The following is a 144,179-nucleotide window of genomic DNA, read 5'->3' as shown; positions in this document are numbered from 1 at the left end:
CATCTCCATGTTACAGACATGGAGACTGAAGCATGGCTTCAACTCAATCATAGATCTGATGACTAACAGTAAGTGAAGGTGCTCAAATCACATCCTCTGATTACAAGCCTGTGCTCTCCAGACCATCAAAATTACATCATGTAGGAGAAAAGAGGAAGTAGCTGATTTGTAGAATCAGAATCTTCTTATGACACTGATTTTTTTTTCAAAACCACGTCTTAGAGTATACATCATTACAGATTGGGACAACAGGTCACTCAAAATTCAAAATCAGCTTCAGAACAGGCATTCTCCTCATGTTCCAATCTTCACTGAGAAACTGTCTCCCAAACTCCTAGCAAAGACAACTTATAAGTAATATGATACACTGAGCTGTTTGTATTTATGGATTTAGGGATTATATATGTATATAAATATACATATACGTATGTAAGAATAATGAAAAAAGAGAGCTTGAATTTGAAAAAGAACAAGGAGGGGTATTGGGAGGGTTTGAGGGTAGGAAATGGAAGAGAAAATGATGTAATTATATTATAATCTCAAAAAAATACAAGACATTTTGAAAATGAGTGTTTTGAGAACTCATCAAAATCTTAGGGACTTGACATTTGACATAACAAATTCCCTGCTATGCATATGCTCAAGACAATTAAAAACAAATGTCTGCATAAAAACTTGTGCATACTCATTGCTATGACAAATTAATGAACAAGTTGGGGATATCAATTAGTCATAAAAAGAAATGAAGTTCTGAAACATGCTGTGAACAGATGAGCCTTAAAAGCATTATATCAAGTGAAAGAAGCCAGACAGCAAATAGTACATATTGTGAACTTCTATTTGTGTAAATGTTTAATAGGCAAGTCTGTAAAGACAGAAAGTGTTGGAGTAGTTGCCAGAGTCCAAGAGAAGAGTAGAAAAAGGAAAGCCTAATAACTGGTATGGAATCTCTGATCCATGAATTAAAATGCCCCCTTACAGGCTCATAGGGAATGATACCATTAGGTATGACTTTTTTGGAGGAAGTGTGTCACTGGGGATGGGCTTTGAGGTTTCAGATACTCAAGCTGAGCCCAATGTCACTCTCTTCCTGCTGCCTGAAAATTTGATGTAGAACTTACAGCTACCTCTCCAGCACCATGTTTGCCTACAAGTCACCATGCATTCTGCTATGATGTCAATGGACTAAACCTCTGAACTGTAAGCCAGCTCCTATCCAGTTTTTCCTTTTAAGTGTTACTGTGCTCATGGTATATCTTCATACCAATAGAATCTCTCCCTAAGACATTATCATTCTAGGGTACCCAAATCTTTCTGAAATTAGATGGGATGATAGGTCCCCAACTGTGAATCTTACAAACTATTGACTTGAATCCTCTGATATAAAGTGGGTAAAGGTGTTTGCTGACAAGTCTCATGACCTGAATTTCATCATAGAGCTCACATGGTAGGAGAGAACTCACTCCTGAAACTTGTTCTTTGATATTTACATATATGACATAATATATGTAAATTCATTAACACATAGAAAGGAGAGGGGGGATAAATGTAAAAATTTTAAATTGTATATAACTGTGTCTCCATGAAGTCATTATTTAAATTGTTGAAAATAAATACTGCTTGTAAAAAATCAATTATAAAAATAAAATATCTATGACTACCACCCTCATTTAAAAGCTCATTATACCATCTGATTTACGGACTGCCTCTGAGAAAGAGTCTATAGTGAGAAGTCCATGGATGTCTGGGAAGAAGACTTACTTATTAAGGGATGAAATGGGGATCATACACTCACAAGTACAAAATAAAGTAGACACCACTACTGATCCAGCTGTCCTGCCATTCTGCCAAAGGGTGATGAGAACCAACCACAATACAGGCTTCCACTTGCTTCTGCTCTGGTCATCCAAGAGAGAGAGCGTGGCCCCTCTCCTCAGTTCTTAAGTGGTTATGTACACAGACAAGACCACACCCTAGGGCTTGTTACCCCAATGCTATTGGCTGAACAGATCAAATTCCCACAACAGAAGTCTACATTTTAAATTTCAAAGTCATAAAGTGAAAATAAACTCTTGAAAGAAAATTGCTTTGGAAGAGAAATTTATGTGTTTTTTAAAACAATATATTTTGATTTAATTTAAATAGCAGCCTTCAGGAATTATTTACACTTAGTTTCAATAATCATTTATTGTTATTTTTGTGGTTTGATTGTGAGAAGTCTGTCATAGACTTATGTGTTTGAACATGTGATCCATACCTAGTGATACTTTGAGGAAGGTTGTATAATTTAGGAGGCAGAAACTCAAGGGAGGGGAGGGTCACTGGGTCAGGCCTTGAGGCTTAGAGTGAGATGCCACTTCCTGTTTGATGCAGGCTTTCTGAGTTCATATGTACTATGACCAACCATCTTCCTGCTTTTGCCACCCTACCTGCCCTACCATCATGGCCTCTATCCTTCAGAAATTATAAGCCCAAAGAAACCTTTAAGTTTCTTTGTTAGGGTATTTTATCATAACAACACAAAGAAACTATCACAGATGTTGGTGATGAGAAGTGTAGCAGTTGCTGTGGTCAACCTAAACATGGTTCTGGGGCCTTTGGAACTATTTTGTAAGAGCAATGTGGAAGAATTTGGAAGCTTGGGCTGTAAACTTTTTGGCCCTGACACACTGGAAACCAACTGGGCCATTCTGATGGGAGCTTAGAAGACAAGAATGCAGATTGAAATTCAGACTTTGGAAAATGGGTTCCTGAGGAACAAGGACTCAATTTGGCTAAAGTCTATTCAGATTATATTCCAGCAAAGCATCTGACTGAATTTCTATTCACACTGCAAAATCTTGAGTGAGTAATGATTGAATTTGTTTGGCAAATGAAACTGTAACTGTTAAAGAGATTAGTGCTACTAAGGAGAAACCTCCTTCTTTGCATTGGAACAGTAAGAAAGTCTCCCAATACAGGGATACATCCATCAAAGCTTCCAGCTTGTGAAAATGGAAACCAATTTGAAAGGAAAGGGCATGTGTTAGAAAACCATAGGGCTTCTGGAAGCAGCTGCCTAGTTCCCTAATGTCAGTGAAGAGGGGTTGTTGTGACTATTGTTCCTAGGAGCCCAGGCTCAACCCTGAAGTGGAAACAGGGCTTGACAGTATCATCCACATGGTATTGATTTTTCAGACATTAAACATGCCAGATTGAGGGGGTCATGGAATCTTGTGCCACAATTGCAGAGAGCTGCTAGGCCAAGCAATGTGAAGCAAGGTTGGAATCTCTGCAAGGAGGCCCTGAGAAATCACCATGAAGCTGTGAGGTAAAGTATAAGTCACATGGAGATCCAGGATGTTGGAGGGGGCAAAGCCATGAGATGTCCACTGGAGAAAGCTGTATGTTTGGAGTGGAACCTGGCCAAAGGACAGGTGGAAGAACTAAAGAGCAGGACCTCCTAAGTCTCTCAGAACAGATGGTCTCAAGATGTTTGCTATGGAGCTGAAGGGTGTGGTGTTTGTCTTGTGGGTTTTGGTCTTGCTTTGGTCCAATATTTCCTTGCAAGGCCACCATTCCTCCATTTTGGAATGAGAATCTGTACTCTGCCATTGAATATTAGAAGTGTATAATTTGGATTTTGATTTTACAGAACATTGCAATTAAGTGATAGCCTTGTGTAGCAGTTTGAATAAGAATGTCCCTGATAGGCTCATATATTTGAATGCTTGGTCATCATGCAGCATCACTACTTGAGAAGGATTATGAGGTGTGGCCTTGTTGGAGTAGATATGGTCTTGTTGGTGGAAGTGTATACCTCACTGGAGGTAGGCTTTGAGGTTTCAAAAGTCTATGCTAAGCCCAGTATCACTCTCTTCCTGCTGCCTGCAAACCTATATACAGAACTCTTAGCCACTTCTCCAGCACCATGTCTGCATACATGCTGCCATGCTTCCTGCCAGGATAATAATGAACAAAACTTCTGAAACTGTAAGCAAGTTCCAATTAAATGTTTTCTTTTATAAGCATTGTTATGGTCATGGTGTCCCTTCACAGCAATAGAATAATAACTAAGAAAAAAATTGGTACCAGGAGTGGGGTATTGCTATGACAGGCCTGACCATGCTGTTTGTTGGAAGAATATAGAAGACTTTGGGACTTTGTACTAAAAAAGTCATTGGATGCTTTAAGTCAGACTTAATGGACCATCTTGGTAGGAACATGGAACATAGTGCTGAGGGTTATTTAAATTTTGGGGGCCCAGCTTAAGAAGTTTCAAAGGGAAAGAATATTAATAAGTGGCCTAGAGACCATTTTGTGATATTTTGGCAAAGAATGTAGCAGTATTTTTTTTGCCCTTATTCAAAAATCTACCTGAGGTGATTTTGAAGCTTTTGCATTAATGGCATTGGCAGAGGAAATTTCAAGACAGCCTAGTATTGACAGCATTTTGTGATTATTAATGGCCATTCTTATGCAAATCTATAATGAAAAGGAGTAAGCTGAGACAGGAAACATACAAAATGTAGAGTATGAGGAGAAAAGGAGCAGCAGGAAGTGTAATGGAGCTAACTAAGTTCAGTGCTCGAAGTGATAAAAAGTTTAAAGAAAAGATTTATGATAAATTTATGATAAAGAGACCCCCACTAGCTAAGCTTCTAACTTGTAAAAATGAATTAAAGAAAAGTGAGGAAACCATTAAAAAAGCTGATGCAAATGTAATTGAACAAGGGGCCTAAGTTCCAGTGTCATCAAGGAGTGGAACTTGACAGCTTTGGGCACCTGGTTCTGGCTTTAGAATCACAGAAGAAAAGCATTAAGGAATCTCCATCAGCAACTAAGGTAAGCTGCTGAGGCTAGGCATGTGTCAGGAATGTCACTGCATGGAGACCCAATGCTGTGGATATCGCTCTGTATAAATAAACACTGATTGGCTAGTAGCCAGACAGGAAGTATAGGCAGGACTAACATAGAGGAGAATTGAGGGAACAGGAAGACTGAGTGAGGGAGACACTGCCAGCCGCAGCCATGACAAGCAGCATGTGAAGATGCCGGTAAACCACGAGCCATGTGGCAAAGTATAGATTTATAGAAATGGGTTAATTTAAGATATAACAACAGGCCATAAGAAGCCTGCCACGACCATACAGTTTGTAAATAATATAAGCGTCTATGTGTTTATTTTATAAGTGAGCTGTCAGACTGCTGGGGCTTGGTGGACCCGGAGAGAAAACTCTCAAGCTACAACCCAGGGAGGCCATTTCATGAAGCTGTGAAGATAAAGTCTGGATTGCATTGGTGACCCCAAGATGTTGGAGATGCAAGAGTTGTGGGATACCTCCTGAGGAAAGCTGCTAACAAGTAGTGGAACCAGCCCAAGAGAGAGAAGTATGTTTCAGTCAACAAATCTGAAAGTAATTGGAGATCTGAAGAATGCTTTGACATCAGATATGGGGATGCAGAATTTGGAGTTTGACCAGCTGGTTTTTGGTCTTGCTTTGTTTCAGTATTTCCCCACTCTGCTCCCTTCTTTACATCTGGGAATGGTAATGTATATCCTGTGCCATTATATGTTGGAAGTATGTGATCTGCTTTTTGATATTGATTTTATAGGGGATTACAGTTAAAAAGTTGCATGAATTTCAGAAGAGACTTTGAACTTTGGACTTTTAAACATTATTCAGACTGTGATAGACTATGAGGACTTTTGAAGTTGGATGGAATTCATTTTTGCATTAGTATGATATTACTACAAGTCTATGGAGACCAGGGAGTAGAATGCAGTAGTTTGAATGAGAATGGCCTGTGTAGGCTCATATATGGACCAAATTTATCAAATGTCCCTTGAGATGCAGTGACAAAAAAAGACTACCACCTCAGAGTGGGAAGGACAGATATAGGCAACAACTAGAATCTCCCAACTTACATCCTGTTTGTTTTCATGTAACACATTAAATATTAATCAAGACATTTAAATGAATGGGTAGATGTTGAGATAAATTTATTTTAGGGAGGCAAAGATGAATTTGGACCACTAGATTGCTAAGACTTCATGAGTGATACAGGGCTTAGGAAAACAAGAGATGGAGGGAATTATGTCATGCCAAAAATAATACACATGCACATACCATACACCCCTGTATATGCATACACACACACACACATACCACCACCACCACCACATACCACACAAATAACACATACAGTCCCTCCTATACCAAGTCACACATACACACAAACTATAGAGATGCGCACCACATACACTATACTTACAGTTATACACACATATACCACATTCATGCCACACACACATGTACACAGACACACTTCATATTATACCACACTTGTTCACACACACACACACACACACACACACACACACACACACACACACACATACACACATGCATGTGCAAATGTGTGTCCCAAGATGAGAATGACTTTGGTGAACCACTGGGGCATAAGCAGCAAAAGACAGACCTTGGAGCCTACCAGTGTCCAAAATGTAGTTGCTAGCTACCATGATTTGAAATCATAATTTTAACCTTTTTTCATCTCCATTTAATGCTGTGTAATATTTGTTTGTGTTCTAACAAAGCTTGCAGGGAGATCAAAGGGCAGAGCTAGCCACGAGTTAATCATAGAGGCCAAGTGGTGGTGGCTCATACCTTTGATCCCAGCACTTGGGAGGCTCACAACTTTGATTCCAGCACAACTGGGATGTGGAGACAGGAATATAAAGTGGGTGGAGACAGGATCTCAGCCCCCTTTCAGTCTGAGAATTCAGAGAGGTAAGAAGTCACTGGTGGCTGCTCTTTTTTTGATCTTTCAGATTATTACCCCAATATTTGACTCCTGGTTTGTATTGATAAGACTGATTAGGTTCATGCTTTATCTGGTGTCCAACTTTTGGGGCATGAATTCACAAAAAAGCAGTTTGCCCATGGCTTTGCAGCCACAGACACAAGTTGGAGCTGAACTTGGGGGCTCCTACCAGAGTCACTGCCCTGCTGGCTAGGTTTTCCGGTTTTTCCCCAAGCCCGTTGAGCAAGTCTAGGACTTTTCTGCTGCAGCATCTACACAGCAAAAGCTACAGGCACCTGTGCTCCAAACACCACAGTAGTTAGCTGCTTTTGCATGTTTCCCCATGCAGATGGCAGGCTGTTTAGCTTCTTTTCTTCTGTGGGTTATGGGCTTTCCCTAGATCCCCTCATTAGTCTACTACACATAATCAGTAGCAGCTGTCCTCAGTCAGGCTGAACACCACCTATGTTCTCTGCTCAGATGTGCTACTCCTCACTTTCCCCCATCATCGTCAGCAGACTTGGTGAGACAATTGGGAATTTTTAAAGGTGGGAATTAGATTTTAAAAAAGGATAGTTTTTTCCCCTATGTAATGGGAGACAATATTATGATGGAGGGAGTTAGGTCTCTGTATGATTACCCACTGGATGGTTTAAAAATGGAAAAATTAAATGTGGAGATAATCAGCTTAGTTGTGATTTGCATAATGTTAGTTGTAATCATTATCAGCTTGATAATTCTTGTTTTATTCCTAAATAAGTTGGTAAATATGAGTGTCAAGATACAGAAGGCTTTCAAAAATGCTACTAATAATAATATGTAAACCTTCAAAAAATTTACTATTCAAAAGATACAAGCCTTAGAAAATGTTACTAGTGATAATATGCAAGCTTTACAAATAATAACTAAGGAGATTAATATAATTTTGACAGATAAGATAAAAGCTCAAAAAATACTTACTGCAAAAGAGAGCAAAAAAAGTTGACTGATAATATGCAAACCTTAGAAAAATATACTATTCAAATATTACAGGCCTTAGAAAAACTTATTGAAACAGATAATAGAGATATTCAGACCCAGACAGAGGAGTTTAAAGGAGAACCTCACCACTGCATTATAAAATAAGAAAGGAACAGCCTAAGGTTATCAAACAACCAACCTTAGTTTATCCAGTCTACATATAGGAACAACTGTCAAATGACAGATATCCCCAAGGCTATGGAAGCACTCACTGGACTCCAGTGAAAATGATAGATTTGAGAAGATTTAAGGAAGTGAGCAATAAGTCTCAAATGGTATGCCTTTTGTGAAGCAGATGTTAAATTCACAGTCAACTAGTAACAGAATTGTCCCATAACACTGGAAAGACTTGGTTACAGCAGTATTGGAACCTGGTTCTCAATTATAGTGGAGGACTTAGTGGAAAGATGAGACTAGGACCATTGAACAACAAAGTAGGGCTAGAGGTATTGAAATCTCCCAACTTCTTGAATAAGATGATCATGTGGATGTACAAAGACAAGCTATATATGATGAATACACCCTGGCTCTATGCCATGCAACAGCTTTGAAAGTTTGGGACAAAATTGAAGAAGTCAGAAAGACAACAGAGTCATTTACTAGAGTTATGCAGGACCCAAAAGAAACTTTCACTGATTTTTTTACAAAGACTGACTTCAGCTGTAAATAGAATGATGCCAAAATCAGAAGCTAGACAAGTAATAATTGAATCTTTGGCTTTTGAAAATGCTAATTCACAATGCAAAAGGGTAACTAGGCCTGTAAAGGCAAGATCAGCACCCATAGAGGAATGGATCCAAGATACAGCTATATTGAATCTCATAATGATGGAAGATGCTTGGATAGAAGAGATGATTCCCAGAGACTTGAAATATCAAAATGTCAGGTGTTTTAATTGTGGCAAACAAGGTCACCTAAAAAGGGGTTGTAGACAGAGCATTCCTAGAAACAATTTTATTTTTTCTAGGAATAAAAGAAATGGAAGGCCCCTGCATTCTGGAGTATGCAGAAGTTATGGCAAAAGCTGATATTGGACCAATGAATGCAGATCAACAAGGGACAGACAGGGAAACTCTTTGCCTTAAGGAAACACCTTGAGGGGCTTCTCACAGGCTCCCATGTCAAATTTGGTTCAGTCATTCCCTGTCACCATGAGGCAAACTCCTCCCCAGAGTATGAAAGGACCTAATGCCTATTATTAAAAAACCATACTGCTCTGGAAGATAGAACAGATTTAGGAGATAAAACAAAAATTTTGCAAGAAACCATAAAGGGAATATTTTGGCAGACTTCTATAAATGATCCAAGACCAAAGCTAATGATATGAATAAATGACATTGTAATTGAAGGTCTTATAGACACAGGGGTAGATGTAACAATACTTGCACCCAAATCTTGGCATCCAAATTGGCCTCTTCAGGAGGTAAATGTTAGCTTTAGGGGATTGGAATTTTATCTAAGGTAAAACAAAGCATGAGATGGGTCAAATATATAGGGCCAGAAGGAGAGAGAGGAAAATTAAAGTCATATAGGTCTCATATAGCAATGAATTTATGGCGATGTGATTTGTTATAGCAATGGAATACTCAGATTAACATTCCTCCAATCTCAGAAGCAGACCATAAGTTGATGTACGTTTCTGGGAAGAATATTAGAAGATATTATAAAGAACAGCCACTGACCATTCACGTTGCACAAAAACAGGGCACAACAGCTGGTAATCTTTCAAATGTACAAACAGCCCTACCTTTAAAATGGTTGACTGACAAACCTGTCTGGATGGAATAATGGCCTTTGACATTAGAAAAATTATACGTCTTAGAACAGCTGGTATAGGATCAGCTAAATACTCAACATAGTGAGGAAATGAAAGGTCCTTGGAATTCTCAAGTATTTGTTATTAAAACAAAATCTAGAAAATGGAGAATGATAACAGATCCAAGAGCTATCATTAAGGTGATGCTGCCAATGGGCTCTTTACAGCCTAGAACTCTCCTGCCTTCTCTGTTACCTAAAGGGTAGTCTATTATAGTTATTGATTTAAAAGACCAGTTCTTCACTATACTTCTACAAGTAAAGGGTAGAAAAAATTTTATTTCACAGTGCCTACTTATAATAATTCTCAGACTGTTAAGAGATATCAATGAAAGGTTCTACCAAAAGGGATGTTAAACAGTCTCACCCTGTCCCAATATTTTGTATGACAAACATTGGAAATGATTTGTTTCCTCAATCTATAATTTACCACTATATGGATGATATTTTACTAGCTGATTCAAATGTAGATACTTTGGAGAAAATGTTTGAAGAAATAAAGGAAAATTTACCTTGTTGGGGATTATAAATTTCTCCTAAAACAATACAAAGAGCAGATTCTGTTAATTATCTAGGACACAAAATAGGTTTATAAAACATTCAACCCCAAAAGGTACAAATCAGGAGAGATCATTTGCAGGCTCTTAATGACTTTCAAAAATTACTGAAAGACATTAACTTGCTGTAACCCACAATTTGATTAACAACTTAGGAACTGAATAATTTGTTTCAAACCTTGAAAGTGACAAAGATGTAAGTAGTCCAAGAGAATTATCAGCTGAAGATGAGAGAGAATTGGCTTTGGTAAAAAAGGAAATTACAGGATGCACATGTGGATCATTCTGGCTATTTTAACCTTCTACACCTTCCCTTACAGGAATTTTAATGGAGAGAGAAGATAATATCTTATAATGGATATTTTTACATACAAAAAGTAGAAAATTAAAGAACTTTGTTGAAAAGGTTTCTGAGTTGATTATAAAAGGAAAATTGACACTTCATCAATTAGCAGGAATAGACTCAGAAGAAATTGTAGTACCTCCTACTAATGATAAAATTTCCTCTTTGTAGGCAGAAAATGTACATTGGCAAAGAGCTTGCAGTAATTTTTTGGGAGAGATTAACAACAAATATCCCCAAAGTAATAGAATTCAGTTTATAAAGAGAATTAACTGGATCCTTCCTCACATTGTAGAGGGAACACCAATTTCTGGAGCCCATATTGATACAAAAAAAATCAGGAAAGGCAGGTTATAAATCAGGAAATTTGAATAAAGTGACTCAAAGCCCTTATGATTATGTTCAAAAGTCAGAATTACAGGCTAATCTCCTGATATTATTAGATTTTTCCAGAACCTCTTAATATAGTTACTGACCCTCAATATGCAGAAAGAGTTGTTTTACATATTGAAGCTGCTGACCTTATTCCAGATGATACAGAATTGTTCTTTATTCAATCAATATATTGTTATTTATTCAATTACAAGAAATAATCAGAAATAGAAATCATCCCTTATATATAAAACACATATTAGATCCCATCTGGGTCTGCCAGGCCCTCTAGAATAAGGAAATGGTGAAATTGATATTGATCAACTATTAATAGGAAATATGCTAGAAGCCTCAGAATTTCATAAGAAACACCATGCCAATAGTATAGATTTGCAAAAGGATTTTTCCATCACTTGGCAACAAGTCAAGGGAATTAAAAGAAAATGTTCTACTTGTTCTTTGTATAACCCAACTTCACTACCTGCAAGTAGTAACCCAAAGGGTACTCAAAGAAATGAAATTTGACAGATGGATATGTTTCATTTTACAGAGTTTGGAAAATTAAAATATGTACACCATACCATAGATACATATTCAGGATTTCAATGGGCAAATGCTTTAAATTCTGAAGAGGCTGATTCTGTAATTACATATTTGTTAGAAGTTATGGCCATCATGACGATACCTGCACAAATTAAGACTGACAATGCTCCAACATATGTCTCTAGTAAAATGAAACAGTTTTTTTGCACATTAAAACATAAAACATATTACTGGTGTACCCCATAGTCCTACAGAGCAAGCAGTTATAGAACTATCTAGTTGAATTCTAAAAGATATGCCTAACAAACAGAAAGGGGTAATAAAGACCCACAGAGATAGATTACATAATGCTGTATTAACTTTAAATTTTCTAAATGCTAATGAGAAAGGAACAACAGCTGCAGAGAGACATTGGATAATAGGAAAAAAACTACTGAATTAAATCAGCCTGTATACTTTAAAGTTGTGTTGACCTCAGAATGTAAACCAGGATATATGTTACATTGGTGAAGAGGTTTTGTTTTTGGTTCCACCAGAGAAGAAAAGCTATGCATACTATCAAAATTGATAAAGATTAGATTTGAACAAGAGAGACATCTTGATTAGAAGAGATGACAGTTCATCAACAAGCATGACCATTCAATCTAAACTAACTTATAAGACTAACAAATACTTTTCATTTGATCATACATAACTTGCCAAAAAAGGAAACTTCCCAAAGTTCAGGTTGGGGCAGGGTTTTGTTTTTGTCTTTTCAGTAGAATGAAGGCATCTAGCTAAGGAATTTGAAGACCACAGGACAGATGAGACATCTGAAGAAAAAGGATGAATCACCCAGAGAAAATGTCCCAAGAAAAATAATAAATTGGCCTACTGGTATATCATATTTCCAAAAGGACAAAATTTCATAAATCTTCCAAAATGTTTGTTTCCACTATTTTCTATAAACACATAATGTAAATGGTATACTTTGTAGACCAAGATCAATTAAAAATTAAAGTTAGCTTTGGAGTTGGAGAAGGGATCTTTCCTTCTCTAAACTGAAACATGTTGTTAAAAGAAAGTTCAGAGTCTCTGTCTCATATCAGAAAAGCTACCTGGTATGGGATAGAAGAAAACCAAAATTGAGAGACTATTATTATCACAAATCTCTTACCCCCAAATTTATTTTGACTTTTTAAAACTTTTCTTTTTCTTTTCTTTTCTTTTTTTCTTTCTTTTTTTTTTTTTTTGTTTTTTTTGTTTTTTTTTTTTTGAGACAGGGTTTCTCTGTGTAGCTTTGTGCCTTTCCTGGAACTCGCTTTGGAGACCAGGCTGGCCTCGAACTCACAGAGATCCACCTGCCTCTGCCCAAACTTTTCTTTAGGTATATTGCTATCTTAAAATTTAAACTTTCTGTTTTGATACTAACGATTTTTAAATTTTCTACAGTGAATGTTAATCTTCCTAATAGCAATCACTGAAGTCTCCAAAAAGATGATGGAGCCCCACAATGATGATTCCCCCTGGACTATGGTAATGCCACTAAGCTGGCAAATACCACCCCAAAGATCACCTTTGGACTACAAACTGCTCAGGACAATTTCAAAGTGGCTAGCTGAGATGATCCAGTCTCACAGATTACTCTAACCAGGACTTTAGGACAAGCTTGCACTTTCCCATTACACAAAGAATGGATAACAAATGATACAGCTAGCTGTTCCAGAGATTGACAATTATCCCAATTGTTTTTCAGGGTCCTCTAAAGATGCCATCACCCCCAGATAGTAGGAAGTAAGTTTAAGAACACGATACCCATATTCCCAAGAGATGGGATGAGCAGTTTTTGGTCATTCTGAGGGTTATGGGGGGGATATTTGTCATCATTTAGGTGAGTTGATTACAAGTTGTAATTGGGAATGGTCAGGAAAAAGCTGAAAAAAGATTAGGGATCTTGTTCTAAAAAGAAAAAGGAGGAATATAGAAATAGCATAAAAGGGTAGATTATTGAATTTACTTTTAAACCAAAAAAGCAACTACTAGTTTTAAATATTTTACATTGGCTTGTATTTTTGAATATTGATACTGTATACATGTTATATGTTATAGAGATTATAGTATAAAAGGTAGATTATTGAATCTACTTTTAAACCAAAAAGCAACTACTAGTTTTAAATATTTTACATTGTTATGGATTTTTTTATATTGATAAAAATTTAAGATTATTTTTGTTAGAAAATACTGTACATATGTTTCTACTCTTATTCAAGGTTTTGTACCTATACAACTCATATAACAATGTAATACAAATTTCTAGTGCTTGAAAATGATTATTTCAAACTGTTTAGGATAATAAAGAGATACAGTTTAGTAATTAGTCACTTATTACAATCAAAGTTGTAGTCATGTTAGGTATGTTTTCAAGGTCAAACAGAAATTGTATTTAGCTAGGCAAGTGGTCTTCAAACATACAGAGATCTACAGAATATGGCATTTAAGATGTTTTTTAAAACATTAGTTTTTTTTTTGTTTGTTTGTTTTATGACAATGAGACATATCTGCTCCTGGTAGTACCAATCTACTTCAGAGAAGATGGTGGACATCAAAGAAACTCCATATGGAGTTTACTTTTTTGTGGAAAAAGTTAGCCACTGGGCAAGGAACTGTCCTTGCCTCAACTACTGACAGTATGCTGTCCAAACTGGACAAGCAGGACACAAAAGAAAGTGACTGCTGGACTTTGCCAAGACAAGGCAGGATAGTCTTTCAAAAATACTGCTTCACAGAAAATTCTGAAAGATATTCTAGGCCTTTAGGCTAGATGGATGCCCCAATGTTGTAGAGGAACCTTGGTGATTATCCAAGCAGCCAGCTGTTTCTGTCTTTCTTAATTTTAGAAGTTGTTTGCTCCGCACTTTCTGTTTACTCAGGTAATATTACATCATTCTCAGGTCTCTGATGGAGTTGAAAACCAAATAGTTATAGTTTTTCTTGTTACCAGATTCAGGAAAGAATCTCACAAAAGAAGTGTAAAGTGTATAAGGTAGAGAGAAATAAAACGATAGTTTTGGGTTGGTAATACAAGTTAGGATAGAAAGTGAATTAGGTACAACACTTTGGACTCACCGAGATAGGATACATAATGGAGTATTTTCTCTGAATTTGTCAAATGCAAATGGACTAGACATTGTTGATATAATTATTGCCTATATATATATATATATATTTGTATATAGTTATTGTACTTATTATATATAGTTTTTCTATGTTAGTTAAAACCTTCAGTTTTTATTTACACAAAAATGGAGAAATGTATGAAATTTTGTTTGTGTTCTGACAAATAAAGCTTGCCTGGAGACCAGAGAGGAGAGCTAGCCTCTAGTTAACCATAGAGGCCAGGCAGTGGTGGCTCACACCTTTATTCCTAGCACTTGGGAAGCACAGTCCTTTGATCCCAGCACTTGGGAGGTTCATGCCTTTCATCTCAGCACAATTAGGAGGTAGAGACAGGATCTCAGGCCCCTTTCAGTCTGAGGATCTGGAGAGGTAAGAAGTCACTAGTGGCTGCTCCTTTGCTTCTCTGATCTTTCAGGTTATTGCCCCAATATTTGACTCCTGGTTTTTATTGATAAGACTAATTATGTTCATGCTTCAATTTAATAGACAAATGGCACCAAGAAAAGTGACACATTTTCTTCATTCATTTCATAAGATTTTATTTAATACTTATAATAATGTTCTAGGCTCTGTGTAAAGCTAGACATTTGGACAACAGACAGTCCTTCCCTGTGGAGATAGGACACAGACTTACAAGCTCTGTGAACCTCCTGTGAAATACTCTCTTACATCTTATGAATGATGGGGACCAGGGAGTATTCCTTGGATGAGATCATTGAGAGTGAATGAAGCCAATATTATAAATCTGAGTGTGGCTTCATGAATCATAGACTTGAGTAGGCTGTAAGTAGTGTCAAGTGTAGGGAAGGCACAGAAAGTCCAAATGGAAAGAGCCACACAGGAATTCCAGGAAATCTTTCAGTTGTGGCCAGAAGACATACAGTAGTGACCCAGAATTTGCAGGAGTTGGCAGAGTGGAAGGAGAAGTGAGGGGACAGAGCTTGCTCTGGCTCTGTATGAACATGGAAACCACGTGGCCTGTAGGACCCTCTGCTGTGGGAAACCTGAAGCATGGTCATCTTTGACCTCCTTGAAAACACCCTGTCATCATTTCTGGTGGCACCGTCCACTCTGGCCCTGCCTTTGTCTGCCATTGAGAGATGCTTAGTTCAGGTATGCTTCTTTGCAGCTATTTACTGAACTCTACCTTCTGGTCTATAGACACCCAGCATGTTGGAGTTTCCTGGTATCACAGGTGGTCCTGTGTTCAACTCTCCATGCCCATCCACTCTGTGTTCCATCTTGTTCCAAGAGCTTCTTATCCCAGGTGACAAGGGTGCTGTGGGATGGTCTGTATGTCAAGTGTGTTGCTGATTGGTCAATAAATAAAACACTGATTGGCCAGTGGCTAGGCAGGAAGTATAGGCGGGACAAGGAGAAGAATTCTGGGAAGTGGAAGGCTGAGAGAGAGACACTGCCAGCCGCCATGATGAGAAACAGCATGTGAAGGTGCCGGTAAGCCACGAGCCATGTGGCAAGGTATAGATTTATAGAAATGAATTAATTTAAGCTGTAAGAACAGTTAGCAAGAAGCCTGCCACGGCCATACAGTTTGTAACCAATATAAGTCTCTGTGTTTGCTTGGTCGAGTCTGAGCTGCTGTGGGACTGGCAGGTGAGAGAGATTTGTCCTGACTGTGGGCCAGGCAGGAAAACTCTAGCTACACAAGGGTGCCCATAGCTTTGTGACAGGATGTAGATGGGAAAAAGTGACACAAGATGGAAAACCAAAAAGATTTCCTTTCTCACAGGAGCTATAGTTTAGTTCCATTTCTTTATTGCACATCATTTCCATGGCAATCCCTTGTCTGCCCCCAGGCAAGACCAGCTATGTGGCAATGACCTCACTCAGTCATTTCTGCTCTAAGTCACCAAGCATCCAAACATGCCCTTTCCATAGGGCTTAAACATTTTCAAGTAGCATCAAATATTTTAGATAAGTACAGAATGATTAAAATTGAATGAATGGGTAAAGGATAAATAAAAGAATATAAAGCTAAAAATAATCATGTTATCCTTCTCTCTCATGTCCACATAAAATTATTGTATATCTGATGTCACCTTGAAGTGAGATTACTGTCACACATATTTTCACACTTTTACTGTCTTCTTCACTTGGGACTTCCACAGCAGCCTGACACACTTGTTAATCCTTGACAAGCTCAGGAGGGGAATCAGTTTCAGCAGGCATTTGAGCCAAAGTGTTTACTTTCATGTTGTTTATGGCTAATGTTTGACTTTTATGTCAATTCTGGTCTTCAGAAGTTTTAACCCCTTTAGAATTGACATTTTGTATTCAACCCACAAAAAGCTTTTCCTGATATTTTAAGACCTGGAGTTACTTTATGCAATCCAGAATTTATATGTATTTATATTTTTACAAGTTACCTTATAGCACTGACTCTGCATATACTTGGGATCTGCCCCACCAAATGTAGCTCTTTTATCTTACAAAGGTCTTCTCAATCACTCAGGAGTATATTCAGCTCTGGAGGAGTCTTCGGGAGAGAAAGTGTTTTCTGGTCTTTATCCAAAGGTGCTTTCCTGTGAGCCTGGTCCCTTTGGCGCACCTTTGCCTACTGTTAGTGGACCCTTCGGTGCATGTCACAAATGCTTATGTCAGGATGTTGAGGTGCTGGGTCTTTAGCTGTTCAGCTTTCCTCTGGTATTGAAGCTGTTGAGTAAGTTACAGACTTTGTCATCTAAGGCTATTCCTGGTTTGATTCTTGCTACAGACATTGCTGGCAAGTCCTCATACATAACTTCCTGTTTCTTCTTTGATAGCAAGCTCATTGAAACTTGTATGCTAATTTAGAATGCAATAAGGTACAATGCTCAAATATGAAGCATGTCTTCAAACCTGTATAGGACAACCACTCACATTGATGACCACAAGACTTGTTTTTAAATAAGTATAATTTTAATAATTCCCAGGCTCAATTTTAGAAAATGGCATGATATTTTCATTATTTTGATAAAAATTTTGTTAACTTGAAAAGTGCTAATCTGCTTGCTCCACAAACATGTATGTGTTATAAGAACTATTTTCATTGTGTATGTGTTTCTAAAGCACCTTTTGCCCTTGTGCTGATCACAGCTAACCTCCTTTTACATTGGACTTCATCCTTTCCTTCTTCTGGAAAGTGTGGTTGGAAAGGAGATGTAGGTAATGGTTCTGTTCCACCCACTGTGGGTTGTTACTGACTTGGGGGGGAAGGAAGTTGCTGGAGGAGTCACACCTAGATGCTTAGGCTTTGGGGTCAGAAAAGTCTCACTTTCTCCTGAAAATCTTTTTTTTTTCAGGATGCTGTATGTTAGGGTAGGAGGTCTAAAATTGCTTTAATGATTTTTTCAGGGCCCTTCCAGAACTAAAGCTGACATCATAAAGGGCTGACTGAAAAGACAGAATACACAAGGCACATGGAGACATTTCTGTCACTCCTGGATGACCCTTCACCTGAACTCTAATATTGTTCAGATCATTTACTACTAAAGTCAAGTGGTGTTGTACTGCCCATCTGAAGAAGAGATACAAGACAGGTATGTTAGGCATAATGCTTACAGGACGGTATGGTAAGAACTGGCAAAGAATTAATATACAAAGTTTTGAATAACCCCATTGACATGCTGAGTTGATTGGAATTGAGGTACTGTAGAAAGACAGGCAAGTGATCGGGACATGGAAAGTAAGTGGAACTCTTCATCCTGGAGTCTAGTTGACTGAGGCTTCTCCCCAGGTGAAAACTAGGAATCTTAGCACAGTCAGCAACATTTGCTGTGAAGATTATTTATGCAGAAACAGTATTCCTTTTATAATAGAGAATTTTTTTCAAATAAGAATGTTAAAATTCAGTGGGCCATGCTTAAAGTCTAAACATAGATGACCTTCAAGCATGGCTTTCCTCTTCCCTGGTGTCTTCTCAGAATTTGAAGATGTTTATATCAACTTCCTTCAACAGTGAGGACACCCTGACTTCCTGCCCCTGTGACAGAGAGATTTTCCTTATTATCCCCAGCCCTGTCCACTGCATCTCAGGAACTGCCCCAGATCTCTTTAGATTCCTCAGCATCCCCTTGCAAACAATATTTTCAGAACTCATCAAAATCATACAAAGGAGTGTTAAAAGGACAGTAAGTAGTAACTGTCCTTTGACATCTGGGGATGCCTTATTGTTTTCCTGAGGGCCATTATCTTTATTGGGTTAAGAATATATTTTTAATGAACTCCAGCTCTGGCTCATGCTGGCTCACCGTGAAATTCTTCTCTGTGATGAAGTTAAAGACTTACCAGAGTGCAGACTGCAGAGGAAACATTATGGAGCAGTTTCACCCAGTCATTGCTGACAATGTTCTGCACTGTCTACTCTTTATTAAAGGCTTCTACCTAGACCTGGAACTGAGCTGTTATTCTCAGCTCTGTTGATCACTGACATCAAATTCCACTGAAGTATCTGTTCCTACATGGCTGTTATTTTTCTGGACTGTGACCAGCAACTAAGCTTGAACTATATCATTTTTGGATGCCACATAATTCTCTCAGAAGAGTGGCACAGTGTTTCACAAACCTCAATAAGGAAGCACTGTGTACATGAGAGGCTATTTTTTCCTGTATGAATGTCACAAATGCTGTGGATTTGTTCTTTGGAAAGGAAATGGATCAATCTTTGTCCTCTTTCAACTTTGAAAGTGATAAAAATCACCTGCAAGTAGAACTGACTGCAAACTTCACAGGTAAAAATAGAAAACATCCTGCTCGTCACAAGTTTCCATTCTTCCCTTCCTCTCAGCTCCACAGAAGTTGAGAAGTCTTGAAGCCAAATCCTGTATTTCACTGAAGAAGGAATGGGTTTGCACAAAATGAAAGCACCTTTGAAAGTTTAGGAAAAAACGTTTTTTCTACAGAAACTTCTGGAAAATATTCTGGACTAGCTCAGAACTAGACTCCAGAGTGCGAAATGGAAAGAGGAGGGGGTGCATACATAACACACACACACACACACACACACACACACACACACACACACACACACACACAGAGAGAGACAGACAGACAGAGACAGAGGCAGGAAGAGAGAGATACACAGAGAGACAAAGAGACAGAGAGAAAGTCAGAGAGAGAGCCTAAAGCAAAGCAACAGAAAGAGCGTGATGGGGCAAATCTGGCAGTCACATGGGTAAGCCTTTTCTGTGGATATGTTGTTCCTGCCATGACTGCACTGTCCTGGTCTTCACAACAATCAATGTGTGCATGTGTGTGTATCTCTGTGTGGGTTTGTGTACATGAGTACAGGTGCCCACAGAGACCAGAAGGGTGATAGATCCCCTGGAACTGGAGTTGCAGGGACTTGGGAACCACCCAACATGGGTACTGGGAACCACATACTGATTCTCTGCAGGGGCAGTACACACACTCAACTACTGAGACATCTCTTCAATTCATTGGTCTTATTTTTTAATGTGACAAAAAATTAAGGTAGACTTTTGGTCCTGTAGAATGCTCGGCATCTTGTTGGAAAGGCAGCTTTTGGAGGAGACAGGGTCGAATGCTTTGCAGCAGAGGCTCTTATAAAAGAGTCCCATTGTGCTGATAAGTCTTGACAAATCTGCCTTTAACAACAGGATTCTTAGTAGGATTATCCAGATTAACTTGCTAAACCAAAGAATGGCATCTTCTTTTATTCTGGTTTTAAAAAATTAAGCCTAATATTTAAACCCAAGCCCTAGATGGTTCACATAAAATTTGACAGTTGGGCATTTAAGGAGAATTCAATGGTTTCAAATAAACACTGGTTCAATTCAGAATGAAAGGCTGCCAACTCAGTGAGTAGAAGCACACTTCAAGTTCTAATAGGACTAGGATCCTTGAGTCCTTCCCAGAACTATTCCATGGAAATGGACTGTCCACAAATGGTTCTTAGTGCCACCAAAGATCAGCATGTAATAATGCTGAGAGGTGGAGTGGGATATAAGGAGACTCTAGGAACCACCCTCATGTTCAGAATGAATGAAGGGCAAAAATTATGGAAAGGATGTTAAAGTTCAAAGTCTTCTTCAAGTTATCAAAGATGCTGCTTAGAAGATGAGATATCCTGGAAGAGAACCCGAGTACCCTGCTCACCAGCTCCTTCCCACAGCAGTGTTGGGATGGGTTTCTTAAGGGTTGTCTGCTTGGAATTCCTTGGGGCTACAGAGTGCTGAATGGGGATTGTCATATCTGGGCACCATAGATACCCTCTGGAGGATACAAAGCCCACTTGAGCATCTCGTGATCTGGATGAAGGGGCATGTTTGAGTTTCCAGAACTGTCTCGCTCCAATCACTCAGCTGATACCATGTAATGATGTCTCCCAACCCTGAGGATCTCACAAGCAAATCCATTGTCTGTGTCTCCCACAAGAACTTATCTTCCAGGCTGACCCTATGAGTTCAAGTTGTGATTCCAAGGTTAAATTTAAGCTCAGATTTATTTTCCAGCTCTTTTTTCTGCTTTAATTTTCCTTTCCTTTCCTTGGTCCTGACTGCCAACTCTTATCATTCATTGTTCCAATTGCCTCCTGGAATTTTGCCTTTAAAATTCCTGCCCACTATACTACGATCCTACTCAAGGACTCAGCACACTCAGACTCTGCCTCTTCTTGGGCTTGCAGAGACACTTCAACATTGTTGTTGTCTACCATCAAGACAAAGACAAGGCAGCATTCATTGTCACAAACTTCAGAGTCTCCAGGCCTAAGCAGCAACACCTGGGCTCCTTTCTATGCCCATTGCCCAATAGTCCCTCCACATATCCTTTCCAACAGTATCACCTGGCTCCTGACTGAAGGCAAAGGACTTAGTGGGTAGCGGGGAGAGTACACACTTGGTGCAGACAGTGTTGCAGGCAGGACATGTGAGCAGCCTTCATTGGGGGTTGGTCTTTTCTGGTCTATAGTCTGGACCTGCGAAGTGCCACCACTGGTTCCAGAGCTTTGAAGAATGATTTGGACTGTCTCCTGGGAAACTTCTTCCCTCATACTTGAAAATCACATAAAATCTTCTCTTTAAAAATCATATAAAATCTTATCTTGTGTTGAAATCTGTATTTGTCTACAAATCACCCTCTAATGATACAGGCAGGAGATCTAATGATTCTATGAAGAAATGAAAAGTTTTGAGATAAAAATTAACCAGTGCAGAAAAAAGCAAGTCTAGAGTTCATGCTTTACTCTCCTGCTGTTGGTCATTTTTCCTATTTTGCACCATCCAGCTCCCAAATAAATCACACACAGAGGCTTAGTCTTAATTATAAAGGCCTGGCCTTAGCTTGGCTTGTTTCTAGCCAGCTTTTCTTAACTTAAGTTATCCCATCTACCTTTTGCCTCAGAGCTTTTCCAATTCTCTTACTTCTGTAAATCTTACTCTTACTCCATGGCTTGCTGTATACCTGCTTGGCTGGCCTCTGGAGTCCTCATTCTCTGTCTACTTCTTTCCTCCGAGATTTCTCCTTCTATATATTCTCTCTCCCTGCCAACCCTCCCTATCCTTTCTCCTGCCTTGCTATTAGCCATTCAGCTCTTTATTAGACCATCAGGTGTTTTAGACAGGCATGGTAACACAGCTTCACAGAGTTAAACAAATGCAACACAAACAAAAGTAACATACCTTAAAGTAATATTCTGCAATACTCTCCAGAAAGCCTTAGTGATAGTTTCCTCATGCTACTAGATTATAATTCCCAAGTCCAGAGCTTCATCTTATTTCCTGTGTGTGTAATGAATAGCTTAAGTCTGGCCCTGGTACCTAAGAATTGGAAAGGACAAATGGTAGCAATGTTACTCTACTCACTTAATTTGCTCTTGTACTTATACATGCCCAGTTCTTATAATCTTACTTCAGTTATGCTGCAGCTCCCAGCTATTAAATAACCACTTTCTATGGTGCAGTTGATATACTGGGCCTATATTAGGAAAAGGAAATGTGTTTATTTATGCTAGAATTTCTGTCTCTAAGGTCTAAAATTTCCAGCTATCATCACTGATAGACATTCATTGGTTAGATAATTGCCGTTATCCTTCTTCAAATTCACAAAAAAAGAAGAAGAAAATGGTGTTTGGAATGCTGGGAATTGTGAATAAGTCACATCTTAGCTCTTGAGACCCCTGCTGATCCCTGTTTATTTTCTATTTGCAAGTGTAGAGCACACCACTGGAAGACTACATCTGCACTGGCTTTTCCATGTCTGCGTAGTCATACAGTGCATGGGGTACTGTATTGACTAAACACACCTAATGAAAATAAGACCAAATGCTAAGTTCTTAAAGGATGCACAGACTCAGAAATGGTGAACTCATTTCATTTCCCAAGATCTGATTGTGAAAGATTGTGATGTCTAAAAGAGAAATAGGATTTTGTTTGGTGTGTGTTTGTGTGTGTGTGTGTGTGTGTGTGTGTGTGTGTGTGTGTGTGTGTGTGTGTGTCTGTTTTTATCCTGTTGTTATCATTAGCACAAGGACTTCTCCTGGAGCTTTCTGGTTAGAAGACAGATTAAAGTTTGGCTGTGCAGAACTATGTGATTTATTACTTAGGAGCGGTGAGAAATGCCTCGGCAGGTGATCCTACAGTTTATTAAGCTGTGAGGAGTGTGCATGAAGGAATACTAGCCCACTTGAGCATGTGGCTCTGGCAGGTCTTGCTCTTCTCCCCCATTCCCTCTGCCTTTGCTAAAAAACCATTAGATTACATTCCTAAAGCTAGCCACCAAGTCTATTCCCTTATTTGGCCACTTCCTCCCCCTGACGCTGAACAAGCTCTAGATACCAAAGTATTAAAGGCCAGCAATCAGAAGCCCTTTTTTGGATCACCTAATTAACATGTCCAATTAAAATTAAACACCTCATCCTAACACAGGGTTCCCCCTTTCCCTTTATAAACTGCCATTTGCCTATGTGCCATATCTGTCTCCCCTCTACCCAGAAGCAATCTTTTGTCCCTTCAGGACAAATACCCCTGCCCCCTTTCTCCTGTCCCCTTCCCCATTACCTTTGTCCCCTGTCTCCTTTACCACCACACCCTAGCCCATTCTAACGCAGATCTCCCTTTTCCTCCTCTTAAAAATCACACCTGCAAGGCCATTTGCTGCTCTTTTTCTGCCTGAGTCAGAAAGCAGCCACTTTAACTTTCTTTCCTGCTTAATAAAGGCTCTCTCTGTGAAAACGGGTGTTTGGGTGTGGTTTGTGCCTAATCTGGGGTCTGGGAGGAAGCCCCCACTGTATAGGGGTCTCCTTCAGTATAAGTTGTAGAAATTCCACTTAAAACAATCAAAGAAACTTAAAGGCACTGATAGCCATATTCTATGACTATGGAGTTCTGCTGCAATTGGTCTGGCCTGTGACCTGGCAGTATTTGTTTCCATGGAGCTCTGAGGTGATTGTGATATAGAGTCAAGGCTGAGAACCATTGTCATTAACAGCACAGCTCAAACACCCAGGTCACCAAGGAGTTGAATTGATGCCTCCTCGAAGCTGCTTGACAAGATGGGCCAGTGATTCCCACTCTCCTTTGCATACAGGAGTCACTGGGTGGCTTTAAAATTCTCCACCACCTGCTGGAGGCTGCCTACTAAGACACTGAGATAACTGGACCTGAGGACTAGGACTTCCAAAGTTCTCCAGATGACTTCACAGTGTTCCTAAGATTGAGACCCACATAGGTTCATCCCAGCAGCTTCTACTAAAAAGTGCTTACAACTCACTAGGGCCTGCAAAACTGAAAGTGTGATGCAAGCCTGGCTTCTCTGCCTTCATTTGTGTGTGTCTCCTTCATCTTAAAACCTTGGGTGTGATGAAACACATGTGTAATCTCAGCACTAGGGAGACTGATAATGAGATCAAGGCTAGCCTAGGCTACATGGTAAGTTTCATGTCAGCCTGTGCTATATAATGAGAACCCTGACTCAGAAACTCCAATAAAATCAAATAATAAAACAAAGGACTTAAGGACTGCCCATCTAAACATCAGCAATCCCTAACCTTCCTCCCCCAACCCCTTTTCGGTTATATCACTGTTCTCTTTACAGTATCTGTTAACATTCAGGCATTTACACTGGCCTGCCCTCGAGGACCTAGCAGGATATGTCCTCAGCAGCAGCCAAAATGTGACGCTGTAACTACTGCTGCCACTGAATAGAGCACTGTACGGTATATCCCCTTATAAAAGTCAAGCCCTTCTGGCCCTCCCTCTGCTCTCTCTCTGAGGCTGCCTCTGCACACGCCTCCCCCCCAATAAACTTCCCATGTGAGCTCTGTGGCACGGTGTCACTTTGCGGTGCCCCTCAGCTCCAACCTGCCAAGGTTACCTTCTGCCATTATACTATTACAGTATCTTCTTCCAATGTTTCAAAAGTGCACCTGAAAATCTACAGTCATTGTCCTAAATCTGTAGCCACCTTAGATTCCAGAAGCAGCAGACCCTCACTAACAGGTCACCCCATGATAAGGTGACCCTCCAAGCAGAAGCCGTCATCTCATGGGAACTGCTTTTTCCTGGCAAGTCCTTCTAGGGTGCTGATGTGATTTTGCCATTAATCCAGGCATTTAAGACTAGAATTCAACTTTCAATTCAATATTGTGAGTGGAACCACACGCCCACCGTGCAGAGCAAGAATCAGGCTTCTTGTCTCTTTGGAAGGTGTGAATCCTCCTGGCGCATTCTTCAATGGGACTTTCTTTGTTTATATAAGTGAGAATCAAAATGGATTACTGTTCAAGGGAAAACTAACAAGGACAATACCCTGTTTCTTTTTCCACTAGAAACCCTTTTATGTAACTTCCCTACAAGATGATATAATGTAAAAGCTGGGGCATTATTCTCTGTAGGACAACAGATGCCCAGTCAGGTACACTTTCATTTCCTTCTTGAAGTGGAATGCGTGCAGCCTGTGGAGCAGTCTTTGTGGGAAGCCCAAGTCCTGAGTGCCCCTCCCCACCCCAGCCGGGGTTGATCTCATCTCCTTCTAGATTCCCTTACTCCTTGCTTCCTCAAAGAGCCACCATCTGCTCTTTTCTTTTCTTTTCTTTTACACATTGAGTTCCATTTGCTCTGTGTGTTGTGGGGGGCCCCAAACAGCTTGACCACACAGCTGCCATGACAGGCTTAGAAGCCCAGGCACAGCTTCTGGAAGGCAACACCTGGACCCAGGAAGAGCCATAAGCTGACTCCACCCAGTGGGGCCTGCATCTAAGAGGAAATACCTGACATGCCAAACATTCCCTAGACAAATGTCAGCCAATCAGGGTCCTGAGCCCTGGAAACCCCCTCACCCCAACCTCTAATATGATAAAAACCCCACCCTGCCTGGGCTCTGGGTTCTCTGCTCTCACCACTGCATCAGACAGACAGAAAGAACATGTCCCAGAGCTTGAAGATAATAAAGGCTCTTTGCTTTTTACACATGGGATTCCGTCTCTGTGGTGGTCTTTTGGGGGTCCCCACGATCCCAGCATAACATGTGTCACATTAAAAATAGAGATTTCTTATTTTTAGAGACCTGATTTATAATTTTTATATTCCTATGCCTAGCAGTAAATTCAATTAATTTACATACTAACTTTCATTCAGTCAATAATTAATTTAACACAAGTTTGTTGACACTGCTCCAAATACTGTAAAGGAATACCTATTGAAATTAGGAATTTAGGGACTGGGGAGATGGCTCGGAGGTTAAGAATGATTGCTGCTCTTGCAGAGAACTGGCATTTAGTTCCCAGCATCCACATTAGGTAGCTTTCAATAGCCCCCTCCAAGTGATCCACTTCTCTTTTCTGGCCTCCAGAGGCACCAACACGCATATGCATATACCACACACACACACACACACACACACACACACACACACACACACACACACACACACCATACAAAATAAGCCTTGGGGTTGGAGAGAAGGCTAAGAGGTTAAAAGCATTAACTGCTTTCCAGAGGACTGAGTCCAGTTCCAAGCAGTGGCATCAGGGAACTCCTGTAACTTCAGTTCCAGGATATCAGACCCTGACCTCAACATAAACGTGGCAGACCCTAACACAGATACATACACATATCATGAATAAAAATAAAAACAAACCTTTAAAAAGCTTTTGAAAACTAGGAATTTAAAGAAGCCCCCTGTTTTTGTCAGTCTGGTTTTAGTCCGAATTTTGCCGTGTAGCCCAGGCTGTTTTCAGCATTGTAATCTGCCTGCCTCATCTCCCCAAACACTGCAGTTACAGGAGTACACCATTGTGGTGGTATTGTGTTCCCCCAAATACTGTGCACTCTAATAAACGTATCTGGGGTCAGAGACAGAACAGCCACAATATTAAACATAGAGGTTAGGCAGTGGTAGCACACGCCTTTAATCCTAGCATTCTAGAGTCAGAAATCCATCTGTTCAAGGATATAGCCAGGCATGGTGACTCATGCTTTTAATCCCAGAAAGCGAGCCTTTAATCCCAGGGAGTGGTGGTAGAAAGCAGAAAGGTAGATAAGGCGTGAGGACCAGAAACTAGAAGCATTTGGCTGGTTAAGCGTTCAGGCTTCTAGCAACACAGTTCAGCTGAGACCCATTCTGGATGAGGACTCACAGGCCTCCAGTCTGAGGAAACAAGACCAGCTGAGGATCCGGCAAGGTGAGGAGGCTGTGGCTTGTTCTGGTTCTCTGATCTTCCAGTTCACCCCAATACCTGGCTCAGGTTTGATTTTATTAATAAGAACTTTTAAGATTCCTGCTACACACCATCAGCACCGAATGCCACCAGTCTCAACCATTGTCCTACTAGCCACCTCCTCACCTCACCTCCCCACCTCACCTCCCCACCTCACTTCCACACCTCACCTCTCCCCTCACCTTCTCACCTCATCTCACCTCCTAACCTTACCTCCTTACTTCCCCACCTCACCTCCCCACCTCACCTCCCCACCTCACCTCCTCACCTCACCTCCTGACCTCACCTCACCTCACATCCTCACCTCACCTCCTCCAGATACCTGTTTGAATGCAAATTTGCCAACAGCCCTGCCAGGAGCAAGAGGAGGCATAGAGCTGGCTGACCCAGAGCTGCAGTAGCTCCTAGGCTTCCTGACCACAGACAGGCCTAGTCCACACAGGCACATTTCACATTTCTTTGCTTTGTACTACTTAATGACCTGTCCCTGTGACAGCAGAACTTCTGTAAAGTAGAAGGCAGATCAGCTGTCTTCCTCCTTTGACAAAAAAATTCATGTGTCTTTTGAGCTGGGCATCATGGTACATGCTGGGAGCCCCTGCACTCTGAAAGTGAGTCAGAGGGTATCCAATATGAGGCCAGCCTAGGCTACAGTGAGAGTTTCCAGGCTAGCCTGGACTATACAGTGAGTTCCCAAACCAGCCTGAGCTCCACATTTTTCTTTTACATACTGTTTTTCACTTAGTCTCAAAGTGGGATCCAGTTGGTTAGAGTCCCTCAGTGTGAGGTTTCTGGCCACAAAATCAATCACTCTTCCTGCTTATTCTAACAGGGGAAGCTTCAGGAAGTTGTAGTTCTCAGTGAGCACAGAACCAGCAACTGGGAATGTGCTGCACACACTGAGCATAAAAAACCTCTCAGAGGTCCTCCTTGAACTTAAGTTTCTCCTCAGTCACTCAGGGGCATATATCTCCAAGCTTACAGCCAGGGGCTTTCAGGGTGTAAAGACACAGCCAGTAACTGCCATGTCCCTGTGTGGGTCGGTTAGTGGTTTTGTTTTTGTTTGTTTGTTTTTTTTTGTTTGTTTTTTTTTATTGTTTGTTTTGTTTTTGTCAACTTGACAAAACTAGAATCTCTTGGAAGGGAGGCTCATTTGGGGAATTCCTCCACCCAGTTGCTCTGTAGGCAAAAATGTGGGGCATTTTTTTGGTTGATGGTTATGGTGGTTTGAAAGAAAATGGGCCCCAAAGGGAGTGGCACTATTAAGGCATATGGCTTTGTTGGAGTAGGTATGGCCTTGTGGAAGAAGTGTGTCACTGTGGAGGTGGGCTTTGAGGTCTAACTATGCTCAAGCTATGTCCAATGTTTCAGACCACTTCCTATTGCCTACAAGTCAAGATGTAGGACTCGGCTCCATCTCCAGCACCATGCTGTGCTAGCCTGCATGCCACATTTCCCATCATGATGATAATGGACTAAACCTCTGAAAACATAAGCCACACAATTAAATATTTTCTTTCATAAGAGTTGCTGTGGTCATGGTGTCTCTTCACATCAATAGAAACCCTAACTAAGACAATGGTTGATGTGGAAGAGGCCAGTCCACTATGGAGGGCAACATCACTGGTCTTGTTATCTATGGCCTTGGGGTATATAAAAAAGCAGACTAAGTATGCCATGGAAAACAAGTCAGTAAGCACTGGTCATCCAGAGTCTCTGCTTCAGTTCTTATCTTTAGGCTTCTGCTTGAGTTCCTGCCCTGACTTCCCTCAATGATGGATTATCCAATAAATCCCTTCCTCCCCACATTCTTTGTCTTGGTGTTTATCACAGTAATGGAAACCTGAGTAGAACATGAGTCTTGTCCCATTAACTAGGATAGATCAAAGACCCTGGAGACAGTGAGGAGATTAGAGCTGGGTTTTTTGGGTTTTTTTTTTTTGAGACAGGGTTTCTTTGTGTATAATAGACCCTGGCTGTCCTGGAATTCACTCTGTAGACCAGACTGGCCTTGAACTCACAGAGATCCATCTGCTTCTGCCTTCAATGCCTGGAATTAAAGGCATGTGTCACCACTGCCTGACTGATTACAGCTAATTTTGCACCTGGCTTTTTATCATTACTTAACACTGTGAGCCACATCCAAAGGGAATAATAGGCTAAAGTTCCCTTGATATCTGGTTGTATTCCTGATTCAGTTCCTGTGTCCCAGAATCCAAAATCAGCTCTGTATGACCAGATGGCATCTGACAAGGATTCTACTTTGAAGGAAACCAATGAAGAACAAGACAAGGGTTTGATTCTTTGAAGCTATGACATCATTTGTACTGATTTCTCCAATGCATCAAAAGTTCATTTGGATATCCCCATTCACAACATTGCTGCTGAGGGAAGTGGTTTTTTCCCTCAGAACTCTTTGGATGGCAGACATTCAGCATATGACCCTAGATAGACCAATAAACAACAATCATCAGTCACATCTGCTTTACACACACACACACACACACACACACACACACACACACACACACACTCACATACACACACACATACACACATACACTCACATACACACACACTTACATACACACACACTCACATACACACACACACACTCACATACACACACACTCACATACACACACACACACACACACACACACACACATACACACACACACACACACATACACCACTGCAGAACATGCAGTGACAAACAGAGGCGAAACTCAGACTTAGGGTAAAAACCAGCAGCTATGCCAAGGGGTTCGCAAGACCCCTAGAACACCAAAGGATAGAGTTGGCCTTTTGAATAAGTCTCAAAGTCGTTCTATAGAGAAAGGTCCAAGCATGGTCCTCAAAATGAGGTCAAAGTTAAACTATGAGATGCTGGGGGATATCTTTCTGTACACTGTGAATATATGTTTTCCCATTGGTTAATAAATAAGCTGCTTTAGCCTATATCAAGGTAGCTTAGAGGCAAGTGGGAAATCCAAGGAGAGAGACAGGCAAGTGAAAGGCAGCATCTGGGGAGATGCCAGACTGCCATCTGAGGATCAACATGTAACAGGACACAGGTAAAGCCACAGAATATGTGGCAATACATAGATTAATAGTTATGGGTTGAGTTAAACTTTAAGAGCTAGCTAGCAAGAAGCCTGCCATAGGCCATACAGTTTGTAAATAATATTAAGCCTCTGAGCGATTATTTTATAAGTGGCTGCTGGACCATGGGGCCAGGCAGGACTGGAGGAACTTGGGAGTGAAGAACCTCCTGATTACAATGAGACCCCACTCATAGAAGCAAAACATTTACAGTTACGACTTGCAGGGTTCTATCAATCACATTAGTCATCAAGGCAGGATAGATCATTAAGCCTTCACCAGAGGTCTTACATAACAGTATCATACTGTACTTTACATGTGTCATCTCATTTAATTCTAACTCTACTATGAACAAGGTAAGAACACTTGCCACCAAACCTTCCAACCTGTTAGATCTGCAGGACTCACATGATAGAAGAGAACCAACTCATACAGATTGTTATTTGGCCTCCACACATGTGCTATGGTAAGCCCATGGTTCCCATACAATCAATCAAGCAACCAATCAATGTAATAAAAGAGGAAAATGAGATTGAAATACTCAAGAAAATCTTCACAGTAATATGGTAATATTTTATTTGTACTGAAATGTGACTTTATTTGTATGTTAATGAATAAAGTTTCCTGGGGGTCAGAGCTAATAACAAGCCATAGCAGAAGCTGGGCAGTGGTGGTGCACGCCTTTAATCCCAGCACTTGCAAAGCAGAGCTAGGCAGATCTCTGTGTGTTTAAGGATACAGCCAGCATGGAGACACACGCCTTTCATCTCAATACCAACCATAGAAGACCTGGAGGTCTGTATAGATGGGCAGTGATGAGGAGCTCATGTGGTTGGGTTTACAGCCAATGAGAGGGCAGAATAGAAAGTCAACAAAAAGGACAAACACACAGGATGTAGGTCTCTTGCAGAGGAGGACAGCAGCGGCAGTGAAGGGTAAGGTTTTTAGCTCTTAGCTTTTACTCTGACCTCTTGGGCTTTTTAACTTTGCAATTGGCTCTGTGTTTCTTATTAAACAAGACAGTTACATCTACACAGTAAATGGAAAATCCAAGATTTAAACCTGGATCTGTCTCTATGGCCATAGCATGTACAGTGACATGGGTTATGAGATATCTTTTGTGACTCAAACCAGGCTACAATTCCTACTAGCAATTCCTATTGCCTTTAACATCAGAATGAAGAGGGGAGGAGGAAACGGAGAGGAAAGGAGAAAGGGAGACAGAGAGAGGAAACAGAGTTGACAGGTGTTATTGATGTTCTAGACACCTGACACCTGCTTTGAAGTTCAGGGCTCTGAGGCTCAGCTGAGTGGAGCCCATGGGAAGAGCAAGCACCCTGACCTTTGAGCAGTGCACTAATATTCTTGTAAAACCTTAACAAATCCCTGCTATGGGATGCCTTTCTGTATGCTGTGAATATGTGTTGCTCTGATTGGTTGATTAATAAAGCTGCATTGGCCTATGACAGGGCAGGATGGAGCCAGGAAGGAAAATCCAAGAGAGATAGTGAGAGGAGAAAGGAGAGTAGAGAGACATGAGCTGGCTGCCCAAGGAGCAATAAGATGCCAGCAGACCGGTAACACCATAGCCATACGGCAAAACACAGATTAATAGAAATGGGTTAATTTAAGATGAAAGAGCTAGCTAGCAAGAAGCCTGCCATAGACCATACAGTTGGTAATTAGTATAAGCCTCTGAGTGATTATTTCATAAGTGGCTGAGGGACCTCAGGGCTGAGCAGGACACAGGAAAACTTCCAGCTACAAATCCCACTTCCCATAGATTGTAATTATCCCAAGTTTTATGATATTTCCAGTTCACTATCAGGGAGGCATTTAGACCTAGAAACTGGCATATTTGAAATCAAACTTTTCTATGGCTATTTTCAGGAGTGGATGAAATACTAATTGGCATCCATGTGGACTGTCACTCAAGTCATTTGTCAGAGTCAAAATGAATATACAAGATATTGATGAAGGATTTTTCCCCATATAATTTGATAAAGGAAGAGCATGGTTATTTCTGAGCAGCACACATAATTTAGTTCTGTTTAAAACAAAGCAGCTATGTCCTCCAGCCCAGAGTGCGGCAGCACTGACCAATTTCTCCTTAATATTATTTATGCATAGCAGAAGGCAGAATCCCTGAGAGCACTCATTCCTTTGTCTCTTTGTCTTTCCTTGTATTTCAGAGTTATTTTTATGAGTTGTCATAGTCAAGTATTGTAACTATTCAGCTGGAACCTCCAGCTCACTACTACTTGATTCCTTTCTCTCCAAACCATACCCTCTCAGAGAACTTCCAGGAAAGAGAAGGCACCAAAAAGCCCAGTTCTACATTCTTGGTGGCTATGGCAGGTCCTCCCCTGAAGTTGTCAGCAGCCCAAGTCCCTGCCCAAGCATTCCAGCTTTTGATTATACTTGGGCACAAACCCAGCTTGTAGAGGACACATCATCCCTCATCTACAGGGTATATAAGCTCTGTTTTAGTTTGGGCATCTGACTTCTCTTGCCTCAATCTCTGAGGCTAGAGAACTCACCCAGGAGTTGCTTTGCTCAAATAAACCTGTTCTTTTACTTTTTCAATTTGACTTGATCTGGCTTACTGCATTGGTGGAGAAACCTACTATTGGGGTACAGAAAACCTATTAGTAACCATAGCACTGCTTAATGAACAACCAAATGTCTTAATGTCGTCAAGGAGAACCAGTTACCTGAGTTGCTCAGTGTCTTGAACATCAGTGAGGGTGATTGCTACCAAGTGATCCATCTCCAGGAGTTTAGAAGTTCTGCCTTAGGGAATTTCCATTCTCCTTTAACCAGAATTCCTGCACTGTGTCCTTCTCCTAATGATCAGCAGGCCCCCTGGGGCAGGAAAGGGGGAGTGTGCCACCACTTGTGTCTTGTCTGAATTAGCACACTGCTGGTCCTGCCTGGAGGAGTGCAGCAGGCCACATGGCCCTGGATCAGATGTGGTAGGAAGATCACTGCTGGGGCCCCTCCCTTAGCTCCTCTAAATCTTGTCTATACAAAGCAGAGCAAAGAGCTATGGAAAAAGCTGGTTTAAACCACTTTTCAAGTTAAGAAAATGAAGACTAAAATTACACAAGGATTATTTCACCCTCCAAAGCTTCAGGCTTCTCATTTTCTTTTTCTTTTGTTTTCAGGATGAATCGAAATGTCATCTTTTGAAATATCTATCTTACTTAGGAAAAATTGGAAATTCAATTTATTGTGTACTTTCTGCCAGAAAAAGCATGTATGTTGTGACTAAAGAGCTCAATTTGTCACAGAGAAATCAACATGAACACCCAAGAACTGAGGTTCAGGAACTTCTGAGGTAAGACAGTAGGGTATAGCTGTTTCTATGTGACGAGAAGACTCAGAAGAGTAAAGACAAAATTCTATGGGGCAGAGAGAGAGAGAGAGAGAGAGAGAGAGAGAGAGAGAGAGAGAGAGAGAGAGGGAAGAGCATTGGAAATCACAAAGAGAGAATAAGACAGTCGACACCGCAGAGAACAGAAGATTCTGGAGCATGAAATGGAAAGCAGTCACAGCCCCTGGTGGAGCCTCAGGGCAAGGGGTCAGACATGCTAGCACATGGTTGAGTTCCCTCATCTGAGCAGTGCTGCAGGCTGAGCTCTCAAGATTAGTCTGCTTGTTAAAAGACTCCCATGCTGTGCTTGATGGCACACACCTTTAATTCAGAGGCAGTAACGGGTGGACCTCTATGAGTTCAAAGCCAGCCAGACCTACATAGTGAAATCCTCTCCAAAAAGAAAAAAAAAATTAAAGAGAAAAAATCCCAAATAAAACCAGAAGATATAAAAGTGCAAATTATAAAATGGAATTATAAGAAATAAAAAATTGTTAAGAGGACACATAACACTTCCAACAGACCATAATTCCTGAATTACCAAATCCAAAAATAATGAAATAGTTAAAAAGCCAGGCAAGTAAGTAAAAAAAAAATTACTTCCAATAATAGTCACTGACTTCAAAAGGGAAACAAGCAGACGGAAGAAATAAGGAATGAACTCATGGTATAGATAAATAAGAAAGTCAAATTTGTAGAAAAAATTCAGCAGCATGGGTGAGAAATGTAGCAAAGAAATTGAGATCTTAAGGAAACTATGCTTTAAATACAAGACTCAATTCACTCAATAAAAACCTGTAAAGTATCAGCAAGACATTTTGTCAAACACAAGAAATAACATCAGGGTAAAAAGACAAAGTTTGTGAAATACTACATTAAAACACCAATGAACAAAAAGTTAAGTATAATCATTATATTAAGAATGCTGAAGCATGATTAAAAGATCAAGTCTATGAATCCATGAGGAAGAAGAAGGAACTGAAATAAAAATTAGTGGCATTAAAAATCTATTTAATGAAATTATAGGAGAAAACATCCCAAATCTAAGGAAATAATTGAAAGTCAAAGGAAAACAAGCATTTAAAAACCTCAAGTAGATACAGATACAAAGGAAGTCTACATTCTGAAACTAAAACAATGAAATAATATTAAAATCTAAAGAGAAAAAACCCCAACTAAAAAAGACAAACCAATCAAAATAATATCAGATATATCAGCAGAAATCCTAAAATCCAATAAAGCATGGAATGGTGTTTCAAGCATTAGAAGTAAATAACTGCCATCCAAAATTAATAAGTGCATATAAGTAAGGAAAGAAAAAGATATGTTTATATCATCATATGCTAAGGCAATTCATGACCACCAGCCTAACACTGCAGAATATACTTAAATAATCCCTCAGACAGAAGTCTCAAGAGTGGATAAGTTTTATGAGAGAGATATATTAATATCGAAGAACTCAATCACACCTACTCCAACAAAACAGTAAACCTCTACAACTAACAAAATTACAGGAATGAGTAGACCCTTCTTAATAATAACCCTAAATGCATATGGTCTTATTACACAAACTAAGAGACAGAGTAGCTAAGTTAATTTTTAAAAAATAACTACCTTGAGTACAAGGAACATATTTCATTGGCAAAGAAACAGAATGAGAATAAAATGATGGAAGTAAACACATCAAGCAAACAGAAACCGTAAATAAGCAAGATTAACTAGCCATATAACTGGTAAACATATACTGAAAGTTAAAACTAGTCAGAGAAGGTAAAAATCATTTCATATTAATAAAGGAAAAATACAAAAGAAGATATATTCTAAATACACGTGGACTGAACATTGATGAATACAATTTTGTAAAAGAATTGCTAATGGCTATATCAGGGCAGATGGGTCCAGGGACAATTATAGCTGTTAATTTCAACAACCAATTCTCATCAAAAGAAAGATCATATGGTAAAAACAGCAACAACAACAAACAGCAACAAAGAAACTTCAGAGGTGACTATACCAGTGATCAAAATGGACTTAACAAACATTTATAGATATTCCACCCAAAATCTGCAAAGCATACATTCTTCTCAACAGCTCATGGACCTCTCTCTAAACTAGATGATTTTTTAGTCTTTACAGGTCTTAAGAAGTAAAAATTAAAATAAACTATTGTATCATAGAATAGTGGAACAAATCTACAAATCAGTATTAGAAGAAAACATAGAATTACCTGGAGAGAGAAAAATATACTCTTGAATGAACAAAACGGTGGACTGCTGAAGAAATTCTATAGGAAATCCTTAGACTAAAATGGAAATGAAAGTCTAACTTACCCAGATGGCTGGGACACAGCAAAGGCACCTCTATGAGAAAGTTTGATTCTGTGAATCCTTCACAAACAAAAACAGAGGTCTCAAATAAATACCTTAATGATGGATGGCAATGTCTTAGAAAACAAGAGGAAGAAAAACCTACTTTCAATAAATAGAAAAATAATAATCAAATGATAGAAATAAAAAATTGGAGACTACACCAAGGAGACTGGACCTGCCTCAACTGAATCTACCAGGCTGAGCTGGATCCCCAGAGGAGACCTTGCCTTGGAGGAGGTGGGAATGGGGGGTGGATTGGGGGGGAAGGCTGGGGAGCGGGAGGAAGGACAGGGGAATCCGTGGCTGATATGTAAAATTAAATTAATTATAAAATAAAAATATAAAAAAATTGGAGACTAACAGAATGATGCAGAGAAAAATGAAACAATGAATTGGTTCTTTTTAAAAAAAAAGGATTAAAAAAACAGTCTAGCTTAAAAAATGAAGATCTCAGTTAATAAAATTAGGGAGAACAATGGGTGCATTATAACATGCACCAGTGGAAGCCAGAAAACAATGAGGTAATGATTTGAGAGACTATATTCCAGAAAGCTTTTAAAAAGAATACATAAATTAATAGACTAGTAAAACCTACCAAAACTACATTGGGAGGATATTAATAACATAAGCAGACCTATAACCATCAAAAAAACATATTGAAGCAGAATAAAGTTTTACAGCAGAAAATCCCAGGATCAGACAGATTCACTGTCACATTCTACCATGTCAAGAAGAACGAACATGAATGTTCTTCAAACTGTTCTGCAACAGAGGGTGAAGAAGCACTACCAAATCAATTTTATAAAACCAAGTCACTCTGTAAATACTTGCAATCTAAATTCAGTAATACAGTAGAGAAATCAGACATCAAAATACAGTTGATTTGATTCCAAGGATTCAAGGATGGTTCAACATTTTTGGATCTATAAATTTAATAAAGTGTATAAGTAGACTCAGAAACAGAAGTGACATGATCAACACAATAGGTTTAGAAAATGCCTCTAACAAAGTTCAACTTATCTTCTTGACAGAACATACCACAATATAATGAAGGATATACACAATAAACCTCTAACCAAAAATATAGCAAATGAAAAAAACTGGAAAGTGTTTTCTTTAGTATAAGGCATGAAGTAAGTATATCTATTCTTATTCATTGTAATGCCTGGAATCATAGATAGAAGAAGTAGTTTGAAAAAATAACAATAAGTGAAATAAGGAAAACTGATACAAACAAGAAAAAGTTAGATCACCACTGTTTACAGATACCATAATCCTATATTGTTTACAGATAATTTAATTATGTACTGTTTATAGATAATGCTGTGGGATGTTCTGTATGTTAAATGTGTTGCTCTGATTAGTTAATAAATAAAACACTGATTGGCCAGTAGCCAGGCAGGAAGTATAAGTGATACAAGCAGAGAAGAGAATTCTGGGAACAGGAAGGCTGAGTCAGAGAGACGCTGCCAGCTGCTGCCATGAAAAGCGAGATGTAAGGTACCAGTAAGCCACGAGCCACATGGCAACTTATAGACTAATAGATATGGGTTAATTTAAGATATAAGAACAATTAGTAAGAAGCCTGCCACGGCCATATAGTTTGTAAGCAATATAAGTCTCTGTGTTTACTTGGTTGGGTCTGAGTGGCTGTGGGACTGGCGGGTGAGAGAGTTTTGTCCTGACTGTGGGCCAGGCAGGAAAACTCTAGCTACAAGATAATGTAATCCTATATTTTTTACAGACAACATAATCTTATATTGTTTACAGATAACATAATCCTGTGCTGTTTACAGACAACATAATCCTGTATTGTTTATAGATAATATAATCCTGTATTGTTTACAGACAACATAATCCTGTACTGTTTACAGACAACATAATCCTGTACTGTTTACAGATAACATAATCCTGTGCTGTTTACAGATAACATAAGCCTGTGCTGTTTACAGACAACATTCCTGTACTGTTTATAGATATCATAATCCTGTACTTCAAAGACCCTACACCTCACCAGCAACCTTTTAGATCTGTTCTACAATTTCAACAAGTTTTCAGGATATAACATCAATATACAAAATTAGTAGCTCTTTTTAACAAGTAATTCATGCTTAGAATAGAACCAGGAAAAAAATCCATTCACAATAGCTTCAAGATAATGTGTAGGAACAGAGTAGCTAGGGAGATGAAAGACTTCTACAACAACATCTTTAAAACAGAAAATTTTACAGTAAAGAAATTGAATAAGATAAGAAGATCTATGAAAGGCTTTCTGTGTGATCAATTGGCATATCAATACTGAGACCACGCCTTTATTATCAAATGCACTCTGCAACATCAATGCAATCACCACCAAAATCCCAATTCAGTTTTTAGGATTAAATGAAAACAATTTAGGATTCATATAGAACAGTGATTCTCAACCTGTGGGTCACAAACCCCTTTGAGGGTCAAATGACCCATTCACAGGGGCTGCCTAAGACCTTTGAAAAACACAGATTTACATTATGATTCATAACTGTAGCAAAATTACAATTATGAAGTAGCAATGAAAATAATTTTTATGCTAGAAGGTCACCACAAATTGAGGAACTGTGTTAAAGGGTCACAGCATTAGGAAGATTGAGAACCACTGATACAGAGAATTAAGGACCTTGAATAGCCAAAGCAACCCTAAGCATAGACAACAATGCTATCGGTGCCAGTCTACCTGACTTCAAGGTGTATTACACAGCCAAAACATTGAAAACAGCCTGTTACTGGCACAAAGCCAACAGAGACCAGTGGAATGGAAGAGAGGATCCACAAATAAAATCATGATTAAAATTAGTCAGCACCTAATTTTAATTAAGGTGCCAAGTGTACACACTGGTGGGAATGCAGCTTCTTTGACACATGGTGCTGGGGATAGAGGGTTTCTACACTTAAAGAAAGAGGCTAGATCCATATCTCTTATATCTTTCATGAAAAATAATTTAAAAGATATCAAATACTTCAATGTGAAATTTTGAAACTGCTGAAAAAACTTAGGTAAGACACTTTGAGATATATGTGAAAGCAAGCCACTCCTGAAAGGATTTCAGTAGCATGAGAAATACGAGCATAGGTTCTCACAAAGCTGAAGCTGAAACTGTCGTATTATCTTGCTATACCTCTCCTGGGTGTACAATCAAAGGAATCCAGCTCATTACAGAAATGCCTGCACGTCTTTTTTTTCTGCACTATTCATAATAATCAAGATATGAAACTGATACAGTCTACAGGGTCTTGATCTGGTTCATTTTCTCTGCCAGTTAAAGAATGAAAAGACATAAAAAAAAATCTGAAACTCAACAGACAGAAGCAGAGAAATCTCATGTATTGCAAACAGAATCAACAGTTGAAGAAAGGCATTTATTGGGGACGAGGAAACACAGGCATGCAGCGGACACAGATGCAGCAGACACACAAAGGAAAAGCCCCTTTGTGAAGCAGGAGGAGTTGGGGCAGGGCTGGGAATGGGGGTGGAGTGAGGTGGGACTCAGAAATCCAAAAATCCAGTCTCTTCTCTAGGGCAGGGGTTTGAAAGCCTCTGAGGAGTCTTCCTCCCCTAATTCAGTGTTGGTCAGTTTGAAGAGTTAGGATAGTCGATTGGCCCAGTTGTGTCTTATCCTGAGCTGGGTCCTTCAGCAGGGGACCTGCTGGTGGGAGACAGAAGCCAGGAAAGCCTTTGTTTTAACTTTTGTCTCAGGTCAGGAGGGTGAGGAAGAAGCTGGTCATTTCGGAAATTCAGCACCTTTATTATCTAGCCATGGCCCCTCTTCCTATTTGTCTGACTACCTGGAAGCCTGTGTAAGTCCTAGACTCTCAAAAGCAGCCTAGCTATTCAATAGCTAAATAGATGACATCATTTACAGGAAAATGAATAGAAGTAGAGATCATCGTGTTAAGCAAAATGAGCCAGGCTCACAGGGATGAGAATTGCATCTAGAACTGTGTGTGTGTGTGTGTGTGTGTGTGTGTGTGTGTGTGTGTGTTTCCTTAAAAAAGAAAAAGTACTCTATGAAGTAGTGAAAAGGTGGGAATAAGAGCGAGTAATGTGGAGAAAATATAGGCAAGTTTTGCAAATTTTGTCTCATATTCAGAATATTAATAAGGGGCACAGGAGGATATGGGAAGGTGAACAAAAGAGGGCTGAAAAGTTTCTGCACCCCGTAAGCCTTTCCATGGATGCAGCAATCCAAATCAGACCAAATTAAACTGAATTAGAAAAAAACTCAGTTTAATGGGTAAAGTGCTCCCTGATGTGGACCCTCAGAGAGGAGATGGGGAAGAGAAACCAAAAAACCACGTGTCTGTTTTCTGGGGTGCAGTTTAAATATCCTGTAGGAGTGGTCTTGTGTAGCTAAAAGTTTTTTTGTGTCCCACCTGATCCGCAACCGCTCAGACCCATGTAAACACACAGAGGCTTATATTAATTAAAACTGCTTGGCCATTAGCTCAGGCTTCCTACTGACCAGCTCTTACACTTAAACTCAGCCCATTTTTATTAATCTATATGTCACCACGTTTTTCCATGGCTTTAACTGTGTGCCATTATATGCTTCTCCCTAGACAGCGGACTGATGTCTCCTTGACTCAGCCTTTCCCTTCCCAGAATTCTCTTCTCTGCTTCTCCTGCCTATACTTCCTGCCTGGATACAAGACAAACAGCTTTTTATTTATCAACTAATCAGAGCAACACATTCACAGATACAGAACATCCCACAGTAGTCCTGAGCATCTCTAGGGGAGGAGTGGTGTTTGGCAGCCTTGAGACAGTGCAGGGTTTGGGGAGAGAGAGATGGGGGAGGGGAGTTGAGGTGGAGCTTCCATCAGAACAAGGGTGAACAAAGTACAATGATATATGTACATAAAAACATTGTAATGAAAGCCATTATTTTGTTTGCTAACTCAAGAATATTATTAATAAAAATGTCAAATAAAGACTGAATTAGGAAGGAAGGGAGAGGAGGTAGAAATATTCCTGAAGAGTACATTATACCGGGCTATGGTGGTGTATGCCTTTAATCCCAAGCAGAGGCAGACAGATCTCCACTGAGTTTGAGGCCAGCCTGGTTTACAGCGCTAGTTCCAGGACAGCCAGGGCTATACAAAGAAACCCTGTCTTGAAAAAGAGTACACTAAGGTCAAATCAAGCAATTAAAGGAACAAAATAACAATGATTGTAACATAGTGAAGACCAAGGATAAAATATCCAAGAGCCCATAAAACATAAATAAATGTTTGGATAAACACAAAAATCAAGGAGAATCCATGAGTCTTTGTTGAATTCCAAACACTGTGCAGATACCTTCTATTCCTCAGTTTCACTTCCATTAGGTATGGGCTGAAGTAGGTGATTTATTTTCAATGAACAGAGTATGGAAAGGGGGAAATCACAACTTTACAGGGGAGAAATTGGCCGGACACTCAATAAACTAAATGATCAGAGTTAGCATCATCATCATAACCATGTTAACTGATTTATTAGGTAGGAGTGTCCCCTGCTCCCTGAGTTTAACAATGAAAACATTATGCCTTTATGTATTCTTTGTCAAAAATCACACACTTCCAAATCTAATCATAAAATATGAATAGAATGATCAAGATTGGAGCAGATTAATGAGATAAATTTATTGACTGCAAGGTAATATTTGGGTTGGAGGTATATATATATATTAAAAAAGAAACTACTGGGGGAAAGAAAAGGAATGGAGTCTGCCGAGAGCACAAAGGTTCTTGTGCTCAAGAATTTACAAGGAAACCAGGAATGTTATGCACTCAGGATTGTCCTTTCAAAAGGAGGGACAGTCCTGTTTTTCCAGAAAGCTGGGAAATGGGGTGAATAATAGCCTGGTGATTTCTGCTATCTGTAGGGCCAGGCCATGTTCAAGCTCAACAGCAAGGGCCAGAGTTGGCTAGTAGTCTAAATGACCCTTACATTACGTGTACAGCCAGGGTCTCCCCCAGGCTTCCACAACCAGGACCAGAGGCGGCTAATAGCCCAAATGACCTCTATGCTCTCTGTATGATAGAGACCAGGCCAGATCCTTCCCTAGGCCCTTAAGTTAATACAGGTAGTCTATCTCTAGAACCCATCTTCTTGGAAGAAATGACATGTTCCCTGAGTTGAGTTTAGATGTAATCATGCTTCCTTGTGCATCAGGATTACACCAGGAAATCTTTTTCCAAATTATATTGTGTTCAAATACACTGACAATAAACTGCCTGGCATCAGCCTCCCCAGAGTTTGATCCAGATTAACAAAGAGGTCAATCTGAACTGAGCTTTTCTTCTCACCTCTTCATTTAATGTCTGCCTTGACATATGCAGAGACCTCCACAGAGGATAACATTAGCCAATTGTCAATCTCAAATCATTCCATAATTTAATTTTGAAAAGGTTGCAAATTCAAAGTCCTATAAATAAAAATAGATCTGAAAATATTCTAGTCATTGAAAAGAAAGTGCATTATGTACAAAAATGATGTATAGTGGTAAAAATTCATTATTTTTGTAATTTAATTACATATGTATTTCAAATAAATATATTTGAATTGAAAAATACATGAACTAAACCACAGTTCAGTTCATAATACAATACATGTTGACTTAACGTCTCAAGTAACACTTTTTCCTGGACTATAATTATCAATTCTTTTTTTTTTTTTTTTTTTTTTTGGTTTTTCGAGACAGGGTTTCTCTGTGTAGCTTTGCGCCTTTTCCTGGAACTTGCTTTGGAGACCAGGCTGGCCTTGAACTCACAGAGATCCGCCTGGCTCTGCCTCCCGAGTGCTGGGATTAAAGGCGTGCGCCACCACCGCCCGGCTCAATTCTTTTTTCATTTTGTTTTGTTTTTGAGACAGGGTTTCTCTATATAGCTTTGGCTATCCTGGAACTACCCATGTAGAACAGGCAACCCCAAAACTTATATAGATCAGCCTGTTTTTGACTCCTGAGTGCTGGGATTAGAAACATCAACACCATGCTCAGCTAAATTACAAATTCTTAAATCAGTTACAGAAACCCGGTACTGGCAGCATATTGAAATGGGATGAAAATCAGAAATGCATGCAGTTCTCAGAATATTCAGCCTATTACTTTGATGAACAAGAATTTGTATTAAATCATGGTAGCTGGGTTAAATTTCAATCTCTTCCTTGGGATCCAGGTTATTCAACAATCAGAAGCTGGATTATGATAGCAGGAATGTCAGAGAGTTGATGTGTAGAGGAAATATAAGGACAGCTTGATGCCTGACACATAGCAATGACCATTTTTATTGTTTTGTATTATGTGTTGATTATGCCCCAAAGAGCCTTTTATTATATTGTCATAAAAACAATATACTCCATCTTATTTTGACAACCAGACATTAATCCTTTATGCTGTAGCATTTTTACTATTGTTTTTAGACTCCTAGTGATAATACCCAAGTGGCTTTAGAAAAAGTGTTCAGTTGTTTCCATCCACCCTAAAAGACATCTCTGGTTCGACTTTGAGGTACAGCATTCCAACTGTCTTCTCAAACAAACAGCATGTAGTAACGTAGGGTTTCCAGGTGATATGCCCTTGAACGTGTGGGCATGTGGGAAAGCTAGAAAGACAGAGGTTCTCGATGATAGCATCCATCCATCAAGGACTGGACAAGAAATTTAGTCAAGTACATAGCATGACTTCAGTCAGTTTTCTGCGAGGTGACAAGCAGTTACAATGAAACCTATTATTAAACAAAGTCTTTGGATAAAAGTAGCTCCTTCAATTTCACATAGTTGCTAGAGATTTCAGACCATTTCATCTATGGATCGATTCATCAGTTAGGATCAAGTCTAAGTTAGTCTTGATTATGTCAGGTTGAGCTCAGCAGAATAATTATGCTGGTTCGTGAAGGCTCATTGGTTTCATGTATTTTCATCATCAGCTTCATCACCATTAAATTTAAGGGGCAGAACACAACAAAATAATAACTGCTAAAATGACGACAACAAGGAGGATGACTGATGACTCACAGTGCCGTGGGGCAGCACTCAAACACCTCCCAATTTCACCTCTTGCCTAGGCCACTGGCTTTTCTCATTTGGGATTAGAACAGCAAGTGCCTGGCTCTCTGGGCCTGGAACTCTAGTGCTGTAGACAGGGAGCTTTAGAAAGCAGAAGCTGGCCACACTCCCATCCTGGTTTGGAACTCTTGAAAGGATCTCAAAGAGTGGGGAAGGGTGTTGTTTTTAAGAATTCAAGAGGGAGAGCTAAACAGGACTGTATTTGTAGTGAGTAAAATAAGCCAGACTCAGAAGTCAAGTGCTTTCTCTCATGTGTGATAAATAGATTACACATAAGCATGTGCACATACATATACATATACACATACACATAGGACACAGGAAACTAGAAAGGATGTTATTCGGGAATGGAAAAGAAGGTAGCAGAAGGAGAAGGGAAAGGAGGATAATGGATCATAAATGTGGTAATTCGCATGAGATACTTAAGTAAAAACTGTCATAAAATCTTTGTTCAGTGAATATACATTCATATCATTTTTCAGAAAAATGGTTATATTGTCAGTCAGCGGTCTGGTATGGGCACTGTAGGCACACTCTTCACAAAGGGCAAGAGTGGAAAGAACTACAGTGTCTGTGAACTGAAGCATAGGTAAGGAAAATGTGGCACATATAAACCAAGGAATGCTATTCAGCCATACATAGAACAGAACCTTGTCATTTGCAAGACACAGATGGAACTGGGGATCATTATGTTATGTGAAGTAAACCAGACGCAGAAAGGCAAGCACCATGGGCCAGTGCTCATAAGGAGAATCATAAAACGCTGGTCTCCTAGAACTGGAGAAGGGGATCACACATACTCTGAGGATAGGACATGATAGAAGAAGGCCACCCAGTGCACTGTTGTACAGCAAGTGACTATGGAACGTGGCAGTACAGTGTTTCAAAAATGAGAAGATTTAGTTCAGAATGTTTCCAGTAGAAAGAAATGTGGAGTGATTGAGGAGATATTGTGATTTGAACTCACATTGTGTTTATTCTGATTTCAACTCACACTGTGTATACACATAGCTAAACCCCACACTGGAACCCATAAGTGCACCTAGTTTTTATGTATCAGACAAAAACATACTTAAATTCTTTAAAAATGTAAAATATAAGTTAAACCTGTTGAGCACATTCATAATATATTATCTTATGTGTCATTTTATGAATGTATAGAATATGAAGTCATTATCTCTTAGGAAGACTTATATTTCCTTTATAACAATCCATAATATTACCACATTTTTATGTTCTAGAAGATTCTGTGTCCTTAGTTTTGGTTGATGTTGTTTTGTGCTTGTTTGTTCTTTGTTATTTTTGTTTGTTTGTTTGTTTTTGTTGTTACACAGCTCAAGCAAGCTGGCTCAAACTTACTATATCCCAGGCTAGCCATGAATCTCCTGCTCAGGACACACTTGCTTCCCTCTCAGCTTTTGCTTTAAACATATTTTTTAATTGATTCTTTGGGAATTTCACATAATGCGCCCCAATCACACTCATTTCTCAGTCTCTCCATATCTGCTCTTCACACTTGTAGTGTCCCTCCAAAGGAAAATTTAAAAAGAAATAATAAAACTAAAATTAAAAAAGATAAGAACATTAATTAAAAATCAAACAACAAAACAAAACAAAACTAACCAACCAACCAAAAAAACTAACACTGGGCACCTCCATCCTTCCCACCTCTCCATCACCTCTTCATTCATCTTGGTGGTACTGGGAGCTGCTGTGTATCATGCAGTATAATACCCTTTTGTCAAAATAGCTTTATTTGCAAATGTTACTTATGTAATGTATTGTTGGTCAGGTTCAAGGCCCCTGGCTTCTGGTTATATACTAAACTTTTAAAAAAGATTATCATTTTTTATTTTTAATTACATATATATATATATATATATATATATATATGTGTGTGTGTGTGTGTGTGTGTGTGTGTGTGTGTGTGCAGGGGGTATACAGATGTAAGGGAAGGTGCCTGTAACTAACAGCCAGAGCTGTTACATCTCCTTGGACCTGGAGTTAAAGGTGGATGTGAGCCACCAGACATAGAATTGAACTCAGATCCTCTGTAATAGCTAAAATACTGAAACCACTGAGCCATCTCTCCAGCTCTATCCTCAAACTATTAAACATCCATCTTAACGTCATTTTACAAGCAATATGAAACAAGCACTACAGTTAAGCTTGCTGTTTATTTATTTTTATTCATATCTAAGGTAAACACTCCATCAAGTGTGGCTGTTGTGGTATGGACTGCCTGGCATGGTGAGTGGAGCTTTGTGAGGCTTCCGGTGTCCTGGGGTTCTGTTGCCTTGCCTGGAGACGGCTGCTGAGATTTCCCCGGTAAATCCAACCTGTGCATGTCTGGCCATACAGGAACCAGTCCTAAAGATGGGGCTTCTCTCACCCCAAGGAACAAGAGATAAGACACTTGTGCACAATCCTGGTGAGAATTTTGTAAGTTTCTCATCAAAGGAACAATCTTGGAACTACAAACTGAGCCAGTCTGTGGTGGAAATGGCTGGAACAGAATGAGAATACCTTTCTTTATTTCAAGTGTCCTGCTCTAAAGAGGGCTGCTATGATGAGTTATAAGGAACTTTGAGCTATGAGGGAAATTCTCAGAGGATAGAGTAAGAGTTGCGTGTGGTCAAATGTGGAACATGAAGATAATTACAACATTCTTCTGGTTATCATGGCTTATCACAAATGGCTTTGAGAAGAATGATAAAATAGTCATGTAGACATGAGGCTAGCAGGTCTGATTACTTACTCATTTTGTCCTTTCTTGATATATCTGCATGGAGGCACTCACTTCTATAGGCATGAATCCTATCAGAAGACCAGTGAATTCATTTAAAAAACAAAGATGCTCGTGAAAGCTAAGGGCAACACAGAGAGACCCAGCTGTGGTGTTAAGACATGAAGGGGTTAATTACATTTTCTACAACTTTCCTTGATTATCCCAGTGAAACCAATGTTCCTTGGCTAGTGATCAGGTACACAGCTTTCTGGGTCTGCCTTAGTGAGATAACGCAGCCTGTCTGTGTGAAATAGACATCCCTTCTCAAGGCTCTGGGGGCAGGGGTCCGAGAACAAGGTGCTGGCAGCTCCGCCTTCGAAGGTCTTTGCTCTTTCTTGCACATGGCCACTTCTTGCTTCCGAGTACCTGGTTTCTGTGTGAAGGAAATGGTCAGGTCAAAGGCCTCATTTCCCCTTAATCGATGATTTCAAGGCCCTGACTTTAAGTGCTGCAACATTCTGAGGTGCTGCATTCAGTTCTGGCTTCCATCTATAACTCCTAAGAGTTATAGCATACGGCAGGAGCTGTACAGAGTAAACAGAAAGCAAAACAATAATAGTTTATAAAGTGCTGCCTATTAGAATATTAGTAACAATGGCCACACCCTCTGCCAGTGCTGAATAAAGAGAAATCTGAGCTCCCATCACCCCCAAGGCCAGATCACTGTCCTTCTTCACTGCGGCCTCTTCAGTCTCCCTCTCTCCCCTCATAAGCATAGGGACACAATTTGTGCTTTGGTGTCAGAGAAGCTTTCTCCATCATCACCTGGGGCACTTTGTGCAGTTCTGGGTCTCTGTGTCTTCCCCCTACCAAAACAGACAGAGAGCAGGAGGGTGTGTGAAGCAGAGGAGGCATGGTGCCTAGATGGCTGGGAGAGCTGAACTTCCATTTGACCTTGAATTCAGAGGACTCTGCAATGGTTTCATGATTGGCTCTCAGTCATGTCTGGGATATGAAAACAAGTGTGGCAAACACCTGATAAGAAATCAGAACTCATGCAAAGTAAAATGTGGAAGGAGTCTGGGACAATACATAAATCTCAGGGAAATTTAAAAGATGAATAATAATACACACTTTCCTTTTTTAAATTAGGCAACGAGTTTGAGAGGTTTATCTACTTAGACGAGTAGTGAATTAAACACAATCAGAATGACTGATGACTTGTATACAGTAGTCAATAAGAGGTTAGATGGCAGCTGTGTGGCCTGGGAGGCCATTCATAGTCACTAAATTTAGAGTATGGACTTTTTTTTGGACTCTGAGTTTCCCAGCAAGTGAGGCAAAGGGGGGAATCCTATTATTACAGATTTTCAAGCCACTCCATGTTTGAACAGAGTCCATGCTTTTATGTTAGCACAGTTCTGCCAAGCACAATGTTGCCCAACAAAACAAAACAACAAACAACAAAAACAAAAAATGAAAATAAAAAGCCTGCCTCACAGTGTGCCTGTGGGTCAGCGTTCCTACCCTGACTGGTCACAGTAGAAGACAGGAGCCTGATGTAGCCTCTGGGGAGTCATTTCAGAAGACGTGGCTGTAGCATAGGTAATTAGATGCTCTGGATGCCCATCTTAGCATAAACGATCGTTACATGGGTTTAAAGCAATTCTGTCTGCTAGGCTGTTCAGACAACTTAGTTTGGACTCCTCCAATAGTTAGACACCAAGTTAATGATTTGTAAACAGAATTTATTTGGAGATGCAGAAAATACCAAGGAAGGCGTGGGGCAGGGAGGAAGCAAGCAAATAGAGAAGTGTGTGCCTCCTCAGACCTCTCCTCATGATGGCCCGCAGAGATCTCTTCTGTCAGGGAAACTGAACTCAGGCTAGAATCCATGATGGAAAGACTGAGGGAGCTGGAGTATATACACTGAGTTCTCAGTTGTTATCAGAAGAACTGTTGCTAGAGCCTAAGTGGGCCCTGGCATCCCTAACCTGCTTTCTGAGAAGCTGCCATTGCCAAAGAAAACACTCAGGCACCTGCATGCAGGAGGCGCCATTGGCATTTGCCTACAACACATGGAAACATCCTCAGCTAGGCCTGGCCTGGCTGCTGCCAAGACAAGAATTGAGTCTACCTTTGCTGACATCCTAGGAGCAACTTGAGAATCCAGGGTCATCAGTCTCATGGTTGAAATCTAAAAATACCTTTTCTTAACTTCCACTATTTTTATTATTGATTAAACTGTGAGAATTAATGAAACTAAAGATGCTCCTAAGCAGGTGACATAGCATTGACAGAATAAAGCTATGGACACATGGCTGGTCACACTCCAACATTGCATGTTCTGTGCTGATCTTGGTGGGATGTTTTCTGGGTCTATTTTACTCATCTGTAAAATGAGCCATGGAGTCCTTACACACTGTAGGGGGCATAGAAGTCCTGTGCTCACAGATAAGCACTAGAGAAATCAGGAATGTTAAACAGACAGGATTGTCTCTTCAAAGAGAAGAAATATAGCCTGTTTTCTACCCAGAAGGCTGAGAGTGTAAGTGGTTAATAGCCTGGTGACTTTTGCACTATCTGTATGACCAAGACCACACCAGCTCCTCCCCAAGACCCCCTAAAATGTCACATGTAGTCAATCTATAAAACCTATTTTTATGGGAGAGGTCACATGTACTTTACAAAGAGTTTCAGTGTAGTCATTCTAAAACTTTACTGTGCACACAGGATTGAGTTAATTGTCACCAGAAAACTTTTCACAAATTGTATTGTACTTTAACATGCCTTAAATAAACTTCCCACTGTAAGACTATTGAAGTTTGAACCAACTTTGGCTGTCAAGTTGGATTGAGCCAATTTCTTTCTTGCCTCACAAGGATCATTACTCTGTTGGCCATGGTGTTTGCAGAGACCCCCATAATACACTTGGTAGCAAATGTTGTAGGAACTAAGGCCAAGAGAAATAAAACTTTGCACTAGGCAAAGTAAATGTCTTTTAGAGACTCCTTGAACCAGTTGTCATTATTTGTGACTTACCCATGGACTCCTCTATCCATCTTGCCAGTCTCATTGATGATGAAGTGATGGAGATGTCAGTCTGGTTTGTCTCCCTAGGACCTTCCTGCATGCAACACTTTCCTGAGAGCTCCTTCCTTTCAATTTTACATTCTCTCTAGTGATAGTAGCTGACTCCTCCAAGAGTCTGGTAATTGGCAAGGTTGTCTGTGGGGTGAAAGGCTATGAGAGATGAGCATCTTTCCTATGTTTTCCCACAGAGGAAATGCAGATGATCCCAAGGAATCTGTGTGTGTTAACCCTTCCAACTCGCATGAGGCCCTGTTTTCCGACAATCGATGACATTAGCTCAATCCACAGTTTAGTAATATCTAGCCAGCAACCAGATTTCAGATTGCCCTGCATTTTATAGACTCTTCAAGAAAAAGCAAAATAAATACAGAAATAAGAAAGCATAAGGTTTTGATATGAACCCCAGAGAGAGCTGCATTGAGTATGCTGTTCAAGGCAGCTTCTTAGATACGAGATCCAGTGACTGTCATTCAGATGTCTCCATATGAACGAACACACTGAGCTTTTTTCTACTTTTAATAGTAAATTGCGGAACACTTGCCAGACTTGGAAGGAGCATAGGTTACAAAGTTGATTAACTCACTGTTTGCACTGAGCTTAGGGACAGCTTTAAAAATATTTACAAATTTCCCCATAAATTCCAATCTCAAGTAACTCTTAGCATCCCTTGACAGAGTTACTGTTAGACCTGATTCTTCCCTAGTGTCTCTCTGATTCCTTCCTTGGCTTTTGAAACTCAGTTCTAAAATACAAATATAGAGATAGAAAGGAAGAGAGGAAGGGAGGGAGGGAGGGTGGAGAAGAGAGGAAGAGAAGAAGAGGGAGGAGATAGATAGATGGATAGATGATAGATAATAGATAGATAGATAGATAGATAGATGATTGATAGATAGGTAGATGATATAGATGATAGATAGATAGATAGATAGATGATTGATAGATAGGTAGATGATATAGATGATAGATAGATAGATAGATAGATAGATAGATAGATAGATAGATAGATAGATGATAGATACATAGATAGATGATTGATAGATAGGTAGATGATAGAGATAAATGATAGATAGATGATAGATGCATAGATATAGATAGATAAATGATAGATAGATAGATAGATAGATAGATAGATAGATGATTGATACAAAAATAGATGATAGATAGAGTTCCACCAATACATGTTAATGATGTTTCTCTTTACTGTCACCACTTAGGAAACCATGGGACTCTCTGTCTATTTTGGAGACCCAAAAGTCTCAAAATAATCATTTTCTTGAGTTGAATGAAAAATGTCTTGGGCCCTGGCAGGGTCTCTGAGTATATTCTGGCCCATCATTGAGTGGGCAAATGCAGAATACAGGCAGGTCTTCTTTCCTGCGTTCTGTTTCACAACATGGACTTCCAGATGTGTGGAAATTGAGCTTGCCCCGTCCCTGTATTAGTTTGCTTTCTATTGCTCAAACAACATGAGCAGAAGGAACTTGGAGAAGAAAGAGTTTAATGGCTGCTGCATCCCAGATCACATTCCAGCACTGAGGTAAGGCAGAGCAGGAATGCCAGCAGGACTCTGGAGGCAGAAACTGAAGAAGAAGCTATGGAGGAGTGCTGCTTACTGGCTTGGTCCTCAGAGCTTGGCCAGCCTGATAGCTTATACAACTCAGGACCACCTGTCCAGGGATGGCACTGCCCACAGCAGTGGACATTAATCATTCATCAAAAGATTGCTCCAAAAGCTTGCCCGCAGGCCAATCTGATGGAGGCATGTTTTTAGTTGAAGTTCGCTCCTCTCAGAAGACCCTACTTTATGAAAAATTGACAAAACCAAAACCAAAACTAACATTAACCAGCATGTTTCTTGTTTCCATTTTCTATGTCAGAACTAGCCAACTGAATGAATCACTGACACCACTTTGGGAAGCCAGGCAGACAAGAGCTCTGAGATGGAGACAGACATTGAGGAAGGGCAGCCTTGTCTTACCAGCTTGGCTGCACTCAATCATTTGTGGTTCTGCTCAAGGAAATAAATGTAACTCCTTTCTCTCATTCTGGGACATTGTACCAGCATCATTTTCCCCATTTCCGTGGCTAGGTCATGCACACTTTTAAACATGTTATCCTGGGCTACTTTTACAGGCAAGTAGATCCTGCCACCTGATTTTGAAGGAACAATTAAAATTTTAGAATCATAGGTAGTCTTTGACTCACAGTAAAGTAGGAATCCTCAGAGAAATTTGCTAGTATCCAGTGACATTTTTCCCTGTGCATATTGTTATGATGTTCATGACCTGTCTTCGATGACTGGCATAGAACTCATCAGGATGGCAGTTAGTGTCCTACAGGACACTTAGGAGACAGACACACATCCCCAAAGCTCTAAGCATTTCAGTGTCTGTACTTGTGAAGTGGGTAGATGAGACTATTCCAAGGACCCTGATGATATAGGAATGCATCTGCCTGCAGGAACTGAGCAGTTATAAGCAGAATTTTCCACTCTATGTCTCTGCCAGCAAACTGAGAGAACTGTATGAAAGACTTGAGTCAATAAGAAAACCTCACGACACCCCAGACTGCCATATGCTTGGTGATATCAGAGCAAGAATTACTGTGGGGAATCAGAGACGGACAAGGAAAAGAACAACACTCATACTGCTCACTGTACAGCAGTGATTACAATTTGTCCAAGTGTTAGTGGAAGTTCAATCTTCCATTATGTAAGTTTTTATCACTTTTAAATGTGTTCTAGTTGAGTTGGCATGTTTTATGGTTTGCTTTATTTCAGAGATAAGCACATTGTCAAAGATTAGATTAAAATTCCCAGGAGCATTTTTTTTTTAAATCTGAAAGGTGGAGGTTGAGAGAACAGTCTGAGAAAAGGCACTGTCACTTAAAGTATCAGGACCTGAGCTGCTGTGTGCCTAGGACAATAAGATGGTAGTTAATTTCAAAAATCTTCCCATGGTTCACCATGAACAGGAACTCCCACAGAGGCATGGGAAATGAGGCATCAATCTAGGATCAAGACTGCAGGCTCTCACTAAGCAGATTCTTCCACTCATCGCTTGGTACATTGTTGGCCTTGTGGGTAGACATTCTTACACGCTGGCGATTAGATCGTTTCCCTTCTCTTCTGGTCACAAATAGACATGTTAATCTGCTACTTTAATTATATTTATTTGATTTTTATTATCTAATAAACTCCGATTCAGTTCATGGCAACCTAAATTAACGGTTGCTGTTTTGAAGCACAAAAGACTCTGTAACCTGATAATCTACAGATGGAAGGAACTCAGGGAGGGAGTCCCGTACCCTGCAGCATGCCTCTCAGCTCTACTTTGAGAGTTACAAACCAAGTGTGCAGTGATTTAACTGTTTTGCACTGGATCAAGGATATGACTATCCTCACCAAATCCTCAGAGACCTTCCATTTATGAGAACATTCACTGGATTAATGGATTGGCCATGAGGAAAATAAGCTTTCATTACTAAAGGCATAAAGATGATTTTGGAGGGAATGACCTGGAATAGATTATGTTATCCATCTGTGGAAGATTTTTCAAAATGAATGTGACTCATAAATTCAAATAAACACACGTTGATTAATTTTCAAAAGACCGTTATAGCTAAACTTTTGTCTAACAGCTTTTTTTCCTACGCAGTACTTGCGGTGTATTTATAGCACTGTCCTCCAGGGGGCGCTGTACCTTCAGCACAGCTCTGGCTCCTCTTGCTGGTTCTTCCACACAGATTCAAGGCAGGCCATCAGACTTCAGTCTCCTGGGTGCAGACATTCTAGGCCCTAACACAGATTGCACATCTGAGAGTTACTGCTGAATTTTTGGCTAGACTGACACATCTCAGAATGGTTAAAGCGGCTGTGAGCATACAGTGGCCAGTGCTCTGAGTGTCTTGCTGATTTCTTCAGCAATCCTTTCAACAGACTATGGTTATAATCAGAACTCCAAGGCTTCCGAAGGGTAGAACTGTGAGTTTTCACACCCTGAAGACAATCTCATGTGGGCTGGACAAGGCCATGTGTCTCACAAGGGCACGCTAACCCTTTTTCCTACACAAGCCTTATACAGAGCAATTTCCCTGTGTTTTTAAATTGAATTGTTGTCGAGGTGTTTGTAAACCCATGTGGCGGAGGAACTGGCCACCTTGTGTAGCAAGCCTAGGACAGAAGGGCAGGACAGGAGTGGTCCAGAGATGATGGGTGTCAGTATAGGTGTCTTGAACAGGGGTGTACAATTTTCAAAACTCTCAAAACTTAATGTCGGTGCATGTGCTATGCTTCCTACAAGTGCTGGAGTCCTCAATCTATTACATAACTCAAAAACTTTCTCACAGTGTCTTGCAAGCATTAATTAAGGAGACTTAGAAAAGTATTTGGTGCAAAATTAGTCTCTCTTCCGTAAGTGGCGTGTGGTGACAGGGTATTCTCCAGTTCAAAGTCACCATAGGGTTTGGATTTGTATCTCACTCTCCACATAGATTCCTTTATGGGGAGCGGCTCTCCACCTTTGCTCCTATGCTCCCTAGGTTTGGTCTTTCATGCTTGCTTGATCACATTCATCCTAAAACAAACAAGCCCATCATTCATTCCCCACTCTAGGAACCAAATGTCTTCCAGTATATCTGACCACAGTTGGGACATAATATCTCCTTTGTGTGGCAGATTGTATACAAGAACAAAACTCGTGAAATTTCATGTTAGTGCATTTTTATCATGTAAATTCTGTTTGTAAACCAGTGTAGAAGGACTATCACAGAGAAGACCTCCATTCAGAGAAGACCTGGTTTAAATTCAAGCTCTAATGCTCTCTACTGTCATGGGGGCTGGACCTGTTTTACCTGCATGGGCCGATGGTCACTTTCTCCTCTGCTGGTGAGAGGTTAGGGACATCAGTGGTGTCAGCATCCCCACACAGTGCTCCCCCAGAGCATCCCCACGCAGTGCTCCCCCAGAGCCAGTGCTCCTCCTTTTCTAGCCCAGCTATTTTTGTAGTCACCACACGTTCCTGCCCACCATAAGGCAGTCTTGAGGATAAGACACATGCCATCTTTTACTTTCCCATTGCATCCAGCACAGAGTAGAAGCAAGTATTTGCTTTTTATTGCTAAACCTCCTCAGTTTGAAAATCAGCTGCTAGTCAGCAGGCATCCTAACATGTCTAGGCTGGGAAAAACACATTTGTATAATCATCTTGGCTAGCTAAAGTCTGGCAGACATTTAACTGGTCAGTAATTCAGCTCTGGCTCCCCAGGTTGCCATAGAGCTTGTAATGATACACCTTTCAAAATAATAGTCTTTTAGAGTAGCAGGATTGTCTTTTCCTCTTTAAAGCAAGTGGATTGGTTATATTGTTTCTTAACCAATAAGTCACACTCTTTTCCATGGTTCAAAGTTAAGCTTTTATTCAGTTTTAAATTAAAAAAATAAATTTCATTATTAAATAGTGAGATGGGTCTAACTAATGTTCAGAGAGTTTGTTACTCAGGAGCCAGGGACACAACGAATGGGAGAAGATCACCTAAACTAAAATTATTAGTGTTGTGGTGTTTGTGAAAATTTCAACAGTGGCGTGATTCCAAAGAAATTAAAATACAAAGTTTTAAACGTGTACAATGGAGGGGAAAGTGAACCACTTATCCTACTACAACCAGAAGCTCCTTTCCCAGTGCCAGTCAGTGTGGTCATTATACCACAGTGCTAATGTCATCAGGCTCATCTGCCTTCTTTTGCCTGCTTGGCAGGGATTTCAAGTATTCAAGGTGTCTCCGAGCATCCTCCTGATTCTGCCTCACATAATACACCACATAAGAGATCACCATGGTGAACCAGCCAAACATGGTGACGAGCATGGCGTAGTCAGTAGTCTTTTTAGGGAGGTTACAAAGGTCAGCATCATTGGCAGAGTTGAGGAACGGCCTCCCAGCATGCTCATCCAACACTGAGGTCTTGCAAATTACATTGTGTGCTGTCTCATGATTGGATGCCATGCTCCTCAGAACTTGCTGGAGAGTGCAGTCACAATGCCAGGGGTTGTTGGCAATTCTGGCCCTAGCCTTCAGATTATTGAAGGCATTTTTATGCACGCTTTGAATCCTGTTGTCAGACAGGTCCAGGGTCTGCAAGGTTTCTGCTACTCCTTTGAATGCATGCTCATCGATGAACTCAATGCCGTTTTTGGACAGGTTGAGAACTCTCAGTTGATGGAGGTCCTTAAAAATCTCATTAGGGATGGATGTGATCTGATTGGAGTCCAGGTAGAGCAAAACTGTTTCTGGAGGGAGATCTCTGGGTATTTCCTTGAGATTTGCATTGCTACAGGTGACATTTAAACCCCCAGAGGAAGAACAAAGGCAGCCTTTGGGACACATACTGGCAGAATGAAAGCACAGTATCATCAGAACAAAGCTTTGGAGGAGAAGACACATGGAGAGGGAACGGGATAGCCACAGGTCGACCAGATTCATTCTGGAATCTCAGCATAATCACGAGTCCATTCCTCATTTACTCCGAGTGCTGCAATTGTCTGACCACACTCTGGATTTCCTTCCCGGGTGGTTCAAAAGGATGCAGCTAGCACACAGCCTTCGTTATTCCTGTCTTTGCTTGGAAACCTAAAGGAAAGGGAAGCAGATGCAATTAGCTCCTTTGCAAGGAGAGGTGCACTGCAATTAAAAAGGGCCCTCAGGTGTCTGGCCTTCTACAGGGGTAGGAAGGGGAGTTAGGCAGGTAATTTCCGTCAAGGCCACTGGAGGTTTCCCGTGTAATGGGAATCTTCTGTTGAAATCCCTAGTGCTGAGAAGAGACTTTCAGCAGAGGTCAACATTTCCACATCCCATCACCTTGTTTTCAGCAGGGCAGAATTAGAACAAACTTCTCCTATCTCTTTACTCCACTCCTGGACCTTTCTATGGCCGTAAAATTGAATCTCAGCTTTTACCCTTCCTACAGTAATGGAGGCATTATGCAATTCAGTCCTGCATGTGGGCAGCAACAAGAAATGATACCTGTATTTTCAAGTTAATGATCATAGACAAAAATGTCTGTCATGGGCTTTGAGAAGATACTCAATGTAGAATATTGTCTCTAAAGAAACATCTGTCTTCAGAAGTGGACGGATGCCTCTGACCTCCCCTGCTGGATGTTGCTGGGGGCAAACATCATGTGGAGGCTCCACAAGAACTGCTTTCTCTCTCAGCTCCTGAGACGACACTGTACCTGGGAGGATGCTCACAATGCATCCCAAAGGATTCTCTGTCTGTTTCCTAAACAACATATCCTCTGCCCAACTCAAACAAGGCACACTGCTGTAAGGCTTTTTATAGAAGATACTTAAGAAATACTGGCTTCTAGGACATACCCAATAGGCTATTTGTTCTTTTGCTGATGCTTGCCCATACATACACATACATACATACCATATGTATTATTCATATACATATTTTTATATATGCTGTTATAAATGTGTGTGTACTATGTGTGCATAAACACACATATACATACACACGTATTAGTATTAGAAGCAGCCATGGAAATTCCCCAATAAATATTATATATGTTATATATACATATATCCACATACGCACAGACATTGTTAGTTTTGGAAAGAAGTGTGGGAATTGCAAAACTGAGCAGCATTAACAATATTGTAGTTTTTCCTCAACAGCAGAGAGCAGAGGAGAGAATACAATCCAACATTCAGAACTACCCCATGATAGCAGCTCACAGGAGGAATGAATGGATCTTATGAGATTATGTGTCTTGTGTAAGGTCAAATAGCTTGTAGGTGTAAAGACAGAAATCCTGCCAGGGTCTTTGCTCTGACTCATCCATCTCACCTCTCTTTCCGCTGCCCCCACGGCTCCCTCCACTCCCATCTGCTCCAGAAGTGCACATAGGTTCCACAGAGCGCTGTTTTTAGGGATTTACATTACTATTATATTGTAGCCAAAATCTCTGTGCTTTGGGTCTTGCTACATGTTGGGAACCTTATGGAGCTCAACTGAGGGGCCGCAAATGGTGAAGGAACCACAGTTGACTTCAGAACCATCCTTTCAGGATTCAGGGAACAGTAAGTACCTTCACTCTCAGCAGTGAGCACCAAACAGCTTTGTGCAAGCATATCTTTTATAGAGATCCCAGATGGATAAATTCATAGGGAAATGATTCCAAATGTTACCAAACTCACAGAAAGGATGATTAATGTGAGCTGGAAACATAATGAATTGAGTTGTTAATCATGGAAAAATTAGATTAACAACAACAGAGTGGCGTGGATGTGCTTTTGGAGTTCTGCATGCCTGGAGTGCCAGAAAGCAAGAAGGAAGGAGCCCAGCACACTGGGCAGCCAGTGGGTCTTTGCTTTCCTTGAATCCATTAAACAGCAGAACACATAAAGGAAGGAGCTCCAGAAGCACCAAGCCCTCTGTCAATACCGTGCTTCGTTTGTGGTCAGGGTCCTTCCCTCCCGTGTTCTCTGAAGCTACACTGCGGCATCTGGTAATCTCTAATAACCATCTAGCTGGGAGAGAGACCAAGGAACAGGAAAGGGGAGGGTGTTCAGACAAAACAGAGAGGGGCAGGAGTACAGACCGACGATGACAGGGGGACATGGGGGACATGACAGAAGGGTTTGTTGGTGGAAATAGAGGAAGTCCACATCAACCGAGAGACGTCCATCAACTCAGTGTGTCCATCAGGCACAGACTGACTGAAAGGTGGAAAACTCTTCGGGGCCTTCACACTCCTGAGATTTTTTTTAAGTTGATTGATCTGTGAGTAGAGGTGTGCCTTAGTTCAGAGTATGAATTCCTTTAGGGTACAGACTTGTGTCTGTCTCATGTGGGAACAACAGTAAATAGTTCATAAGCACTATGTGGTCCAGCTTTAGTCCTTGTTAACATTATTCATCTTTCTAATTATCATTCCTTTGTCTTTGATTTGATATTATAAAGGCACTTAATTATGAAGTTGATCTGAGAATTGTATGAGGTAACATAGGCAGTGAGAGCTCCGTACTTATCAGCTACAGTTCCTATCTATCACCCTTCTTGGATGTATACCCACCATCTACATAGTGACTGGCACACTGTAAGATATAAATACTGCCAGTGAATGAATTGATGTGATATTGAAAAGCCTATCTATGCTTTTTATTACTCACAACAACTGTTACTATCTTTCACTTAAAAATCAACTCATTAAATGTCTACTGGTTTCATATGCTAACGTGGTGAACCTTGGAAAAACTGAGAATAGGCACCTGAGGAGATGGAAGGATGGATCTTTTTGTCATCAGACTCCTCTAGACTTGGCAATGGTTTCTCTAGAATAACCATTTCAATAGTCGTGGTCACATAAGAAATGGTTCTGAATCACACTGAGGTCTCAGCATAAGAGTGCAGTCTATCTTAAGAGGGGGCCCCTTGTCCCCAAGCGTCTATCCATTCATGGAATGCTTGTTAAGAAAACTAATACAGAGCATCTTTTTCTTCCAGAGATGTTGGCTCCAAACAAGTGTCTTATTTTAACTTACAGAAAATATAATATACACACATATATTACACACCCTATAAACCAAAGAATATCACTACCAGTAAAACAAACTTAGTTGAGGCATCTATGGTCTCTTTCAAAAATATGAAGGACATCTAATGTCAGCAAGAAACATGAGAAACCAAACGTCCTTAGCCCCTTCCGAGTGCAGCGAGCAGTGAACCCTTTCCACAAGCATCACCATCCTACATTTAGAGACAAGCTTCACGGATGCAATGATAGCAAAGGATGACCCCAAAAGTAGCTTGGCAAAGGAGGTTCTTACAGTAGAATCACATGCATGTACAATGTTTTTAAGAGAGGAAACATCCAAATGAAAACATGCATTCACTCTGCTTCCATAGGCTCAGGCAACCTCCAAACGGAGAAGTTAGTGATGGCTAACTCTTAGCAGACAGTGGGACTGAGAGCCTGCCGGAAGAAAAGACTGCATATTACCTACTTCTGTATGGTTTGAAATTCTGACAGCACAAAACTGTTATACACATTTAAACAATAATAGTACAAAGGTACCATGGAGTAGCTAGAAAACTAACCCAATGCGGTTAGTTAGCAGGTTGCTCTCCTCATGCAAGGGCTGGACAGTGGCAGCCCAGGGAACTAGGGCAGATCACATTTCAGGATGACAGATTGAAACATCAATGAATAATACAAAGATAAAAATGTGAGCCACACCCTGCAGCAACCAGCCTGGAGCCTCTCCATAATGCCAGCTGGGACTAATCATTCCATGAAGGACCCCAGCGCTCCCTGAGACCCCAGTCTCTGCTTCTGTAGTATCCCAACTGCCACTTTTCATCACGTTCTGTCCTAATAACTACTTACCTATTACAACTACTAGACTACACGATCACAGAGAGTATTCAGTGTCTCACCATTGTCACATTAGTCATATTAGTAAAAATGTGTTGAAATGAATTTGGATCTGTTCTCATTTCATCATACACAGTTACCATTTGACATTTATTACATGCCAGGCATTTGCTTAGAGATGCACCCATCTAGCAGTGTGGTAACTGAAATTCTGACCAGGGTTCTGGGAAAATGGATATAGAATTCCCGAGTGAGGGGTTAAAGTTACCATATGATGCTTGACTGGCATATGTCATGGCAGTCTAACATCTTCTAACCTACTTGAAGGATGAAAAGGGTCCAAAGGCACCTCAGTCATCATCTTCTCCAAGAGTAGTTTATTCCATGACTTTGGGGGTTGGTGGTTGGTGGAGGAGTGTGATCTAGAATCAGAGTCAGGTCAATATGTCATTTGGAGGTGGTCTTGGTGATATTAGGAGGTTGAATGGCCCTGCTCCTTAATGTGTAAACAGAGATGTTAAACTGGCTACTATGGGTCAGATATGGTTACCAAAGACAAAGATGTCCTGTAAAACAGAACTGTATAGTTTCCAGGGTGAAAGTGCCCCAGCAACAAGAAAATAAAGGAGAATCCTGAATCCTAACCAAGGAATGTCCATGCTTAGGTTTAGATGTATGGACAGCTGGAATTCATAAGGTCCCAGAGTCATGGAAGCATAAAATGGGACTGTTGTGGTGGTATTGTGTTCCCCAAAATATTGTGCACCTTAATAAATTTATCTGGGGTCAGAGAACAGACAGCCACTAGATACAGAGGCTAGAAAATGGTGGCACTCACGCCTTTAATCCTAGCATTCCAGAGATAGAAATCCCTCTGGATCTCTGTGAGTTCAAGGTCACATTGGAAACAGCCAAGCATGGTGACACACACCTTTAATCCCAGAAAGCCAGCCTTTAATCCCAGGGAGTGGTGGTAGAAAGCAGAAAGATATTTGAGGCGTGAGGACCAGAAACTAGAGGCATTTGGCTGGTTAAGCAGTTGGCTGGTTAAGCATTCAGGCTTTCGAGTAGCAGTTCAGCTGAGAGCCATTGGGTGAGGACCCAGAAACTTCCAGTCTGAGGAAACAGGACCAACTGAGGAATTGGCAAGGTGAGATAGCTGTGGCTTGTTCTGGTACTCTGACCTTCCAGCATTTACCCCAATAACTGGCCTCGGGTTTGATTTTATTAATAAGAACTTTTAAGACTCATGCTACAGACTGTGTCACGTAAGAGTTTCAGGAAAGAATCATCAGGTCAAGTGGCCATGAATCTTCCATCTATTTGTACTTCCAATGGCAGCTGATATCTCACCTGACATGGGAGTAGAGTGAATAGGACAGAGAGGAGAAAACCATTACCCCCCCTTTTTTTCTTTATCCTGAAACAAAAGATTACAGGGAAAAGTTGAACGTAAGATTCAATGTTATAATTAATCTTCTGGAATAAATTTGTACTTTGGTTTAAAGTAAGTTTGTCCCTTAAAATGATGGTAAGATTATCTACTACCTTATGCTAATCATGAAACTATGGGGCTGAATGGTGTTCTCATTCAGAGCCTGAGAACAAGCAAAGGAATGGAGATTAAGGGAATGCCGGGGAAGAAGTGGAATGACGTTTTCTCAGGGATGGACAAAGGTCCTCACAACTCTGTGAGGAGCAGCTGTGCCCCTGGTGTGATGACCAAATGGAGACTTGCATAGGTTATAGCCTGTTTGTGGGGCACCTGCTCAGTGTCAGAAGTAGAACCTCGAGTCTAGCATTTCAGCCTTGGTGGAGTACCACACCGCAGCACGCTGGACTAATGCTAGTCATGCTCCTTCGTTTCCTGCTCATCTAATTCCACTAAAATGGGCAATACCAACCTAGACGCAGTTTGTCTCAATATAAACTGCTATGTGTCATAATAATGATGGTGGTAGAGAGGAGAGAAGAATACTCTCAGCACAGAACTCAGAATAACAGACATGCACCAACAGAGCTTGGATTACAGACATCTCAGCACAGAACTCAGAATAACAGACATGCACCAACAGAGCTTGGATTACAGACATCTCAGCACAGAACTCAGAATAACAGACATGCACCAACAGAGCTTGGATTACAGACATCTCAGCACAGAACTCAGATCTCCAACCCACTCAGGCCAGAACCCTGGATTCCAGAAGTCATGAAGGAAAGAACTGAGGACCTAGATCCCCCTAAGACAGAATCTGGATCTTAGATGTCCTCTAGGACAGAAGATAGACCCTTGATGGCCCCCAGATAAAACCTGGTATTCTGGGTGTTCCCAGGTAAGAATCTGGACTGGTATGTCTTCAGGACAGAACCTGGACCCCAGATGTCCCCCAAGGCAGAACTCCAACCTCCGATCTCTTTGGGACAGATTCTGGACTTGAGATGCTCCCCAGGCTAGCTGCCATCCACTGTGAACTTGATTTGTGCCTCTCTTTGCCTTCTCATTTCCAATACTGAGAACCTGTAAATGTAAGTGCTGAGTTTTAATGCCAAACCAGCTCTCTGAATCTTTTGAGTGAGTCTGGTAAAAGTGAGACTACATGCCCTCAACTTCTCTTGTGAGGCCCTCATAGTCCACTCTGACATCACAATGGCATGAGACTCATCTCTTCTTATTCCAGTCAGCTGTAGTACAGCTTTTCCCTGCCTACAACCTTCCTCACAGAATATAGCTTGTGCTGGTTGGTTTTATGTCAACTTCACACAAGCTAGAGTCATCAGAGAGAAAGGAGCCTCAGTTGAGGAAATGATTACATAAGATCCAGTTGCACTTTCTTAACTAGTGATTGATGAAGGAGGGCCTAGCCCATTGCGGTCCTGAGTTCTATAAAAAAGTAGACTGGACAAGCCAGTAAGCAGCACCCCACCATGGCCTCTGCATCAGCTCCTGCCTCTAGGTTCTTGCCCTGTTTGAGTTCCTGTCTTGATTTCCTTCAGCAATGGACTAAGATGTGGAAGTGTAAGCCAAATAAAACCTTTCCTCCCCAATTTGCTTTTGGTCATGGTTTCATCACATCACATAACACCCTAACTAGGACACATCTTGTGTTTCCTAAGTGAACCCTTGAGATAGTAGGCAAAATCTGACTCTTCTGAACATCTTGCCTCCTCCCTACACGCTCTGATGGTCACACTGCCCAGAAGGGTTTCAAAGTTCTTCTTGTCCATGAATTCACTAGAAAAACAAATAAAGAGTCCAAGACACTTTTTTTAGCCAAGAATTTTTTCCTGCGGTGGGTTCAGAGCACAGGGTAAAGATATTTCCATGTCTTGACTAATATCCATAATTATTATACAGCACGAAGTAAGTTTATGAGATTAAGTGGGAACCATCCACCTTGGCTTTTTTCTGCTTCCCTATTATTATTTCTCAGCATGTGCTTACATATCTACAGTAGTGAGAGCTTTGGAAACTTTTAAAATATAATCTCCATAAATTAAGCTTTCACTGTCTTACCAGAGTGCAGGTTGCTTGAAGGTCACTTTTACAAAGACCTAACTGATGCTGGATTCAGATGTAGCTCTGTGTTGATGAGTGTCTATTACCTTTTTAAAAATGCCTTATCCTTCTTAACCCTGCCCCCTATCTATTTTATATTAAATTGATAATAGTCACTGACTTGGGAGGGGAAGCATGATATTGAGATCCCAAACCAAGGTCAAATCCACAAGGAGCCATGTCCAGGAATCTAGCACGTCACATACTCCCACACTTCAGATGCTTTAGTACCAACCCAATACAGCAAGGATAAAGCAAAATCATCAACAGCATCCTCAGTGCTGTCAGAGCTTCCAGGATGTTCAAGGGAAAGATGTTTCCAGAAGATTTAGTCTAGAGGATTCTCTGTCTTAGATTTCAACAGTTGTGACAAAAAATAACACATAATTTTATTGGATGATTTAAGTTATTTTCTTCGACATAAAGGAAATGGTTTGCACCTCACTCATGTCAGGACAAACTCCCACCGGAATCCAGTTGAGATGAAAGAATTACACTTATACAGAACTGGAGGCACTCTAGAGTGAACCGTTACAGAAGGAAAACTAACACAGGACAACATAAAAGGAAACCACGGCAACAACAGGAAGACAGGACACACAACTTCCAGGAGGGAAAGCTACTTCACAAAGACATCAGGGGGAAAAAAAACGGGTTTCCAACTTAAAAAGGGGGTGGGGGCTGAAAAGCTGATGTTACTTGAAGAGCTGGGGCAAGCCTAATCGCAGACTGAGTTTTAGATGCTATTGCACCAACTTGAAATTTCCTGGGCTTCGTGATGATGTGTGTAGGACAGAGATGGTCCGTCCTCTCAGGATCCATGCAGAAGTACTGGGAATGAGTCCTCCGAACGAACAACTGTTCGGCAAAACAAACAGCACTTGTCCGTGAGTAGAAAGGCCCAGGGAGCAGAGGCTGTCACAACAGGCAAGGGAATGCCAGGACGGACAAAGGTCATTGTAACAATTCTTTTTTCAACTTCTCTGAAAGATTTTTTTTTCAGATGAAAATCTGGTGTAGGGGCGCTACTAAGACATATAGAAAAAAACCCCAAGAAAAGAAGAGGTCCTCTCAGTGCTGTGAGCATGTCTCAGCAATCCTAGAGTTAGACATCAGTTCCTTTGAGTTTCCAAATGGAAACCCAGGGAGAAGTAAGCAGAGGTCCTCTGTGATTGTGCTGTATAATCCCAGGACTTGTGCACATTGCTCTGTTTGTCATATGAGGGATGGACATAGTTTTACTTGGTGAACACAGCTATTATGGGTTGGTCCCTTTCTCTCAATCATCTGGCTTTTCTTATCTGAACTTGGGATATTAGTGGTTCCCACACTATGTGACATGGTAAGTATGAAATAGCAGGAACCAAACACAGAGCAGCTTCAGTCATGTGATAAACTGTCCATAGTGATTGTCACCTGCCATCAGACTTAAAAATGTTAGGCATCTGGCTGACTTGAAGAGGAGGAAAGCAGATGGTAGGTGCATCCTCACCAAATAGGCAGGGGGTAGATTCGTGTTGAGTAAAAAATGGAGGCTGTATCTCAGTGACTGTGTCTCACGCTACTTAGAATGCCCCTTGGACACATAACCTTAAAGCTGAAGTGAGATTCTTCCAACCATACTGGAAATGGCAAAAGAAGCCAGGCCACTTCCCCTGCTGCTACACATGAATGACAGTTACCACCTTAATAAGCAGGTAAGGGAATGAATCACAGTGACCTTTTGACCTCAGCACATATGCAGAAGAGTGAGATGAAAGGAAGGTGGTGCCCAGGGGGAGGAACTTAACAATGACATCATAAGAAGGAGGTAAAAAAAAATATTCTTCAAAGTCTACAACACAGGACCCAGGGGGCTGTGCCTATAAAGAAGATCTGAGTGGACCACAGTGAAAAATTAATCTGTAGCAGAAAAATAAAACGGTAAAGCAAATTCAGAATGCAATGAGTAAAGGGAGGAGGGGATACCTGGAAGCTAACAGTGTGTGGACACCTACTGTGTGCAAGGCACCAGATGCTTGATTTTAGAAATGAAAACCAGAACCTCAGAACTGCTCTTTCTCAGAGATGTCTCATGTCTGACCTGAGACAATTTATGATGAGGTTTGGGACTTTTGTTTTTTATTTTGGTTTTTTCGAGACAGGGTTTCTCTATGTACCTTTGCGCCTTTCCTGGAACTCACTTTGGAGACCAGGCTGGCCTTGAACTCACAGAGATCCACCTGGCTCTGCCTCCCGAGTGCTGGGATTGAAGGCGTGCACCACCACTGCCCGGCCTAGGTTTGGGACTTCTGAACTGATACTATTTAGATGAGATACTGAACTTTGAGTTGATTATCTGAGTAGAGCCATTCTGAGGTTGCTGGGAAATAATGTGTATATTTTATATGGAGGATTGATGTGAAGCATTCGGATAGCCCTGCAGGAAGGAAACAAAGGGAGATTCAACAGAGAAAAAAAGATTCTCTGACTACTGAGCTAGAGATTAAAGTGATGAGGTCAGAAATCCAGCCACCACTAGAAGCTGGAAACACAAAGAATAGATTCTCCCTTGCAGTCTCGGGCAAGGGTGTGGCTGTCTAGCAAGTTGATGTCTTCTTTGGAAACACACTTGAAGTTTATTAAGAAAATGTTTTATATAGATTTAAACATAAACATTAAGAGATTGGATGGAAGAGATACGTAAGACATGGAGAGTAGTACCGTAGTACCCATTCTGGGCTGAGTGTGGGTTTCTCAAGAGAGAAATTCTTATCTTAATATGCTCTTGGTGGCCTTTGAAATCAATGATCAAAGTGTTAAATTAATAAAAATATTTTGACATGCTTATTTTGAACTAAACAACTTTCATTTGAGTGAATGAGCTTTCAAAATGCTTGATGGTGTTTTGTACAGGTTTACAGGACGACAAGATAAAAACAGCACCAGAACCCTTACATGCACAGGTTACACAGAGGTCAGGACATGCATTTTGACTGTGCATAGAGTTCTTAATCTTGCTTAAGGATGTTTTTTTTGTCCTTGTTCTGGACACTGGGTTTCACTATGTATCCAGGCTGTCCTTAAGCTTGCTATCTCCAACGTTAGCCTCCTGAAAGCTGGGATTACAAACACACATCATCATACCTGAGAAGCAAGTTGACTTTTGCCTACTGAAGCCAGTGTCAATCTTCTGCCTCTGAAACCACCAGAAAAGGATAGATGCATGCTAGTTTAGGTGTCAAATGTGTGACAACTTGTTGCATAAGCCCTGGGGACCTAATACAACAATGAAGGAGAATGGAAGTTGAAGTCACTTCTATTGAACTGCTCTCCACATGGGTGAAGAACTTCTGCTATAATTGAGTACATGTTTTAGCTCTGAGTTTCCAGGCTTCCAAATGAAGAAAGTAAAAGTGTCAGAGTGGAAAATATTTGTTTTCCAATATATAGAAGGATGATCAGTTATTAGAAGATATAAACATGTTCAAATATCAGGATCTTCACAAAATCCTGGGAAAGAATATTGAAAACATAACTCACAAAACTCTTTTGGTTAAACATTGAGAAGAAATCAAAGTCTGTCAGAGACTTTCTATACCATGAAAAGCTACATTACTAACTAAGGATGCTGGGCATTAGAGATTAGAATGAAAGCAAGGTGGGACAGAAAATGAGGCAGGGCAAACATTTCTCCACAGAGAAGATTTTACAAAGTTGGCCTCACATTTGACTAGACGTGATGCTAGCATGGGACTACTGGTCCAGACGAGCAGGCCAGGAGACAACATTCTAGAGAGTTCTGCAGGTCTATGTTTATCCCAGGCCAGGACTCAAGCAGACCACAGTGGATTTCTCATGGGCTTTCTGAGCATCAGCAGAGACAAACTTGTATGAATTGTTAACATAAAATTTCACAAGTCATATTGCAAAACAGATTTTCTTTTACATAAAACATATTAGGAATTGTTCTGTTCAACAAATCAAATTCATTCTTTCAGGCATGTAAATTTTTTTTATAATTGCCAGCTAATCAAGTTTGTGTATCTGTATTTTTCAAAGTCCTAAATGGCCATGACTTGTTAACCCCAGCAAAGGGGGGCTTTATACAATATTGATATATATAATTAATACATTAACTTTTGGTTAGAGATTTGTACTGTCTCCCATATTTTGCTACTGAACTGATATCAAATGGAAACATTCTATTCATGATCCGTATCATTGGAAACCCACTGAATAACACAATGTATGGTGGCTTTAGATTGGGAGATTTGTCACACTAGTCCAGTTTGTCATCTGTGCTGATAGCATAGAAAATAGACCACGCAGAGCTGGGCTAGCCCCTGGGGAAGAGGTCTCTTGAAGAGGCTGGGTCACTCCCTTTATGTCTAGTCTATCATAGCTGTGGAATCTGATGGGGACACTACCCCAGTCTATTCAGTTCCTGTGTAAGAGGAGATCAAGAGGCTGGAGTGCTATTTCTCTTATCAAAACCGTATTTTAAGAAACCTGTTGGCATTGAGATGAGGACTCAATAGGTGAAGTGTTTGCTGTGCAAGCGTGAGGAACAGAACTTCCTGCCCAGAAGCCCAGTGAAAAATCAAGTGTGAAGTGCATGGTTGTCATCCCAGCACTAGGCGGAGGTAAAAGGGCCCCCGACGCTGGTTGGTTACCCAGTCTAGCTGCATTGGAAAGCCATAGGTGAGGAGAGATTAGAAGGAAATCATCCAGTGTTGACCTCACATGCATGCACACCTGTACACACACACACACACACACACACACACACACACACACACACACACACTGGCAAGAGCTTTCCAAGGATGAATAAACACTAACAATTGTTACCACTTACACCTCCAGGAGAAGGCTCTGGCAGCTAACTTATGTTGTAAACATTTGTCATGAGCATGATTAGAATCCAGACAATAAAGAAAAGGGTTGGCCTGTCAGCCCTGACTACTAACCTATTCTCATTTAGGACCTACAGAGGATAAACGTGCATCGGAGATGTAGTTATCCTTACCAGTTAGCCACCCTGGACAGTTCAAACTTTCTGAAAAGTACAGAGGAGATGGCACAGGCCAGAATCTATACAAATCCAGGTTCCTCTCTCAGTTCCCATTCCAGCTAAGGCCCCAGGGCAAGCCAATGTTCCTATCTCAGACCCTACTCCATAAGGAGTACATTCCCTATTTGATTCTTACAGGCACCAGTGGAGCAGTGCATTATGGTCTGATATATCTGGACATCTGGATGGAGATCAGAACAACTTTGCATTTTTAAAGAGTTCTATAGGATTCCAGGTGTCTACGAGTTGCACCAAATGAATATCCTAAAGTCATCCTGCTGGTTTTGAGAATAACAGTGGGCATCAGTCCGTTAGAGTTTCTGAGAATCAACACCATATTAACTTATAACCCAGATTTTCCCCACACAGTATTGTGTTCACATAGTACCACACTCTGAATTCGGAATGAACTGAATGGCATCAACACTCCCTCGCTACTGCTAGTGATGCTCCTTACTTCACCAACATGCTCTGGGGGAGTATGAGGTGAAGGGTTTGCATGGGGGATTCCAGTTGCACACTTCATCAGTACCAACCTGTGCAGTACTACCGTGAGAAACACCTGCCCAGCTAAGGCCTACCCAAGCAGAGATGAGAAAACAATAACCTGCAGCTATCGCTCAGGGCTGGATTTTTGTTCAATTAAAGCAAAGTCCCTTGATTAACACAATCCATGCCTCTAATAATGAGAACGCAAGGGTTATTGCTGTTTGAATTGTATACTTTGTTATTTCCTCTTCTTTGGTCACCACTTTCATTGAGCATTTACAATTCTAACATATGGGCATGAGAGAAGTTCAAGATCATCCTTGTTGACATTTTGAGTTTGAAGGCACCTGAGCTACATAAGACCCTATCCAAACAAAATAAAACAATGACCACAATGCATTGGCTGGGCCAGATGGATATATGAATTCAGGACTGTAATCTCAATTATTCAGGGATGCTGAGGCAGGAAGGTCACAAGTTTAAGGTCACCCCAGGCTACAGAATGAGGACAAAGCCAGCCTGGATAACTTAGAGAGACTGTCTCAAATTAAAAAGTAAAAATAGAGCTGTGGATACAGCTCAGAGAGCTTGCCTAGCACTCATCATCATTCATTATTCAACCAACTAATCAGTTGACAAAAAATTTTAAAGTGAAAAAGAGCCTTGGAGTTAGACATGGCTTAGTGTCTAACTTTGTTATCCAACTACCTGCTCATTTTTAATGAGTTAGAGTGCTTTGCTAGTTAATCATTTCATGATTTTTAGGGTGATCTATTTAACCTTTCACCTCAGCATTTCCACCTGTAAAATGTCTTTAGAAATACTTATTTCTAATGCTTATTCCTCATACTATAATAGCCACTCCCCTTTGCAATGTGATTTTAGGTCTCCTCTTACCCAGGGATAGAATCTTGAGTCTACCCGGCTAAAGACTTGCTTTGGCTATAGCAGCAGGCAGAAGTGATGGGGTTATAGGTATGATTTCTGAGTCCCTCTGCAAGGGTTTCTGTACTCTTGCTCGTCTCCTGAGGACCCTGCCAAGACACACATTAGCACACTACATGGAGCCTGCTGGATGATGGAAGGCCACATGATGTGGAAGCCAACTCTCCCACCTGAGGTATTCAAGCCTGAGCTCTCTCAGCTTCATATACATAAGATAGTCCAGCCTGGGTCATCAGATGCAGTTACCTAATCTTTATCTGACCCATCTGAGTGAGCCAATGAGACCAGAACCAAGCTACCCACACATGTGAATGATGACAAGGGCCTTTCAGATATTTTATTATGTAGATAATAATACACATGACCATCTTACCAATTAAATACCTTAATAATACTTGTTCCTTATCACATGCATGACCGGTACTTGTTTCCAGTCAACAACTAATAAGTGTATGCTCCTTAACAAAGTGTAAGAGAGTCCTTATTCACAAGTGCTGTCATTGCTCACTGCTGAAGGACATCAGCAATTCCACTGTCATTAGAAAACAAATTACTTAATTCTATTTGCTGACCATCACAGTCAATAATATTCTGGGTTGTTATGGTAACCTCTGAGCAGTCCAGGAAACCTGACACATAGATGAAAGATATTCATGCAATCTGAAGGTCAAACTTGAATAACAAATTGAAATACTGTTTGCTCATGAATCCCTGATGTCTAGAACAAAGGGTGATGTGGAGACATGCACCTTGTGAAGGCTTGAACGAAGAGATTTGGAGTCAGGCTGTGGAAACACCAGTCCCTTCACTGTGATTGTGTTGATCCTCCTGTGAGTAAGCAGAGAGCCACAGAAGCCCTTACTGCTTCCGAGTTCTTTAAGGATAAAGTGAGATTGTTTAGATAAGACACTTGAACAGAACCTGGATCTAGTCTGTGGACAATGAATCTGAATTATGTGCCTTTGTTGAATTGTTTTTGTTTCCGATGTGATCTTAGAAACAGAGCCTATGTTTCTCTCCAGCTCTCAGACTCACCCTGCAAACACAAACGTCAAAGGAAGCAAAGCTTATAGAAAACCAGTGGGAATTTAACATCACGTCTTGGTGGTCCTATGCTACAAGTGCAATAAATAACAATTTATCAATTCAGGCTTCACTGCCACCATGCATCTGGTATGAAGTCCCATCTCCCACTAAACAGAGTCCTCGCTGCCCTGGAAACACATGGAGTACTCTCCTGTTTGTACTTTGGTCATTTCCTTTCTGTGAGCCTTATCCAGAGCTGTGACCTCACGTGATTCCCTCTGAAGCATCCAATGATACAGAGGCTGAAGCCTGTTCCTGACCTCAATCAGGGATGAATAGGGAAGCCACAGTTCTCAGCTTATCCATCCACCACCTGTTCTTCCTAATCAGGGATTCAAATATTTGGGCAGAGGCAGGGAAGTGAGTGAAGGCCTGGCATGGAGGCCGATGACATGAATGGTGTATAAAAAGGAAAGCCAGCAAAGTCCGGGATCATCTCATCCTCAAAGCAGGCCATTTGGCTGGACAGCTGTCCCTTCCAGAGCCACTGCTCATCACGTTGACCTGAAAGCCTCCAATCTGCCTGCAGAATCAGCTGGCATAAAACCATCACCAACATCCGTGTAATAACCTTTTGATTTCAGATTCAGGTTTTCATTTTGCTAAGCACCTGCAAGTGCATTTTAAAACCCCACCTTCTCCATGATTGCATGGAGGATCATGGGAGGTCAAAGTTGATCTTATAGGTTCCATCTTGTGATTTATACTTTCAAATAAGCTGATCCCCTTAAAGACAATACAGAGTCTAAGCCCTCTGACTAATAACCCTGGGCAGGGCATTCACAGTGCTGTCAGTGGGCCTTCAGTTCTGACAGGAGGGTCAGAGATAGGCCACCTCTGCTTACCTATGACTGCAGTGAGCCCAGGAAGCAGTCATTTTTTTTAGGTCAGGGGTATGGGTCCTTTCCATGCTGCACCTCTATTTTCTCAGATAAATATAGATACTATTTTCCAACCAAAAGTAATCATTCACTAGAAAGAATCCCTCAAATCAAAAAAGGAAATTTGATCTGAGATTGCTATCTTCTGTGTCCTGTGCAGTACATCAAAGCTGTACTGGGAAACACATGGCCCTGAGTTGGTACAATTCTCCTCTGGGAAGCACCCGGAAAAATTAACAGCCACCTGGGGACTTGGCTTTGTCAACAACACACCAAATCAAACTTTCCAAGTCCTTTAATTGTCTTCCTGAAGCAGTGAATAAGGTCCCTGCCTCCTTGCTCACACCTAACAAAAGAGCTCTTCTGTATTTTCCTAGGGACTCTACTGTAAACTGACCTGCAGGGAGAGAGCAGTGAATGGTGGCAGGAATCTATTCAGGGGAAGCTGAGAGCCCAGGAGAAGGAAGCAAGGCACAGCAGTAAAACCCATCCTGTCTCCTCTGAATGCTTGCATAAACTCTGAAAGCAGACCATCAGTACTGACACCTTGTTCTAAGTCTCACTGCTTGTGGTACAGTTGCACAAAAATGATGGAGCGAGGGACAGATAGAGAGCTACTATTGAGAGCCATTTCCCATGTAATTGTGTGCAAAATGAAAACAGAGAGCCCAGTGCACCAGGAAATGGAGGCAGCAGGAGCCTCACGAAGGCTCATACCTGGCCAGTTGGGATTTAGTGTCTTGTTCTGGAAAGGCCATCTCCCTTCTGCTGGCCTCTACCTCTCCAGTGGTTTCCTTTGCTTTTCCTTTGCCTCACCTGTTGATGGCTCACAGAAGTTGAGTCAACATGAAGATGCAGAATGACAATGCCATGTTACAGAGACAATCTTTATATGCAGTCAGCTCACACGTGGGTTTGGCCAGGTCCAGCTATCTTATTTTTACCGAGTTACAGATTGTGAGGACCGGGAGAACACATCTGGCATGGTGTCCCAGACTCCTTCACTTACGAACAACGGGCTGAGGAGCACGGCTCACTGAGCACCTCTTTCCCTTTCACTGTCTTGAGTTCAACAATTCTTAGTGTCACAGATGGGAAATTTGGACAGAGTAGAGCAAGATATCCATGCATGGTCCGGATAGCAGAGCGTCTGAATACCACAGCTGTCGGCATCCCCAGGACTGCCAGGGGCTGATGGCACAGCACATGCTCAAGACAAGCTGTTCAATGAAGGATTTAGTAGACAATAATGGGGCAGAACATCTCATGAACCTAAAATGCTCATGGGAAGAGCTGGTCTTGACACTACCCAGGGCTGGCTTTGCCTCCTCTGAGCTGTGTGCAGTCCATAGGGAAACAAGTGAGGAAGGGGAAGAACACGAAGCCACTTATTGAGAGCTGTTCCTCACAAACTTAGATTCAAAATAGAAACAGAGAGCCTAACTCTGTAATCAATCAGGACTGATTCCGGTGTGCAAAGCACTGTTTCCAATCCTGTAGCACAGGCCTTGCCCACAAATTTCAGAAGTACACATTTGAAATGTGAAGGCAACATACTCACAGGGAGTAAAAGGCAAGGAGAGATGGGCCTGTAAAGGGATCTCTTCCTCTTTCAGTGTGTTTGGAGGGAAGGACATCATCACGGACCCTGAGCAGATGGAGTGACTACATGCACAGCGTTCCCATGTTTGGATGCTGGGCCCCCTAGGCCCAGCATTTTCCTGCAAACTGAAATACCTGGCATTTGTCTTTGACGGGAAAACTGAGGCTCTGGTGACATGGAGAGCTGACACTCGCCAAGTAGAAGAGTCAGTTCACAACGGACTAGCACTAAAGTGGGAGCAGACACCACATAGCAGCTCAGTTGCCATCTGCCCAGGGGCTGGAAAGTGTGCTCCAGGCCGTGATTATAGGGATGAGCTGGGGACAGCCATTGCCCTCTGCTGGTGCTGGCACGTCATTCTTTCCCAGGTTAAGCTTCCCCCCAGCCCAAAGGAGCAGCTTTATTCTTCCTGTGGTCTTCTACTTAAAATGTGGGCCTGGTCCCTTCTTCAGGGGAATCATTCTTTGCTGGCCAGAAAAGGGTAAATGTTGTGGTGGTTGGAGGACATGGGCTGTTTTAAGTGTCCACTGTTTTGGTTTTGTCCTGCTGTTGTGACAAACACTGTGACCGAAGCACTTCAGAGGAGGAAAGGGTTTGTTTGCTTACACTGCCAAGTCACAATCCATCACTGAGAGGAGTCAGGGCAGGAACTTCAGGCAGGAATTAGGAAGCAAGAGCCATGGAGGAATGCTGTCTTCTGGCACTCTCTGGCTTCTTCTCAAGCTCATGCTCAGCTAGCTTTCTTATATAAGGTCCAGAAACACCTGCTAGGAATGGCACTACCCACATTGGACTCGACCTTCTTATAGCAACCATCAAGACAAATACTAAAAGAGACAGACACAAGCCAGTCTGACCTAGGCAATTTCCCCACTGAGACACTCTCAGATGCCTCCAGGCTGTTGAGTATACAGCTGAAGCTAATGAGGACATTCATCCCATTACTATTTGCAATATTTTAAATGCTTCACTAGCCTGTATTAATTATACACAATAGCGAGTTTCATGCAAACATACAACATATGCTGATCATACTCACCCCCATTATCCTATCTTGTCTCCCAGTCTTAGAACATTCATGTCATCTTTACAGGGATGTCAGCGACACCCGAGTCTCATTTGAGATGGCCACAGTGAAAGCTTCAATGAGATCTCTTTACAGAAACAAAGCAAGAAAGAGTTTGCAAAGGATCTGTCTGGAGGCTGCAGGAAAGCCATCTGCTTGTGTGGCTGCTCTGCTCAGTAACCAGGGATGGACGAGCTAAGGCTGCATGAGGTGACAGAGTCAAGGCCAGTTTTTAATTATTTCAACTGTGGATTACCTCACCCTTTCCAGTCTGTCTCCTTGGTGGTCCCTGGTCATTTTTGCCACTCATTATCACCAGTCCCAGAGGGAAGGCAGAGGAAAGGAAGAGTGATGAAATTCAAGTGAGTCTGTTCAGCCACTTGTACGCTGCTCAGCTCCCAGTGCACACGGGGAGGAGGCTGCAGTCAGGGCCGCTGTGCTTACAATTCTCTGTATTATTCCCATCCGTCCCCTGTGCTGCCAGGCAATCTTGAGTGGGTCGTATGGAAATGATCTGTGGGATGAAAGAAGAAAGGGGGAGCTCTCTCCCTGTGAAGCTTCTTCAAAGAGGGAAGGGGTGTAATGCTCTGAGCAGCATGTCACAGAGAACAGCCAAGCTCTTATTAAACAAACCCATGTTTGGATGCACACGATCTCATCAACAGCACAGGAAATGGAAATGCAGAGAGAGCCCTGATTGTCACAGCCGCAAGAAGAAAGTGAAGGGGCCCTAATGACCAGAATAGGGACCACAAAGACAGAAGTAAACAAGGCCACATTAAATCATTACAGAGTTGGAAATAGGAGAAAATACAGCAAAACTTTAAACCACTGTACTGTCACTGATACACGTGGGGTGCTGAGTGCACAACCTAGAGAAGATCAATTACTTTCTTTACTCTAGGCTTATTGACTAGAGCAGAGGCAGATTGGTCAACAATCTCCTACTTTCTCTGTCATGGTACCCAATGGGGTACCGTTGGGTATGTGAGCACCCCTGTAACGAGGGCTTGACAACACAGGAAGGGCTAGAAGCGGACAGTTCCGTGGCATTGGCTTCTTTGGCATGTCTCTGTGATAGCCACCCACAGAGCCTCCAGGAACAACCACAGCCAGTGAGTGACAATCCAAAGGAATCGGGCCTGGACATCTCAGCCCAGCTAGGGTACCCTTGCAGAGGACCTGGGGTCAGTTCCAAGAACCTGTATGGGTGCTAGTCTAAATCTTGAGCTGCTGTGAGGTGGGCTCTGTCTGTCATGGGGCTGCATCAAAGCCACTGTCTCCCCCTCTCCAGTCCCATCCTCTCCAACTGTTAGTTGTCAGGGTACTCCCCAGTAAACTTCCTGTGTGGCAAACCCTGCCCTCGGCTTTCTAGAATGCAGACAGACAGCTGTTCATTTGTTTACCGTACTGCAATGAATCCGGCTCACCAGTTCCTTCTTAGTTTAAGAGTTATTTTATTATGTTATACAAAATTGGTATTTGCCACAAAAGAGAGACTCTGTTACTCATTTTTAAAAAACAACACGCAAGGTGGAATGGGGAAGGACTCGGGGGAAAAGGCTATGGTTGATGAAGAAGGAGACCGAGCAAGCATTCTGAGCTTCTAGTACTATAAGAAGCAAAGCTGAAGCTAGGTAAGAAATGAGATCACTAAGAACCAACAGCTATGCCATTCATTTAAAATGGAATCCATACTGGGCCAGAGGACTGGGGAAAGGAGAGATACAGGGATGGGTGTGATGTGGGGAGACCCCATTCTGTGAATAAGCTGCCAGCTGCTCGTTTTGGCTAAGCCTGAGAACATGATAGTTTCTCTCTAGGGGAGCTATTGGCAATATACATTTAGCAAATGCTTGCCACCAGAGAAAGACATTGCAACTGAGAAGCTGAGGGGCCCCTTTGACATGGGGCATCTGAGCATACTTCACCCCTGTACCACTGAATGGCATTGGGTTCAGGCTCCAGATCTGAAAAAAATAAAGATCAGTGAACACAACACCTTTCTGAATTACTTGATAGAAAATTTCTACCAACTGATGTGACTAAGTAGAGCAAGGGATGGGTGGAAAATAGTATTGATAGTACGAGGTGCTTTTGAATAAAATGAACAGACGTATAACTACTCTATGCACCCTGTCTTTGTTCCAGCTCTTGCAAAGAAGGATCCTGATGCCATCTTCCATGTGGATGGTGTCCCAGCATCACCACACTCCTTTAATGAAGGGCAAAGTATCATTCAGGGCTGATTCTCCTAGGACACTGAGAATCACCCTTCTCTACTCTTCTTGGTATGGTCATGGAAACCCCCGGGGTTAATGAATTCTGAATATAACTTGTATGAGCTTTTGCCCTCCCTCAAGTTAACATACATTTTCGCCAGTCTCCCTAAGCCAGGGTGTAACTGGGAAGTGCAGGTCTCCAGGCCAGGCTTGAGACCACAAATGAGAATGAAATTCCCCTCTTGTGAGGAACCGTGATTTGGAGAACATTATCGCCACTGTGAAGTCTACGTTCTGCAAACAAAGAGATGGAGACTCAGAGCCATACCATCTTTGTCCATGTCACAAGCTAGTGAGACGGTCAGCACTGTGCAGGAAACAGGACACTCAAGGCTAAGAAAGGTGAATTGGAGCTCTTCAAACACCCCCACATATGTGAGGATGGAGTAACAAAGCCACCCCAGGAGAACACTAGACTCTTGGATTTCTCAGCCTTCAGGATTTTGAGAAGTAAATGTCTGTTCACAATAAGTCATTTGGGTATTCGGAACAGCAGCATCAAGTAGACTGCCAAGAGAGGGACTTTTCATTACGCCTGCCAGAGATGGAAGCGGTAGAGCAGACACTGCCAACCTGAGACAGCAGCGAGGTGGTGACATGCATCACATGAACAGTCAAGGCCACGGAACTGTCCACCAACCGGCCAGATTCCCAGTGCTCTGTGGTCCTTTGATGCCATAGATTGAAACTGACTTGATTTCATGAGAGGCAGTTGGGCTCAGCAGCTCAGTATAATCTGCTCAGCCACTCTCAGTAACTAAAAAGTCTTTGCAGACAGATCTAAAATGTTCTCAACTTTGTTTTCAAGACAGGGGATGCTTCCAAGAAATTGTTCAGCCAGCCATGGTCCTGAGTGAATAACTTGAGCAAATCATCTGAATTGGCTGATTCACCAGCAGAAATGGGATGGATCCATGGCAGGGCCAGCCAGCTGGAAGGAGCCAAGAAAATACTGAAAGGAACGATCTGTGGAATAAGGGTCAGATCTGCCTCACACCAAGATTCACCAGACAAAATGCACTGAAGTGAGAACAGAGGATTATTCCTGAGAGAGTCTACTGGCGTGCCACATCCCAACTCTGCCCAGACAGGCAAAAGAGCAACACAGAGTAGAAATCTGACTAGGCTGTAACATTGGGCCTGATAAAACAGATGGCCAGGGGGGTGGACAGGGTGGTGGGTGGCCTTGTTTTTAGTAGAATGGATTTTAGGCTTGAAGTCTTGAATTAGTTTTACTTCTTGGTACGGATGTAGTCCTTAAGTAATGTAGGTTTACTCATCCATGACCCTTCTACTCCGTGTTGGACTAAAGCACTGCAAAGCACCTCATGTATTCAGTAGTCTTGGTTATACTCTGAGTCTAGCATGTGCATTTCCTAAGATCATGATGGGGCTTAGGCCTGACTGGTAAGCCTGGAACCACCTTGGTACAGTGGCAGGACACAAGTTTCGCAACGGTTGGACAACCACCTAAACAATGTGCTCAGCAGATCAGAAGTCACGTAAGCCAGTGTTCCTCATGGATGCCCTTCCTTTCACTTGACTTTTGAAGTTAAGGTGCAGGCTACTTCCTAAAAAGAGCCAAGTAGCTCTAAACAAAGAATAAAGGAAACCATATATGGTTTCCCAGCTTCACCTTTCTGTTATGACCTCTCCTGACTTCCCTTCCCAAATTGTACCCTGGAAGTCCTAGCATGTCCTAAGTATGACTAGAAAACAGAAGTCCTCAAAGTCTGATGAAGTGGTACCTGTAGTTTCATAAGTTCTAGGATAGCCTGAGCTACATGATGAGACCTTGCCTGAAAAAAAAAAGAGAGAGAAAAGAAATAAAAACCTACAAATTATCTGGACAGAGCTAAAGACTTAAGTAACCAAAGCTGGGATTGTGTGGAGGTTTGAATGGGAATGGCCCCCATAGACTCATGTGTTTGAATGCCTGGCCCTTAGAGAGTGGCCCTTTTAGGAGGTGTAGCTTTGTTGGAGTAGGTGTGGCTTTTTTGGAGGAAGTATATCACTGTGGAGATGGGCTTTGAGGTTTTATATGCTCAAGCTATGCCCAGTGTGGCACACAGTCTCCTTCTGCTGATCAAGATGTAGCTCCTTCTCCAGCACTATGTCTGCCTGCATGCTGCTATGCTTCTCACCATGATGATAATGGACTAAACCTCTGAAACTTAAGCCAGCCCCAATTAAACATTTTCCTTTATAAGAGTTGCTATGGACAATGTGTCTCTTCACAGCAATAGAAACCCTAACTAAGACAGATTGTTTCTGCCTGCCAATTTCATATGTCACAGGTGCTGTTTAGAGAGGCCTGGGCACCAATCAGGAAATCTCAGTTCTTGCACTGTCTTCAGTAAGTACACCGGACAAGGGAAACAGGAAACACAAAGTTAACCAAGGTAAAAGGAAGCAAGAGAACTGACAGCATAGTGCTGCAGCTTGTGATGTTCAATGGCAAAGAAGGGACCATCCTCTGGACTACTGCCACCCCCAAGTGATGCTCTGAGGAGGACACTTACAGGGCCAGTGCTGTATCATGGTGAAGGGTAGCCATCTTCAAATATTTGTCCCTGTTTGTCTAGGTTTGGGACTGTCTTTCCAACAGCATTTGGCCTGGAAACAATCCTGAAGGGAAATAAATTACTCTTCCCACCAAGAACAAAGCAAATAGAAATGTGGTTTCTCAAGTAACCAGGAGACCCGATGGAAGGAGCTGGAGACCTTTTCACAGGGGACACCGCGATGTGCGTGGCGTGTGACAAAGAGGAAGCCAGGCAGGGCTTGAGTGAACTTGAGCATTCTCTAGGACAAGGTAGTGGTAATGAGGTACAGGCTATATGCAGAAGGGCTTGCATCCTAGGCAAGGTGTCAGAAAAGAAAAGGAACACAAATACACAAGTTGGGCACAATGAAGGGTTGGCACAATGCCATTGCCTGAGTCTGCATGATTTTAGTTGGCTACAGTGTAGAGTGGATCTAGACAACCACCAAATCTGACAAACACACTGCATATACTGATTTATTAAATGAATCATTTGTTTAAACATTCAAGAACCTTCATTCATTTCAGAAACACTTATTTATACCAAGTTCATCAACCATCTGGTGGCTCTTCTATCAGGCAGTAGTTGGCACTAAAGTTAACACAACATAACAAGAATAACTACTGTAACAGTTGTGGCTGATGTTGATGGAGTCTTAGTCAGGACTTTGTGCTCCATGCTCACACATCCACCTGTTGTGCCTTCAGAGCCACCATGAAAAGTCCATCCCATGAACTCTTGCCCTTTTAATAGCTGAGGAAATCAAGGCTTAGAGAAGTCTGCTGACATCGGTCGCAAAGCCTGGTCTTGACATTCCAACTCAAGAGCTTGGATTGCTACACACTACACACTGTTGCCTCTTGCAAAAGAGAGTCAGTAGGTTCATGTCTTTTGCTCCCAGGAGGCTGGGAGGAAGATTTCATATGCTACCGCTACGATGCCATTAAAAGAAATGTAACTCAGTCGAAGCTCTCAAATCAATTGTCCTGTTACAACCACATAGTCAATACAGCCTTTTCCTCACAAATATATACACATATTTGTTTGTTAATGGAATTTAGCGTGTTCACACAGAATTGGCATCATGATACATTAAAAAAATTTCATAACACAAAAGATTAATAAAAATATTCAAGCATACAACAATAGGAAAATGGGCTCACCTTCCTCCTTTTGTTCATTTCTTTCTCTCTCTCCCCAGGAACATAGTCATTAAACTGTTGTTCTGGTTAGGGTTTCTATTGCTGTGATGAAATGCCATGACCAAAAGCAAGTGGGGAGGAAAGGGTTTATTTGGCTTGCACTTCCACATTTTAGTCCATCATTGAAGGAAGTCAGGACTGGAACTCAAACAGGGCAGGAGCCTGGAGGCAGGAGCTGATGCAGAGGCCATGAGGGGCAGGGTGCTGCTTACTAGCTTTCTTTCCATAGCTTGCTCATCCTGCTTTCTTATAGAACCTAAGATCTAATGAAGGTATTTTTTTCAACCAAGGTTCCCTCCTTTCAGATGACTCTAGAGAGTGTGTCAATTTGACATAAAACTAGCCACCACAATGTCTTTCTTAGTACATAAGTGGAAAAATAAATATTTGAGAAAACCAAAGATCATGTTTCTTCCTCTCTGTCCAGCATCCCCTGTCTTTAGCTCCAGAGACAAAATCCAGTGGCTAACAACAAAATAGGAAAGTGAGCCACACCTAGGTAAGGATGGTTCCTTAAAATACATGCAAATCTATGTGTGAGGATATGTCAGAACAGAATCCCCCCTGTGTGGTAGGCCATGCCATGCTTTAATTTTGATTAAAAAAGAAAAGTCATTGATGATCCAGAGGGAAGTCATGTAGTTTTTCCTATGAATACAACAAGCCAACCAGTTTCCTCACATTGTGCATGGCTTCTGCACTATGGGGGAGGGTGTGGAGGCCATCTGTGTGTGCATTAGCTGTTTGTTCTAGAAGGAAAACTACATGCTTGGCATGCGCCATAGAGAGGCTTACTGTATTACTAAGGAATCTAACACGTGGCTTTTTGTGGTGGGCAAATGGCTGAGCTGTAAAGTCGCATTTCCAGTGTCCGTAGAGGAATTCCCAGTTCCTGACATGGCACAGACTGCATACAAGAGAAACCCCAGCAGAATTCCCGTTCCCTGGACTTGTGAAGCTAAGGTACAGGCTACTTCCAGGGTAGGTAGAGACATGCAGCTTGAAAGTACAACTTAGTAGGACTCCCAAGCACACAGACCAGCTTGAATCGTGTATTTAATGTTTTCTTCCTCAATGAACATTTTTAGTGGGGAAATGAATGCCAAGGGCTTTAAGAAAATAAGCAAAAGTTATTGATATCTTTAGGTTCACAAAAATAGTAAGATGCTGTCTGTAGCAGGAAATTTTCTGAGAACTAATTTTAGTTAATAGCAAAGGTCTGTGCTTCCCTGTTTTGATTAAAAAACAAACAAACAATAAAATAGGTTTAATTATCAATCATATTTGACATTTCTTCTATAAAGACAAAATCAACCTTGCAGGCCTGCATCCACTGGTTATCACCAGCGTAATTTCCAGTAAGTCATTTTCTCTGTGTTGCTCAGCCCTTTCACCTGTAAGGCGGGGCAATAGCTGTCCCTTCCTTGAGGGTCACAATCATCACACTTTCTGTTTTGCCCAGGTGGAGTCATGACAGGGGATCCAGGTCTTCAGGTGGACCAGAAAAGGGTTCCAATGCTACCTGGAAATTCTGATACTCTAAGAGGCCATCCCTCTCAGAAGACAGAAAACAGCCAGGGCCCGCGGATCCTCCAGGCAGCTCTTCCTTCCTCAAGACTTGCAGACACAATGATACAAAGCAGCCCACTGTAAGCTGTGACTGTGGCAGAGAGGAAATGATAAAGTACGGGCTTGAGTGTTATGTGCTGTGGCTGGAGGATGCAAACCTGCTGTCTGGATCCTGCATCCTAAGGCTGCTGAGTCAGGCCTGACTTCTCTTTCAGGTGCCTGGCAGAGGAGATATACTGGTAGACAGTCTGTTTCCTGTTTTTTTCAAATAAGGGATTTTAGATGATAACCCCAAGGATGACGCTATCTGCCTCAGTGGGGGGTGGGGTAGAAACAAGAGCATGTGAATGGACACCTAGAGGGCAAGAAGATATATGTGACTAAGGTAAGATTGAGAGCTGAGACAGTAACAGGGGATATCACTGTGGCTTAGCCAGACATACATTGCTGCAGTCTAGAGAAAGTCTCCATGAATGTTCACCTTAGCAACCATGCATTCAAGCATTTATTTGGAGCTGACTATGTGCCAGGTACTAAGAAGCAGTGGGTGCAGAATAAACACAACGGAGTCCGACCTTCATAACAGTGACCAGACCTCACACAAGGGAGCCGTTGCCTATCATTTGACAGCTAACTCCCATATCTACATGCTGGAGACAACAGGGGTCATGGGGAGAAAGAGTGAGCCCCAAGAGCACTGCTGCACAGTATTGGCTGGGTGCTGTCTTCATAGGCAGATGGCCTAATGGCTCTAAAATTATGAGTTTTCTATAAAATGAAAGCAAGCTTGCACGGTCTTTCGTGTCTTTTTCAGTCTGCTGCTGCGTATAAATGAAATACAGAAAAGGTACTTTCTTGTCCCAACAAGGATACTGGTAAGGGCTATAGGATCCAGGTGCTTACAGCTGCTTACACACGAGTGTCTCTTTCTCTGGAGCTTTGAAACATTTAAGAAATTCCCCGACCATGTGAACTAACAAGGTGCCAGTTCTCCAACAGATCATCAGAGAAGGTGGCCTTCTCACTGAAAAGAAAGGTTAATAAATGCTCCTTTGTGGGTTGATATTAAACTCCATTAAGAAGTTACATGAATAAAAAGCTCTTATGGTCCTTTGGCTCTTTGAAGATTGTTGTTATTAATTTAGTGTGTGTGTGTACATGCGGGTGTGCACCTGCCATGGCACCACATGTGGAGGTCAGGGTATAGGTTTTGAGAGCTGTTTCTTTCCTTCACGTGGGGCCCTAGGATCAGACGCAAGTCATTAAGCTTGTAGACAAGTGCCTGTAGCCACTGAGCTACCCCATCAGCCCTTTTTTGGCAGTGTGGTTCAAGACAGCCACTTGGAAGTTGCAATTGGGTGGTCATAAGAAGAGCAAGGGTCTAGGACAGGCGTTTTTCCCTTTGGAAATGTAAAACAAAGCCTGGGACAAGATTTTTTTTAAAAAAGAAAAATAAGTTTAGTCAAAATATGTAAATCCCAGATTTCCTGGCTACCTAAAGGTTGGCTGGTTTTTTTTTTTTTTTTTTACAATTTCCTCCACTGTTACCTTTAGGAACTTTGTTCCAAATTAAGCTTAGCACAGAATGACAAACATTCCTGGGTGAGTTTGCCCCAGGGTAGACTGACTCATCCTGAAGCTAATCAGGCACTTTCCATATCGTCCTTATACTGATGAGGCCACAGATGCAGGAAACAGCTAGAGGGAGAAGAGCCAGAGGGCTGGGACCTATCCCTCCCCAGGGAGGGGTGTGCTTACTAACTCCTGTCACCTCAGCCGCTAGGCAGCAGCTCAGGCCCCTGGACCTCAGAGGTCCAGAAATACAGACTCAGAGGCTCCACCCAAGACTTCTGGAATCAGACATCTTAGGCCTCTTCTTTTGGTGGAAGGGGGAAAGGAAATGGGTGAGCTACAGAGACTGTGGTGCTGGAGAAGAACATGAGGCTTAGGGATTCCAGCTCATTTCTTGCATCCTACCCTTCTCATTCACTCATTTGCTCCTTCAACAAATACTTTCTTATGATCTCTTCATTTGCCAGGCACTGTTCCCAATAGAGCTGGTAGTCTGGCAGGCCATGTATCTGCCCTCCGGAAGCTTTGCACATACATCTCTTGATGTGAAAGAGTAACACATAGGGAAGTGATGACATCACTACAGACAGGAACTTTAGTAGCAGTGTCTCCAAGGTCGCAAACAGGTGCAGAGAGTTGAGTGACATGACAGTCCCTGAAGGATAAAGGGACCAATGCTCTGGGCAAAAGCCACAGAGGGCATCAATGCTCTGAGTCACCTCCACTCTTGGAGGAAAGAATGAGAAGTCTGTGGTCAGTGTACGGGGCAGGAGTGGAAGAGGCCACCTCAAAGGCCCTGCAGGAGGTGTGGCTTTGTGATTAGAAGGGCCTTTTTGTTTTTGTTTTATCAGAGTGACAAAGTAACTCCCTTTCCTTTTCTTACTGAGAAGGCGGTTCTGGGTCTCAGGCAGCAGCACCATTGTTCCCCATCAGGACCTTCCCTGCAGAACCACAGTGGGCTTTGACAGAGTGCTGCACATCTACTCCACCCTGCTGCAACATCTGGAAGACTGAGTAAGTAAAGGAGAGATCCAGCAGTCTGAACTACAGCCACCCAAAGCAAAATAGCCTTTGCTGTAGTTGATGAGCTATTCGCCACAAATATGCTTGAGTTCAGTACAGGCTAGCAGCCTTGGTATGAAGAGAGTCCACCCAAATATTGCTAATCTGACCTTAAAAATGCCAATTCTTACTTTCCCCCTAATGTTTCATTTTTCTCCTGGGGAGAATCCCTAGTTCTTCCTTCCAGAAAGCCTTTATTTCCTCTTTGATCTCACAGGCTTTTGTTCTGACCTTCAACAGAATATAAATTGGGAACTGCACAACCTTCAAAGGCTATTTGATGTCTTATCTCCCGCACCTATGATTTCATGACCCATGGTGGTGTGCTTCCAACCCTTCTCCAGAAGTGCCTGCTCCTGTGGCTCTGGGCAGCCCCTGCTGTCTGGTGTAAATCTTGAATGGAGGAGATGGTCCCTAGGAAGCAGATTCTGATTTCTCAGGCACCAGTAAGGATCAAGAATGCCCTATCTGCCAGATGTTTGCAAATTATACCAGGAAGGGGTCTTGAACTTTCCTATAAATCACTTGCAAAAATCCTTGCTTAGCCATTGATTCTATCAGCAGTTCAGTTTCTGCAATAAATGAGAAGATGCCTCATAAAGTGTCTCTCTGGAATTTGGGCGTTCTCTCTCTTCTCATTGCTGTAGCATTGGAATGGGGCTTCTCCTGACATCTCCCAACAACTGGCACACTGCCAATCTGTTGTGACTCATACAGCTGTTCTCTTTCTCACAGTTACCCTCTAGACTGGGTTAGGACAGAGGTGGAAGAGCCTGGGCCCTGACAGCCATGCCAGTTCCATGATAGGCAAATGCTTGCCCAGAACAGTGACCACTGGCTGGGCTTCTCTCCAGGTCAGTAGTGCTGTCTGCATAGCTCACAGCCCTAGAGGTCAAATACTTTCCACATCACCTATTTCCCACTCCGCAGAGGCAAGTATGACCTCCGTATGCCTTGTGTATTGTTGTGTAGTATTGTAGTTTTCATGTATTTGATACACGTTATTTTTCCGGACAGTTCAGCATTTCCCTGGAGAAAACAACATGGCTTTTATCTCCACATGGCACTGGAGGGCACCAATGACTCATCTCTGTGACTCTCCTGATGGAACTAGCTTGCTCTCTGACCCTGAGGCAAATGTATGACCCTTGGTCTAGTGCTATTTCTTCTCAGCAGACTTCTGTACCATGTGTGGTTCTGAATCCACAACTTCTGTAGTCCATTACCATCCAGTGAGTTCTTGCAGTGAACTGTGAACTCTTGTCTTCCAAAGCATACTGTTGGACTCTTTGTCCTGACACAAAATGTTTAAAATACAATAAACCAAGAACAGAGAGGGCCAGCCACAGTATATATTGTCAAAGTTTGCTGTTATTTCATGAAACCAAGGACATGTTTCACCATACAGAATACGAAGGAAGTCATTTAGAACAACAGCTAGTTTCCCACGAAGAGCAAACATAAAAGCATGTTATATCATCTTACTTTTCAAAAGCAAAAAGCTAAAGTGATACTCTGTTATTATGATTTTGTATGCAATTATTTAATTTATAAAAGCCTGACATCCAAGCATGCATATATACATATCAATTGTGTGTGTGCTCAACAATGTAAAAAAGCAATTGTTCTAGCTAATTCATTATCAGTACCATTGTCAAACCTCCAGTTTCACACCATTTGGCAAAAATGGAAATAACATTTGCTAGGGCTTCTTCACACAGCCTGGAATATTCTGAGCAAACTGAAGAAGTTGAGAATTAATTGTTTCCATGCCACCAGAGGATTTCCCACCCTCTTTCTGGAGCTCCAGGGAGACTGTGGGTAGCTGGCAGACTGTGTGTCTAGCTGAAGGGAGCCAGTGCTCTAGGCAGGGTGATGTGTCACTGAAAGCCGCTGCTGGGACCAGTCTGGGTCACAGGACTGACCCACCCCACCAGCTGGAGGTATCAAATAAAGGCATTCCAGACACTGACATGCAGACCCAGTTTTAGATCACAGACAGGCTAGGGGTAGGCTCAGGGTAGAACACTTGCCTGCTTAGGAATACACAAGAGCCACTTTCAATACCCGGTATACACACACACATACACACACACACACACACAATTTTAAAAATTCCTATGAATTAAGAACCACAGACTGTGTACATGCTATGTCTCAATGTTTCTCAATGTTTTGATTTTATTGCTTTAGGAGAAAGATTGACAATCCCCAACTGTGAATTATCCATACAGACATCTAGTCTTATTCCATTTAAATCAGGTGAGAATGAGCAAGTGGGGAAACTGTACGACAGTGCACAGAAAAAGGTCCAAAACTAGTTAACATCTGGAGATTCATTGTCCTTTCTGGTTGTGGTTGCCTCAGGGTGATTTTGATGGTTCAGTCATAGGACACAACATAGGAAGAGCACCATGAAAAACATCTCCTAGCTTTTCATCATATGTAAGTACCTTCCATTTGAAAAACATTCAAGAAGAGGGAACTTGGGCAAGGCAGTGTCAGGGAGGCTGCCGACCGAGAAGGGAGACCCTGGAAGAGTATTTAGGAGTTAGGTGAGACAAGGAAGGGACAAGAATAGACCCATTTTTGAGAAACCCCAAGAAGGCTGAGGAATTTGTGGGACTTTTAAGCTATGATGTCTTGTAAGCATTTCCAAATCCACACAAATCATTGAAATTATTCAGTATTGATATTTACTGTGCTAAGTGTGACTAGTAAGGAACAGTGTGGGCCCTGCTTCCATGGAAAACCTATGTTTTAATAGTAACAGCACCTGTGATAACTGATATAATGCTGTTATTCTTTCAGAAAAGTTGTCTTGAAATAAAGACTGTAGAAATTTTAAAGAGAATACTTTATTCATTTTTATAAGAAAAAGGTGATCAGAATCAACATTTAGTCATTTGCATAGTGCCCATAGTTTGATTTATTTGGGTATAGCTACTTCAGTCAAAACCTTATTTTTACTTCAGTCCATTCAATTTCATTTTTTTTTTTTTTTTTGGTTTTTCAAGACAGGGTTTCTCTGTGTAGCTTTGAGCCTCTCCTGGAACTCACTTGGTAGCCCAGGCTGGCCTCGAACTCACAGAGATCCGCCTGCCTCTGCCTCCCGAGTGCTGGGATTAAAGGCGTGCGCCACCACCGCCCGGCTTCAATTTCATTTTTTATGTCCATAAGTAAATGTTTTACTTTTGTCCCATGTCAATAAGACAAAAATATTTATCAAATGCCATAATTCACCTGTCAAATTGTTGATGCAGGGATCTGACCTCTCACAGACTGCAGAAGGATGCTCTCTACTGATTAACTATAGATGCTGATGAAGTCATTTCTGAGAGTGACAACTCTAGTTCCCTGACTACCCGGCATGCCTCTCCTGGAAAGCAGAAAATGCCCGTGGCTGAGTTCAAAACTTTTGTCATTATCATACAATCTGTTTATTGATCTGTTCGTTGCTTGTTTATCAATTCATTATTTGTAATCTGCACTAGGATAGAGGATAGGGGTAGGCCTCAGGCAGCCTGCTGACATTCCCAACGTGTTCTACAACTTAGGATTCAACTTCATGACCCAGGCCCTCAGAAGAGAAGTAAAGAAAGTATACGCTACTTTCCAGGTCCCCCAATTGCACCTTGGCATTTCTCAGAAAGCTGCTGATTTGCTCAGATTTAGGACAGAATCCAGGATCTCTCTGTTCCTTGGCTGCCATGCCAGTGGGGTTTGTCAGGGAGGTGACAGTTGAACCTTACACATTCAGTGACATGCTAGAAAAGGAGACCTAAGCCAGAAGCAAGACCGAAGTGAAAGTTGCCTCTCCCACAGGCACCACCTGTCAAGCCACTGGAGTATTCTCTTCGGCTTACAGGTGAGAATGGGCCTGGGGCAGGAAATCTCACTGTTAGGTACTGTGTCTGCACCACCTTATGGGGCTGCCTCAGAGTCTCGCATTGCTCTTCAAATCCTCCCTAATAGCAGAGAAAACCTAACAAAAGACTACTGCCTTGCTCTATGGCTCAGCACTGAGCTAGTGATTCTTCCTGCCTATGGACCTCCAGGTCCTGCCTTCTTCAGTGTCAAAGGGTTTATAACACACACACACACACACACACACACACACACACACACACACACACACCACCACCACCACCACCACAAACGACACTGTCGTCCATCAGGGTTGGCTTGATGTGAAACTTTAGGACAAGAAAAATAAAAATTCATAACCTTGGTTTTAGATGTTCTATAAAGAATATGATTTATATTCTCCTATTCCAATAGGAAGGAGGGAGAGGAGATAGGAGAGACAGTGTGGGGAAGGACAGACAAAACTAAGAGCCATTTGAGGGTGTTATATGGGTACCTAATACAACAGAAGTTTCTTAAAATATATCATATATGTAAGAAATCTAAATTGAAATCACCAAATACCAGGAGAGACAAATCCCTAACTAGATATCTCTCTCCACCAAGTGAAACCTTCAATGCCAGTGCTGTGAATGGGTTACATCTAATTGAGTTTTTGGCCAAAGGAGCTCCTTGAAATCTCCCACACAACCTAGGCTATTGCCTAGGATATTGGCTGCTCCATACAAACTGATGGTAAGGTTCTATTCCTGAAGACAACACCTACATAACTCGCTGAACAAAGAGAGTTGGGCTGGTTCTCACCTAGACACTTCACTCCTACTGACTAGTGTTCATGGTACTGGAAGGTTCTCTGTATACTACAGAGGAGAAAGGGAAACACCAACCCAGCTACAAAACCTTCAATCTACAGTGGTGACCTATCTGCGAGATAGGCTGGTGTAATAGTGGCACAAAAGTTGTGGGAGTAACCAACTACTGTATGATTGGAACTAAGGACCAGTCTATGAGATGAAGCAGATGCCTGACACTGCCCTGGTGGCCAAGGACCTGAGACCAGATAAGAGAGCAACCTAGGGGGAAACCAAATGCTACTGCTCTGCTGAAGGAACATAGCAATAAAGTGATTCCTAATGACCCTCTGCTAAACAATGTGCAGAAAGTGAAAGACATTGAAACACTCAGCCCTAAACAGAATGTCTCCATCAAATCCCTCCCTTTGGGTTTCAGAGAACTCTGCAGAAGTGGGGGAAGAAAGAGCATAAGGCCCAGTGGGGATGGAAGACACCAAGTAAGTAGTGTCTTCCAGACACAGAGGGATTGATGCACATATAAATTCATAGAAACTGTGACAGCATGCACAGGGCCTGTGCAGGTCTCAGCCAGATGGGGTCTCAGTACTGAGAAGGGAAGTAGATACAAGCCCCTATCCCTAGCCTTTCCAATGGATAGCTGCCTGCAAAGGAAAAAATAGATTTTCCAGTGTAGTTTCACTGGGAATACAAACATTTAAAATAAGGTCCTGTGGCCAGAAGTAGATGGCCAACACAGAATGAACTTATTAGTATTTTTGGAGGGTTTTCCTTTGTCTTGCAATGCTTTGTCTGAGTATTTCCTTTCCCTTGCAGACCTTCTGCTTATATATTATGGTTTCTGATTTTGTTTTTATGGGCTTTTTTGTGTGCAAATGTGTGTCTCAGTGTCTGTATGTGTTTCTTGTTCTCTGTGTATGCAAATGTGTGTCTCAGTGTCTGTATGTGTTTCTTGTTCTCTGTGTATGCAAATGTGTGTCTCAGTGTCTGTATGTGTTTCTTGTGCTTTTTCTTTGACCCCTCTTTTCCTGTGTGTTTGTTTTATCCTATTTGAGTTTGCTTTTATTGTTGTTATTATTATTGTTAATTATTAATGCCCATTTGTATTCTAATGAGAGATAAAAAGAAAGCATGTAGATTTGGGTGGATGGGGAAGTATGAAGAATATGGGAGGAATTTGGGAGGAGCAACCACAATCCAAATATATTATATGAGAAAAAATATTTTCAATTAAGTGAAAGAATACCATGTACGAAAAAAGTAAGAGGAAACTGAACACTTTGATATTTTTTTATTTGACATTTGTGCAAAGCATGATCACTTGTCTCTACGGCAGAGCTCTATTTGGATTATGTGAGAGTAATCCCTGAGAGTCGCCTCACTGAGCAGAGCTGACATTTGCCAAGGCTGGGTTTTGAGTTACAGATGCTGTGAGCATGCACTAACAAGAGATGAGAGACACTTTCAGGAAGTAAGTAAGCCTAGCTTGCGGCCTGGCATTCCCAGTCATCATGTATGGCTGCTCTGTTGCACCCCAAAAGTGTCCCCTCTGCCCCAAAGGGAATGCTATAGAGTTGTGTCTGAATGAAGACGTTCCAGAAAGAGTCAGATACGTTCTACTAGAAATTCTTTCAAAGATAAGGGAAACAATCAATATTAAATCCCCAAATCTTAAGCAATTACTTAAATGGTTACTCTGATTTTTGCAAAAGATTTTAAGACATGATTATAATTGCCAATAAAATTTGATATTTTTTGTGTTTCATAACAAAAATGGGACCACCATTGGTAGCAGGCAGGGAATGGTATGAAATACAATCTGCCAGGAGCAGGTGATAGAGAAAAGTCCTTTTCAAATCTGGTGGTTCACACAGTGCTATCACCTGACTGAGGGATATGCTGTTGATAACTTACAATTAATCATCTTGAAATGACTAGAAGAAATGCTCATCTTTCAGCTTCAGAATAAGCTCTTTTCAAACAGTTACAAACTGATGCGATCTCTGAGATGAAGGGAAGGAGAATTTAGCCTGGCCAGTCACAAACTGTCACCCCCACAATGGAAGATGGCACTGCCTGTGGGTCCCAGGGAGTTACATCTTAGATCGTGAAAGAAGTGATTCCCTTCGCTCCCTGTTCCTCTTTGACAAATTATGTTTTACCTTTTGAAAAAACTGGTCTGGATATGGGAGGATCATACAGCGGGCAAAGCAATTTCTGTGGAAACATGGGGGCCTGAGTTCAGGTCTCCAGCATCCATGGAAAAAGAGTTGGCTGTGGAGACATGTGTGTGTGTGTGTGTGTGTGTGTGTGTGTGTGTGTGTGTGTGTGTGTGTGTGTTTGTGTGTGTGTGTGTGTATGTGTTAGTGGTTGATAGCCAGTCACCTTAACCAAATGGTAAGCTCCCGGTTTTGTCTAAAAGATGTAAGGTGGAAAACATTTGAGGAAGACACCCGATGGCAGCCACTGGCCTCCACAGGTGAATGGCACACAAACATTCTCTTCAGAAGGATTTTGGCTGCCTAAATTTGGACTCAATTCTAATTTTTGTTGTTCTTTGACTATTTATTTTTGACACTAGGTAGTCTAGACTGGCTTCAAATTAATGATCCTTGAGGCTCAGCCTCCTCAGTGCAAAGACTACAGCTATGTACCATTGTCCCTGGCTTTCAATGTTAATCTTAAAGGATTGTACTTTAAAAGATTAGCATTGCCTTATGATATTTGTGTATACGTACATACATATCTATAAATAAATACATGATCAATATTTATTCACAATATAATATGTATTTTATATACTATACTAACTTATGTATATATGTATTTGATATTTATGGATTGCTTTTCCTGTGAGCTTTAATCCAGATAAAGAATGACTGGCTTGCTTTACAAGAATAAACAGGTATTTGTTTAGATCAATAGTGGACAATAGTGTGCTTCATCTAGTAGGAGCTAGAATCTGGAGGGGAGTTTGACATACATGGATCACTGTTTACGAAGGTATTTAAAGTGCATTTAAAATGAGCTTGGCAGGGAGTCCTTACTAACTTCCCTGGTCTTTTAATTTCTACAGACTAACTAGATCTTACATTTAAAATATGCAGCACTTTTATTCTCAGCCTGTCTAGCAGCTTGCTGCTGAGGAAGGAGGTCAACGCTAAGTTTCAGAGGTAGAAGGATGCACTTTAGGGTGGGTCTGAGGATATAGAGTGAGGTTCTGTCTATGATCACCCACAATACACTCTGAGTGTGCTTCCCCTGTGAACTTCAACACCTTCATCTGTGAAGTGAGTCTAGCTTTGCCCACTCCATCTGTAAACCATTAATGTGTGAGACATACAAGAAGGTGAACTATGGCCATCTCTCTAAGTGCTGAGCACAGCATTGTACAAGTGGCATTTATGTGGGAGCACACTGCGTCTCAAGTACCTAGATGCCAAGATGCTCACTGGAAGTTCTTTGCGTGTAACAATAAAACTATTACTGGCTACTGAGCTCTCACTGTGTGCAACCGTCACACAGAACTTGCCATGAACATTGCTGCTTTCCTTTCTCCCAGCCTACAAATGCAACGCTAAGATGATCTCTATTCCCTGTTGGGAGAGCGACACAAGAGATCATACAACAAAACCTAGACATATCTCTGACTTACTTCCTCTCTATCCAGTAAGAGAACAAATGGCTTTGGACTGTAGATCATCAATTAAACTCTTAGCAAGGCAAAGATTCTCAACATTTCACCTGCTGCATTGTATGATTTACCAAACAACCTAGGAGTATCATTTGCTTCATTCGATTGCAAGGCACATCCTCTTAGTACACAGTGCTAAAGCCACAGGTAGGAAAGGATGAAGGCATTGTTGGGGACCTGCTGCATGCTCCTCGTAGTTCAAAGGTAAAGAGATCGAAATGATTTTCTTCTGTTTCTAGGCATCCATTGAGAAATGTACACTGTTTCCTAAGCAACCCTAGCATCTTCTGTGATAAAAGTCCAAATTCATTAGCAGAGCACACAGGATAAAAATGAATGGATCAGAGAAGAGAAATGGTAAGTGTGAGACATGAGGGACAGTCATGCAGACAACTTAAAAATAAAGTAGGTGCCCTTTCAGAGGACCCAGGCTAGACCCTCAGCACCCACATGTTGCCTCACAACCCTCTGTAATTTCCCATCCAGAGAAACCGATGACCTCTTCTGACCTCTACACACACTGTATGCATATGTACATACGTGTACATATGCATAAAATACAAATAAAGCTTAAAAATTCATAAAGCAGCACAGAGAGGGGAATAATACCTTACCAAGCTCAAGGAAATGTTATTAAAATTAGAAAGCAATAGGATGTCTAAGGATAAGCCTATCCCACGGATTACAATTGAACTTAACCCAGCTAAACTAGATCAAATCAAAATAACCTGAAATGCTCAATGCGGAATAGCCTTCCTTTACACACCTGATTATGGAAAACCCAAGAGGTCATCTTTTACTATGTGACCACAAAGAAAGATGCAACTTTGGGGAAGAAGCAATGAAGTGTGAAATAGTTTTATCTTTAATGGCAAATAGGAAACTCTTATTTTCCAAGTTGCTGGTTCCTCTCAATACAATGGATTTTTACCAGGAGAGTAAATCTCAAAAAATAAGAATGAAGCAATTAGTGAATACTAGGATTCAGCTACATGGTTCTCAGTGCCATTCTGGGCTTAAAAAGAAATACTCATTACCTTATCTTAGAAATGTTCATACATCCGGGGAATCCTTTCATTTTCTGATGTGCTGATGCCAGTCCCAGCTTGTTAACCCAACTCTGGAAGAAAGACCACCCCACAACATGCGCAATTACTCCCCCTTGACAAGGGAGGAGGAAGCCTAGGGAAACCAGGTCTTCAGCAAGGAGCTGGCACCTCTCATGTAGGACTTGAGGTGGTGGTCTGAATGAGAATGATTCCCACAGGTTCAGATGTTTGAGTGTTTGGTCCCCAGTAGGCCAAACTCTTTGGGAAAGATTCAGAGATGTGGCCTTGTTGGAGGCGGTGTGTTATTCGGGGCAGACTTTAAGGTTTCAAAAGCCCAAGCCAGGCCCAGTCTCCCTTTTTTCCTGTCTCCTGCCTGTGGATCAGGATGTAAGTTTTTGCTGCTGTCCCTGCACCGTGGCCTCCTGCCTGCTGCCATGCTTTCTACTTTGATGGCCATGGACTTCTCCTCTAAACTTTAAGCAACCCCTCGTTAAATGCTTTCTTTTATAAGCTGCCTTAGTTGTGGTGTCTCTTCATAGCCATGGAACAGTAATAAAGACACATGGAAACAGCAAATACTCTACCAGTCACTTATTCTCCTGTCATATTTTGGTTTTCATCTTTACCAACATGAGGCATCTTTGGTACCTCAGTGAATCTTCATGTCTATCATAACATAAATATCTGAACTCATTTAATATTCATTGATCAAAAAAAACCAGTGGTACAAGTCACACTACATTCAGAAGGACTTTTTAAAAATGAATTTATATTTATTAATATCAACAAAAGCAGCATTGTATGTTTACCCAATGGTTGACTATTTGTGGGACACACTGGTGCAATCACTGGGTAGATAAAGTCTAGCAAGCATGTGGATTTGGGGACCTCTGTTGGGGTATATAATGTTTTAGGATAATTGAGCTGCTAGAAAGAAACCATTCAATCATTTCTCTCCTAGTAGACCACCTGCTACCAAACAGAGTTTTCAGAAGAACTGGAGTATGTCACCCTGCAAATGTCTGCAGTCTTTACATGTTGGAGAAGAGGAAAAGAATCTCACATCAAGAGAGCAGCTGTTTCCCACTGGCTGCAACATTTTGGGGTGGTATATTTGTTTTCTGTGTTACCCAAATTTTCTATGATAATAATTTACCCATTTAAAAAAGAAACCAAACCACAAAAGACTTAACAGATGTCCCAAACACCACTGGATCAGGAAGTCTTAGTTTTTGGTAAACCTAAAATTCTAGGTTCTTGTCAAATGTCCCCAGCTGCCATTTCACTTTTTCCTGGAGACCTGTTCCTACAGAATGGCAGTGAAGTGATGGAGACTTACATGTGCATTTATATACATGACACTGCATAATAGGCAAGTTTTTGATGCTGATATAGAACACAGCTCTCACCTCTAAGACAGTAAGAGACGGTTTATTCAAGAGCTAAATATGAGTGACCAGCACCTGAGAAATCAGATTTAGGTTAACCCAAAACCCATTTTCCAATGTGGTAACTAGTCAATGAAGTTTTCATAGTAAAAGAACACAGAAAGCCATAAATTAAGACATTTTTCAAATACAATGGTGGGAACATCATGTATGTAGGTTAGAGCAAAGCAAAGCAATCTTTGTTATTGACTCCAGTGCTTTCTGATTACATTCTTAGATCTTGGTTAGGTGGAAATTAGTAGTCTGATACTACACTCCAAAGTTCCATATGGTAATTGTAAGGAAGTTAGGTCAGACACAGATGTGGTCAAGGAAAAATTTAGTGGGCTAAATATATGACACTTCAAGATGAATTGTCATTGGGCTCTGGACCTGCAACATTCCAACCACGTCAAACTACTGAAGTTCTAGTCAGCTTGAAGAATGTCCAATGTCAGATGTTGCTTCTTTCCAGAAATGTTCCTTGATACTGATCAGGACAAAGGTATTTCCAATGCAGAAGTCCCTGACACTTCCCCTGATGTCTTCCCTGACCAGGACAATGGTATTTCCAATGTAGAAGTCCATGGCATGTTCCCTGATGCCTTCCCTTCCTCTCCTGCCATCTGGTGACTTCATGTCCAGAGGGGTTTTCAACTCCTGTCCACCAGCCTCTCTGGTTTTTATGACACCTACTCTGTTAGTTACTAGCTCTGCTCTGCTGGGGTCTTTACAGATATTGTCCCTGTGACCTCTTGGATCCTGTGTAGAAGAAGGCTCTCTAGTTCTCATCGTACAGTTCATTTTTATTAAAAAAAAAAAAACTTAATACTATATGCATGACTAACATAGATTATACAGAGAACAGAAATATTATTTAAAATACTTGACTGTAGTATAGACATGTTCTCATTACTATTTGTAGAGCATAGCTTACTCGAAAATCAAGGATAGTTCCAAATCAGTAAAAAAATCAAAATTGATGATGCCCTGAACTGTTTCTATAATCCAATTGTCTCTGCCTGTGTGTTTACGAGTTGTTGGTCAACACTGCCAATAGTGGCAGTGACCACTGGCAGTGACCACTGTTCATCCTGTAGTGTCCACTATCTGTCACATAAGAGAAACTCCACTGCTGCCAGACACCTCATCATCAACATTGCCCATCATGTCCCTCAGCTCCTTGTGATCTTAGAAATCAAACTTTGGAACAAAGCTTTGACCTACAAAAGAGAAAACATTAGGCAGCACTTGCAGAAATTTTTTTCAGAAAAGAAAAGGTATATTCTTCTCTTGTTCCATCTGATTCATGGAATACACGTATAATAGCTGGAATTTCATCAGCTTCCCTAGGTCCTAAGGATGGTGAGGGTCATATTTTAGGCATGGTAGAAGACTGAGATGGAAGAGACCCAGGTCTGTCAATCATTTCTGTAGCTCTCAAGCTCACTCTGTGAAGTCTCAATAGTTCCTTCCGTATCTGCATATATAGATATGCATGCAAGATTTTTTTTACAGCTTTCTACTTACAGCCAAACAATCTTAAGGAATATGTAGCAGTTTGGAAACTGCCAGATGTTTTAGCTGGATGTTTCATTAGAACTCTTAATAAACCCCAAGTACCAGTCTAGCACATTTCTGCCAGTATTAGTGATCCCTAGGAATCTACTTGGAAGGTTCCACATGCATCAGATCTCTCAAAGGATAAAAGGCCATAGCTTAGGAAGACCAGTATAAGGAGAGGTGGTTTCCTCAACAGTGAACCTTAGTTAACAGTGAAAAAAGTCAGTGAGAGACAATGAGACAGGTTTTCCAGAATTCAGAGAGGCCAGGCTTTACTGCATAATGATGACTTCTCATATTTAACTATGTTGGCAGAGTGACTAATACACAATATCCTTCTTTTCAGCCCCAACTCCAATCTTTGATGAAAATGCTATAGTTGGTTTATTACTTTTAAAACAGCAATTTCAATTCTATAGCATATCTGACCAGTATTGCTAAAAACTGTCAACATCATGAGAGCAACGTAAAAAATCAAAGTTTGAGAAACTGTCACAGACCAGAAGATATGGAGACAAGGTTGGGGAAGGGTGAGCACTAAGTGTGTGACAGAACCTTAGAAAAGAAAGCCGCATCAGTGGGGGATGTGGCCTGGCTGAATAGTTTTTGGAGTTTGGTTGATGGTAGTCTGCTGGTACTGAAGTCTAAACTGTGGCGAGCACCAGACTACAGTGTGTGGTGAGCCATGGGGGATGGAGAGGGAGACAAAGGAGCTTTACTCCTTTGTCTTCACAATGTCACCGCACAACTTAAAGAACTGTAAATAAAAGGAAGGGTATCGTATCTACTGCCAGGTTGTTGGGAGGTGGTTACACGTGAGGCACAGAACTCTGATCTGATAATGGAACTCAAGTAAAAGGAAACATCCTTCTTTCAAACTGAATTCTCCACATCCCACCTATTTTGTTTTATACTATTAAAGAAGGCCTTTTATGTATGTGTGCTATGTCTCAGCAAGGAGGAATCAATTCCTCTATAAAAATGTTCATAAATTTGAATTGCTATTTCATCCCATTTTTTCCTCCACAATCAACTATCTGTTAAAGTTCAGCTATTCCTCAGTTGCTCTCCTTTCTTTCTAGAAGCAGTTTAACTGTTTTCTCCTCAATTTAACACATGCCAGACCCACGTGGTGCTTTTGTGCCCCCAGAAGCTGTCATGGGTGAGGATAGAGGCCCTGGTTTCTCCATGGATCTCCTTTCCATGTTTATCACAGATTCACTTCTCAGGAGGTTTCTGTGTGTTGATTTTGAATTGAGAACAAGTAGTAAGTAAAAGGCTTTTTTTCCCATGAATTTTGAATGATTTATGACATTTGGAAATGCTCCAGTATGATGTCAGACTTAATTATGACACTGTTAGCTCACCCATATTTATGTCAAAGTACTAAGTCAGACAGATTTTCTAGTACATGAACTACTTTGGTGACTATTGGCTGCCCCTTGGGGCTCCAGGGCCAGTGTCATACAGTCAGCAGCACGGGAAGAAACTGCTTTAGAAAGACAAAAGCATGTCTCAGGACTGACTACCTCCCCACGATGTGAGTGGGCTTCTCCTTTCTTTGCAAAGAATGCTTTGTAAATTAACAAACTCATTTTTATTTCAGATATTTTCTGTTCATCCAGTCAATTTTAGTGTCTGGTTATTTGTTTTTCACTGTGTATTTTTATGCTTCAACCCTCCTCTCTATACTTTTCAATACTAAATTCAACTCCTTTCTAAGATAATAACAATTTGAAGTTTGTTTTAGTAGATTACAATAAAAGGGAACACAGGAGGTGTCAGCTGGTAGGAAAAACATACCCAGAAGACAAAGCAACAGAGACACCAGGACATATTTTTAGCAGAACTGAATGAGCAAGGTTGGAAAAGAAGAAGAATGATAGGAAATGGTTTAGTGTGTGTGATTTCAATCTCAACAAAGTGATGTTTGATTTAGAAGTTGTATCTGGAGATAAGCCAGTCCTTCAAACTGAGATCTAGTCCTGTAATAGAAAACAGAACTGATAGATGCTGTTACACTTTTCCCATCACCTTGATGATATCTAAATACAGGGCAGTCTGCTGTGATTTCATCCCCAGCTGCCCATGCCCGTGTCTTTATCAGAGTGGCCTTCAGTAGCCATGACTTTTCTCCTTAAACCAGAGCTTCAAGGGGAATAAGCCAAAGATAGCAACATTAACACCACTAGCAAATTTGTTGGCAGCGCAAACTCGTGGACTTTATTCAGGATCTCTTAGACTCTCTGGGTATGGGGCCTGTCTTGATTAGCTGTAGCGACCAACTGGACATAATCTAGAGCCATTTGAGAAAGAAATCTCAACTGAAAGATAGTCCAGGTTAGACTAGGCTGTGATCGTGTCTATGTGGATTTTTCTGGATTGCTATTTGAGGTAAGAGGGCCTACCTCACTGTGTGGGACACCATTTCCTAGGCAGGTGGTTCTGGAATATATAAAAAGGCTAGCTATACATGTGCCTGCAAGCAAGGGACCAAGGAGTGTCTCTCCATGATTTCTGCCTTTGATTTCTTGTCCTGACTTCCCTCAGAGACAGAGTTGTAACTCATAAACTGAATAAATGCATTCTTCTCCAAAGTTGATTCTCATCATGGTGTTTGTCACAGAATGAAACTAGAAGAGTGCCCAATAATCTGATGTTATTTGGGCCTTTTATGGACTTTGAGACCCACAGACCCACACACATGAAAGCCAAGTAATTGGTTATACACACTGAGGGGTGAGGCAGCCTCTAGCCAGTGCTGATGGATCTGAGACTATAAACACTGCAGCTACCTCCCAAGGCAGGCAGTCAAAGGTGACGTCTGGAGTATTTCCAGAATTCTCTGAAAAGATGAGCCCAATGATCTTCCGTGAGACCCTCTAAGCTTCCTTCTCTTTGCCTCACTCCTTTACATCCTTCCCAGCCCACAAGACCACTTGCCAGTAGAGTCACTCCAGACACAGCTGCAGATCAGGGTTATCTTCTAGAAGACTATGCTAAAAGTATCTCTTTTGGTGGAACCTTGCTGGTGAGCTGTCATTGTATCAGTAATAGCTGCTAGACTCCAAGCACTACAGGAGAAGCTGAGGACAAAGGAAAAGAGGATTCTTCTCTGCTCTCAGAGAAATCATAGCCAGTAACAATCAGAGATGCAAAGATACCTGAATGGGTTTAGATTACCAACAGTGGTAAGAAACCATTTGCCCCAGTTTCTAGGAAGAGGCACAGGTCAAGCTAAGTGTCAAGTATGGATGGAGGTTAGTTAGCATATGGAAAGCAAACAAAATATGCCAGCAAAAACCATGAACTAAAATATTGGAGTAAGAAACAGAGGACACCCAGGAGAAATCTGATGTCAACACAATGTACTATTTAGGTGTTGTCAACCTGACACAAATCTAGACACAAATCTACATTTCCAAGGAGAGGAAATCACAGTTGAGGAATTGCTTCCATCAGACTGGCCTGTGGGCATGTCTGTGGAGCAGACCACTAATTTCCTTGACCACTAGTTAATATAGGAGCACCTAGCACACTGTGGGTACTACTACCCCTAAGCAAGTGGGCCTCAGGCCATATAAGAAAGAAAGCTGAGCAAGCCAGTGGGAAGCATTCCTACACGGCCTCTGCTTCACTGTCTGCTTCCAGGTTCCTTCCTTGAGTTCCTACATTGGTTTCCTCAGATGATGGACTGTGACCTTTAGCCAAATAAACTCTTTCCTTACCTAGGTTGCTGTTGGGTCATTGTTTTTATCACAGCAACAAGAAATCAAATTAGAACACAAGGTATGCCAACATATGGGAGTAAGGAACAGAGGGGACCCAGGATGGGTTTGGCTTTGCTGTGGTATCAGGTTCCAGTGGAAGAAGGCAGGTGAAGAAGCTGAAAAACTGAAGATGTTCCAAAGTGTATGAAGAGCTCTGTACTTCTAGTAGAGACAGCCTTCTCCCTTGGGTGGTGGGTACACGATGACAAGTTTTGAACATAGAAGAGTCCTATCTGAATGTGCTCTTAGAAAAATCCTCTGTGCTGGATGTGATAGAGCAAGCTTGTAATCTTAGCACTTCAGAAGTGATAGAGGCAGAAGGATCCAGAAATTGAGGCCACCCGAATTGCGTAGAGACAAACCTGGTCTTCAAACAAAACAAAAAATCAAGGGCTAGGGATCCAGTTGAGTGAGTAGGCACTGATCTGTGAAGCTCCAAGTTCATATCCAACATCACACAGAGAGGGGAAGAGTGAGAGGAAGAGAGAAGGAAGGAAGAAGTCCTCTTCGTTTAATGAAAGGGGAGGGGGAGGCGAGTCTTATCAGCAGAGAGATCAGGCAGAAGATACAGTGATGGCCCAAAGAAAACACCATAGTGTTCGACTGGGAGGAGCAGGACCCCAGGGAGTAGTGAAATCAGCAAGAATCAAGAGAATCCTCAGCACAAGTATCCACTTCCCTCCCAAGGAACTTAGCCATTCACTTACACCGTAGAATGGAGGCAAGCACGGTGAACAGATGTTGACTGACTATCATGCTGAATGACAGGGAGGGCAGTCCAGGCTCTAGGCTGAACAAGGCAATTAGCTCAGAGTTTCCATTTTGCCATTTCAGGGCAGGAACTCAACAGCCATGCTGAGAATCACTGTCCCACCTTGGAAAGCTAGACACTGACATCCTAAATTTAAAACATCCATGGAAAACTTCATCTGTGCTGCTGGGTGCACACAGCTCCAATTACCCCTAATGTAGAATGCCCAATTAACAAAACTTCCTTGCACAATTAATACTCAAGTCCTTTCAGTTAATCACAACTTATGTATGATTGTTTTAATTGAAACATTTATGAGTTTTTCAGTACTGTTTAAGCAATTAATAAAATTCTAAGTTTTAAGAGAACTAGATAAAGAGACATGTGAATGCTTACTAGAAGAGCAAACATTAAAATTAAAATGTATTTTTGTTGGGGTGAGGTGGTAAAAACATAATTGGCAAAGAAAACTGTAAGATCTCACTGTACAGTCACAGCAAGCATGATACCTAACTCTAAGCTCAGAAATATTTCTCTGAAGGGTGCACATTACTCAAAGGCAGAGCTCAGTCAAGCCAAAAGCTGGGAGAAACGAGCCTGGGAGACAAGCTTGCAAAATGTTTTATCTGCTGCCATTGCTCATGCGATGGCTGAAAGCCGAACCCCTAAACTCTTTCTGAACTTGATACATCGGGAGAGTTGGCAGCAAGGTCCAACCAGCGCAGGCACCCAGCAGCCCTCCTCTCAAGTATTCAGTCCCTAAAGCCCAGCAGTGACCCAACAGAATAGATGTTCACCCCTCAGGGCTATCTTCCTCCTGTTCGTTTAACGTCCCAGTTTTAGAACCCGAGATGAGGGAACTGATAAGCAGGGAGGAGTCTGGAAGTGCTAGGCTTTCACAAAGTCCTGGAGGTGAGCGCTGGACTTACCCTCTCCTCATCACCCTGAGACCCCTTGTCTGCCAAAGAAGCAGCTGGGTCAGTGAGAGCAAGAGCTGTGACTGGAAGCAAGAGAATCCCAGGACCAAAGTATCCACTTTCCTCCTATGGAACTTAGCTTCTAACTCAAATAGTAGAAAAAAAAGAAGCATGTAGTGTTAAAACAGATACATACAAACATACTCAACATGTCATCCTCCGTATGTCCATCATCATCTTTCCATCTCTGTCTAGCCATATATATTTTCATTTTGTTTATCTAATATCTATCTATCATATATATATATATATATGTATATATATATATACACACACACACACACACATAAATCATCTATCAACTATTTATCCATCTATCATGCGTTATTTGTCCACCATCATTGTCAGCAGCAAAGTAACATGGACAAGTTGTGTAAACTAGCAGAGTCAAGATCTGGTTGATAGACACTTCAGAGGACAGGCTGGAAACTGCCAATTATATCAGGAATGAGAAGCAATTAATGGATGAGTGGGGGTACATTAATAAGACAAAGTAGTAGAAACAACTAATCATTATTAATTCCAACAATTGCTTACTTCCATGCATTACAGGCCAAAATGAGGTTAGCAGACAAGAATGCTACCTTGTTCTAGAGTATTCAAGTTTCTGAATTTGGAGCACAAGTGGGGCAGGGCCAAGTCTAAGGACAGTAAATGAGTGTAATTGTCTATAATGGTCTAGAGGAAATATGACAGAGCAGGCTAACATTAATAGCTAGAAAAAATGACCCAATTATGTAACTCAAGAGAAGGATGAAGACAACTTTCACTAAAAGGCCTAAAATTCATATTTCTTTAATGTTGAGGTTAATAGGATTGAATTTTAGTACAGATAAGTGAATGCTAAGGACTTATGTTAAGGACAACTGAATGCTTGGAGAAATTTTAGGCTCCCCTATCCTCAAGATTACTAGAAGGTTTTAAGAGATTCTGAGAATACAGCCATCTTTCAAGTTTTCTGAGTAACTGTTGTCCATTTGAGCCATTATGGGTTTCCTGAAATTCCAGACTTTAAAAGCCTGAAAGAGAAACCAGCTGGGCCATTGAACTTGGGCTGAAACAATCGAATAAGATCATGAAATATGCACCAGAAACCAAGGTCGGCTGCAACAAGGCCCTGCAGCTCAAGGAACAGAGATGTGTTGTGGGAGTGTGTCCATCTCCATAAGTGCCTGATGAGGTGTACACAAAGACACTCATGGCTGAGTAACTCACGATGATGAAGAACTGGGAGCTGCTTTGCAGTGAGGCTGGGTAGACCACCTACCTGCCATGATCCACTGGATATGAGACCATATGGCCATTACAAGGATGTTTCAGAGGTGGAAGGGAAGACATTTAAATCACCTTTGCATGGTGATCAACACTACGACAGAGCAACCAAAAGCATTTTGTGAATTTTATTTCACAGGTGTGAAGAATGAGAGGTTGGCATGGTACGCTTGCATCTTACTTATTAGCATTTTTCCAATTTACTATAAATAAGCATGCTGCAACCACAGGATGGAGCTGAAAACAACAGCAAGTTTAGGGGAAAGCGTGGGTACTTACACTATCTGAAGATATCCATAAATAATAAAATAATACTATTTATTTATTATTTTGAGACAGGATCTCATTACAGAGCTCCGGTTCCTCCTTCAGTCTCCTGAGTGTTATGATTACAGGGATGAGGCACCAGGCTTGGTGTAAACTTGGTCATAAGAGAGGAAGGACTTGGGTCCACAGTGAGAGATACACTCCTGTGCGCAGGACCCCTGGCGTATGTGTGTATGTGCATACTGAGGAGATTTTAGTCAATGACACACACCTCTTGGGTCATTTCTATTCACTGGTTTGAAAGGCACTAATAATCTATTTGGAATGTTTTCCAAATTGTATCATTTTCTAAAGAAAATTACTGGAGTGCTTATAATGCCATGTAGAATAATAGTAGATCAACGGTATTTTTTTCTGCAAGTTAATTCTTGACAATTTCTATTGTTGTGAAGTATTTTCTGTGAACTGCTCTATGATTGTCATCCCCACCAAAGGCTCATGAAATAGGTACGATTTGCATCTGCATTGTAAAGACAAATGGTAGAGAACCGGGAAAGAAAAGGGGTCCGCCCATTTTCACATAGATGAGCTCAGGCACAGGCAGCTTTGACCAAGATGCTCTTGCCTCGGTGTCCATACCTCTGGTTGCTGTCTATATGTTCTAATGAAAGTATCTTATGACCCAGACCTCACAGACCACCCTACTTTATGAACTTTTCTCTATAACAATTCCAGAGGAGTAGCCCAAGGCTGTGGATGACATGGTGCACACTTTCACCACTCTGTTTGAGAGAGGCCACTTCCAAGCCTAAGTGAGCAACACTGATATGGAAGCCAAGAAAAGGAAATGATGGGGCTATCGACTGGCACTCTCCTCCCACTAAGTCATTTTTAAAATGTTACTGAGTTACACATGCAAAACTCATTCCATTCTTGTTCTGTTTTGAATTTGATAGTTTACTTAAGAGAGCTAATCACATCTTACAGTAACATTTACTTAAGAATGATGATAGTCTGTAGTTCTAAGGAAACAAATTGTGATCTACTTAAATCAAACACAACAGAATGAAGGCCCCGTTCAAAAGTCTCTTGCTTTTCTCCAGTGGCTTTCTGACAGAGAAAAGAGACCATTCTGTGGTCAGAGGCCCCACCACCTCAAGCAGCATCAGATCCTTCCCTGTTCTAATTTTCCTCAACTCTTTAGCTTAGCTTGTATTTTGACTGCGTTATGTTTTTCTTTACTGAGAACTGCATACATGTATACAATGAAACAATTATATTTACCTTCTTTTCCCTGCTTCACTCCTGTCAACTTCCTCCCAATAGCCCCCTCCCAACTTCATGCCATTGTTTACTTATTTTTATAACTCAGGTCCAGTTAGAAATGCCCATATGTGTATGGTGTGGGGCATGTGGACTCTACCCGCATAGAGGGAAAAGGCATGCCTAGGTTCCATCTCATCCCTTACTGAGGAAATCTTGGTGGCTGATAGCTGCTGGGAGAAGGGGAATCTTGGTGGGTTTAGGGGTTAAGGGTGTGTGCGTGTTGGGGTAAAACAGTGTCTTGTGTAGCTCAAACTGACTTGAAATTCTCAAACTCTTTCTTTAGCTGAGGACGACCTTGAATCCTCAATTGCTCCCACCTTCCAAGTGCTGGGATCTCAGGTGGGTGCCACCACACCCAGCCACAGGCTCCTAAATTCTTCCACAGATGGAGTATTCAGTGGGGAGGAGATCTGTACCTCAACTCCTGCTAAATTTCAGAGGGGGTGGAGGGAGTGTGTGAAGCTACAAGCCTGACACTCCTACAAATGTGAGAGCTTTTGCAGAATGAATACCTGTGCGGATGAGGCAAACAGCAAGAATCATGGTCTAAATTTGAGTGTGAAAATGCTCGGCTGAAATCGCTTTCATCATGAAACACCTAAGATCTAAATACAGGCAGTGTGGAGAATCATTTCAACCCAGATGAGATGACACTTCCCAGAACAAACTATAGGAAGTACTCCTTCACAACACATGAATGAATAAAACCAGCTGATGGATCTTTTATCAGTGTTCAGACTCTGCCAAACATCCTCTCTTCAGACCTAAACAAAGCAAATTCAAACAGGTTTTGTTTGGTTTGGATTTCATTTAAGTAAGAGTCCAGGCTGAAATAATTCTTCCTGAAGAACTCACAAGAATATGGAAATAGAGACTAACACAGCATACATTAGATATTTTGAAAATGCTGTTCAAATTATCTCAGTACTAATTCAGCATACTATCCATGGACTTCGCTCTTGGTCTTGGACTTTCTCTACACTTCTGCCTGTTATTTACAGAATTCCTCTTGGATTATCTTATTTCAACTTCCCAGCACTCCTGAGGGGTTTTCAGAGTGCTTCAAAGCCTGTTTCCCAGTTAGTAGATGGAGACCAAAGGATTTATTAAAAGGCAAGAGCTGGTGGAAGGACACTCTTAAGACATATGCAGGCGAGTGTGAGCACCCCCTATGGCAGTGCAGGGAAGACTCAGAGCAGAACAGAGGGAGCCAGCCTGCTCCGACTTGAACTCTGAGCTCTGCTGATCTGGGGAACTTATTTAGCCTTTGTGTAGCTGTGTGTTTCACCTGCAGGAGACCACAACAGTATTGCTTTCTATGATTGCTGTGGGCATTTAAAGGCGTGAACATTGGCACAAACCAGCAAGCACAGTTCATGAACTATTAGTAGCAGTGTCTGTATAATGGGGCTGAGGCCTGTAATCCCAACTGCTTGGGAAGCTGCAACAGGGAGACCAGAGATTTAAAATCAGCCTGGGCCACAGAGTGAGTTCAAGGCCAGACTGGGCAACTTTTGGAGACCCTGCCTCAAAATAAACATAATAAATAAAGTACTAGGGATGGAGCCCTGTGCTGGGGCACTTGACTAGCAGGTTGAGAGCCTGAGTTGACTTCCTATCACTAGAAAAGAAAAAAAGAGAGAAAGAAAGGAAAAGAAAGAAGTCTACTTGAAATTTTGTTCCTAATATTTCTATCAAATACCACACAACTCTAATCAACAAGCTAGCACACTCTCACACACCTGCCCCATGCACACTCACCCTCACAGTTGACCATCAGGTGCTCAGTCATTTTCTGGTCGTCACGCCCCATCACCACGACTACCAAGGAGAGGAAAATGCTTCTGGTCCTTTCCTCTTCATGGTCAGGGCCGATGCAGTCTTGGATGTAGGACTGCTTAAATGATGCATATTCAGAATGACCTAGAGGGGGCACTTTGTGAAAATACTGTAGATTGGAAAACAAAAGGCCTTCTCTCCTTGGATTGCAGTTTCTTATTATCATTGTAAGCACAGCCTGGTTATTTCTCACAGACATACAGCATCTGAGAGTGTCTTGTATAAAGATGAGGGATTGGTAAGATCAAGACCAAGCTTCCTGAAACCCTGGGTATGGGGGTCGGACCACCAGCAGCCCCAGGAACCTGGGTGGAAACACCAAATCCTTGCATTTTAAGATCTCAGGTGAGTCCTGTGCACACGAAAACCAAACAACTACCTCTATGAGGCACGGCAGTTGTGAATTGTCTTTTATTGAGTTGGTCTTGCAAAGTTTGGCTCTCTGTTAGTTGGTTGATGGGGGAGGTAGTCAAAATTATCTTAATTTGATAGGCCCCAGGCACAACACAGATTTTATAATCAAAGTAGCAAGTCTCCTCCTGGTTTTCTCTCCCCCCTCTTATTATTTACTCATTACAGCTTCAAAAGGCAGATGCAGCCTCACCTGCAACAGCCCAGATTTTAGTGAGTCATTCTGTTCCACCATTAGAACAGGCTATGCCTGTCAATTCCTGCTGTACCAGCTCAGCAAGTACAGAAAGCAAGGCCAGGCTATCATCCTCTGTCAAGCAGCTCAGGAGGCAACCTCAAAGGCAATGTGCACCCTGACCAGAATCAAGACGCTCCAAATGACTCCAGCAAGGGAAAAAAGAACAAAAGGGAAATAGTATAATGAATCGCTCTAATTCTGGAGCTCCTCAAGGCGTGAAGCAGGAACAAGTCCGTTCAAATGACTAATGCCGCCACCTCTGAGAAGTGACTTAGCAAATATGGAGGTAGAATGGGACAGCTGAGAATAAACCTTACCTGAAGGAGAGACACACAGGAGGGGCCAGAAATTGTACTCCATGCCAGGGAGTGAGTCCTTACCACTATGCAGCCACCAGATGCTGCCACTAGCCAGGGAGCAGGTTTGAAAATTGAACTTAATTGACTTACAGATGGAGCAAGGACTTTGGTACCTATTTGGCATCTCATGTTTTCGTACATCTTCTCACAGGCCTCTGTTTCTATACATGAAGAAGGCACCACCAGCACTTTTGTTTCTAAATTAAAAGCTGTTCAGCTCACAGGGCTTAGATGAGTGAGCTGGTTTACACAGCTACATAGCAGCAGAAGGACATACGTTTGGCTTCCCTAGCCCGGTCTGGGACTGTGTGTCTTGAATATCAAGCCCTCATTTGTTTTACCAAGCACTGCACATTCCACTTCAATTTTGATCTTATGTTACTCTGTGGAGCAGAAAGCAGCAGGACCATTTGATGGTGATTTCAGATGGGCAAACTCGCTAAGTGAATCTCCTAATTGGAATATTTTATTCCATCTTCAGATTTCTATATATGGTACATTTCTTCTGCTTCTCTGGTAGGGATGCCTTCTAGGATTCATTTTTCTTTTCTTGATTTCTTTTCTTTTTGTTTCAGCCTGCCTTACAATTAATTGTAGCCATGTGACTGAATTCTGGCCAATGAAATAAGAGTTCGAGGAATGGATGCCTCTTCTGAGCCGTGGTCCCGGAGAGTCCCCTAGCCTGATCCTCATGGGGGAATGGCTAGGATGGAAGCAATAGCCATCTTAGAAGCTGTGCCCTGATGACAGCTCCACCACAGTCAGCTGAGTTCCTGAAAGACTGTGTGGTGGGTAATCTTGATTGCTGCTTTGAGAGGATTTTAAATTAATAGAGAAACAAGCCTCTGGGCATGCCTAAGAAGGTATATCTAGGTTAGATTGAGTATGGTCAGTATCATTCCACATCTGGGGGCCCAGACTGGATAAAAAGGGGAAATTAAGCTTAGCAAAAGCATTCATCCATCTGTTTCTTGACTGTGGATGTAACATGACCACCTCCTGCTCCTACCTCGTCCCTTCCCTGCCATGAACATATCTCTTGGAACAAAAAGCCAAATAAATCCTTCCTTCTCTGGAGAGAAAAGTCATCTCCAACCCCCACACTATCACCAGCCACAAATATCCTCAGATAATCGTGTCTCCAAGACTTTTATTGTGTTGAGCTGCTCTGTGTTTGAACTAATTTGTCATTAAACTCTTAGCTACAATGCATGCCCAGCCCTGCATGCCAGCTCCTTGGGACAGCAACAGCAGCAGCAGCAGCAACAGCAGCAGCAGCAGCATGCTTCTTCCTTTGCTTTACAGAGACTATCAATTCCATCCCTGCAGTGACTCTTCAGGGTGCTCATAAATCACTGAGCCAAAATCATCTGGGGGAAATGAACAGCCAGGCACAGTCCTGTGGAGGCAGGTACAGAAGTGGAGGAGGTCAGGCTTTGCCGTCAACAGAGCTCAATGGAAGATTCGGCTTTAGCGTGAATTAGTTATGCAAACCTTGGCTACTCCTCCAGTCTCTTTCACTCTTCATCTGGTGCATAGTTAGGTTCATTTACATTCAAAGCAAATGCATTATTGCCGGGATTATCAAATAAACACCAAGAGGGGCTGCCCTTTTCTGTAGGTGGAACAAGAAGAGATGGCTGGTCTGTAAGCACTTTGGAGATGGGCTGTTGTGATTTTTGTCAGGTTCCTCAACCACACCTCCAGCATTTATGTTAGCACTCCAGTTGACATGAGGCAAACTCTGCTCACATTCTCAGGGCAACTTCAACAAAATGCCCATCATCCCCGTGCAGGGATGTGACAGGTCCTGAGCCCTGTCTGCCTATGCGCTGTTATTGCCATCCCCTATTCTCCACCCTGGGGGCCTACCCTGACAGCTGCTGTTTTTTTTCAACACGCTTTACTGACTTCCCCTTCCCATGCAAGGACAGGATGAGTAGCTGGTACCTAAGGAACCATCTCGATTTATTTTTGTGGTATTGGTTTTAAAGTTGAACTTCTACTTATGAAAATGGCCATAGCTTTCCACCTAGAGAGATATTTAGTAGATAGAGAGGTGGACACACAGACAGATAGCTTTTATAGATGTAGTTAAGTAAAAATCAGCAAGTCCATTTAAAGAAATATACCAGGAAACACTATTCAAACCTCTGGAGACGGTAACGCAATGGCTCAAGTTAGGAAACGTCCATTTAAAGAAATAGACCTGAAAAGGCTACACAAACCTCTGGAGATGGCAGTGTTATGGCTCAAGTTAGGAAATGCCATTCTAAAGCACTGCCAACCTCCTCATGTGACACAAGCTTGCACTTTCTGCTTTCTCCCTGGCTTTGTTTACTACGAACATGAAGCAAACAATTGCTCCTTTCTTGCACAGATACTCTATGAAAATGCCCATAACAGCTGAGTGTTTCGGGATTCCAGAACCCTTAGGAAGGCCCTGCTGCCTTCTCATACTCAGTCTGCTTTCTCTTCATGCCTCCAAGCCAGTTATATGGAAGTTTGCACCTCTTCTATCCATGTTTTTCTCACCTCTTTGTGTCTACTGTTTTCTCTGCCTACAGAGTCCAAATTATTCCTTGCCTGTCTTTGCTATTTCTCTTGTCTATGAAACATTTCTGTGGTGTATTAGCATTTCTCATTGGGGTTTGTACTACACCTTATTTATAGCAGAACATCCGAACTACCTGGAAAAATTTAAACAGCCAATCTCTTAGTCCCAGCTTGGAAATTTTAACTTAATATGTATGGATTGTAGCTTGGAACTTAGACGTGTTAAGTCTTTCAGGAAAAGTCTAGGGGTACAGATACGTGTGAGTGAATTTCTATACACAGCCAGGCTCTTCCTAAAGCCCTGCTCCTGCAGCTGGCTTCTGCTTGCCTGGCTTGCTGTAGATGACTGGGCAGCAGGGAAATACATGAGTGTCCACTTCAGGATTTTTATAAATGCATCCCAGCATTGTTCAAGGACACCCAATCTTTGAGTGATTTGAAATCATGAATCCATTCCATTATTGCAGGTTATTAGAAACAGCCCGGGAACGGAAGAACATCATAGCAATTCTGCCAAGCTCTGGACTGCTTTCCCCATCTAGGAAATGTATCATGCAGGCTATTTTAGGCCATTAATTAGTCATGGAAAAAATAGAGCCATCTGGTGCCACCAGGTATGGACACTATAAGCATCCTCTCCACTACCCATAAAACACAACTCCTTTCTTTAGAAACTAAATGTGGCATCTCTCTGTAGCATCACTTACCTCAGCACACTATGGGTACAGTTGGCTTTTTGCATTAGACAGCTCTTAGAGGATATAATAACCTCGAAGCTGGCTCTGAGCCAGTGTCAGGGAAGCCACTTCAGACCCCGAAACACACATCACAGCCAAGCGTTGAGGACAGTGGTGGTTTTCTCTCCTGTGCATTCTTCCTTTGACTCTGTGTGTGTGTGTGTGTGTGTGTGTGTGTGTGTGTGTGTGTGTGTGTGTGTGTGTGTGAGAGAGAGAGAGAGAGAGAGAGAGAGAGAGAGAGAGTCCTCTATCTGTCTCCCTGAGGCTCAGGTCAGTGAGAATTGACATGTCAGCTGCTTCTAAACCATTATTAATGACAGGCCAGTTCCTGCACAATCTGAACTCACATGTATGTCTAGTCTTGTTTTGCCTTCATACTTCAATCTGTGGGAAAATGACAAGAACTCTAGACTGTGGGAGAACCTACTCAGAATTTGGCCCTGGCTCTCACAGGCAGCTGGGCTAATGGATAGGGAGAGGCAAGCCATGTCTTTTCACTAATTACTCCGCATACCTTCCCCTTTTCCTGTTTCCTATTCCCTGGTTCCACAGCTCTGCACACTTGGTGTTTCATCATCTTTTAGGCATTATTACCCTCTCACCCTGAGCCTCATGTGCTGTCTTTTCATTCCACCCACTCCATCCTGGGTTTGGGGCCACTTCCTGGTATGTGTAGGTTTCCCAGGTACGCTGTAGCCCCACCCCCTCAACCTTGCCCCAGGTAGCTGTGCACTGTCAGTTTCCCTCCAGAGTCCAGCACTCCAGAGCTCTGGGCTTCTGCCCTGGTAAAAATGTGCATGGATGCAGTCAAGAACAGCACAGAGAAGAACCCCGAAGAAAAAAATGAACTTGTTTTCAGCAGGGTGATACTCAGGGAAACACTTGGTTTATTCTGCCTAATGTTGTCATGATTTTGTTGGTAGAATTTTAAATAAAGATGTGAGCACTTAAAAAGTCAATTTCATCCTTGAAATATCTGTGTTTTTGTTTGTTTTTAAAGCTAAAGTAGGTTTCAGGGTGTGTGATCCAAAGAGCAAGATAGGATCCTAACACTGGGCCCATTTTGCCAGGGCTGACTCACACCTGAACACAGAAGGATAGCCATCTTGTCCCACAGAGCTGGCTGTGTGCACTGAGGGGTTCTGGTGTGCTCTGGCTGCAAGGATAACCTCTGCAGCTGCTGCTGCCCTCTCTCGTCTCCTCAGCCTGCCTTTCTTCCCCAGCTCCAGGGTGCCATTCCTTGGCTTCTGTCTTCCACCCCACTTCACAGCTATGAGGTGACATCTAACGTTTCCCAGCAGCATATGCTGCCTGGAACAGGTGCCAAAGCAGAGACTGTGAGAAAAGAAGAGGATCTCATGGAGGGGTGGGGGGGTGGGGGGACTCTCCTAACAGCCTCTGGGACAGAGCCTCAGCTGGTCATACTGCTGGGGTTCCACAGGTACACACAGCTTTCTCTGGGCTTTGCCGAAGCCAAATACCACCTCAGCTGGCTGTTTTCTTTTCATAGTCCAGGAGGTGATGTGGGATCACACACTGTCCCCAAAGCCACATACTGGCTCCCCTTGCCACTACCCAGAACTGAGTGGCAGGAGGCCAGATACTAAAAGTCTGTGATAGTGAAAGTGGACACTGCAGCCAGCCCTGGGTTCAATCTCAACCTCTCCTACTTGTTGGTAATAGGACCTGAGTACTTCTAGTATGGTCGCTTGGCATGGATGTAATACAAATCAAACATTCTAACTGTAATTAATTCTCAGTGTGGTGCACAGGCTTAGCTGACAAGTAGAGAAATAGAAGGATTTTCCAACTATTTCAAGGGAAGCCCACCTTTAAAAAATCCCTTTAAGTTAGTATACAAACTAATGGGTTTCATTACGGAATGTATTTCTATGTTTATTTATGTTTGTCTCCTCTCCCCTACTGCCTTCTCCCTTCCTTGCAACTCCTTTCTTGCTTCCCCCCAACCCCCACAGACGGTACCCCTTTCGGCTTTCATGTCACACATTTTCATTACCCATGATTCTTCCTTCACACTGTTAAGGTTTTTGCATCCCCTCTTAAGATGCCTGTTACGGTTAGTTTTTGTCAACTTGTCACAAACTAGAATTGTTGGAGAAGAGGAAACCTTAATTAAGGATTTGCCTCCATCAGACTGGCCTGTAGACAAGTGTGTTGGGTCATTTTCTTGACTAATGATTGATGTGGGAGGGCTAAATCCACTATTGATTGTGCCTCTCCTGGGCAGAACCTAGGCTGAATTAAAAAAAAAAAGCAGGCTGAAGAAGCCGATGAGGGTGAGCCAGCGAGCAGTGTTCTTTCATGGTTTCTGTTCAGTTCCTACGTCCAGGTCTCCACTGTGGACTTTTTCCTCAGCCTCCCTTTGACGTTGGACCACATATAACCTGTCAACTAAAACAGACTCTGTCCTCCTCAGGCTGCTTTTAGTCATGGTTTTATCCCAGCAACAGAAACCTAACTAAGACAGTCCCTTTCCTATTTTTCACAGCTTTCATACACACACCACACATGGATATGCTCCCTATATGCGAGGAAATATGGTATTTGACTAACGATGGCCTATTTTACGTAACCTAATGAGCACAGTTTCATTCTTCTTTGTAGCTGAATAAAATTCCTGATCTGTCAACAGACAAATGGACCTCATCCTTTAGGAACAAGGCAGTGCTGTGGCTCAGAGGAAGCTCATTTCATGCTTGCCACTTCAGATTGATTCCCAAGATAGGAATCTACACACAGGTCTCTTCAGGGCCTGGTGGCCCTTCTCTCAGTTCTCGTGCTTCACTCTTGTCGTACCTGCTGAGCACGGACTTCATGCCAGACACTTTTGTGGATGCTGAAGAGCAGCACAGACATAGAAAATCGCATAACCCTCCAGAGCTCGGAGTCCAGTGGTCACCTGGGTGATGAGGGAGACGCACGGAGTGTGGGATATCATCTTAGATTCGTGGTTATTTTTAAATCAAGGTTGAAATATAAAACACAAATATATGGCCTACTTAGTGAGCCAGAAAATACAGATGAAGAAAATGTAAAAGGCACTACTTTATTAAACAGGGGTTACTATCCCCAGAGCTGGTTAATGGAAACTTCTATTCTAGTTTCTGTCCTGGGCCACAAGGATAGAATAGTATGGGATACATGAGGACAAAGAGGGGAGACCACACCAAAGATGTTGGGAGGCAGGCGGAACACATCAGGAGGTAAAGCAACAGTCCTGATGATGTTCATCATGAGTACAGAAGGACAAGGTGACCTTATGGACCAGGTCGGGCTTATAGAATCAGAGATAGTTGAGTTACTAAACAGTTTAAACAAGAAGGCAATCAATTAAAGGGCATCTTCAGAAAATGGATCTGGTGGCAATGGGCAGGGTGGGGCTAGAGGAAGGGCAAAGAAGGAGCAGCTCTGAACCCAGGTATGAATGATGAAGAACCCAACTAGGGAAACTCATTTTCCCAAGTGAGGGAAACGTGTGTCCACCAAGAGGTTTCCTGCCATGAAACGGGAACTTGGAGCATGTGTCTATTTTTATTTTGAGGAACATGACAAGAAGGGTCTGGTAAAATAGACACTCAGTTGGCATCTGGGAATGTGCTCTTCAGTTCATTCATGTAGTTTTTCTTGTTAAAGATTCTGAGGAAACAGCACACAGAAGAAATGAGAAGGGCCAAGGTGGGGCTGTGAGCATCGGAACACAAGTATTGGTTTCTCCACAAGAGCAACAGCTTCCCAGACTCACACAGGGAAAGGATGGCTCATGCCATTCTAAGAAGGTTCTATGAGATGGTTTTGCCCTCTCAGACAGCCTAACATTGAGTCAGGTGACACAGAGTGAAAGGAGAGCCTGTGACAACCGGAAGCCCAGTCTCTATTTCTAATTATTTTTCTTGACTATATAAGTGGCTCCCATTATAAACATTTCTAAAAACCGTGTTAGCCCATCCTCCAGGAGAAGGACATTTTCTGCCTGTACTACATATGTAACTCCAATATTGCTCCTCTCAAGAAACCGGTTGCTTCCCCTACAAAGCATACCCATTATTATTCATGAGATGCTCTAATGGAGCAATGCATACTGTTGGAATTTGAGACAGCCAGGTTATTTATTATCTCTATCCTGAGTAGGTTGTTCTATCCAAAGGCATAGTTCACAGGACAAATTTGGTGTTGCAACTGCTGTTTATTTAAGACAGGCAAATTAAAAGTGAAAAATGCTTCAGTGAGAGTATTATGATCAAGAGTGTCTGTGCTACACACATTTTCACAGAGGATTAGAGTACTCCTGGGAGGGCGCCTCTCCGGAGATTAACAAAGAGACCCCCACATCCTAGGCCATGTGGGCAGGATACTAATTCTCTCAAAATCAGAAAAGCAGGTTAGGCAGTTTTTGAGCTTCAGGAAATAGAAAGAAAACAGATTTAGAGCTCAAAGTAAAGCAATTTCCCCAGATTCAAGATTCGGTTTCATTTTCTTATGCGGGGTATGTTCATTTCCTCTGAAATGAAGGAAGCTTTTCAGTCCTTATGAAAATGAGGGCAGAGGGGTGGGGTAGTAACATCAGCACCGTATCTACAAGGTGCCAGGGAACGAAGAAGGGCTTCCTACCATCTGACATCAGCTCTCTCTGCCTGATTCAGTCTCCACCAGGATAGTTTTCATGCTTCCAAGAAATCCACATCTTTCTAAACATTATGAATAATGGATTGAGATTTCTGAAACCCCCCCACAATTTAAATCAAGCCTCTTTCAGAGCCAGTATACTCTACATTCTGATTGAAGTCAGAAAAGGTTATAAATAGCAAAGGTTGAAAACTTTCCACAAAGGTAAGTAGATGAAGAAAATCACATATGCCATCCACAGGCAGGGTGTGTTCACCATCAAGTGCCCTTCATTACTGTACTATTGTCTCGCAGAGGTACAACAAGCCAAAGCCACCGAGATACCACTATGTTGGCCTCTATGTTCCACTTCCTGCTCCTCAATTCTGGGACATGATGTCATTTTCCTGAGTCCAGGCTTGGTGCAGTTAAGCTGTACATGACTTAAATTGAACAAAGTCACTACATGGCAATGGGCACTGTTTAAATGTCATGTACTCAGTGGGACCAGAGCTGGTGTCTGTCAGCTACTGGCCTGAGTAGCAAGTTTTAAGATTCTCTTGCTTCAAATTCCCCTCCAAAATTCCTACCGATGAACTGCATCACATTTCTACAGTGATGCACACTATAAGAACATATACGGGATACTTGAGTAAAGGAAGAAGGTTCTTCATTGGCAACATGGCAGAGGCTATATAAAGTTCAGTTTGTATGGTGTTTATAATTTACAAAGCCATCACAGAAACCTTGTGTTATTTGATCCCAAGAATGTGCATGTGGGGCTGTTCTATTTCTTACAAAGTCCAAGTAAGTTTTCCAAGAAATATTTACTGAGTGTTTGCTGTATGCAGAGGCTGATATACTGGGGGTATGGGTGGCACAGGGCCTTTGCTCTAATGGGACTCAGGAGTTGAGGAAAAATAGACAATAAACACAAAACACAAACCATGGAGGAGGTGAGCAAGGCTGTGGAGAAAAATCTATCAAGACAAAGTGCTAAAGAATAAAGGACTGTGGGGTGGTGCTGCTCTTACAGTGACTTTTGAGCTAAAACCCCAGACAGTTGAACAGCAAGGGTGGGGGGATTCATCAGAGACAGGGGCATGCCAAGCAGTGGGAAGCATGAATTCAGGAGCTCTACAGCAGAGAGATGGGGTGTTCTCTGCACACAGACTGCTGAAGTGGAGGGGAGACTGGTGGGAGGGACCACCATTAAGGACAAGGAATCATGATGAAGCAGGAGGGTGTCAACTTGCATGCGTACAAGGGCCCTGAGCCAGGTTCATGGCCCAGTGATCAAGTCCTACTCATCTTATGACACTTCATGCTGCTTCTCCCAAGCCCTGCCATCTGGAGCCAGCATGGTCCACCCAGGTAGAAACAACGAACATGGAATCAGAGTGACATTGCAAACCCTACACAGACTGTCTCCTCAAATTCCACACATGAGGCAAGCTTTTTGCCTGGGTTTCAAATCTGGAATTCTCCTCAACACCGAGAGGTATTGCTTTTATTCTTTGTCCTTGGTGGCCTCCTGGCTGAAGTCCGATCAAGGGCTGCACACTCTGGGGGAAACTCGAGCACCGCAGATAGAATATAATTACTGGAGCAAACTGGAAAGGTGACTGAAGAAAAGATAAAACATATTTAATGCCTCCAGGAAACGAGTCCAAATGGATTTGATGAGCATCACAAGGCGAATGGAGTGTCTGTTCTCCCCCACCCTGCTTGGACACAAACTGAAATTGCTTTAGAGACCTGTCACATTGAATTAGCAAAAGCAGATAGTAATTCAGAGGCATGCCAGGGTGGCAGTGTTGAGGAGTGCTGTGGGAAGGCTTCCTGAAGCATCTTCCAGGGGCTCTAACTCTTTCTTCTCCCTTTCAGGATGAGCAGGGATGGGATTTCTGATGGGTTAGGGGTCAGCATCTTTGAAGATATGCAGGCCTGTGCTGCTGTGCTAAGGAGCAAGGACAACAGGTGCATCTGTCAGAGAGAGACGAGACAAAGTGTGTCATCTTCAGATGGTTCCAACCTGTGGTCATATGACAAAGACCTGAAACACAGACCAGTGTTGGTCTAGCAGAGCAAGGAGCTGTAGATGACTCTTGGCTTTTGACATCAGGGTGAACTCAGGAAAAAGGTATGTAAACAAGAGCCAGGTGTTCCTCCCCTTGACCATGGTAACTGGTGGTCTCCTCAGAAGACAACTTCCTCTGATCCTTGCTCATTTATGATTCTTTTAAAATATGTAGCGGTGTTTGTGATCTCTCATCCACTTACTGATGTGTCTGGCTACTTTCTCTCCCTCAAACTACAAAATGCAAACAGAATATGAGCTGCCTTATCCCCAGCTCCCAAGACAAGACACAGTGACCATGCCAAATATTCACTGAAGGAACAGCAAATTCACAAAACCACATAGACAACAGCAGAGTCTGAGCTGTGGACGTTGATTGATGATAATAAGCAATGCCTGAATGCATTGGAATGTAGGCAGTCACAACTGTACTCAGCCACAGGGACCAGAGCCCATCTTGGGGGCTAATCTCTCCTTTGTAGTGAGATCTTGCCTATGGAGTAATTACCTAAAAAGCCTTGGCTGGTCTCAGAAGGGTGGAGACACGTTCTTCTGGTGGCTCAAGGAAAATTTTATGCATTTCCTCAACACTGGTTCCTTGGCCTACACAATAGCATTTTTAGATTTTTGGATTTATGTCTAAGACATCCCAAACTCAAAACAATCTAATAGTTTTTAGCTTCTTTTTGAAATATCTTAAGCCTAAGTCAGCAGAAAGATTGCAATAATGGAAATAGAATGCTCCAGATTGACTGTCATCTTCTATCATATTTGTTCTGTCTTCTAAGTGTGTAAGTATGGATGTATGTGTCTGGATACATACTTAAATATGCATGTCTGCATATACATTTTTGTATGAATCTATATGTGCATATATATGATCATGCGTATGCATATATGTCTATATCTATGCCTATACACATATATGCCTGTGGATCTACGTTTGTATACATGTGCATACATATGCACATGTGTGCATTACTTACACATGTACATATATATATATATATATATATATATATATATATATATATATATATATAACTATAGATGGGCACAACCTGTGTGAGCCTTTAGTATGGGTGTGTATACTTTGAACTATTGGGATCCTGGCTGGGGACATGGATGCACTCCATACTTCAGTACTTCAGGATGAAGCTCTGAAGCTGAGAATATGATCTACAAAGACAGTATCACATTTAGGGAGACTAAAATTTATATTTGTAGCTGTCCTGTTTTCTAGTAAGCAATTCATGTCTCAAATATCCTTAAGAGTTCCAAAATGTGCTCATGGCACTTTATTTTTATCTGGGTCCCATAAAATGTCACATGCTGATTCAGTGGCCATGGCTCTTCAGTCTCCTTTAAATCAAATACTTCCAGCCCGGTTTTTCCATGTGTTTTATGACACTGACATTTGTGTAGAATCTGGGGCCAGTTGTTTTTACATAATTTCTTTTCATTTTAATTTGCCTGCTTGTTTCCTCTAATTATCTCCAGGTTAAAGTCTAGTGTTCTAAGAACCCAAAGCAATCAATCAGAAGCAAATGGGAAATCGCTCAGGTCCCCAAAAGGACATTTTAGAAGAAGTTATCAAACCAACGAAGGTCACACGCACTCCTCCAGGTGCCAGAAGCTACCTGGTCACCTGCTAACGTGGTCTCTTCTGAACTCCTAAGAGCAAAAGCCTCATTAACACGATTAAGTTAGTGCTTCCCTCCCACATCAGTTACCCGATACCCTGTGTCACATTCCACTTGTACCAACACCAATGAACTCGTTTCTTAAACTCCCTTTTCTTAAACTCCTAACAAAAAATAAGATAAATACGAATGATTTTAGCACTGCTTGCTGCATTTTTCTAATGACTACGAAAGTACTTATAAATATGCACAACAGTATACCCATTTGAAATCCCTTCAAACAGCATGGTGCTGTGCTAGGGGACACTGAGCAGAAGATGGCTACATTTCTTAGGCTATGTGCGTGCACAGGTGTGAATCTATACCTATGCATTCTTAGCTGGTAAATAGATTGTCTAGTGTATGGACACTGGAGCCAGTGAGATGACTCAGGGAGTGAAAGGGCCAATGATTGGAGTTCATCCATAGAACCCACATGGTGGAAAGAGAAAAATGATTCTCATAGGTTTCCCTCTGCCCTCCACATGCTACCAGGCTACACATGCTTCCCTCACTTCCCTTCCAAAATAGGAAGTTTGGACAAAGGAAGGTGCCAGTTTTTCAGGTCTAAGGGGATTGCGTTTCAACCAACAAGACCACAACTTTAGAGACACACAGCTGTTGCCTACATTCCTCTGAAATAAAAACTGTTGCTTTCTTACTCATTTCCAATTCAAGTCAAGATTATAAGGCCTCAGGAAAATGCTTCTAAGACAAACTGTGGCAAAAAATGGAATCCCCATGTCTATTGGATCACTCTTCAGAGCTGTCAGAATTCTTGTCATTCATAAACCCTATACTTACTAATCCAGGATCCTGAGCCCAGAGACCATGAATGTGTTGTTAAAGATCACATAGCTACTGGGTGACTTGAGTGCTCCTAGTAACTGCTCTGACTCCAGCCTGTGCAAGCTCAGATAAAATACACACTGCTCTGAGACTAGACCTTCTCTCCCTTCTCATCTCAGGCCAGCTTCATGGAGTAGGGTACCTGCTTGGTGTGAGGACCATGAAGGAATGTTCCCAAAACCATACCCCATAGCCTGCAGATACTCTGCTGCTCACTGGTGAGGCCATTTCATAAACTATTCCCTGTTCTCCATTCTGCACCCCATTGGTTACTAACTTCTGTCTTTTTCCTTGTGAGTATGCTGTGGTACATGTCTTCATTGCTGCTGTGTCTGTTCTCTTACAAGTATATTCTGGAGGGTCCTGAAATCTTCCTCACATGGATGTGATAACAGAGTGAACACATGGGGTTCAAAGCAGGTTCTGCTCTTGCAGAGGACCCTAGTTAAGTTATCACCACCCATATTCAGGTGGCTTATATCTGCCTCTAAGTCCTGCTCCAGGAAATCCTATGCCTCTGGCCTCTGCAGGTACCTGAACATTTGTGCACATTGCCATACACAGAAACACAATTTAAATAAATCTTTAAAAAATACCTAGTGAACACAGAAGCATATGTGTGTCCAGCTGTCCTTTGTTACACCAGGAAGAAGAAAAATGCAGCACAGTCATGCCCAGATCCTCATCATATTTAATTTTTTGGAAAATATAATTCTTTGTACATGAATTTAATAATCATTTTATTATTTTTTTTTTTTTTTGTTTTTCGAGACAGGGTTTCTCTGTGTAGCTTTGCGCCTTTCCTGGAACTCACTTTGGAGACCAGGCTGGCCTCGAACTCACAGAGATCCGCCTGGCTCTGCCTCCCGAGTGCTGGGATTAAAGGCGTGTGCCACCACTGCTCGGCTTATTATTGTTATTTTAACAAAATAGTAAGCATTTACTTGTGTTCATTCCTATCATGGTTACTATGGTTAACCACATATACCAAAACTTTTCAGGATTCTCTGTAAAAGTTGATTGTTAAGTTTCTGATATATAAAAAAAGAAGGAACCCCACATATAAGAATTGTTTTTTAAAAAAACCACTTATTTAATCAAGTTACTCCTCTGTTTTAATCCATTCATGTGCTGAGGGCTGTGGACATAGTATTTGGCAGGGCCATGAGCACCATCATCACTGGGACCAGCTCCTGGCGTGCCACCTCATTCCTCTCCCCAACCTTTTCATGCTCCATTCTGCCACATACAGTCCAGGGCTCTGCATTGTATTATAGTGGATGCATGGATGGGTGGCTCTCTATTGCTTTGACCTCGATTGTGGACCAATGACTCTATTTTGTGCTTAACTGAGTATGTGATGAATGGTTCTGTGCTGTATGATCTAGGTGTATGGAAGATGGCTCTTTATCAACCTGTGTATGTACAAGGGTGATTCTGTTCTGTTGACCTTGGTGCTGGATCCCATGTTGGTGTTGGACTATGGGGTTCCAGGTAAGATTAGTCTGCCTGAGACTTGGAAGCATTGCATTGGGAAGGCACTCTCTGTGGGACACGCATTGCCACCATTCCACAGCTTATCTGTTCAGTGAGCACAGAGGTGGCCCTCCAGCTCTCCAAGCTCCTCCTGGGTGTCTGAGTCAGTGTGTGCAACTCCAAGGCTGAGATCTCTGGTTTCTTCTTGCCACCTGGGCTGCTAAAACACAGGACGTAGTTCTCATTCTCAGGCTCCAGGTAGCTCTGGTGTCTTCCTCTGTGTCCCCTGACTTGTCCTCTGAGCCCAGCTGGTCTAGAATAACTTTAGGCCCATCACCTATCACAGGTATGTTGTCCATGGCCCTTTGCTGTTCTCTCATGGTCCCTGATCAGTGACTTACAAACTCGGCTGCCCTTTTTAGACCTTAATTTATCTTAAGTCTCCAGTGTTCTTAGATCCATGTTTGGCAGAAAACCAAGTGAGTCTTTTCTGAACCAACCTAGAACCCTTTCAGCCATTTGTGCCTTTTCAACCAACTTCTAATCAAACTGGATATGACTCTCAGCCTCATATTTCCAGGGAACACAGCATTCCCTGCACCTATAATGATATTATAGACTTAGTTTTCCACATGCTTCTCTGCCTTCTGTTCCTGAGAACATCTTACAGATTATATGTTGGTACCCCAGTGCCATAGCTAGATGACCTGAATAGTATACTAATCGCCACACTACGGGCCCTTCAGAATGACTCACATTCCAGGAATGGAGAGAAAATATGGAAAAGAAACCAGGGCTGGTGAATTCAGGCCAGATATGGTGGTACACATATGTAATCCAGCTCTTTCAGCTTTCAGAAAGCTGAGGTGGGAGGATTTTTAACTGGAGGCTGGCCTGTGTGAAATGATGGAACCCTTCTTCAAAATAACAATGTCAACACAACAAAGCCCACATTTCGAAGTTGAGAGCCTACATAAAGCAATCTATTTTGACATTGTTGATGTAAGAATCACAAAGGGGGTTTGCTCAAAACAAGGCCCTTCAACGATTCTGACCTAGCTGGTTTGGGGCAGGGCACAGAACTTCTGTTTGACAAACAGGCTGTCCTCATGAACAAGGTCTTCGGAACGCAGCTTAAAGAGCCACCATCAAAAGAACTCCAAGGAGCAGTAATTAAAGGCAGAGTTCTAAAATGAGGATCCTTTAGATAACTTAATGGAGAGTTCCGGGGCTGGAAGGAGAACATAAAAACTTGGGTTTCTATCTCTAGCACATGTCTTCAGAATCAAAGACGTCGACAGTCTGAACCCTTCAGCCTGACTCACAGAAGGAAAATGAACTTTTTCTTCATAACAGGAGTAGAAGCATCAATTTCTGTTCTTGATCTCTCCACCTAAACTCATCCCTGAACTTTACGCCCATGAAGCAAAGACTGCTGGGTACTCAGGATACAAATAATGATATTCATGAGGAAAGGCCCTTTGGGGGCCATATAAAAGAGATGATGGAAGGTCTGAGGAAAATACTTGGTTCACAAGAATATTAAAAAAGAAATTCTGAGTACAGACCATAAACCTAGGAAAACTATCCCTGATTCTGGGACACTAATGCTCACAATGTGCAAGTAAGCATTTACTTGTGTTCATTCCTATCATGGTTACTATGGTTAACCACATATACCAAAACTTTTCAGGATTCTCTGTAAAAGTTGATTGTTAAGTTTCTGATATATAAAAAAAGAGGGAACCCCACATATAAGAATTGTTTTTTAAAAAAACCACTTATTTAATCAAGTTACTCCTCTGTTTTAATCCATTCATGTGCTTATGGGACCTCCCCAGTGGTTTCCACATGTGGCTTAAGGCTCCGCTGTCTGTTAACCATCTTGGGTTACTGAGCACTTAGAACATGGGTAGGGTGGATGGAGAAAGAAATGCTTAATTATATGTAACTGTGATTAAATTAAACTTCAGAATATTTCTTCCTTTATTGAAAAATGTTAAATGTGTAGGGGCAAACCTGGCTCAACACCATATATATTAACCATACATTTTAAAAATGTAAAAAGTAACCAAATATTTCTGATGAAAATTCAGAATTTAGCATGTAGAATTGTGTAAGTCAAAATATAGGCTAGCTCTTGGAGACAATGTGAATAAAACTCAATAAAGTTTAATTTGATTACTTGTTGAAATATTTTAACATATTGAGATAAGCATATTGCTGAAACAAATTTCATAGTTTTCTTCTTATATGCTTAGTGTGGTATATTGGTTAGTTTTTATCAACATTATACAAGGTAGTCATTTGGGAAAAGGGACTCTGAATTCAGAACCTCCATCAGATTGGCCAGTAGGTGAGTTTATTGAGCATTTTCTTGACAAATGATTGGTGTAGGAGGGTATAGCACATTTTGAGTAGTGCCAACTCTTGGCAGGTTATGCTGAGTTACATAAGAGCTAGTAAGCACATTACTCCATGACTCTTGTTTCAGTTCCTGTCTCTAGGTTTCTACCTTGAGTTTCTCCAATGACTAGCTGAAATAAATCCTTTCTTCTCCAAGCTACTTTTGGTTATAGTATTTATCAGAGTAATAAACACCCTAACTAAGAAAAATTTTAATTATCTAAATTGCAAGTGACGATGAATTTCGTTTGAACAATACAACTATCCAAGACCAAATGGAATGTGAATATTGAAGGCTAGGCATGACAGAAAATATTTGTAAACCTACACTTAGGAGGCTGAGATAAGATGATCATGAGTTCAAGGCCAGCTTGGGCTACACAGAGAGACCTTGTCTCCTAAAAACAAAAATATACAAACTTATGATTATTGAATGTTGTTACTAAGCATTTAAAAAAAATAGTAGAACACTGTGCTGGAGGGTAATGAGCATCCGTATCTAAGGCAGCCACTCTAGGGGTCTGTCAGCTGACTCCGGGAATGCCATCTTCCGGAAATGAAATCCGAGCTGAGCCTTGTCCAGCCGGCCATGTTTATGCTAGAGAAGCTGGAACAGTGTGTGAGTCATTTGGAAAAGAACCTGAGGGCTGCAGGTCCCACTCCAGTACCTAGTCACTTCCACGTTCAACATCCTTCATCCAGATAATATATATTCCAAACACCATCCTCACTACAAAAGCTGAAGAATAAATATTGGTGACTGGGTACTTTCCAGCACAGTAATGGCCTGGCATGTGCAGACCCATGAACTTCAGTCTCCAATATTAGATAAAAAGTAGCAGAAAACAGTGATGAGGATATTTAAAACATTTCACCATTGTTAAGGTAACCTAACATTGTTCTGAATAAATGAAAAAGTATTTCTCCCCTACAGGACTGATTATGAGCTAACCACATTTTTGGTTGAATTATGGTATATATATATATATATATATATATTTTTAAATTAACAAACACAGATACTACTTTAGAATCTATGTACAGGTTTCACCTGTATGGAGACAATGCCAGTTCGCAATTGTCTGGGATGTTTTCTGATTTTTTCTTCCACTGACCTCTAACTAGAATTGGGTGTTCTCTTCCATGCTAAAGGCATGCCACAGATTACATCACCACTATCTGCTCCTTTGAAGTCTTCAGTAAAAGTCACAGTTTCCCTTCACATAGGACAATATAGCTCCTGGAATCATAAAATAGTATAGCTTTAAAACCGTGTGGTTAACCCCTCCTGATATTAAAACTTATACTACCTCGAGGGGTTAAATTTAGACACAGAGGCAAGTGTCTGTGATGCTGCTAGTCTTTCCTATGCACATTTGATCTGCATTCATAGACCAGAAGGATGCAGACATTAAAAAAAAATAGAAAATTCAAATCAGAATTTTTAATTCTTCATTAATTGTCTCTTGCAATATGATATGCATGTGGGCAACTAGTCAAGCCCAGGTAAGACAAATATATCTATCTAATGCCTAAGAGAACTTCCTGAGGTGTGGAACTTAAGATAATTTTTTAATTATTGATAACACATTAGGTAATGGCATAGTCTTGCATAATGCTCAGGGTGCTTTGTACTGGTAGTCCTGGCACTTAGGAGGCTGAGGTGAGAGGGCTGTGAGTTAGAGGCCAGTCTGGGTTACATGGGCTCTGTCTGTCTGTCTCTCTTCATAGATACATCAAGAAGTTATACACAGGTTCAAGCGGACCGCCAAAGAATCCTCTGTGAGAAAAAATGGCTTAGATCCCTGCTCTAGACAGCCTGTAACTGGAGCACCCGGTCGGTATCTCCATCACTGTATCCACTCTTCCACCCAGGCCATAGCCGTGCTTATGCTTTCAACTCTGCTCAAACTGATAAGAAGATCATCATTACTATCTGCACAGAGGAAAGAGAAGGAAGGAACTGGACTTTTAAAAGAAAGGCTCCCAAGAGGAAGTCCTAGAGCTGATGTGGACTGAGAGGTTTTAGAGGGTGGGAAGCTAACAGCAATCTCCTAGTAGCTCAATCAGCAATTTTTCCAGCAAGCAGATGACTCTTCCACCTTCAGGAAGAAAAGTGAATTCATCTTCCCTCTTACAACTAAAATGACTTCCCTCAGATACTCCACATAGCACTGCAGTGCCCTCCAGACAGACTGCAACGTGAGGCTCGTACAGTTGATACAGCTTCAAGAGGGAGAAGCTCATGTTGGAGGCCTGAGTAGTGTGACTATTGCCCAATAGAGAGAAAAAGCCCTGGCCCAAAACAGCACTGTTGACTTGAGAATTTTTTTTTCCTGTTTTAACACACACACACACACACACACACACACACACACACACACACGCACACACACACACACACACACACACACACACACACACGCACACACATGCACACACACACACAGAGTGAGAGAAAAAGAGAGAGAGAGAGAGAGAGAGAGAGAGAGAGAGAGAGAGAGAGAGAGAGATTGATTCAGCCCACTATTAAATATTGTCAATATGTTTTCTCCATTACACAACTGGAATGCTGTTACCTAAGCACGTCAGACTCTTCAAACCCCACACCCACACGTTCTGAACTCAGCTGCACCCGCTGTGGTAACGAGGGAGAGTACCTTGAGGAAATCAGGTCTCTGCTGACAAGAAGCAAACCTTGTAGAGTGAATTCCGTGTAGTGTCTGAGTCACTTCTTACAGCAAGAGAAAATTTTACAGCCACCATTTTGTCAGAAAATTCTACTTGCTGCGTGGCCAGACCACTGGACCTGGACAGGCCCCGTCAATACCAGGGTTCTAAGCCTTTGGGAAAGGAAGGATCAGAGGTTTTTCTTTCTTTTAGCTCAAGGAAACCAGGACTTGGCAAGTCAGCATCCAAACTTGAAAGCTCTCTTTTGAGAAGAGTTAGTTCTAGGAGACCTTGATGAAATCGCTAATGCTTAGACATAGTTACTTGCTGCATGCTGGGTAAGTAGGAAAGCATGCTGACTGCATTTATTTTACTATCATTATGTCTCCATGGGGTGAGCCAGTAAGAAAAGCAGAGCTCATTAACATCTTGGAGTGGTGTGTGTGTGTGTGTGTGTGTGTGTGTGTGTGTGTGTGTGTGTGTATGTGTGTGTGTGTGTGTGTGTATGTGTGTGTGTGTATCACTAAGATAATCTAATTTATCTTTATTTCAAGTTACCATTGCAGGAATTCTTTAACATTGGATGAACTATTTCCAAACTATCCAGGTGGGATAAATGTTATTCTCTTTACTAGAGTTCACACTTTCAATCAGTATATGATTATTGAGAGCCTACTACTATAGGTCAGAATGTCGTTTACCCCAGATAAAGGAACAGGTACCTTCTTACTTATCAAGAGGCAGGTGAGTACCCAAGTTGGCCCATAGTAACTTCCTTTCAGGATGATATTGGGTAGGGTGGCTTCAACAACAGCAATTTTTCTCTTACCATTCTGGAAATGATGCAGCAGAACCAAGTCTGGCATGGCCTTTGTGTGGATGGCAGTGAATGTCTTCCCACTGTGCCTTTACATGGTTTTCGTTGAATGTGAAAGAGGAAGAAAGGTTTGCTATCTCTTCTTGGGGGAAGCAATACCATTTCAAGGGACGCCTTCATTACCTCCTCTGATCCTAACCGTGTTTCAAAGGCTGCATCTCAAAACATCACACCAGCGGCTTGAATTATGATGCACACTTAACACAAAATTTGCTACTCCATCTCTATGCCCAACACACGCAATACTGCCAGTAGAGCAGGCTACGTGTCACGTGTGACATGCATCTACCCAGAAGAGGGGTGTGTGGGCTCCTCTGGGGACCAGCACATACAGTGGTCAGAAGGACAACTGAGGAAGGTCTACAAAGACAAAAGACACTTCAGGCCTTGGGACCAAGATGGCTTAGCCTTTGGGTGTCTAGGGGTGAGTAGAACTCCAAAGTTCAGGTCAGAGCTGAAACAGTGGGGTCAAAGTTCAACAACGGAGCTCCTGGAGTTAGGTACCTCCATTCAAGGCTTGCCTGCTTCTTTAAAACTGCCTGTGACAACAACATGGCTGGTGGAATAGTAGACCTGAAGTTTTCACAAAGCGGACTTCTTTTAATCCAGTGATGTGATGTGCGTCTAGTGACGTGTGCGGGGTGTGTGTCTGTCTCCTGACAACGTCAAAGCCAGTATCCACTGAGCTCAGTCCCTCAAGCAGAAATAATTAGACTCTTGTAAGGTATGATCATCTCTTTGAAATCCCTCATGATCAAAACTAGACTGGGGTAGAAAGGATAAAGAAATAAAAGGATAAAAGGGATGCCAAAGCCAAGATGAGGATGAGATCTCCCTGACTCACACGTGAGTGTAGGTGAGTCCCCCTTGTCCCCTGGAAGGAGCTGGCTGCACACACTCAGAGGAGCTCAGTGTCGACTGCAGCCTTGCATCCCTGCTGCACAACCAGTGTGACTCCTGGCTGGATCTCTGACATAAACTTCCAACAAGCAAAGTCAGACTCTGTGGAGTGTGATACACAGAAGAAAGCAGGAAACACACCCATGGATCTCTCCTTCACACTGCAGGAACTTAGGAGGCATGTGTGGGCATTTGGGAACCCTTGAATGACTGTGCTATTTTGGGTCTGCTCTGGGTGTGCAGCTGTCACAGCACCCAGGGACCTGTGGATTATACCAACACTTGTCTGATTGCACCGGCTCGATTTCCATCATCCAAGGACCTCCCACAGTAAGGTACAGAGGACAAGAATTACAGTAAGCATTTGGCAGAAAAGTAATGCTCAGAGCTTATGGGACTCACCTGTGCTCACATACACTGGCAGTCGGAATCACATTCAAAGTGAGGAATTCCAGTTGCATATCTTAGCACCTTTAAACAGGCTTGGGAACGTAGACTCCCCTCTGCGGTGGAAGCCTGAACACAGCCTGCACCACACGTGTCCTCTCTTGCTTTCTCACTGTTTGCATCAATAAAAAGCCTCACTACGTAGCCCAAGCTATTCTCAAGCTCAAGATCCTCCTGCCTCAGCTTCTGAGGGTTGAGATTACAGTCACATAGTGCCATGCAGGCTTCCGTGTCCACTTTAGCTGACTGAGATCAACCACAGACCTGAGGGGCTCTCAGGAGCAGGCTGGGCTTCTGACTTGGGAAAGCTAAAGCTCTGCCCTGGCTTGGCGACATCAACAGACAAGAGGAAGCAGCAACTTACTCCCTGGAGCCCCTCGCCAAAGCTGCGGGCAGATTAAATCCCCTCATCTAGAACCTCAGGCTCTAGAACCATATCCTAATCGGCTTCTCACCTGGTGCCCCCTTGGGCCCCGCTCATGTGCTGCCTCCTCTGTCTGCGCTACTGGATGGGTACCTATGAGCATCTTTTGTTGTCAGTCCAGCTGCCTCAGGCTCTCGAAAGCCAATTTTGACAACCCTGGAACAAACAAGAAGCTTCCTTCAGGGCTCTGGGACATTTTCTAATGCTTGTTTTATTTGTTTATTTAATTTTGATTTTATATGTATAGGTGTTTTGTCTGCATGTAGGTCTCTGTATTATACGACCACAGTGCTCATGGGGACCTGAAGAGAGTACTGTATTCCCTAGAACCAGAGTTATGGATAGTTTTGAGCTGCCATGTGAGTAACTGAGAACTGAATCCAGGTCCTCTGTAAGAGCAACAAGTGTTCTGAACCATGAAACCACATTTCCAGTCCTATAAATTTCTTTTCACAGGTACATGTTCAGTGCTTGAGTACACAGTCAGTTATCAATACTGCTTTGCTTGGTGTCAATAACAATGCCTTATTAGCCAGGTGTAAAAAGCACATTACACACATAATTCTCTCATGTCTCTATTTTTATACCCATTTCACATAGAGAAAATTGAGGCATACTAACGACAGAAGGATGCCCCACTTGCTCAGTTGGCTGTTAAATGGCAGGAGAGGTGTTGGTACTTGGTTGGGTTATCTCTAGATGGAAGGACATATGGGTAGGTAGATAAAATCTCCACATTGAGACAAGGAGGGGAGAGGGAGAGATGGAGAGAGCAGAAAACCTTTGAGAATAGGATCATAAAGGGGAGCAGGGCTGTGGTGTGTTGCAGGGAAATTTCACAACTAGATTTCTGGCCATGTGTCCTGCTTTGTAGTCTAAACACTCACCCCATTAACTTCAAACTACCAACACAGAGCTGGAGACAAGAATGGGGACAATTGTCAGTACCGATAAGGCCCAGCCCAGAGGTGCTTATAGGATACCAAGGAATAAAGGAACAGCGAAGAGCCGGTGGAGGACCATGAGGCCATCCTAGGACAGACCCTCTTATGAATAACCAGATTCATACCCTTCCCCACTGTCATACCCTTCCATATCCGGCACTTTCCCACCCAACTCTTGAATAGCCCATCTGCTAATTCTAGGGCTGCGAAAAATGTTCCAGGTATCCTTGACCCGCAAGAGTACAGGATGTCTGCCCACCACAGCTGGATTTGTGCATAAGCTAATATGTGAGTGTGAAACAGCTCACGTGGGGAGGCTAGTCCATGGACTAGAAATACAAAGATACACCCTTGACCATTACAGCCCATGCGGCTGGAGGCTTCTGAGGGGTCTGAGTCCCAGCTAGTCCTCTCACTGAACATTCATGAAGCAAGCCCAATGCCAGCATATGGTCAGAAAGCTGAACCTACATACACCTGAAAACTATTTTGTTTTCTGAGACCTCACCTCTACTCTCTAAGCCAAAGGTTTTCTTGAAGAACTTGTTTTTCTACTAAGCAGGTTCTGTTTCACCAGTCAGAACAAACAAAACTGTTCATCTCAGGAGCTGGACATTCAGTCATTGTCCCAGTGCAGGATGATAAGAGCCATCTGTTTAGGAAACACACCATAATTTCAATCCACTGTCCATCCCTCAGCTTAAGAGTTCTTCAGATCCTGGGCTTTTTCCATGGGTCTCTCACCACCTGCCTGCATTCTGGAAGTTTCCTGATAGCTAGAAAGTGCTCAAGGAAAGCAAGTAAGCTTTTCACACAGCAGCACTCATACTCACTGCCACTTTGGAGTGGCAGCACCTACACCAGCCACAGAGGTTACATTAATACATGCATTCCATAGGAACCACAGAGGGCAGCAACAATGGCTAGAAGTGAATCTTATGTGCAATCTTACATATATGCAATACATTTAAACATGCTATTCCAGAGCCCCCATGGCTTCATCCGATCTGCCAAGGACAATGGGGTACAGATGGCCATAAGAGGCCAGGGCTGGGGACAGGCGAGGGACAGTAATGAATTGTTCTGGCATGTAAGAAAGAAATGTGGCCCTCTGAGAAGATCTGCATTAGGAGTGCCTCAGCTCACTTTTCTCTAACGTTCCTCACCACATACCTCCCCTTCTGTCTCCTCTTCATTTTTCCCTTGTCCTCGGGTTTGGAGAAGGCATGGGTGTCACTCTCCTGTGCTGACACTCCCTTCCTGTGCCTGGTTCAGTTCCTGTGTCTCTCTCCTTCCCTTGGACTAGCCCTCTTCTCTCCCACTCCTGCCTGTCACTTGGCCCTCCTGTGCCTGCTGGTGCCACTTGCCACCTCCTTAGGCTCTGCAGCAGAAGCCTTGGTCACAGACAGGCTCCATCATACCATTTAGGAATAAAGCACATTTACTGACGGGAGGTATTTCTGAGACACAGTAGGAAGAATACACTGGCCATCTCAATAAATGCCTGTACACTACTCCTAACAGGGAAGATGAAAGCTTACCTTGTGAGGTGGGTGGAAAGCATCCTGCTGGGTAATTCCAATGGCCCCACTGTATGGAACCCCAGAGACCAGACCAGGACCTTTCTCCTGCCCAAATCCCTAGCCAAGTGCATTAATTAAGCACTGCAAGCAGGAAGCCCTGAGGGCAGGCCTGGAGAAGGCCTGTTCCTCTAAGTCAGAGGTGAGGTTAGAAGACTGGGGGAGAGGCAGTCTTGTGCTTTAGAAAAACTTACAGTGCACTGTTCCCGCAGCCCTGCCCTTGTCTAGAGACATGTACTGTGAAAGTTTTTCCCAGTAAGGTAGTGGAGAGAATACTTATCCTATCAATAACCCAAGGGAAAAAGACAGGGCAGGAAAGAGGGAGGGGCGATGGGAGGGAGGGGAAAGGAAAGGAAATCAGAAAGCTAGCCTTGGAAACACAGTGCACTATCAAGTTTGCTCCATGATACTGGAAATAGTTTGAGATATATATTTGTTTCCATTTTCTTTTCCTAATAAAAGGCACTAAAACACTTAAAATAAAAACTGCGTAAGAGTGTAGTGATATTTTCACTAGGCAAGTATTAACATAAAATGTGCTTAGGAGCTTAGCATGGAATGAAATGATAAACATTGTAACCTTCCCTAATCTATTCATTTATCCCACGAAGAAGAAAGTCCACTTTTATGGGACTGGTTCTCTCTCCAAGACTTAATTATTCATTCCTGAAGAATTGTACTGGCCTTCCTACTAAACAGGCTCAAGAGAAGACTCCAGACTTCACTCTCATAGGAAATGGCCATGTCACATGACTCAAGAGAAGAATGCCCAGACTTTGTTGTCACAGGAAATGGCCATGTCATATGCTGAGCTGGGATGCATCAATCTTCTAACATTTTGTAAAGAGGACACAAAAGTAGATGGCCATCTCTCATCTAAAAGCCTGGTCCACCCTGCATTATCAAAAAATGTTCAGAGTTACAGTCTACAGAAAAAATGAATACAGTGATAAATTTTTAGTCACATAGAGACCTCAAAAGTGGACATGATTTAAGATATTATATAATGGTTTAAGACAGAATTTATGAAGATAAAACCTCTCTGGTTCTATTTTGATATTTTCATTTTGTTTGTTTCATTTATGGAATTATCTTCAAACCTTTTCCTTAGAATCTATTTTGACTTCTTTTTCTATTCAAAATCTAAGTTGGATACTCTGGATCTTAATTATTTACTTTTAAAAAATCAACCTAAAATGAAAATAATGTATAATTTCGCCATTTAGAACATGAACATTTGCAGTCAATGTATTCTGAAAGAAATCTTCATTTTTCTTGTGATTACGCTCATAGTTGTTCAGTTTTTCTCTTGTTCACAAACTCACAGTTATAGGATTTAAAACAAATAGATGCTTCGAGAATTGTGATGGCATCCTCTGAGCCACTTGATAGGATACCACAAAGGTGCCCATAGAATAAGAAGAGGGAACATGGGTCACAGGAGTCAGAGACCCACAGCTAATTCCCACCCTCCCTGAAAAGACTGAAATGGCCGACCAGGGTATTGACCCAGCTTCTCTGGATTCTCTTCTCTGTGGCAAAGAACAGAGACCATTTCTTGGCATGTAGTCACAATGGATTTCAAGGATAGCTCTTACTCTTTACTGCTCTGCCTTAGCCAAACCAGTATCCTAATCCCGAGACAGTTTTTTGGGGGGGGGGGACAAACTGATTGCTCACAGTCCTCCTGGAAGAGTGTGGCAGGTGTATGAGCTTTCCGACACACATTAAATTGTGATTCATTTTTAATGAACTCTCTAGAAAGTGAATGCAGCCCCCAGAGACCCTGAGACCCTGGGATTTGCCCAACAGACAAAGGTAGCAAGTGGAGGTGGATGGATGGAAAAGATAGCAAGGATAGTCTCTGTGACATACCCTTGCTTCTGGAGTTCCTGTCACCCAGAGCTTCTCCAGCAGACCTCACCTTCTCCTCCACCAGCCACTGCCCAGGACCTCTGTGCTGGTATGTCAACAAATTGGGGGTGATATAAGAGCCACCAGGTGTCCATGTTCACTTTTAACTTCTGCTATCCTGGTGCAGCTGAGAAATGGGCTTTTCTCACTCTCTAGCTGGATTTTTCTTAGTTTATCTTCCAGAGGAGGTCATCCTGGAACTATGACCTCAGAGAAAACACATGTACTATCCCTAGAAGCTAGAATCCTACTCCAAAAGACTGCTTAGAGGTTAAACAGAATGCCTAGGTGGCTGGGAAGTGCTCGCTATGGGAGTGTCTCAGTGAGTGGAGAAGCTTTTGAGTCCAAAGTACAAGAGAACACTTAGAATTATGTTAACAGGGAAGTCTAATGTAATGGGAAGCTACAGGAGAGAAATCCATCAAGGCATTTGGTTGCGTCAGAAAGAGATTTCCCCTTATGTTTTACAGTTTCTCTACTTCGGTAAATGACTGTGAGTAGGGCAGGACAAAACTACTCAAACTTGATAAGACCTTTCAAAAATGGCTGGGAATTCATTTAATCTTATTTAGAATCATTAAAGGTTTACATGGCTGGTTAATTTTTGTTGATTTGAAGGATTATAGTCTACTGCAATTTCCTTGCCCAGCCCACCAAAGAGCTGAGTTTGTGGTTGCTTAGGAAAAACAAGCAAAACTATCTTTTTTAAAATAGGGAAGTCTTTTTCCCTAAGGGTTTTTAAGATGCTGAAAAACATCAGGAATAAACATCTATTTGTGCATAAGAAGGTTCACTGGGCCCAGGAGTAAAAAGGCAATGCTTCCCACACTTATGCTACAAGCGCACTGAGGGGTGGTAGCCAGCACCAACTGGCCTCTGCAGAGGAACCATGGTCTCTGAGCTCCCAGACAGTGCTATATTCGCATTCAACTCCCAGACATTTTCCTGTGGAATACCCTTACTACCCCAAATGCCTCCGACTTCACAGCACAAAGCAGATCACACTTAGAAACCCAGCTCTGAATTTAAAAGAGAAACATCTGCTAACAGGTTGAAAAGAGAAGATCATCAACAACAAGGGGTTCCTTAGACTGGCTTCTGGTGCACCCCGGGAGACTCTAGACATACAATGTCAGTCCCCACTAGAGATTCCGGAGGAGAGGCCAGCATGCCAGCATGCACAGTATACCCCTGGGCTTAGACTGAAGGGGCCTCATGCATTCTCCCCTGTGGGCAGCCTTTACTACAAAACCTGATTGTGAGTTTGGGACCCACAGCTTGCCCTCTGGGGAACCAGTCCTACCATGTACTGGCTGGGTGACAAAGAGCAAACTGATTCTCCATGACTTGATTTTCCCAACTATAGTCATATAAAATCACTCCACCTAGCTTTTATGGCTATTGTGCAAACTAAAAGCAACTCATGCACGTACAATACCCAGGATAATGTCTGGCTCTGCATGCAGAACCACCACCCCAGTGAATGCTAAGAGGCACTATTATCACTCCAGTCTCCCCCACACAGTTCAACCACTGGCCGAAGCTACCTCAGTGAGGCTTTGAAGCCTTCTCCCAAGTTCCCAAGACATGAGACACCCCACCCTATTTCTGTGAAAAGGGGGGAAGCACTAATACAGGTGAGAAACATCTAGAAACCTGTCAGAGGGGTTGAGATCTAGAGTCCTACCTCAGATATCCAGGTAATTCAGAAGAAGCTGCATGCTGTCACCTGCCAGGTCTGGCTGGTGAGGGTGTGGCCTTTGTGCCCCAGAAATGCATTAGAAGCATGTGTAGAGGGAATCCCCATTCTTGCTCCTCTGGCTCTAGAGCTGTCTGTTTTGAAGCAGAGAGCTAGCAGCTCCAGGTAGGCCTGGGGATGGGAGTGACTGCCATAAAATTCCTCCTAGAGCCCTGATAGTCCACCACTCTTCTAGAAGGCTCCGACCAAAAAGGGAAGCAAATTGACTCCAATCCTGCTTTCTCCTGGCTAGTGCAGGATAGGAGAAGCAATCACAGGGCAACCTAGGGAAGGTTGTTCTCCTAGAAGCCAGAACATGAGAAGTTGAGGCGGGGAGAACCTGGGAGCTTTCCACAGCCCCACACCAGCACAACCTCCAAATGCTTCCCCACCAGGCTAGGTAGGAACTGGAGACAAGCAGGGCTCTCAACCGAAAGTGTCACAGGAGATAGGGCGAGGAGGGCTATGCACCTCCTCTCTCAGACATGGTGATGTGTCCCCCACTCAGGAAGAGAGGAGGAGTTTGGAGATAAATAGAGAGGGGATGCCCTTTCTTTGCAATGGGCCCCTTCCCACAAGTGGTCTTGAAGGCCAGATGGCTGGGGTGGAAAGGAGTATTCCTGCATCCACCAAGTCATCAGAAACAAACAGGGCGATTTATCTGGGGGTTGCAAAGTGGGTGGACCCACCTCTGATCCCCGAGACCAGGTCGCAAAGCTGGGTCTCCCTTCACGGGAGGAGCTGTGCACACCCCCTTCCGCTGCGACTCTCCACACACCCTCCAGTTCTAAGCTAAGATCTTTCCCAGCCCAGCTCAGGGCTCCCCCACTCCCTTCTTTGCTCCGCCCAGGTGCAAACCTTGAAGCAGCCAGGAGAAGGTGGCTCAGGGTGCAGCCTCCGCCCTGCACTCTTCTCTGGAGGGTTGGGACCCCAGCCTATCTGCTGAGCGCTGAGGATCCCCCTTTGCTTTCCACACATAAATACACCCCTAGGGATCAGGCCAGGAGTCCCCTTCCCATTCCGGGACGTGGAGACATCCTTGACGCCCCAGTGCCGTCAGAGACGGTGGGCGTAGATCTACCGACCCGGTTGCGAAGATGAAGGGGTGTAGAGACGAGCGGGTGCGGGAGAGGACAGGGGCTGTGGTCCGCTTGGAGCCAGGAACGGCGTCCTCGGTCCACGATCTGAACATTCAGTCACCGCCCAAGATGCCAACGCATTCAGAATGTAGCCGAGAGGTTTGTTTGTTCCTGGGGAGGGAGCTCTTTCTACCCTAGGCAGAAGCAGCAAGCCTTCCTAAATACCCCGGGGCAGGAATTCCAGGAGCTGCTTCCCACCTCGGGACCTCCCAGGTACCTAAGCCCCTCCCCCTGTATTTACACATCCAGGCCGGCGCCCCCCACCCCCACCGGACTTCAATCTCTTCCAAATCCTCTTCAGTGGCCACGCTGGGCTGTCCCTTCGCCCACGTTAGCAGAGCCTTTCCGTCCCCTCACCCTTGGGTAGATCTCACCCTCTGGCTGCCTCCCGCATCCTCAAGAGAGACCTTTTCCTCCCAGAACCACTTACTTCACCCACCCAGATCCACACTTGCATTTCCCATGGCACAAAACCATAACCCAAAGCCACTCTGAGGATTTTATTATCGAGTTGGGGGTGGCGTACTCGAGTGGTCTGACCCCCACCGCTCTGGATGGAGACCCCGGGTAACAGCAGCCTTCCCTTAAGTCCCTCCTCTCCTGGTCCTCTGCCCCTACCCAGCTGCGACAGGCAGGAGAAGCACTACTAGATCGCAAGCCCTCGTCTCTGGAACCGGAGCTGCAGAGAGCGAAAAGTCGAACTGCAAGAACACAGTGAGAGAAATGGGCAAATGCGTTAAGGAAGGGGGAGCTGGGGGAAGGGCGCACGAGAGAAATGAACAGACACCGCACCAGGTGAGAACCACACAGGGAGGGTCACAAAAGTTTGCAGACTGCTGCATGGCACCTGGTTGCACAAGAGCGAAAAGGGTCGACTTCTCTTCTCCAGGCAGAGTCTCTCCAAAGATCTGTGTCAAAGGGACCCGGGGATTTGGACTGACAGGACTCAGAACTGCGGTGACCGTTCTCTGCTTCCCAGAGAGATGGCCTAGGCAACCTGACTGGGAGCTGATCCCGCGCTCTGCGTAAAGCAACAGGCGGCTGCACCTTACCTTGCGCCAGTCCTGGGTTGGGATGGCTGCTCCATCCTCGTGGCGCAGGGAGGAGGCGTTTGGTGCGTATGCCTAGGGGTGTGCGCGCTGCCAGGGCTGCAGCGGCCGCCACCTCCAGCAGGCTGCGAACTGGGCTGCCCACCCTGACCCGGCCCGCCGGCCGGGCTCCGCTCCGGAGCGACCGCCGCGGCGGCGTGGATGCGCTGTGGCCGGGGCGCAGGACGCAGGCTGTGCGTGGCGCGGCTGGCGTCTTTGCGCGCCGCCACCGAGCGAGGGTGCGGCCCCGGGCGGCCGTGTGGGGCACGACTTGGCTTTCGCTGCGGCGCCCGCCGCTGCAGACCCTGTGCAGGGAGCAGGAGTCTAGCTGGAGGAGGAGACAAAGATGCGAAGGAGGCAGAAAGCCACTCGCCAACATGCAGGCGGCTCAGTCACTAGAGGGGACTCGCCTCCAAACCTGGGCTGAGGATGGAGGAGGGGCGAGGCTTCTGGGGACTAGAAGACCTAGAACAGTGAACGTGACAGGCGGAGCTGGCTATCACCTCGCTGACACTGTTTTCTGCCTTCTAGCTGGAGGGTCCTGAATGAGGAGGGGAGGGTCTTCAGCCTTAGCCTCCTCCTTGGCTCTTGCACCCCCTTGCACAGTTCCAGGACAGGTTGCTATGGGCCCATTTTTTTCCTCCTGTTTCCTGATTAGTAAACAGGGCAATTGTTTAGCCAAGGCTCATTGCTATCAACAGGGAAAAAGCAAATATTTAAAATTAACTATACAAGGACGTCTTGTTGGATGCCAAGTATTGTGCTAGGCTATTGTGAAGAAGGATGAGTGAGAGAGGAGACAGGACTCCATACCCCAACCCCTGGTTCCATTGTCGGATTTCCAGATGAGTGTACCCTGAATTCGTGGTGACCAACATTTAGGCAATCAGTCGTAGTCCCTAATCCTTGGTAGCCAATCTCTCCTGCTTTCCCGGTAATCTCTGTCCCTCCCAGGAATGGCTTTAAATGTGCAACAGAAATAGTGTGTGTGTGTGTGTGTGTGTGTGTGTGTGTGTTAGAGAGACAGAGACTGAGACAGAGACAGAGTGAGACAAGTCAAGACAGAGAAAGAATTACTGGTTTCCATAATATTCTTATTTCATGACTTTATTTATAAGATCAGCACCAGAAACCAATTTAGGATTGAACAACCTGCTTTTCCAGCCTCAAAAAACGCCACGCTTTTTCCAAGTCTCCTTCCTCCTAACCTCCACCCAGGCCAAATCAATCTTTCTCTTCTCTATGCTGTCACAGACTTCCATCTTCCATCACTTGTAAGACTGATAAGATAGATTTTATCGTGTCACTCACCTGTGAGACCTCTTCCAGGTGCAACATTCAACAGGACTGGTATCTACTAAGTCCACTGAATACAAGGAATGCTTATGTATTCAAAGATCATCTCCTTCAAGAGCAGTGAATCCCAGTGTCCCTGGAATAAAGTGTGATGGAGCCTCTAGGAGTTTATGAAGGAACAGGGTACAGAGTGATTTTCACAGGCCCCTGGGCTGACTGCACACAGCTATTTCCTTCCTCTTTGTTCTTAGTTCATCTGCTCCCAGTGACCATCTCACTTCTCTGCTGAATCCCCAAAGACCAGAAAGCCATACTGTTGAGCTCATACACAGGGCAAGAGTCGGGCACACTGCGGCTAGCACCCAGAGCAAACCCATTCCAGATGGGGATCCACCAGAAAAATCTTTAACATTTGGTGACCTGTATCAAGCATGTTGCAAGCCTGCTGACATTCCTCCCCTTTGTAATGATGCTTTCTTCTTGCAGACACATTTAGAAAGATGTGAGCAGTGTTTCATTGCTGAACTGTGAAGAGGTGCACTGTGTCTAGACACATTGCAAAACTGTAAACCACTGTCACCCCAGAGCAGGCATGCCCTGTGAACAAGTCCCACATTAATACCCGTATATTCCATGGCTTCTATTTCTAATATTTCACAATGTGATTTGATTAGTCTGGATTTGAATTACTATTAATATTTTTTACAGTTTTAAACTGAGACTTTTAGAACCTAGAAATAAATACTTATGGATAATAGGCATGTAATTTGGTGTAATTATTCAGAGGGAAATTTGGCATTCTTATTGAAAGTATAAAATTTGTTTGTGATACCATGCCAATGCTTCTCACAACTCAGGAGATAACTGAGAGTATACAACAAAACTCATCTGTAGAGATGCTCGCTAGACTGCTGTACAAAGCAGTAGAAGGCTGAGAGAGAATAAGAGATGAATAGTGAAATATTTCATAGGGACTATGTGATAAAATACCACATGTGGGATTGTTATAGATGAGTATTGTCAGGGATGATGGGTGTAAGTTCAGTTGAAGGGTTCCAGAGGCACAAGATGACACAGAACACAATGGAGTTCAGAATCTGGATCCTACAGATCTGGCTTATATCCAGGCCTTCCCAATTGTTGATTAACGACGTCTGAAGCTTTAGTTTCTCTGCCATGTGGTTACTGTGATGCTGTGTTTTAAATGAAATAGTACTTGGAGGAACACTCATCACTTATTAATGTCCATAATGCATATACCTAGTTAAACGTAAAAGAAGAACATTCTGACAGTGGTTCAGATAACCTTCATGGTGGCTTCCTGGTTTGGTTGGCTCACCAAGTTGTCAACATGACTTGCTGACTGTTGGTGTCACCCAAGCTATAAAAAGGATAAATGACAGGGCATGGAGTTTGTCACCTCTGATATAAACTTAGATTTGTTTTGTAGCAACCAGGAATCAAGTCCAGCTCAGCAAATTTGGTATTTAGTATGAGACTCTGATTGGTTCTTTCCTCTGCTTGTGCTGACATCCAATTAAAAAAATGAAATAGGAGAAAGGACGCTTCTTGGAAGCTCTACCTGTGAGTTAATTAGTGAACCAGAGAAGGAACTTAGCATGAAAGGGTCATGAGGCTCTCTGACCTTCACATTCACCTTCAGGGCCCTTCTGCTTCAGAGCTGGGCCATTTGTAAAAGTTGTCTGCACACACAAGAAATGTTACAAAGATATACAGGGAAATCGGAATTGTTGATGTTTTTTGTTTAGCTTCCTTTAGAAATGGAGTGCATTGTTTCAGTCAGTTCGTTCTAGGAACTTTTGCATGTACAAGGAATTCCTTCAATTCTGCACCACATCCCCAATTGAAACATTTCTACAAAAGTGCAATGCCTGCCTGGGGAGGGGGTGCTGAATCTCTCAAATTCAGACAGTAGGGGTGCCTGAAGCCCTATTGTCTATGGCATGAAAAAAGTCAAGACATGAAGATGTTGCTCCCACAAAACCTTTGCTAGAGATATTCCAGGTAATAGGAAGCTATTGCAAAGCATCCTAAAGCTAGATTTGGGCAAGGAGTCCCCTCAAGAGCATGCTTGCTGCTGGGCTCACCCTCTAGCAAAAGAAGGCTGGGCTATGCTTAGCCTTGAGCTCCATGGGAGCTATGGACCTGGTGGTGATCTCCATATCCACATCTCTCTGGGAGCTCTAGGTCTTTCTCATTGCTGATGGCTTGGTTCACAAGGAGAGGGAGGCCCAAATGTAATCAGACCTTCCCTTAATAATGAACACCAGATGGTTGATGAATGCAGTGATACATGCTTATCCAGTCTACACAACGTCATAAATTTTAATCCTGAAAATATCAGTACATGAACTAGAGAACCACCTAATCATCTGAATGACTTTGACAAGTGAATCAACTCTTTCAAGTATGAGGCTAATTTTATAAAGAACTGGAGAACTATTCAGTTAATTACATTAACAATATTACATATTGTTTGATTTTAATAATGATTCCCTATAGTAAAGACTGAATTCCTTACCATGGTCTCAAAGGCTTCTGCAACTTAACTCTTTCCCTGTGGTCTCATAAATACAGCTAACCTTCCATCAGTCACTTCATGAACTCATGACTTGCAAGCTGTATTCATTCAGAGAGCATATGCTTGTGACAAACTTATTGAAAAGATGAATAATTCGAAACCCCTTACCTTTCCCGTCTCCAAAACAGCAACGTCACTTCTGAGCTACTCCACAGGGAAGCTAATTAATTCTCTGAAACTGGAAAATATTTTGAAGTTCCACAGTACTTTAAAAGCACTCAAGAACACTAATAGGTGCAATAAAAACATTGTTATTACATCCCTGACATATAAATGGTGAATAATAACCTTTTAGTGTGTTTGTTTTGAATATACTCAACACATTTGCAGAAGTAATGTATTGTTGGCTTGTTTCTCTGAGGGACACCTTGTGTGGACTGAATAAGATGTGGCCCCTTCTAGTGCTGTTGTTTGCTCACTTTTTAGTGTTGAGAGCTTCTCTTTATGCACATTGGTTACCAGGAAGGTGACATGGCATCAGCCTTCTGGGGTTCTGTCTTATTAGGCAGTATGGGTACCTACAGGCAACAGAAGTGTTCTGACCACATGCTGTCATCCTGCTACCAACCTGCACAGTCTAATAGAGATCCTTATCTGACTGAATTTTCTGGAAATTTTCTAAGAGTTACCTGTGAGAATCGGGTCAGCCCATGGCAGCTGAATCTATCATATGTGAACCCTACACGAAATATACATGTTTGCCCACCATCTGCAGAGTGAGTCTTAAGCTGTCACACTGGGATAATGTAAGAGACAGTGGCTCCCTAGGTGGCCTTGAACCCTGGCTGCAGCCATTGGGGCCATTTTATGCATTTCCCTCAGCATTTTTTTTTTTTTTTTTTTTTTGGTTTTTTGAGACAGGGTTTCTCTGTGTAGCTTTGCGCCTTTCCTGGAACTCACTTGGTAGTCCAGGCTGGCCTCGAACTCACAGAGATCCGCCTGGCTCTGCCTCCCGAGTGCTGGGATTAAAGGCGTGCGCCACCACCGCCCGGCTCCCTCAGCATTTTATTCATCTTATTGTTTAAATAAATCCACCTTTCTGCTTAAAGTAGTTCAAATTTGTCAGTTAGAACCAAAAGAACCCCCACTAATACAGCCCTGAAGAAGGATTTGAGAAACGCCTACCAGAGAAACTCTGACTCTAGGTTAGAGACAGCGTCTGCACACAGGCGTCCACGGGAGGCTTTCCTCTCCTCAAGTCCAAAGCTCGGCAAACA

General features: G+C 42.3%; 1 protein-coding gene across 8 annotated transcripts; it reads right to left on the bottom strand.

Moving 5' to 3' along the window:
* Window positions 1–55,417: 55,417 nt before the first annotated feature.
* On the bottom strand, window positions 55,418–139,214 carry Lrrc3b (leucine rich repeat containing 3B). Of its 8 annotated transcripts, none has more exons than XM_052734068.1 (3): window positions 137,923–138,032; window positions 136,787–137,139; window positions 55,418–56,643 (listed from the first exon to the last, which is right to left on the bottom strand). In XM_052734068.1, the coding sequence occupies exon 3, from the start codon at window positions 56,494–56,496 to the stop codon at window positions 55,717–55,719; it is 780 nt and encodes a 259-aa protein (XP_052590028.1). In that variant the 5' UTR covers window positions 56,497–56,643; window positions 136,787–137,139; window positions 137,923–138,032; the 3' UTR covers window positions 55,418–55,716. The 8 variants fall into 8 exon arrangements, with proteins under 8 accessions (XP_052590028.1, XP_052590029.1, XP_052590025.1 ...); XM_052734069.1 differs by lacking the exon at window positions 137,923–138,032 and adding an exon at window positions 137,696–137,888; XM_052734065.1 differs by lacking the exons at window positions 136,787–137,139; window positions 137,923–138,032 and adding an exon at window positions 139,029–139,214.
* Window positions 139,215–144,179: the final 4,965 nt, after the last annotated feature.

Source organism: Peromyscus californicus, unplaced genomic scaffold, assembly GCF_007827085.1.
Source record: "Peromyscus californicus insignis strain IS unplaced genomic scaffold, ASM782708v3 Scaffold_12__1_contigs__length_115047231, whole genome shotgun sequence".
NCBI lineage: Eukaryota > Metazoa > Chordata > Mammalia > Rodentia > Cricetidae > Peromyscus > Peromyscus californicus.
The sequence above is the reverse complement of the archived record's forward strand: the minus strand, read 5'-3'. Positions and strand labels throughout refer to the sequence as shown.

Bases quoted from the DNA above. Each gene is read 5' to 3' on its own strand.
- Lrrc3b (XM_052734065.1), bottom strand. From the start codon at position 56,496: ATGAATCTGGTCGACCTGTGGCTATCCCGTTCCCTCTCCATGTGTCTT.